The sequence below is a fragment of the Cydia amplana genome, chromosome 23, assembly GCF_948474715.1.
Source record: "Cydia amplana chromosome 23, ilCydAmpl1.1, whole genome shotgun sequence".
Taxonomy (NCBI): Eukaryota; Metazoa; Arthropoda; class Insecta; order Lepidoptera; family Tortricidae; genus Cydia; species Cydia amplana.
Genome location: NC_086091.1, coordinates 1,096,918 through 1,232,932, shown reverse-complemented (window position 1 = coordinate 1,232,932; position 136,015 = coordinate 1,096,918). Strand labels below are relative to the sequence as shown.

At 37.1% G+C, this 136,015-nt stretch overlaps 3 protein-coding genes across 5 annotated transcripts; 1 reads left to right on the top strand and 2 right to left on the bottom strand.

Annotated features, from left to right (window-relative positions):
* Positions 1 to 837: 837 nt before the first annotated feature.
* On the bottom strand, positions 838 to 16,141 carry LOC134658826 (pro-resilin-like). Its single transcript, XM_063514490.1, has 7 exons — positions 16,084 to 16,141; positions 13,957 to 14,018; positions 13,396 to 13,497; positions 4,191 to 4,765; positions 3,292 to 3,398; positions 1,508 to 1,642; positions 838 to 975 (listed from the first exon to the last, which is right to left on the bottom strand). The coding sequence occupies exons 1-7, from the start codon at positions 16,087 to 16,089 to the stop codon at positions 838 to 840; spliced, it is 1,125 nt and encodes a 374-aa protein (XP_063370560.1). The 5' UTR covers positions 16,090 to 16,141.
* Positions 16,142 to 36,294: 20,153 nt separating this feature from the next.
* Positions 36,295 to 134,949, top strand: LOC134658835 (neural/ectodermal development factor IMP-L2-like). 3 transcript variants are annotated; one of them, XM_063514506.1, is made up of 8 exons: positions 36,295 to 36,299; positions 123,299 to 123,363; positions 128,251 to 128,372; positions 129,446 to 129,606; positions 130,317 to 130,479; positions 132,433 to 132,629; positions 133,620 to 133,746; positions 134,822 to 134,949. In XM_063514506.1, exons 3-8 carry the CDS (start codon positions 128,267 to 128,269, stop codon positions 134,845 to 134,847), a joined length of 780 nt encoding a protein of 259 aa, XP_063370576.1. In that variant the 5' UTR covers positions 36,295 to 36,299; positions 123,299 to 123,363; positions 128,251 to 128,266; the 3' UTR covers positions 134,848 to 134,949. The 3 variants fall into 3 exon arrangements, with proteins under 3 accessions (XP_063370576.1, XP_063370574.1, XP_063370575.1); XM_063514504.1 differs by lacking the exons at positions 36,295 to 36,299; positions 123,299 to 123,363 and adding an exon at positions 72,716 to 72,981; XM_063514505.1 differs by lacking the exon at positions 36,295 to 36,299 and having other exon boundaries at positions 123,252 to 123,363.
* LOC134658837 (neural/ectodermal development factor IMP-L2-like) lies at positions 38,031 to 49,305 on the bottom strand. Its single transcript, XM_063514508.1, has 7 exons — positions 49,289 to 49,305; positions 42,528 to 42,684; positions 40,860 to 41,023; positions 40,166 to 40,331; positions 39,668 to 39,855; positions 38,495 to 38,626; positions 38,031 to 38,054 (listed from the first exon to the last, which is right to left on the bottom strand). Exons 2-7 carry the CDS (start codon positions 42,640 to 42,642, stop codon positions 38,052 to 38,054), a joined length of 768 nt encoding a protein of 255 aa, XP_063370578.1. The 5' UTR covers positions 42,643 to 42,684; positions 49,289 to 49,305; the 3' UTR covers positions 38,031 to 38,051.
* Positions 134,950 to 136,015: the final 1,066 nt, after the last annotated feature.

Below are 136,015 nucleotides of genomic sequence, written 5' to 3'. Positions count from 1 at the left end.
TCCTTTGACATAGCTTACGTCGTCGATATCCATTCAAATAAAAATATTAAATAATTACTTTTCTATTTTCGCACTAACCTGTTCCGGTAAAAAAGGGTAGTCACCTGCAACAATATGTTGCACGACGACAAAATATATCTGACACGATCTTTTATTTGTAGAGCCAAAAGAGCGGGTCATATATGTTTGCGGCCTTCAAAGAACATATTATTGCAGGTGAATGTACGGTACAACTGTCGAAAATATTTAATAAGTATAATAATGTTATTCTTGAACTATTTACCCATAGTTAACATCTCATGGTAGATAGGTATCTAACGCACAAACCTCCCAAACTGTCTGTAGGTATAACCGTTCCTAAAAAGTAAAAAAAAAAATTTGAAAAAATCTGCGAATCTAAACACCCACACATCTCCCTTGATCTTTCAAGGTTTAATTTATAGCCACAAAACAATCCCATTTTTTACTTGAACAGAAAGTGCTACTTTTAAAAACGCTGTTAGATTTATTATCGCATTTATTTTTGATCGAACTAAGAATTATTTTTGGAAACTGAGTCAAGCAAAGTTTGTGTCCCCAAGTCAGTCTTGTTACACTATATTTTTACATAAGGAAATAACAAAACTGACTGAAAATTATTATGTACAATTGAGGACACGTAACATGCCAATATTTTCTTCTCAGCTTCAAACATAAATGCTTAATAATAAAAACAGTGTTTTACTTTGGACTCCATAGCTAGATAAAATTTCTTTACAATGTCACCTATTCAACACATTATTTTACCCAAAATAAAACCGAGATTAATAGAAGAATCGCAGAAATATCTATCGCAACTTAGTATCCGCCATTTTGATTGTAGCCGCCATCTTGTCCGAAAGTCTGCGCGTTGGAGTCATAGCCAGCACCAGCGCCGGTGTCTTCATACGAGATTCTTGGCTTGTAACCATCCTGGTCTGCTTCGTATTCAACAGTCTGGAACAATAATGACAGGTAGGTAAGTTATCACATTCACAACACTAAGGTCCACCCCAAAAATAAAGTACATGGTTGTGCTCCTCGGCGCAGCGTTGGCGCAACTGCGTGTGCGTAGCGACGCTATTTTACATGCTGACGAGACGCTGATGCTCAAAAGACGCTAGTGTGCGGGTGTCCTAAGGTCCTAACTAGCACGGCGCCGTCCTAAGAAGTGTAATCCCATAGCCTTGCTTAATTTAAAACTATTAAGCGACCATAGGTTGGAGCGAGACACAGCGATCGGACCTTTCGTTTCCACTTATGGTTGTCGCTGCCGCCGTCGCAAGTCGCTCAATGTCGTGGCCGAGCCGTAAGGCGGTTGCAGACCCGCCGCTTCGGCGTGAGCCAGGAGTGAGCTAAACGTGTATAGGGCGTACCGCGAAAACCGAAATTCGCAAATTGCGGGGGATCTTTCTCTTTTACTCCAATGAAGGCGTAATTAGAGCGACAGAGAAAGATACCCGCATCTGCATGAGTATGAGAGTAATACCTGTTTCCTGCCATCAGGAAGTAACACGTAGTAGAGTCCCTCAGCACGGTCGCCCATCCTCGACTCGCGGTGCCCAAAATCGTTGCCAGACTCGTCATCTTTCACCATGTACTCGAAGCTGTAGTTTGCTGGCTCCTGAGGGTGGAAGGATCAGGTTTATTAAACGAAGAAAACAACGGGTTGCACTCCGGGAGTGCCGGCAGAAGTGAAAACTCAATGACTAGTGCAAAATGTCTGCAGCACTATGTATAATTGACCCATCCTCCTTTCTATTGAAAAACTTTAGTTCCGAAATTGCTGGTCAGTGAGCTTGTTTAAAATTCGAAATTCAAATTTGTAGCGTTAATTAATTGTTTAAAATTCGAATAGAATTTGTAAAGTTACCTTGCAGACCTCGCATCTGAATATATTTGGTCATGATATTTTGAGTTTCACCAGTACTTAGTTCACTTTTATTAGCGATTTCATCAAGTTGTAGCTTTATTGAATTATGTCATTGAGTTTGTCTTTAAGTAGGTATTGATTTAAAAAATGCCATCTAAATGAGTGGCCATCTTAACCTTACGGTCACGTGGTCGCCTTACGCTGTCTCGAGTTTATCATTTTTTCCCCACCTCAAAAAGTGCCCAGCGCCGCTAAAGAAGTTTTCACTTCAAAAAACGAAAAGAAGGCTTTAAAGACGACGATTTTTTTTTATTTTATTAACATTCAAGGAGATAAAAGAGAGGAGAGATTTGCTTTGTTTTCTGTTCATTATGCTATGTATTATGTACTTTTTGTATTGCTGTTGATTCCCCAAATAAATAAAATAAAATAGTAACAACAGAGAGTTCTATAAACTACAGTGTTGAGTGCTAGTGTAAAGTTTTTTAAAAGTATTTTAAAAAGCCAGCGATAAGTCTATTTTAAAGAAAAATGGATCTCATTTCGATATTGACAGTGCATCATGCTCGTACATAAGTCATAAATATAAGTGCGAGCAAGACACAGCGAGCGACTACGAAGTCAATTCGATCACGCCGTCCTTTCTTCAGACATGCGCAGATGAAGCGAACTAAGAATACCGTTTATTTGATTTTGTACCGTATTTTATGGGAACAAGATTCATAATTGAATGAGTTTTTAACTGTTCTTACTACATTTGGCAAGCGATGCGTATAGCTAGGATAACCACTTGTATATTACTGTGTTTCCCATAGCTTTAATCTAAACCCTCAGTCGGGCAACACAAGTGGCCCGGTCTGGAGGCCACTTGTTTGCATGACTCTAATAAGCTTTGGTTTTTGTTTAAGTGAATTAATTGGTCCCTGGGTTACCCTTTACAAATTATACACCTAAATTTTTTTCAAGAATCACTATTGATAGGTGAAAACCGCATGCAAATCTGTTGAGTTTATCGCGAACACAAACAGACAGACGCGGCGGGGGACTTTGATTTATAAGGTGTATAGATAACAGTCTTCGAACGTCTAGAACTTCCCCTTTACTTTACTTATGGACCATAAAGCCGCGACCACCAGCGGAACTCACCGACTGCCGAGCCGATTATATCCAGTAAAATCATAGTTAATCATTCAAGAATGTTTAAATAATGTATGGTCGCGGCTTAATAGCAAATCAAAAGTCTGATTGCAATCCGGTCCGCTTACACGAGTAGAGTCGACGTCAAATATATTTATGTTTACACTTTCACATCGTAGGTAGGTACTCCTAATAAGGCGAAAAAAAATGTAACCATATATTTGACGTCGACTGTACCTAAGTCCTAAACTAGTAACACTTACCCCATTACTGCCATCGTCATCACCACCATATCCTCCTCTAGCATCGGGAGGAAGGTACTGCCTGCTCTGGCCGTCTCCGAAGTTACCACCCTGACCAAACTGCTGACCTGAAAAGATAATTATTTACATTATACACCAGACATCTCTCTTGTATTGGACTTCTACCCGAAGAGCTGAAGAGATGAGCGGAAATGAGAGGAGGCGTGTGGGAATCAACCAATGGCATTCGTTTATTATCCAGCGAAGCGGAAAAGACATGTGGAATACTATTGGTTGATTCCAGTACTCCTCTCATCTTCGGTAATCCTGCTTCAGTGGAAAGGAATTAGTATTAGTATTACCAGTGGCAGAGTCAGAAATATGGTGATGGTAACTTTAGTTACCAGTCGTTTATTTAGCGGTTTTAAGAAAAATACCCTGAGGAAATCCAACTTATCACAACTAGGTATTCACCTAGCCTTAGCTTAGCCTTAGGTACAGTCAGCAGCAGAAGTTGCTAAGCGGGGGAGGTGCTCAAAATGATCTTGAGGCAACTTTATTATTAAGAGAATAAGAGCGTGTCAAGGTAATTTTGAACACCTCACCCGCTTAGCAACTTCTGCTGCTGACTGTACCTCTTCTTTTCTGTATTCATTGTATTGTTTTGTGTAATGAGGTGTGCAATAAAGAGTATTGTATTGTATTATTGTTTGTCCAATCTGTCTGAATGGTAACTTTATGAAAGCCAGTATCAATTTTATTCTTGGGTTTAGGTTGCCGAAGTACCTAAGTAAGTGAGCCATTCAACTGGTCCTCGACACGTACACTAAAGAACACGATGTTTGTCAAAAAGATCAATCCCTAAATATATTAGATAAATCCAGGGTTTTATTTATAACCCTAGTTAATATAATACGTACCACCATTAGGTGCTCCATACTCCTGAGAAGGTGTTGCAAATCCTGGTGCTCCATATTCAGTCGATGGTTGCCTGGCATTCTGGTTAGGAGGCAAATACTGGTTGGAAGGAGATCTGCCCTGACCAGAGTATTGGTTTGACTGTCTGGCTTGAGCAGGAGCACCGTACTGGCTTGACGGTTGAGAGCGGAATTGGTTGTCTTGGTTGGGAGCTCCGTATTGGCTAGAAGGTTGCTGAGATCGAGATTGCGGAGGGCCGTATTGATTGGAAAGTGCTTGGGTCCTGGATTGAGGAGGGCCGTATTGGCTAGATGGTTGTTGAGCTCTGGATTGCGCGTATTGGTTAGAGGGACCTCTAGTTTGTGGAGGGCCGTATTGGTTCGAAGGTTGCTGAGCCCTGCTTGATGGAGGACCATATTGATTTGACGGAGGCCCGTACTGGTTAGAGGGTTGCTGAGCTCTGCCCTGAGGAGGTAGGTATTGGCTGGAGGGCTGTCTGCCTTGTGGTGGTCCATATTGGTTGGAAGGTCGAGAGGAATGGGAGTTGGGAGCGCCGTACGTTGATGATGGGCGTTGTCTGAAAAAAAATGATAGTGTTAAAGTTAAAAGTATATTTTCTGGGTTTATTTAATATGATAGAGATCATTCTTTATTGAATTTCGAGATAAATACAAATTTAATGATTCCAAATTGAAGTAGGTAATAGGTAGGTGGGTATACCTAAGCCTAGCTAAATAATAAAGTGGGGAATAATTTCCCAGTTTAGGTAAGAATCAATAACAAAAATTGTGTTAAAATTAGTGCTAAAAAAATTGGTAAAATATATGAACTAGAGTCTGTGCGGAAAGAGAAGAGTCGTGAAATGTATGGGGCCCTGTACATTCCACGCCTTTTCTCTTTCCGAACAGACATAAACAATATATACTTAACAAAAGCACTGTAGAGTTCAACTCGCACTTGACCGAATTTCGAGCGCGTATTATACTTGATCAATAGTCATTATGCTAAGTGATAGATCGCGATGATCGTGATACAGTTACGAGCATCAGACACGGTACAGTCGAGGACGAAAGTCTTTACTTTACGAAAGCTTTTTTCCTACTCTGCATCTACCTATCTATAGGATTTAAGTATTAAATATGGCATCTCTCATTTATTTTACAACATCGATAATTTAGTTTATCGATATAAGAACTACCTCCTGAAATCTGAGGGCCTACCGCGAACACCGAAGTGCGCAAATTGCGGGCATCTCTAAAGGGGCCCACTTGATCAGTCCGCCGGCACAGGGCGGACACGCCATACATCAAAAATGATTTGCGTTTATATGTGTGCGCGGCACGTCTGTACACGCGTCATTGAGTTTCTGACGGAATCTCAGTAGAGCGACTTACGCACACATTCATGTCGCGGCCTGTCGCGGGCGAGGTAATCCGAGTCGGGGCGGGGCGGTGCGTGTCCGTTCTGTATGATAATACTATTACTTTATCTGTGCTGCCGGACGATTTATATCGGCCTATCAGTTGTTCGGAGCTGTCACCTTTCGAGTTTAACTGACAGGCCGATATCGTCCGGCCCCCGGTCCGGATCATCAGTGGGCCCCTTTAATGTGTGTCTATATGTCTGAGCCCCTACCATGAGTCACTGACAGTGTCAAAACTGACATATACGTTATCGAGAACGTAATTCACTTTCTATACATCTCGCTTGCACTAATATGCGAGTATGAGCGAGATGCATAGAAAGTAAATTACGTTCTCGATGGCGTTTATGTCAGTGCCACACTGGTCATGTTAGTTGCTTTTTTATAAGAAATATTTTTTACCACATAAGAAAAGCCAGTTGAGCACTTGTGGTTTTGACTATACCTACAATAGAACATCAAAGTCAAGGATCAAATTTGGTTGCATAATTATCGAATTGACCTCGAAACCATTTTAGTTCAAACGATCAAGACTTATCAAGAGTTCCCATTCAGAACCATTTCAGAACACGATTTCATTCATTTTTTTTTTATGTAACAGGCATTTTGATTTTAATATTAGTCCGGTTTAAGTACAGTGGGCAAAGAAAGTGGTCTACCAGTTTTGACAAAAGTTTCTGCGAGATCTAATGATCGCTAAGGTTGACTTTTCTAACGGAGTTTAAAGTAAATCGAACTTGTTGTCTCATGACGTTCAAATAAACCCCAACCGTAGGGTGGTAGACCACTTTCTTGGCCCACTTACCTATTAGATCTGGATTAAATATGGATCAGTGTAAAAAGTGACGTTTTGGTTGAAGAAATGTTAGATTTGTAGTCGATTAAGTCAAGATGCAGAAGGCCAGTGTTGGCCGAAAGTTAATGCGAATTGAAAATGTTGGCCATTAATCATTATAAATTGAACCTTAAACCGTATGGGACGATGGGTTAATGGCCAGCATTTTCAATTTGCATTAACTTTCGGCCAACACTGCAGAAGGCAGAGGTAGGGCCCGGCCACATGTCAGCGGTGCGGCGCCGCCGCCGCCGCGCGGCGCGGCACCGCAGAAATCTGCGGCGACGCCCGCCGCAACGCAAAATTTTGCGGTGCCGCGCTGCGGCGCCGCAAAGCGGTGCGCGGCGCCGCGCGCGGTGCCGCAAAGCGGTGCGTTTCGCCGCGCGCGGTGCCGCAAAGCGGTGAGTTTCGCCGCGCGCGGTGCCGCCAAGCGGCGTGCGGCGCCGCGTGCGATGCCACGCTGCATAGTAAAGAATAAAATTCGACTACCAGTTGTTTAATCAGACATGGATTCCTTCACACGTGTTCTGCTCTTGCTGTTGTTATAGCGATAGCGGTTCGCCAAAAAACGCTGCAAATGGTGTTAAAGGTATGAAAATCGGTACGATTGATCTTTAGGACATTTGAAACAATTTGACCCGAAGCACCAACAAATAAAATAAAGCGGCCAAGTGCGAGTCGGACTCGCCCATGAAGGGTTCCGTATTTAGGCGATTTATGACGTATAAAAAAAAAAACTACTTACTAGATCTCGTTCAAACCAATTTTCGGTGGAAGTTTACATGGTAATGTACATCATATATTTTTTTTAGTTTTATCATTCTCTTATTTTAGAAGTTACAGGGGGGGGGACACACATTTTACCACTTTGGAAGTGTCTCTCGCGCAAACTATTCAGTTTAGAAAAAAATGATATTAGAAACCTCAATATCATTTTTGAAGACCTATCCATAGATACCCCACACGTATGGGTTTGATGAAAAAAAAAATTTTGAGTTTCAGTTCGAAGTATGGGGAAACCCAAAAATTTATTGTTTTTTTTCTATTTTTGTGTGAAAATCTTAATGCGGTTCACAGAATACATCTACTTACCAAGTTTCAACAGTATAGTTCTTATAGTTTCGGAGAAAAGTGGCTGTGACATACGGACGGACAGACGGACAGACGGACAGACAGACAGACATGACGAATCTATAAGGGTTCCGTTTTTTGCCATTTGGCTACGGAACCCTAAAAACGAGAGGAGTTATGACGTCATCTTTTTTTTGTATGAAAGTTTTGAAAAATTTGTTTAGAAACCTATCGTGTGTAGTATTAAACGAAAGGGCTTTCTGAGCCGATTCTAAAAATATATGACATCATTACATTTGAGTCATTTTTTTTAAATTATAATAAAAATATTTTTCAAAACATACCAAGTTTGGGTTTCTCCAGATACAATACCGTTAAAAATTTTATCTACACACATGTCATTAGTGCTCTATAATGCGTTCAGAAACCGTAGGAAATGACCAGCTTTATTACAACCAATTTTACTATGAGAACTTTCTTATCTGTGGTAGTAGGAAAATTTGTACTGTAATGTTATAAGTAGTTATAACGTTACAAATTTTTAGTATCGTTATGAGTTTAAATTTGGAACAGCAGTCAAAACTCAAGTGGGTCTCTATTCTAGTATCCATAGATATTAAAACAGTTATCAGTATACTACGTCAGTTTAGTATGTTTTTTAATATTAACCGCACGATATTTGATCTCGAGTGACATGAGAATAGGAACTCTATTCTTTTGTCTAGGAATTTAAAAAAATTATGGATGCGTGACATGCGTGAAAAAAGTTTTTATTCACCGTCATTTGGCGTACAGTTTAATCTTTTAATTAGTTTTAAGTATGTGTTTAGATAAAGTAGTGTATGTAACTGTACATAATTAGGCATTAAAACTCGTGTGATCCTATTAAGAAACTCACTAACGTTCGTTTCTTATACCCACACTCGTATTTTGATGCCTCTCATTATGTAGCAGTCACATAAACTACTATTTTTGTTAAATATACCTCAAATTATACCTAATATCCTCATATCTAATTCTAATAAAGCAATTTTGAAAATATTTACATTTAGTATATTTGTTTTAATGTTTTCTACTCCCGTACTTTTATTTGTCATTTAAAAGGTCGTACACACACCTTTAAACTTTAAACCCCTATGTTATAGTTGTCAAGACAAGTCTTTAGTCTATTCCCCAAAAAAGTATTTGTGCATACACGCAGTATCTTTTTGGTACTTTTACGATACTTCGTGTAATCACCACTTAAAAAATATTGTATGAAATACATTGTTGCCAACCTAATTTTAATTGTCATCTCTGACAGATGAGTACTAAGTACATTGCTGCCAATTTACAAAATTGAAAATTAAAAAAAACATATTCATGTAATTATTTTCAAAATTGCTTTCTTAGGGTTAGATATGAGGATATTAGGTATAATTTGAGGTATATTTTACAAAAAAATATTGAACGGTATTGTATCTGGAGAAGCCCAAACTTGGTATGTTTTGAAAATTATTCTTATTATAATTAAAAAAATTAAAAGCGGCCAAGTGCGAGTCGGACTCGCCCATGAAGGGTTCCGTATTTAGGCGATTTATGACGTATAAAAAAAACTACTTACTAGATCTCGTTCAAACCAATTTTCGGTGGAAGTTTACATGGTAATGTACATCATATATTTTTTTTAGTTTTATCATTCTCTTATTTTAAAAGTTACAGGGGGGGGGGGGGACACATTTTACCACTTTGGAAGTGTCTCTCGCGCAAACTATTCAGTTTAGAAAAAAATGATATTAGAAACGTCTGTCTGTCTGTCTGCCTGTCTGTCTGTCTGTCTGTCCGTCCGTATGTCACAGCCACTTTTCTCCGAAACTATAAGGACTATACTGTTGAAACTTGGTAAGTAGATGTATTCTGTGAACCGCATTAAGATTTTCACACAAAAATAGAAAAAAAAACAATAAATTTTGGGGGTTCCCCATACTTAGATACAGTGTTGGCCGAAAGTTAATGCAAATTGAAAATGCTGGCCATTAACCATTATAAATTGAATCGTAAACTATAATCGTCCGATACGGTTTAAGGTTCAATTTATAATGGTTAATGGCCAACATTTTCAATTCGCATTAACTTTCGGCCAACACTGCGTTAGATAGAACTGAAACTCAAAATTTTTTTTTTCATCAAACCTATACGTGTGGGGTATCTATGGATAGGTCTTCAAAAATGATATTGAGGTTTCTAATATCATTTTTTTCTAAACTAAATAGTTTGCGCGAGAGACACTTCCAAAGTGGTAAAATGTGTCCCCCCCCCCTGTAACTTCTAAAATAAGAGAATGATAAAACTAAAAAAAATATTTGATGTACATTACCATGTAAACTTCCACCGAAAATTGGTTTGAACGAGATCTAGTAAGTAGTTTTTTTAATACGTAAAAAAAGCGGCCAAGTGCGAGTCGGACTCGCCCATGAAGGGTTCCGTATTTAGGTGATTTATGGCCTAAATACGGAACCCTTCATGGGCGAGTCCGACTCGCACTTGGCCGCTTTTTTTTATTTAATGGTGCTTCGGGTCAAATTGTTTCAAATGTCCTAAAGATCAATCGTACCGATTTTCATACCTTTAACATCATTTGCAGCATTTTACTGAATTTCTCGGTGTACTGCCAGCGCTATTAAGAAGGCGCAGAAATAAAAAAACAATTGAAAAGAAAATTTTGGGTGAACCCATATCTTCGTATAATGAATGAAGATGCAAATCATTTCAAAAGAAAATACCGGCGCGGCACCGCAGAAATCTGCGGCGCCGCACGCCGCTCGGCGGCACCGCGCGCGGCGAAACTCACCGCTTTGCGGCACCGCGCGCGGCGCCGCGCACCGCTTTGCGACGCCGCAGCGCGGCACCGCAAAATTTTGCGTTGCGGCGGGCGTCGCCGCAGAGCGGTTTGCGGCGCCGCAGATTTCTGCGGTGCCGCGCCGCGCGGCGGCGGCGGCGCCGCACCGCTGACATGTGGCCGGGCCCGTAGAGGTCCATATATTATAATATGATGAATTTAAGTACAAGTGCACAAAAAAAAATTGAGAACCAATTTGCAATTTATAAAGATTTCAACGAATCTTGAACTCACATTGTGGTATTTTAATTTAAAAATTTGGACATTTACTGTTACAAAAGGTGTGACCATAATGAAATACAATAAAGAACCATCTTTTTAGAATTTTGTAAAGATTTCATATTACCTTGGACTATTATTGCAATTGTAGAGTCGGGCAAATCTACTGTATGGCATTTGCAATGACAAAGTGAGGAAATGTCATTATTAACATAAAATTTATATGAAAATATGACGTTTTGAAATGAAACTCCGTCACTTTGTCCTTTTCTATTAGGTACAGTCAACTGTAAAAATATGGGTGTACTCGTTAATAGACAAACGACTGCGACTTGGGGTTTCGGTATGTACCTACGCCACACATATGCTCTTGTGGCACGGACGTGGACCGACTGGGACATCATGGATTATCTTGTCAAAAAAGTGCAGGACGCTTTTGGAGACATGCGTCGCTTAATGACATAATCCGTCGGTCTCTTGCCACCATCAATGTGCCTGCTCTTCTTGAGCCGACTGGCATTTTCAGAGACGATGGCAAGAGGCCCGATGGGGTGTCCTTGGTTACTTGGAGCTTGGGACGGATGTTAGTGTGGGATGCTACCTGCGTAGACACACTGGCACCGTCCCACCTCCAACGGACTAATGTAAAAGCGGGCGGGGCGGCGGAAAGCGCCGAAATTTTAAAACGTAACAAATATAAGAGCCTCGGTAGAGAGTACCATTTTGTACCATTTGGAGTTGAAACTCTAGGTCCATGGGGTCCCAGCGCGCATAAGTTGTTCGCAGAAATCGCGAAGCGTCTGGTTGACGTAACTGGTGACCGAAGAGCTGGCGGCTACCTCGCACAACGTATCAGCATTGCGATACAGCGAGGAAATGTCGCCAGCATCCTTGGTACAATGCCTCAAGGGCCTATTTTAGATTTTAAGCTAGTTTATAATTTCTTTTAGTAATACACTGTATATATCTTGTTTGTAAATAAATGATTATAATTGAATAAACAAATTACTCAAAAATATGTTCCATAATTCTTAATTCGCTGACATAAGAGTTATGAGACATATTTTTGAGTATATATGATTTGTGCACCCATATTATTACAATTGACTGTACAGTCGACATCAGATATATCGGAGCGGCCAAGGTGTTCACAATATCTGAACACGCACTCTAACGCCCTTACAATAGAGGCGTGTGTTCAGATATTTGTGAGCGCATTAGCCGCTCCGATATATCTGATGGCGACTGTACATACAAATGAATACTTTTGGGGTTTTGAAAAGGTAACTTTGGCCCCATAGCAAGTTTAAGTAACTGCTAGATTTCAAAATGGAGCTATTAGCCCAGTCGAAGTGGAGCACCCGAAGAATTAGCGGTTTGGTCCGCAATTATGTACGTCATACAGACGTGGGGGGTCACGACTTGTAGTCCAGTCAACGAAGACCACTACGCGCTATATTGTCATACGGGTATAGAGTACGTCTAAGCTAACACGCGTGTTACACCACTGGGTGCGTAGACAAGATGTCAATCGTTCATGCTCCGTAGCATATAGTTATCTCTCTCTCTCTAACTTTCTTCCATATTAGTGCGACTGAGACAGTTGCGTTTCGTTCGCTGTAGTCGCAATTAAAACGTTCACAGAATACAGGCAAATTTTATTCCTTTTTGATTACAGCTGGGCGTTAGTAAAATTAATATTTTAAATGTTTTCTGACAAAAAAATACTTAGGTACATTTTAATATATGTATAATTATGTGAGTAACAACTAACAACTGACTAACATCTGACTAACGTAGGAATTAAATTCTTCTTATATTTTATTACATAATAAATACCGCATTGATCGGTATATCAGCCTATGTTATAGGTTTGATGGTATAATTCACTAATCGTATACTGCTTTGTTATGCCTACATACTCAAGCGAAATAATGACTCATTTTAAGAAGAAAACTATTTCTTAGGAACCGGATCATGTCAGCAAATATTTAATAACAAAACTTCCGTGAGACAAAGACATAGTAAATATATTAAAAACGGGTCACCCGTTTTTAATATACTTACTCAGCAAATATTGCCAAATATTACTATGTTTTATATTAATAGAAAAGTTAGCTTTTTACATCAAGATTTTCCGTGGCTTGTTAAGTCTTGGGATTAGATTGCCGAGAGGAGCCCGGTTTCCAAAAGTGAGCCGTGGCAAAAATGCCAGGACAAATACGGCTAGAAAGTTGATCATTAAAATTTTTCCTAAAATATATTTTGGCAATATTTCCGCATGGGAAATTTGTTAGAAATTTAATACATATGACGTTTCCTGAAATATAGTAAGGCTATTCCAGGGAATTACCTAGTTAGAAAGTGATTGCAGAAGAAATATATTTTGGCAATATTTCCGCGTGGGAAATTAGTTTACATATGACGTTTCCCGGAATATAATAAGGCTATTCCAGGGAATTACCTAGTTAGAAAGTGATTGCAGAAGAAATATATTTTGGCAATATTTCCGCCTGGGGAATTAGTTAGAAATTTAATACATATGACGTTTCCCGGAATATGATAAGGCTATTCCAGGGAATTACCTAGTTAGAAAGTGATTGCAGAAGAAATATATTTTGGCAATATTTCCGCCTGGGGAATTAGTTAGAAATTGAATACATATGACGTTTCCCGGAATATAATAAGGCTATTCCAGGGTATTACCTAGTTAGAAAGTGATTGCAGAAGAAATATATTTTGGCAATATTACCGCGTGGGAAATTTTTACGTGGGACTTACCCAAATACGGCATCCGTTTGCCTGGGGGCGCCACTAGGGGCGCCATAGCTTTGCGACGGGGGTGAAAAGCCACCATTAAAGTCCTGCTGAGGTGGCAGGTATCTGGAAATGAGGATAACGATAATTACTCGAACCATTATCATCCAAACCATCGCGAGCGCTGATATTTGGCCGAAGGGTGTGGTATTTCGGCGGTTCCGTGGGAATTTTAACAGGTGATGCAACAGACAACTGCGTCTCGTCAAAAAGATTAGGTGTAGCTTTAAAAAAATGTATTTAATAGTTTTAATATGAAAATAAATAATATGCCTATGTTTTTTTTTCAGTCAGTCAGTCAAGTTAGCTTATGTATTGTCATTAAAAAACACCTATCAATGCTTCACTTTGGAGTGGTTTATTTTTAGCTACGAATATAATGGTTACAAAATAGGTATTTTTAGACTTCTCTAAATATTCTGTTAATATTTGTATGATGTGGTTTGTCATCTCATTATTAGCTTTTTTCCTGTGAGAATTAGAGTCAATATTAACAGATTAGTTAACTATGAGTACCTATCTTACCTGTTATCCACAGGAGGTTCGGCTAATATTGACACCGCTAACAACGTATACGCTAGGAATATCTGAAATAAAGAGGAATATCCGATGTAACAATACAAAATACAATGGTTTAAATTGGTGAAAGCTAACGTATAAGAACTGTAAAGTATGTAGCATGCACACAATTTTACACATATTAGCATTATAAGCACAAATGATTAAAAGAACAAATTAAAGGTGTGCATTCAATTTGATCCTAATTTTTATGGCTATTTTCTATGGATTTGTTCATTTTACTATCAATCAGTATAGTTACTGAATTTGCGTGAAATGTATTTTGTACTTCGATCAACACGGGCTTCCGACACGTCGGAAGGGATAGGCCCAAGGGATATCTTAACATACAAATCATTCTGCCATTTTTCGCGGGGGGAACGTGCACACAGTCGCACTTCTCACACACTTACGTACAAAATCCAATCTGTAATGACGACACAAATACATAGAAATTGACACCCTACACAGACAAATCTTGCACACCTCGACCTGTTTTTGTGTACGGACGAGTCACAAGTGTCACAACACGCACACTAACACATTTTCGTCAAAGAATTTTATTGTTTTCTGAGCTCCGAGTTTCTGAGAGATGAGAAATCGGATTTGTCGCTCGACCGATCCGCAATTTGTACTGGGCCAGCAAAATCGATAAATCCAGCAATTACATGAGACTAAAATATAATAATTGTGTTTAAATGTACGTTTAATTACATTTAAACACAATTATTATATTTTAGATATGAGATATATTATGATATGTAAAAAAATATTACATGTGAAATGTAACACCTTCTTTTTGTAAATTTGATGTCCCCGACCTCTTTGTACAACAAAAAACTGAGCAATTAGGCATTTTATCTGCTGCTGTGTTCACTCGCGCGTCTGGACTCGGTCTAGTTAAAAATCCGAGCGCAACTAGTTTTATTACCCGCGCTAGATCAGTTGATCTTGTACCTAGGCAGAGGGGAAATAGTGCCAATGCCGCATCCCTTCCGTGTTGATCGAAGATTTTGTACCTATACATATAAACTGAAATAGATACCATACACCAAAGAAAATGTAATTAAATCCACCGGGGCGGAGGCCGAAGTGGGAACACCCAGTAATAGTAGTGTGATGATTACTTAAAAAAAAAACAAATCAAAAATATTTTCATAAATAATTTGATTTGTTCCCTAGTTGTATTTGTGGCTGTTACATAAATCAATTCTTGAATCCAGGACCACCATCTTCGCTATCGTTATCCCGACTTTCAGGCCTTAGCCGTAGACACTTTACCTATGTAATAATCAGTACACTTTACCGAATTAGTAAGCCCTTTTTAAGGTTCCGTAGCCAAATGGCAAAAAACGGAACCCTTATAGATTCGTCATGTCTGTCTGTCTGTCCGTCTGTCTGTCCGTCCGTATGTCACAGCCACTTTTCTCCGAAACTATAAGAACTATACTGTTGAAACTTGGTAAGTAGATGTATTCTGTGAACCGCATTAAGATTTTTACACAAAAGTAGAAAAAAAACAATAAATTTTTGGGGTTCCCCATACTTCGAACTGAAACTCAAAATTTTTTTTTCATCAAACCCATACGTGTGGGGTATCTATGGATAGGTCTTCAAAAATGATATTGAGGTTTCTAATATAATTTTTTTCTAAACTGAATAGTTTGCGCGAGAGACACTTCCAAAGTGGTAAAATGTGTGTCCCCCCCCCTAACTTCTAAAATAAGAGAATGATAAAACTAAAAAAAATATATGATGTACATTACCATGTAAACTTCCACCGAAAATTGGTTTGAACGAGATCTAGCAAGTAGTTTTTTTTAATACGTCATAAATCGCCTAAATGAACCCTTCATGGGCGAGTCCGACTCGCACTTGGCCGGTTTTTTTAAAATAACTAGCGACCCGCCCCGGCTTTGCACGGGTTAACAAATTAGACATAAACCTTCCTCTTGAATCACTCTATCTATCAAAGAAAACCGCATCAAAATCTGTTGCGTAGTTTCAAAGATCTAAGAATACATACAGACAGACAGACGCGACTTTGTTTTAAACTAAATATGTAGTGATTAAATAAATATAACCATGACTCACCCTCATATTTGGTATTTTGCTGCACTTCCTTCAGTCTGCCAATGAAACACAATATATTTATTAACACGAATTAGTTTAAGCAGCTAAATCGAACAAATCTATAATAATTTATGTAGACTTTAACGTCGTTAAAATCTGAAATTAGTATACTAAAATAGCCTGGAAGTTATGTAAACTAGATGAAAATTGGGAAAATATAAAATTACGTTAATTATAGGCCCATATTTGGGACGAATGCTATAAAAAAAAATTGTTAACACTATGAAAATTATACATTATTTGACTTCTAAAATGACCGGTGTATACTATAACAGGCCCTAATTTACTATAATTTACACAAATTTAATAAAACTGACATGAAGGTAAATAAATCTTATTTGGATTTTATACTTAAAATAAATCAAAATATCTTCATAAAATAATTTTATTTATTTCTAGTAATACCGATATGGATATTAAGACTTGAAATTAAAATTATCCCTATCTAATTTACGATTTTAATTTATAATATCCAAATTATCTAAAATGTAGATTCTCCATTATATCAGGATAAATTTTTTGGCCCTAAAGTTTTTATTCATCAGTTAATTTAATTAACTGAATAATACATTTCTAATAAAAAAAGAATACTATGGAACTAATAATATAACAAGTTTATTTCCCTAAATTGTATTTCAACTTTAGTCCTAATTTAAATTGATCCAAACTAATCTAATTCTAATTTATTTATAATGTAAATAAGTAGACTAACCAAACTTAAGCGGATGAGCGAATGATGCCCATCATAGGGTCCTCAGCTTATATACGATTCTTGCACTATTACCACTCCGTATTCCAAAAAGTTGCGTACGCGCAAGTAGACTAAATTCCTGACAAACCAGTGTAACTTGAGCTCAAGGTCACGAACAAATGTAGGCGATTTGAGAGCGCTTTTAGGCTGGGTTATTGAGCTTCAGGGCGGGCTATAGTTGCTTGGTGAGCTCTGGAATACTGTAAGGAGATTGGCGCATCTGCTTCCAGCGGTTTGAATGGATGCGTACTCTACTTGGACGGTCGAGTTTACAAATATTATAAGCCAACGTTCGGGCTCGCTCTGGGTTCTTCCTGATGCAAAGGTTATCCATCGCGGTTCAACGTGGCAACGCAGCGAGCGTGATGGGCACTTTTGCATCGGGGGGGTCGCGGAGCGATTTTATCGGCTAGTTAAATTTAGTCTAAGTGTAATTTGTGTTTAATTTTTTAAGTTTTCTTGTATTTTTAGTTAGTTTAGATCGTATGTTTTTTTTAAGTTACTTTGATGTGTAAATCTGTAAATCTGACATTATATAGCCAACGTTCCAAAGATATATTTACATAACCTTATTGTCAGTGTCTGAGGCGTGTTAATGTATTTATGGAACGATGGCTTGTAAAGATGTTTGCGGACTCGACTGGACAATTATAAGCAAGAAGAATCTTCAGTCCTAGAAGTTTTTCAAAGATCAAAGCTCAACTTCTAATTTATGCCCAATATAAAAAAGAAAAAAAAAGATAAAAGATTTTTAATCGTGAAGATCACAAAACAACAACAACAACAGCATGAAAAGAAGAAATCAATGAGTGTGCATCACGAAATATCATGTTTCAGCATTTCAGTTGTCCTTGCTATTGCTCAGATGTTAATGTCGTATTATAATATCTTCTGATTCAACATATTAAAATATTTCCTTTACTTATCGAAATAGTTCTTTGGTGATAAGACTGCCTTTGCTATTGCTACCTAGTTGCTCTAACTTGGTTTTATCTGTACTAACATGTTTTTTGAAGGACAACTTTGCGTGTTTAGCTGGAAATATTTTCGATTATATTTGGCAATATTTCTTACGATGACAATATTGCTAAAATTATTTTCCGGAACGGCATCGTTCGTATAAATCAGAGAATATATTTTTAATTGAAATAAATAAATAAATGAAATAGGATTTTGTAACTATAGTTTAGTGGAGTATATGTATAGGTACTAGGGACACTAGGGTAGAGTCATAGAGAAATATAGTAAGACAAGAGTGCTCACTCCATACATCAGTTTTGGTATACATCAGTTTATGTTGTTGAATATACGACTTTCCGGTCGGTGCTACATCTATTGTCCAGTAGCAGTACTGATAGTTCCGCTACTCGATGCTAGATGTAGACTGTGAAAATAATAGTCTTTTTGGTACCAAAACTGATGTATGGATGGAGTGAGCAATCTATTTATTTTTTCTCTATGGTAGAGTGGAGCATACTATCGTGCGAGCGCACTCGCTCCAGTTCGTGACGTGTTACTCGTACAGGTGCAGCTAGTAGACAGTCCTTCAATCATTATTGATACAATTTTACGATTACAATTTACATTTTATGGCTTGTATCGGCTTATAGCCAAATATTTGACAGATACCGCCGACAAGCAACAAGACCGCAAATTGTTTTCATTGTAGATTTGTTTGGAGGAAACTGGAAGACCGCATCCATAGAAACGAAGTCCCTTTTTCCTCTCTCTATACTGTAGGGTGTAAAAATAATTTCCAAACCAGATCCTTAATGTCAAAAATAAATTAAGCTAAAAAAAATTCCTTACGGGACGAACTAGGTAAAAAATAGCGTAAATTTTATTTTATTTCATTTATTGTCACTTAGCTATCCTTACAGGTTAACTCTAATACAATAGTGCCCTATTAACTTAACTATGTAAATTAAGCCACTGGACAAAGGTATATGGGCGCAGGGGTATATTTTTTCACGAATTTCTTATCGCATGAGAAACCTTAATATTATGACCATTTTAATAATTTTTTGACATAGTTTTGTTATTTGATGAAAAAACATTTTTTTACGCCATGTCCATTCGACGTCAAGGATATGTTTACATTGTGCGCCTTATTACAAAGGAGTAAGGTGCAAAAGTGTAAACATTAATATATCTTTGACGTCGACTGCGTCTTACTTAATTCATGTCCCACGATTTAGGTAGGTAGTTACATGGTATTCAGTAAAAGCATTCTACACCAGTCCTAACAAACAAAAGACTATCAAGGATTCGAATAGATAATAATGTAAGTACACTAGTACTCACTTATGTTCAAGTCCAAGGCAATCGTGTAAACGAGGCTATACACTAAACATGACATTGGCCCCATATTGGCCCATATAGAATCCGTCTTAGGGCTACTTGCACCATTCCACTAACCCGGGGTTAAACGGTTAAGCCGATAACCCAATGTCAAATTGTACTGGTAGCCATAGTAACTCCAGGTTTAACCGGTTAACCCCGGGTTAGAATGGTGCAAGTGACGCTTAGTTAAATTTCCACCGACTTGAATTGTACAAAAGGATCTTCCTACATCTATCGACGCGGAATCGGCAAACGCCGATACTCATTACTCATACTCGTAGGTACTCATACTCATACTCGTAGATACTCATACTCATTTATTTATAATATTATTACATATTACACATAAGATAGATAGAAAAAAGCTTTATGTCTACGCACTAAGAGCTAAAAACGTGTCGTTCGGCTCGGATAGATCTTTTTCGCTTTTATTGCCTAGTTTATTTATTTAATTCAACTGTATTGTCAAATGATTCAACCAAAAAGTTTACCCATTCGTCTTAGCCAATTTCAATAAAAAATTAAAGGTAGGTACAGTCACCTGCAATAATAGGTTACACAACGAAGGCCGCAAAAATATCTGACACGATCTTATTTGTAGAGCCATAAGAGCGTGTCACATATATATTTTTGCGGCCTTCGAAGAGTTTATTATTATTGCAGGTGACTGTACCTAATTTAAGGTCAATGTGGCTAATTCCGTCATAGGGACTATCCCGTCTACAGCGTTTTTCTCGAACAACGAATACTAAAAACAGAATAAAATAAATATTTAATAGTAATTTTTTTGCCGTTTTTCGCGTAATGGTACGGAACCCTTCGTGCGCGAGTCCGTCTCGCACTTGGCCGGTTTAATAAATTTGAAAATCTATTTTCCAACAGCTGATACAATACGGCTTTTATGCGAGTTAAGGCCGAATTGCAACGTAAATTAAAGCAATGTGGTTGAATAATGTTGAATATGAAACAGGAAGTAACCGGGATTCGAACTGACGACAGGCTCTTGCGACTAAACCACAGGGCCACGATCTTGAGCGCAATTTCATGCTATATTTTGACAGCTCGTGACATAGCCGTGAAATCTTAATATACCGGAACATGCGACACAAAAGAAAACCACCGTGACGCCGAAATAATTTTTAGCTTGTAAGATTTTTATTATTGAATGTATGTTAGATTGTAAGGTATCTATGGGCCTTAGTTGTTTGATAATAAATGATATTTAATTTATAGCCAATCTCTTGATTTCAACTTTAAATAAAAGCCACAGAATTTAATAATTTAGAAAAATCATGTAAAAAATTGTACTCATACATACAAATAGGAATAAAAATACCCGATAATAATCCTTAAGGAAAGCGGACAAATAAATAAATTACAGTTTAATAGAGATAGTCACATTTCCATCTAAAATGACTATTTTTATTGTTCTTTACTGTAATTGGTACTTATACAATTTATTAGATATTACAAAAAAAAAGAAAAAAAAAGAAAAGAAAATAAAATGAAAAATAGGGAGTTTAATTAGGTACCTAAAATCATTCTAATCGTTTAATTTTTTTATACAATAAATTCCATATAATAATTAGGTACTTAAATTAATTATATTACATACCTACATTTTTTTCCCTACTGATATTATTTAATATATACATATTTATTTAAAATACCTATACTTATACATATTTATTATTTAAAAGCCTATTATCACCTTAATTACTAAATAACTAAACTACGAGTAAAACTATATCACAACTGTTACTCAAAGCTCCAATTCAATCCGCCCAAAAGCAAAATAGCATAGAAACAACACTTTATCGGCCATATAAGTCCTTTCGGTATGTGTCTAAATGTCTATCTTGCGTATACGCTTCGGGTTCATTTCGTGAGGTTCACGCGCTACTGAAGCTGTACGTCAAATGTTAAATAGAGATCCTTTTTAATTCATTTATAAACTAGGTCCGTCCATTAATTACATACTTAACACAAAATTTTGATTTTTTTTACTCCCCCCTCTCCCCTTGCCACTGTTTCATAGGAAGGTCTTAATACGTACTGTCACACTTGGCATGACCCGGACCCCCTGTTTCTGTGACGTAATATGTGGATGAACCCCTAGAATCCAGCCACAATTCCAAAAAAACCGGCCAAGTGCGAGTCAGACTCGCGCACGAAGGGTCCCGTACCGTTACGCAAAAAAATCACGTTTGTTGTATGAGAGCCCCACTTAAATATTTAGTTTAATTTGTTTTTAATCTTTGTTGTTATAGCGGCAACAGAAATACATCATCTGTGAAAATTTGAACTGTCTAGCTATCACGGTTTATGAATTACAGCCTGGTGACAGACTGACGGACAGTGGAGTCTTAGTAATAGGGTCCCGTGTTTACCCTTTGGGTACGGAACCCTAAAAAATAAGAGTTTGTCAGTATTCGCTATTAAACCTACACTGGCGCAATCTGTAAAATACTCGTACAGTCAGCAGCAAAAGTTGCTAAGCGGGCGAGGTGTTCAAAATGCTTTTGACGCGACTTTATTGTTAAGAGAATAAGAACGTGTCAAAGTAATTTTGAACACCCCGCCCGCTTAGCAACTTCTGCTGCTGACTGTACTTCGATCGGCCAACCCCATTGAATTATCAATATCATGTAGGTAGTTAAATCGATATGTTACCTATATCACAGAATAAATACTACTACTAGTACTAGGTACAGAAGACTCACTCTCTAACAAAACGCGTCTGTTACGATCAGCACAGATATGGCCGCTAGGAGGCGACAGCGCCACGCGCGGCTTATGGCTTTCCCCAAAATTGGTGTGGAACGGATGTACTTTTAGCTACCTGTAGCAAAGCGACGAAATCGCGGAGTGAGCCACGCCTGCCTATGTTTAAATTGCTTATATTTTCAATTTCACTACTTACTCAATAAATATGAGATTTGTTTACATTAAATTGATAGTTGAAATTTGTACGATGTACGTATCGCTTATGTATTTACATAATTCTGATAGGTATAGGATAAGTATGCAAATCGTAACTTATTTAGATCGATTTAAGTCAAAGCTAAATATAGGCACCTATGTCAGTGCAAAATACAGTAAAAATACATGCGAAATTCGCACGTGTATCGTACAACGTTTTACAGTTCATATGGCAATATTTTCGACGTAGTTATGTAATGTGCTTATTATAGCACATGGTGTCATAATGTAGCTACAGATGTAGGTACTGTAAAGGCATTTAATGTGTACATTTTTAATAAAGATTTTTTTGAAGTATTTCTGGCTTAATTAATTCGTTAAAAGCGATAGATAGTTGATAATAGGTATTATAGGTATGTAGTATGCCTAGCTGATAGTATGTGTTGCGCGCACGCACTTACACTTAGGTACAATAATTACATACGAGACGAGGTGTCAGCACGGTATAGAAAACGGCGGAGGTGATATGAAGCCATGGGATATTTATTTATTTCTTTACTAGCTTCTGCCCACGACTTTGGGTGCGTTTGATGATGATGATAAAAACTATCCTTCATCCTTCCTCGGGCCTGAAACTATATGTCCATACCAAATTTCATCTAAATCGGTTCAGCGGTTTCAGCGTGAAAATAACGCAACAAACATTTAAAATAATATATAGTAGAGACATGGAACGGATATGTCAGTGTCAAAAGTGACGTTTTTGTTTGAAGAAACGTAACACTGACATATTCGATCCATGTCGTAGTCGTATCTTTAGCAAATCTTTGACGTATCGTATAATTTGAATCAGGGCTATAACCGCGAAAATCGAACTTCGCAAATTGCGGGCATCTTTCTCTGTCACTCTAATTACGCCTTCATTGGAGTAGAAGAGAAAGATCCCCGCAATTTGCGAATTTCGGTTTTCGCGGTAGCGGTTAGCCCCTCAGGCCACCATTGATTCCTCAACGTGTCTTGGTACACATTGGCCACAAAGCCATTCCGTTGTCTTCATTACTGCGAGTACCTAGGGTACCTACGCGTAGGTATTATTCAGGCATTCAGCCTTGGCCCGGTGCCGAGATGGAACCATCACACTTGACAGCTTTGATGACACCGATCGTCGGCAATTTAGAATTCTAGACCAATCGGATGAGACCATTTTGCATAAAATTAGGTACATATAATAGCTTTGCTCGGAAAACATGCAAAAACTCAAAAATGCGCGTCTTCTCAGAGATAAGACCTAGCTAGATCGATTTTTCGCCCCCGAAAACCCCCGTATAGTAAATCGTTAGAGCCGTTTCCGAGATTCCCAAAATATAATTATATAAATAAATAAACAAACAAGAATTGCTCGTTTATTTAATGGTATTAGATTAGATACAGTGTTTTTTTCTTTCTGTGCAATGATCTCTAAAATCGCAATTTTATCGCAGACCGAACTTTTCTTCAGTCAACCCGACAATTCAAACAAGTCTAAACTGAATAAGACTGAGTTGTTTTATTTTAGGCATAGCTTTTCTTTTCCACATCATTTTTGTTACCAAAACTTAGAAGTACATTATTCTTTATTTATTTTCTAAACATAATAAAGTTAAAATAAAAACTTATAAAAAATTGGCTTAGGTCGTGGTTGCTCGGTAGGGTACCCAGAAGGCTGGAAGCGGATCAGCATGCTGGAAGCGGATCAGCATTGCCCCGCTGGATGGCAATGCTGATCCGCTGGGCAAAATATTCGCCAGCCCTCTGGTCAACAGAAGCCTCTATAAGGCGCTTTGATAGCTCCTCATAGAACTAGGTACATAAGCATTTTAAATTCCAACAATCGTACCTACAACGGGAAATGGTTAAAAAATCTTGCATGCAAACTTAGATAGGAGCAAATTTTTGAACATTGATAACATGCTTCTAAAAATTCCTTTGCTAAGGTTTTTTAGAATATTTTATAACAAAACTGTATTGTATTAATAATTTCGCAAAAACATTACCTGTTCAAACAACGCGTGTTCAAAAAACAAGTGCGTGACCATCTGATACGTATTAATAAATAATAATATCATACTAAATAATAGTCTAATTAGACTTATCAATCATAGTAGTAAATCTAATAAACATTTAGCTAGTTCATTCAAAAAATTTCGAAACCAAATCGTGATTTACTTGTGAAATGTGCGCGCATCCCATTCACCTGCGTGTGCGCCGAATTAGATTCATAATGGCGTAAGTCACATATTATGATTTGTACTGTGTATTTGTAGGTTTTAGGGGAAATGTGTAATAGTTATTTGTACAACAAGAGATCAAAGTTTGATATTTCTTCGAGTGCTTATTTTGAGTCCCGTGCAAGCGAAAGATTCTATACTAGATTCAAGAGCGTAGCGAGTGAATCTAATTTAGAATCTTGAGCGTAGTAAGGGACTCAAAAGCGCACGAGATGTAAATAACTTTGATCTCGTGTAGTTCACAAAACTTTTCATCTCAGCAGTGAGAACATATTAGAGAACCCGAAAAATGTATTCCTTCTTCATCACTTACCTCTATTCACTCATGTTTTCTTAAGATATACCAACAATTAAGTTTTCACCTCAGCAGCTCGAACAAGGGTACTTTGCTACTTAAAAACTGTGAGCAAAATCGCATTTTGCTCATTTTGTCTCACTCAGTGAGCAAAATGCGATTTTGCTCACTGTTTTTAAGTAGCAAAGTACCCTTGTTCCAGCTGCTGAGGTGAAAAAGTATTTTCACCTCAGCAGCTCGAACAGGGGTACTTTGATTCTTAAAAACAGTGAGCAAAATGCGATTTTGCTCACTGAGTGAGACAAAATGACATTCAAGTGACCTTTATAGTCAAATGTCATTTCAACATGCGGGGTCTAATAAAAGTTCGAAATACTTGGGTTCTATTATCTCTGTCCCTTTCACACTGTTAGCAAAAAGAAACAGACAAAAAAAGTTAAAACGACATTCAACAGTATATTCACGGTTTATAATAGACCCCCGAAAAACTTCAGACCGCATCGTTCCAAACCACGTACGAGTATGAAATAAAGTTTAAGATTTCATAAAAACTGATAAAATACTATATTTTAGGTATTTTATTGTACAATTAAAATAACGAACTCAAAAAATACACAGATCATCACGCAAAATTAATTATCTTACTTTTAAGAATTTCTACCATAGTTGACAAATAGTACGTATCCGCAATTCGGACCGTATCTTACAAAGATTTTTTTTGTTGTCAAAGTTGGCGATTGAAGTGTCAGTTAATGTTTGTTATTTCTATATTATTTTACTGGAATTTATTATTACGTTTTATTTTTGTGTTCCATTGCGGTAATTAAACTTAATTGTTTGTATATCTTAAGAAAACATGAGTGCAGGTATTAAGTGATGAAGAAGGATTACATTTTTCAAGTTGTCTAATAGGTATGTTCTCACTGCGCTGAGGTGAAAAATGTTGTGTACTACACGAGATCAAAGTTATTTACATCTCGTGCGCTTTTGAGTCCCTTACTACGCTCAAGATTCTAAATTAGATTCACTCGCTACGCTCGTGAATCTATTATAGAATCTTTCGCTTGCACGGGACTCAAAATAAGCACTCGAAGAAATATCAAACTTTGATCACTTGTTGTACAAATAACTATAGACATTCTAATATATCGTAATTAGTCATTTATTGCTTCCATAGGTACACAAGTTGGGACAGTTAGCATCAAATGGAAAGTACCAGCTAACGTGGCAAAAATATCATAACACGCCTTTGTTACCATAGAAATAAGGATCAGATCAATAAATTTGGCCCCTTTTGGCCGGCCACTATCTGCTTATGAAAATTATGAGACATAATATTTAATAATTTCTGTTCTCGCAATCAAGATTGAATGTGTAATACCTATTTCTATTATATCTATAAGCTTTTATAAAATTTATTTAAAACACCCAAAACTAAAAAAACAATATATAAAAACTTACTAAACCTACTGCACTACATTAACTTAGGTACTTATGCTACAGGTAAATTTTTTTACCTAAGTTATCATAATATAAAGTTTTATTATTTTCATTACGTAAATAAAGTACTTACGCGCTTAATTCACTTAGCTTTCATATGACCGTCGCATACGTCTTTTTGCAGCCACAGCATATACTAACCTTGCTCGGTATGAATCTGAATGCGATGATCCGATTCCACCGATTATGATATTCGATTGCTCGATTATCGCTGGATACGATTAGTGTAATTGTGTGCGCTAGTGTTGGGTAAGTATCGATGTTTTTAATGACTTTTTTCGATGCTAGGGGTGGTTTATCGATATCTCGTACAAAATGCTGCCCGTTTACTATAAGTAGTTTTTAATAAAGGTACGTTTAGTCATAGAGTAAAAATACATACTATATTTCTCTATGGTTTAGTATAAGTCTGCTACTATGTCACCTCCAAGTACTTTTTTTAGATTAGCATGGTAATACCCATTCTGATATGTAATTCCCGATCCTGTTATTTATTTTGTTATTTGACAGTAGTAACGTGTACCTACAGTTTCAGTTTCCGTTTCATTTATTTTGTTAAACACACTCAAGAAATGCATAAAATAAGTACATAATTATTTAGTTAAGTTTTGTAAAATACAATGTAGCATCGCTCGGAGACGTAAGTATTTGTTTGAAAAAAGTTAGGTCAACTCATCAACTAAAACATAATTTTTGGGCTTGGGATATAGATATCAGGAGACTGATATCGATAGTTTTCTCATCACTGGGCTATATTACAAATTGTTTAAAACGTGACCTTGTTTCTAATTTAAACCATATTGTTTAGTGCTGTGAAAGAATCGCGTGTGAATTTTCTAATGCGAATTTAATGGAAGATGTTTATCTAATAGTCGTAGGCTTTTGAAAGGTTTTATTTAACCTTAGATGGGCCTTTTTTTAAGTTGTAAGTGGGTCAAAAATAATACTGTGTTCACGTCTTTCCTGTAGACATACACAAGAGTTAAGGGCTATAAAGGTTAATTTTCTTATTTAATTCTTATCCACGTGAAAAGGTTCTCCTTTTATTTAGAGAACTATGATAAAATCATTACTTACATGCCCACAAGCTGTTAACTATTGCCCACAGGAGAGAAAACTAGTTTGTTCGCGTGAACTGTACATTTTTCTCTCCTGTGGGCAATAGTTAATAGCTTCTGGGCATGTAAGTAATGATTTTATCATAGTTCTCTAAATAAAAGGAGAACCTTTTCACGTGGATAAGGATTAAATAAGAAAATTAACCTTTATAGCCCTTAACTCTTGTGTATGTCTACAGGAAAGACGTGAACACAGTATTATTTTTGACCCAAGTATACCACACTTTATTTGGGAAGTTTTAATATGATATCTACTCGTAGTCACGAGCTTTTTCTATCCAAATAGTTGAAAAAAATGTTTCATACTTTCCATAAATTAGTCACTCCGTCCATCCCGTTACAGTTATACAAAATGTATGAAAAATAAACGTCTTAGGTCTTAGGACACTTTTTTTCTTCGCAGACGAATGCAGGTTTCTTCACGATGATTTTCTTCGCCGAAAAGCGTAAACTCAAGCCAGGATTTGAACCCTCGACCTCCGGATTGAAATTCGGACATTAATTTCACTCGGCTACACTACACACATGTAAAAAATGTAGTACACTGTAGCCGTTATCCTCGCGTTATCCCGGCATTTTGCCACGGCTCACGGGAACCTGGGGTCCGCTTGACAACTCATCCCAAGAATTGACGTAGGCGCTAGTTTTTACGACAGCGACGACGTCATCTGACCTTCAAACCCAGGGGGTAAACTATGCCTTATTAGGATTAGTCCGGTTTCCTCACGATGTTGTTCTTCACCGAAAAACGACTGGTAAATATATCATTAACTAGCGGCCCGCCCCGGCTTCGCACGGGTTAACAAATTATACATAAACCTTCCTCTTGAATCACTCTATTTATTTAAAAAAACCGCATCAAAATACGTTGCGTAGTTTTAAAGATCTAAGCATACAGACAGACAGAGAGACAGCGGGAAGCGACTTTGTTTTATACTATGTAGTGATAGTGATGATGTTTCGTACATATTAAGTTCCGAAAAACTCGTTGATAATTAACAATTTATTGGAAGCGGTCCTATAAATTGTTTATTATATTGTTTTTAAGTGTGTTTTACGCCAAATTTGTATATTCTATTCCCCAGTGCGTTATGTAGGCTTATTCCTAAGTATACAGGGTAGTTTAGCCAGTACAGCGCGAGTAAGAGATGCTCATTTCTCTAGCCGGTTGGGCAACGCATCGTGCGTCCGATGTATCGATTAGTTATCTTAGACTGAGTCGCAAGTAACAAGCTGAAGCGAAATGTAACTATGTACAGTAAGCTGCAGAGATAAGTGACCGGATGATGATGAATCAGATGAATGTCATTCGCTCATTCGACACCTTACCTTTAGGTGTGAGAGTATGCCGCATTCCTGCTTCGGAGACTGTCTTCATTCGCGCCCCATCCTTGTGGGGCGGTCTTCCATCGTCATCTTGTGGACGACTGGTGTGATCCGGTCTAGCGTGAGTCTTCCTTAACCTTTTGGACGCCAATGACCGATATATCCGCCACTAAAGATCAACTTCAGTTTTGACACTTCAATCACGTGGCGTCTGAGTGACAGTATGTTTAACACGGCGTTGAAAAGGTTAATGTCGGCTGTACACACTCGTCGAGAGCCTCTCGCCGAGAGTTTCGGCACCGCTTCGATCCAATCGGAGAACCGCGAGACGAGACAAGGAAGAGCGAGACGAGAAGGGAGCTGTATGTACGCACTCGTTCTCGGCCTATCTCGGGATCTCTCGACGAGTGTGTACTCTAGGGGAGTGTGTACTGAGGGACGATCTAACAGGGAGGATGTGGTAGAAGATTAAATACGTTTATGATCAACTTCTGTATATTTTTTAATAAGTTTTAGCTAAATTACAATATAAATTACAACATTAAAACAATAATTGGCTAGCCCTGCTGGCTGCCTCTTTAGGAATGCTCATCAGCACACCCGTTCCATCTGACACTGGGATCGATTCTAAATTTATGTGTAAGTTGCCAGCCACTGACCAAAAAACTGTAAAGGTTGCAAACCTTTACGGTACCTACAGCCCGCATAAGGGTTTGCCGACTGAGGTACGGGACCCTAAAGGGACACCGCATCTAAGAGGTCTTAAGCTTTACGCTTGGACCGCGTGTGCAGTCTCGCAGGCAATTTGACGTGCGCACGAGCGCCCCATCATCATGTCATACCGCAATGATCCGACGAATTAGCATTTTTGCAATTCGATCTGAGGGGCTACTGCGAAAACCGAATTTCGAAAATTGCGGAGATCTTTCTCTTTTACTCCAATGAAGGCGTAATTAGAGTGACAGAGAAAAATGCCCGCAATTTGCGAACTTCGATTTTCGCGGTTATAGCCCTGTTACGGATTGGCTACTTGATGTATGTCATTCCATGCGATTCATCCCCTCGGTTGGATTGCTCTACGGATGAATGTGGAGTGTATGTACAATGGACCTATAATTTCTATACAGTATTTTGCTGCCAAGTCCTTAAGAGCCCATCAACGTGCGTAGCGCCACTGCTAAATAATCGTGATTATTTCAATTTAACGGCTCGGCTCGGCTCGGCTAATCGGGGAGCTGGGGCGTCGCTTGCAGGAGAGAGGCCTCGACCCCCGCTCCGGGTCGTTCCTGGCGCAGAGGTTGTCCATCGCGGTTCAACGCGGTAACGCAGCAAGCGTGATGGGCACCTTTGCATCGGGGGCGATGCGGGGTGGGTTGTTTGATTAGTTTTTATGTGTAGGTTTAGTTGTATTTATAGTTAAGGTTATTTCTAGTATATTTCTTAGTTTTAAGTATTTTTGATGATTGTGTCTATTTATTGTGTGTACCTACTTTAATGATAAGTATTTCTAAATTTGTAATTTTAATAGCGACAAGTTAAAATTGTATTTAACGAAATATATTTAAATAAAAAAGGGGGCGGCTACGTACTGTATCTTATATTAAAGTACCCTTTGAATACATCAAACTAGTTTCTATGTTGCTGGATTCGTCAATCTATAAACTCAAAACAAAAACGGCCGTTTTAACTTTGGACGCATATATTGATGAACGATTATTTAGCAGTGGCGCTAGTGGGCACGTTGATGGGCTCTTAAATAAATCTCATTCAAACTGTTTCCCATTATCACAAACAACAGAGGCACATTGTTTACATAACTAGTGGTTCTGTGAGCTGTAGACCTCGCGAGCATAGCTTCAAACTAAATAAATGTATGGCTCCTCCATTTTGAAAAAAAAAACCGACAAAAACATTAGGTATATTTAATCATCGAACCTGCTCAGCAAATTTGAAGAGAATCGTTTGAGATTGCGACCTGTAGAGGAGAACATCCGGCCTGAGACAGGACCCACGAAGTCTAATAAACATTTTAGGTTACTATCACGAATCCACATTCTATCAATGTCGCAGATGCCCAATCTCTAAAGCCCCCTCCAGACTATGTGCGTGAATCGCGGGCGAAGCAGCGAACGCGAGTGTGGAGTCAATGTCGGTGTCTGCGAAAATCGACTCCACATTCGCGTTCGCGGCTTCGCGCCGCGATTCGCGCACGAGTGTGGAGGGGGCTTAATGTTGTAATCAAGCGCATGTTTCCACGTGCGCCCATTACGGATCAGCCGGAACGACACACTGCACGCTTGTTTAGGAGTTACGAGACGAATACGACACGACCAAGACATGGAGAAGGTATGCGTCAAAATAAGTCGAACCGTTTCATCGAGGGACTTTTAAAACGCACGGTTGACCCGGGTGGTCAAACGGTTCATATGCATCTGCCACTGGTTCGATTTCAGCCCTGAGGGCCTACCGCAAACCACGTTCGACGTGAATGCAGAGAATTTTAGCTAGTGCTAAGGCCAGTGAACTAAGGCGGACGGACGGACAAGCAGATAGACAGACAGACGGACATGGGGAAACTGTAAGAGTTAGGTATAGGTTGCGTCCCTGTCACACTTACGTACAAATTTACAAGTGCGACAGGGAGGCAGCACGTCGGAGTTCGCGGTAGGGCTCTGGGCACTGGAGGCCTTGGTCACTTTTTTAGGGTTCCGTACTCAAAGGGTAAAAACGGGACCCTATTACTAAGACTTCGCTGTCCGTCTGTCTCATGAACAGTGATAGCTAGGCAGTTGAAATTTTCACAGATGATGTATTTCTGATGCCGCCGCTCTAACAACAAATACTAATTAAACAGAATAAAATAAATATTTAAGTGGGGCATGCAATACAACAAACGTGATTTTTATGGCGTTTTTTGCGTAATGGTACGGAACCCTTCGTGCGCGAGTCCGTCTCGCACTTGGCCGTTTATTATTTGGAAAATCGCAGCAAATCTTATTTGCCTACTGCCCGACGTAAGTTAGTCATCATCTTCCTCGCGTTGTCCCGGCATTTTGCCACGGCTCATGGGAGCCTGGGGTCCGCTTGGCAACTAATCCCAGTAATTGGCGTGGGCACTAGTTTTTACGAAAGCGACTGCCATCTGACCTTCTAACCCGAGGTTAAACTAGGCCCGTATTGGGATTAGTCCGGTTTCCTCACGATGTTTTCCTTCACCGAAAAGCGACTGGTAAATATCAAATGATATTTCGTACATAAGTTCCGAAAAACTCTTGGTACGAGCCGGGGTTCGAACCCGCGACCTCCGGATTGCAAGTCGCACGCTCTTACCGCTAGGCCACCAGCGCTTTTTTGTAAGTTAGTAAAAGGTCTAAAATATCGTCGTGGCGTCGTCTCGTCTCCGTACACTTCGTGCCGAGCGTGCGTCACGAGAAAACGTTCTCGAGATTGCGAGAAATTTATCGCTCGGGATTTCGATGCTGGGTCGATACTGAACACATTATCAAATATTTGTAAATCTAATATGCTCTGAGCACGACAGTGGCGCCACAGCCGTCTGAGGGGTACCGCGAAAACCGAATTTCGCAAAGCGGGGATTTTTCTCTTTTACTCTAATGAAGGCGTAATTAGAGTGACAGAGAAAAATGCCCGCAATCTGCGAACTTCGATTTTCGCGGTCGGTCCTGGATTTGCCTTTCCTTAATACCAAAATCACATATTCTGACAGATGGATTTACCCGAGTTTGAAGTTAAGCGACTCAATTATAAAAATGATTTAAAAAATGAAATCTTATTATGAACAAATCGCTATAGGTACAGCGAGGAAACGCGGCCAGCCTTCTGGGAACCCTGCCCGTTGACGGCGATTTAGTATAGGGCAAATTTTTTACCTGTAGCATAAGTAAGTTAGTGTAGTGTAGTAGGTTTAGGTGGCGCTGGTAGCCTACCGGTAAGAGCGTGCGACTTGCAATCCGGAGGTCGCGGGTTCGAACCCCGGCTCGTACCAATGAGTTTTTCGGAACTTATGTAGGAAATATTATTTGATATTTACCAGTCGCTTTTCGGTGAAGGAAAACATCGTGAGGAAACCGGACTAATCCCAATACGGGCCTAGTTTACCCTCTGGGTTGGAAGGTCAGATGGCAGTCGCTTTCGTAAAAACTAGTGCCCACGCCAATTACTGGGATTAGTTGCCAAGCGGACCCCAGGCTCCCATGAGCCGTGGCAAAATGCTGGGACAACGCGAGGAAGAAGAAGTAGGTTTAGTAAGTTTATTAGGTATGTTGTTTTTTTAGTTTTGTGTGTTAATAAACGATTTGACTTTGAAAAAATCTAATAAACCAAAATTCGCACTCCACACCCCTGGGCACTACCAAATAAAGTAGGTAACTGCTTGGTCAAAGACTTTGGTGAAGTTGAGCTCAAAGGCTGACAATAAGGTCGTGTTTAAACATATTTTTGGCACGTTGGCTTGTACAGATGTTTGTGAACCCGACCGGTTAAATTGTACCGTGATCCTCACCTAAAAGTAATCACTCATACATTCGTGACGCTGCAGGCTAAACTCGGTAAGTAATCTTGTATCGATAATTACTTGTTTAAATCGATTTCTTATGTATGTCGTCATCAGATATATCGGAGCGGCCAAGGTGTTCACAATATCTGAACACGCACTCGAACGCCCTGATATCAGAGGCGTGTTCAGATATTTGTGAGCGCCTTAGCCGCTCGGATGTATCTGATGGCGACTGTACCATATGTTTGATTAGGCACAAGGTCTGATTTTATGAGCCAAGGGCTTTAGACGGTGCGAGAACTCGCATGCGAGTTTCATACATTGCGTCATTTGATCAGTCGGCTGAATTGATGTAACCTCAATGGTCCGCAATGTAACTAAAATCGTATACGAGTTCGCGCGCCGTCTAAATGAGCCCTTAGGCATTTTAGGCAGGTAAGGTTTTCCTTACCTGCCTAAAATGCCTAAGGAGCATCGCGAGGAGACCTGCATACATCTGCGATGAAATTCAAAGGTGTACCTTTGTGAAGTCCCCAACCTGTATTGGGCTAGTGCGGGGATTATATAATAATACAGGGTGATTCAGGAGACGTGAGCAGGATCAAGCCTACGCATTCAGTAAGTTATAAACAACTGTTTCGTACCAGTATTTGCGAGATTAACTTTAATTAATTCTATACTGTTTAAAAAAAAAGTTTTAATTTATTTACGACATTTATGGTCACCCTCTTTGTTTTATCCATAACAAATGCCATATTAAATGTCATCGGAGTCTGGTTACTTCTGAAAAATCGTATCTCACTCAAGTGTGACATTTTATTTTCTTCATACTCAAAGCTGTCAAAACGGTTAAAAAGGTTTTATCTTTGTTAATTAAATGTGGTATCCATGATTGTAGATAATTAAATTTGTCCTTATCAAAAAGTATAACAACAGAAAAAAAGCGTGATCGTTTTACGTAAATATTGTGGTGAACGATTCTTTTACATTTACTGATTGTGTAGGCTTAGTCCTGCTCACGTCTCATGAATCACCCTGTATAATATAATAATCATTTATTTCGAGTAACTTTTACAGACTCATAGATATTGTTAGTATGTACTTATAGCTATGTTAGTGTTTACACTTATCACTATATATACAGAATAATTGTTAAAAATATAATTAAAAATTTATTAAATAAAATAATGTTTCTAGAAGTACAACTATAGCCCAAGCCCTCTCACGCATGATGGCTCCTCTACACGATGGGCCAGCGCCGGCCACTCCAAGGGACGCAGCCATGCGGTAGAATGAGATAGCAATATCACTTGCTCCCTCTAACGCATAAATGCGTCCCTTGGAGTGGCCATCCGCAACGAATACTGGAATCGCCGCCACAGCCAAAAGTTTTGAAACTGGAACACGGAATTTATGGGCCATTTTATTTAAAGTTGTCCCCTACACTTTTTTTTTTTAAATTGGGATTTTTTATGTAATTAATTCATTAAAAAGTCATCTTATACATCAACTTACAAATATTAACATACATAATTACATACGTATCTACTAGTCAAACCCGTTCCTTATCGCTTCCGGTGCAAAAGTGCCCATAATGCTCACGGCATTACCCCGCTGGATGGCTATGGACAGCCTCTGCACCAGAAACGATCTATCGATATCATATCGGTTATCGATTTTATGTTATTTCTACTCAGAATAATGAGCTCTTTTGATCCTAATAGAATAAAAAAAAGTGTCCCAAAATTTCCATACATTTTTCGATCATTCCATTCCGTGGCCGCCATACAAAGTCTATGACAAATGGTAGCGGAATGGAAGTAAAAACCTTAGGACACTTTTTTTCTCCTATGAGCATAGAAAGAGCTCGTGATTCTGAGTAGAAATAACATAGAGATTCACAAATAAAAAAAAGTGTAGGGGACAACTTTAAATAAAATGGCCCTTATCCATTTTACGACAAGATTCTCGATATCGCGCTGCTATAGTTAATCAGGGAGAATGAAAAAAGGTCAATACGTAAGAGATTCAGAGAGGCCCAATTTTATTAGTCGTGCGAATAAAAATATAGGCGAATAAAACAATAATGGGTTTGGTAATAATAAAACATTTTTTTTTTTCCAATCACAGGACAGTATGTAACACACAAATATTATACTTAAGTATATTTCATAATAACTTATACCTTACTACAATTAAGTATCAAAAAAGTATAAATAAAAAACTTGTATAAGTAACTAAATTATTTTAAGTGATGGGTTATAAATAATTATGCTTATGTTTTTATATTTCGAGTATAATTGTTGTGTCCAACTGTAACCAATGATCGACTGTAACCAGTTACTTATAGACATTGTCAATGGGCGTTTTTTTTTTGTTGTCCCCTACACTTTTTTTTTCAAATTTGGGAATTTTTATGTTATTTCTACTCAGAATCACGAGCTCTTTCTATCCTAATAAAAGTGTCCCAAAATTTCCATACATTTTTCGATCTTTCCATTACGCGACCGCCATACAAAGTCTATGAAAAATGGTGACGGTATGGAAATAAAAACCTTAGGACACTTTTTCTCTCCTATTGGGATAGAAAGAGCTCGTGATTCTCAGTAGAAATAACATAAGAAATCCCAAATTTGAAAAAAAAGTGTAGGGGGCAACAAAAAAAACCGCCCCAATATTAGGTAACTTTACACTGTACTTATATTATAAGTTAGTTTTAAAGTTGAATTTGACCTTATTTTGGCACAATGTTTTTTATAACAATTTAGATCAATTTAAACATTTAAGTTTTAATGTTATGAGTTTACTTATTAAACCATTATAATTATTAATAAAATAATTATGTGTACAAGACGCGAGAGTTTAAAGTGTTGTACATATTTATTTAAACTTTATTACTTAACGACAAAAGGCCAACAAATTCTAGTCAACCATAGGTCCAAACGGAAACACTAATAAAAGTTGGTGCAATTGGTGGTTGGTGGTGTTGGTGATTGGTGTTGATTGGTGGTGGTGGTGATGGTGGATAGATAATATCATGCTTGAAAACTTAAATACGAAATTCAAGTTAATCTAGGACCATAGTTGAAAGATTTCGGACTAACGGCCTGATTATAATTTTAATAAACGTCAAACATTAGATCTCGATACGTTATGGATCGGATCTGTCAGTGTCAAAAGTGACGTTTTTGTTTGAAGAAACGTATACGTAACGTAACGTAAAGAAACACTGACATATCCGATCCATATCGTATTTATACCTAATATTTGACGTAGGTATATCAAAGTTCGAATCAGACTATAAGTAATAGTTGGTTTTCTAAACTTACTCGACATTACCTACCAATCCTACTATGCCCAATATTTCTATCCTAACTTGATAAAATAGTTATTCTCAAATAAACCGCTGTCTGTATTTAATTTCTCATAATGTGAGGAAGGCGATCATTATTGGAAATTTGATGTAGACAGTTATTTGGTAAGTAATCCGTTTTTTCACGCCAGCGGGCGCAGCATGGCTCCATTTTTATCGCCTGTCACTATGCCCGTCACTTTCTCACTTAAATACTTGTTAGAACGTGACAAGCCTGGTGACAAGCGATAAAAATGCGACCGTGCTACCGCCGCAGGTAATGTTTTTCATGGTAGGCAATTTTGGGCAAGTTTACGTAGGGTCAATACCTACTATATCATCCCTTTCTGACGGTCTAGCATGAGTTGCGTTCTCGCGCGACTCCATACTTGAAGTCGCGCAAGATGTATGGGGTCGATCAACTATTTCTTGTTGTTATTCTGTCCGGTCAGCCAAGAGACAATAGTAGCATAGTTTGTCAGAAGACGTTGTACACCACCTTCTTCTGACACGCTTGGTAGACGCCCCACAATGGAAAGGATTTAAAGTATCACAAAAAAGCGTGTTTGGTGAATTTAAATGCCTAAAAATCAGGTTTTAAAGAGTGACCCAGGAGAACGTAACCATGGCAACGAGTGACAAGAAAAAGTTGATTCACCCGTCGCGCGCGAGAACGCAACTCATGCTAGACCGCCTGGAATTACATAGTGCTATTCTTAGATGGTATCCAATCATATCTAATAGCAATAAAGTAAGACATTGCGTGATTCTATCTCTATCGCACGTGCGTAGTTATATTGCTGCCCCGGCCATGATGCCAGCGGGACAGCAATGTAATATTGCGCGTGCGAAAGAGATAGAAACAGATGGTTCAATGAACTAAATTCTTCGTGCTAAGCGTCCTAGCTTTAGTGATGATAAGTACCAAATAGGCAATTTTTTTAGTGGTGATTTAGGTACCCTAATTTACCCTGCCAATTATTAGGTGTTGCGTTTATAAATAGATAAGTCAGATCGCGGCAATTTAAAACTATACAATCTCTGGGAGGATTAACTTAATTATTATAAAATAAACAAGTAAATTCTTATAATTAAGGAATTACAGTACATATGCCGACAAAAATTTAGGTAATTTAGTGTAATCTAAAACCTCATTTTACAAAAGCTCCTCACGAGGTATTTAACATTAAATAAAATAAAACTTATTTACCGTAATCAATTATGCTTGGCTACTTACTTAGTCTAAAATCCAAGCTTAAAAATCATAATGCCAAAGACTGGTTCAGCGAATGCCCACTACTGGGACAACTCCAAAATAGTTTACTCAGGACCATTATTAGAGAAAAAGAGCTGTTTTCACAGCTGATAATAAATTAATAAAATTGCCATAATTTTACAAACTAGGCAAGTAATTGGGCTTATTTTTAAGCATAACTTAATCTAATAATAAATTAATTTACGTTAATACTTTAACTACGAATAGGAACATCATTAAAGTTTAGCATCGGCGGGAGCGAATGGTCGGCGGATTTTCATGGTTTACTGAAAAAATAAGAAATAAATTTACTAGGAGTATAAAAGTTACTATTTGGTACACTTTTTATTACAAAAAAACATCAACTTGATAAGATCCACGGTAAAAGAATGTTCCATTTAGTTAAAAGCATTATATTTCAACTAAAAGCTCTTTCCGATGATTCTATCAACGCCATCTAACAACAAACAGCGGAACTAATTCAGTTCCGCTACTCGCCGCTTTAGCGCTGGCGTCTTTGCCAGGGACGGCAAACCTCGGGTTCACTACGTATGAAACAAAGTCGCTTCCCGCTGTCTGTCCCTATATATGCTTAGATCTTTAAAACTACGCAACGAATTTTGATGCGGTTTTTTATAATAGATAGAGTGATTCAAGAGGAAGGTTTATGTATAATTTGTTAACCCGTGCGAAGCCGCCGGGCGCTAGTATTATAATAATTTCTTACATGTTTCGGCCTGGCGGGGTAGAGAAAGCTGGTGACGGTTGTTTTTCCGTAAAGGTTCTTGGCGGTGCACGTATACTCGCCCATATCGCTCCAGTGGATGTCCTTAATGTACAGATCTCCAGAGGGCAGCACCTGAGAAGAAAATCATATTTTAACCTTTTAACCGCCAGCAATTTTTGATCGAGCGTGCTCGTGTCGCCACCGACAGTAATTGTACCACGCAGAGTAAGGTTGGCATAGTTACGGGAATTATAAATGTGCTGTAAAAACCAAATCAGATCTTTGTCTTATTTATCAGACTGTGGCGAAATGAGCTGGATATGTAATGTCTTATATATCAGACTCTGGCGGTTAAAGGGTTAATAAATGCAATAAATTTTATAATGTTTGTATTTCTTTAATGTTATATGTTAGGTCTACCAGGATAAATGTAACTATGGGGTTATTGCGTCTATTTGAGTTCGTTTTTTAAACAACCTTAATTACAAGAGCTACCGAGAGCTACTTGGAGAATAATACGTAACATAGAGGCCGTTCTGACCTATCGTATTTCGCATATCCCAGTTGACCTTATGGCACTGAAATGACTTAAAAACAAGATATATACCGTGTATTACTAAAAGAAATTAAAAACTAGCTTAAATCTAAAATAGGCCCTTGAGGCATTGTACCAATGACTTAAATGATCCTGAATTACAAACTTGTCAAATGTTAATTCCTAGAGAAATGTGACTAGGCATCACTCACTAATCAATACCTATATAAAAATAATTCACTGATGAACTTTTTTTCTTTGTTCGCAATTCATAGATTTTCATTCAAACGTAAAAGGGAATATAGATAATTTCTTGTTTCGAAATCATTTCCCAATGCTCATAAATTGACTAAATCTTCTTACCCTCATCCTAGGGTTGTCATAGATGACGTTATGATGCTGGTCCTGCGAGTACACCTGGGGCTCGGTAGGGCTGTACACGCGGCAGCACCACGTCGCTGGAAGAGTTGCGAAGTACAAGGAACAGGGGCTCTCTTACTCTCATCCTAGGGTTGTCATAGATGACGTTATGATGCTGGTCCTGCCAGTACACCTGGGGCTGGGTGGGGCTGTACACGCGGCAGGGCCACGTCGCTCCTGGAAGAGTTGCATAGTACAAGGAACAGGGGGTCTCTTACCCTCATCCTAGGGTTGTCATAGATGACGTTATGATGCTGGTCCTGCCAGTACACCTGGGGCTCGGTGGGGCTGTACACGCGGCAGGGCAGCACCACGTCGCTGCCGATGTCCTGGAAGAGCTGAACGTAGTAGGAGGAGATGACTGGCGCCGCGGGGAACAGGGGGAGGAGGAGGTTTGCATCGTCACCTGGAAAATAAGGAAAGAGTTTCACTTTGATACCTAATAGGAACCCATAATTTGGCAAGCCAATTTTGTCAGTAGAAAAAACGCGGGAAATGTTGACTTCTTTAAAATATTTACCTACTTATTAACATCTTGTATAGGTACCTATATAGGTACACAATGATGATGAGACTCTTCTTTGTCATATCCTCATGGCTGAGGGACTCTTCACCAGTGCTCTTCAAGCCTCTCTATCTTGGGCCAGGTGTATGCTAGCCTGTGACGTGGCTTTTGACTCTGACGTTAATATAAAAAAAATCTTCTGATAACATACCTGGTTCAGCAAAAACAGTGGTAGAAGCAGTCTCAGTAGCAAGCCCGGTAGTGGCCACGCACGTGAATACATCCCCGCTGACTGCCTCTGAGACGACCAGTGTGGACATCAGCCAGGCCATGCTGGATGGGTAGACTGCTTGGATCTCATTGGTTTCATCCATGTACTGCAAATAAGTCGTCTTATTAATTAATATAGTAATATAATTTAATAATTTAAGCATACTAGCAAATGAATCACCTCTATGGTTAGCAATTAGTGTCGCTCATGGACGTGGTAAATTTCTAAAAAAGGCGTGTTTTTTTGGACGGCGACTGTATAAGAATTGTAAGAGAGAAATGTAAGGGGCTGGTGGAGGTAACAGCACCGCTTTTCAGCCTGGCAAAATCAGGTTTCTCGAAGCCCGGGATGCGATCCCTCCTACTACAAGGATCAGAAGTCAAACTGCGGTCTAATAATTATGTATAGAAGAGTGTTGTAGTTTGTAGTCTTCTAGAGATCCTGGGGGTCTACCGCAAAAACCGAAATTCGCAAATTGCGGGGATCTTTCTCTTTTACTCTCATTACGACATAATTAGAGTGACAGAAAAAAATGTCCGCAATTGACGAACTTCGATTTTCGTGGTTATAGCCCTGGTCTTATGGCTGAACACCGCAGTTCTAACTAAACGCTCCCAATTATAGTTCTACTCACATCAGCAATAGGCTCCCCATTTTTCAACCAATGTACAGTGGGTTTAGGCATACCCATGACCTCACATCGCAGTTCTATGGGGGCGCCGGCGAGGCGGGCGGTTTCGGGAGGCGCCTGTTGTATAGACACGAAGTTACGGGAGCGCCTTTTCGTAAGGGGAGCCACTGGAAGCATACAAGCAATTCAATGTTATTGTTTATGAAAAGTTTGGGTTTTAAGACTTAATTTTGCATACATTTTTAGCAGGACTCTCTATAAACTGAAAGAAATGTCATGTACTAAGAAAAATTTACCAAAGCCTCCAGTGATGGAATCGAACCAGCGTCCTCTGCTATCGCGGCAGGTGCCTGTGCCATTCGACCACCGGGCCACAGCGGCATTGGTCGATTTTTTCCAAGTATATGCACTTCTTACAGAAGGCTTTTATGGCGCCCTAGGACTCTCTATTACGTAGTTCTCTAAGGGCGTCCGCTAGGTGGCGCGGTTGCACGGAGCGGGTGAGCGGGTTAACGAAAAATTGTATTCACGAGCATTTCACATTAATTTTATTTAGACTTTGATGTCATCGGTCTGATAACCAAAATCTTTTTGCGAACACTTCAAAAGTCACAGTCTACTTCAATTTCCAATTAAATTTCAGGTCAAATTCGTCATTCTATTACTGAATCACTGAATTGAAATTCATTTCATCTGAATTTCAGAACCAAAGAATAAAGAAGGAATGGACTCGGCATGTCTTGTGTCTTTATTTGAATTTAAAAGTAGATTTCTCGTCTCGTGTTTTTGCAAGTCAAAATAACGTGGTCCGGAGCGTATATATTCAGAACGATATGTGCTCGATTTTTTCTATATTTAGTTTTTTTATATCCATGCAGTTTGATCAATGTGTGACCTGGTATTAAAGCGCATATACTTATTTATGTATTCGTGCTTAATTTTTGGTATGTATAGGTAATTCAAAAATTAGTAGATAACTAACATTTATTTGCAGTCAACTTTGGCACCATGCCAAAGAGGTTCGATTTTTTCTAATATGTATTTTAGTTTAAGTCAGTAATTGTTCTTTCTTTTATAATATAAAAGTCTAATTCTATTTTTTAATCCTATACTTCTATTTCATGTAGTTAGATTTCCTTCCAATAAATTAAATGTATACCAAATGTTGTCTTCGCCTTAACTTATAGTAAAATAACGTTATACATAAGTCTTTTTTTTAATGTCGTTTTGAATTCGATTTCTTTCGATAATGTACCTACTTTACATGAAACAGTGTTGTAAAAATCAGTATAGAGATTTTTAGTGCAATAAATTTGAATTAAGTTAACCTCTAATTTTAGTTAAATTTGAAATATTTTTATCTAAAGACAAGTTTCTTTATTCTACAATAATAACTAGACATATGAGACTATTTATTTAATTATATGGTTTTTAAAAAGCTTCAAGCTTTCTCCCTTACAATCCCTATTTTTACCCCAATAGAGGATGTTAGTTTTATGTCTTAAATATTAATTTAATTACTTATATTTCATTCTAGATTAGAAATTATGTAAGTATGTGCTAAGTTTCACTTTTTGTTTTGCAGTTGATGCGTGAAAAAAATTTAACAATTCAATCAAACATACAAACTTTCACGTTTATATTATAAGTTATTATATTTAATAAACTTACCGAAAGCGTTAATATTATTATCCATCTGTTTGTTGTCGAGTTGCGCGTTCGCTTCGAACCCACATTGCAGCGACACTAGCGCCGCGGTGACGAGTAGCGACACTAAGTTGAACATTCTATCCGACGCTAGGTGGCGTTGAGTATATGAATTGAGAATCTGGAAATAATAATGAGTCTTATGAACTATAAAATCGATAAACTTATTTTATAAGTACAACATCGTGTAATAAATGAATAAATAAAGGGTACCTATAGGCTTCCAATAATAATATTAGAAAACTTACATTAATAAAATAAAAAAATAATAATAATAATATTAGAGCCGCGAACCAAAACTTCGCGATTTTTTTAAATGTTGTGTTTTGTAGAAGAAAAGAAACAGAGTTGCCGCGTGTCTAGATTACGTAAGTAGGGACAAAGCTATTTGTTAGATGAAATAAGATATTCATTCGATTTCTGTGTCCCTACTTACGTAAGTAAACCTTGCAAGTGTATCTTGGGCCTAAGTATGGTATGGAGATATTTTGAGGCCTAAAGAAGGACAAAGGATAGTTTTTATCATTATCAAGAAAAAGTCGCGGGCAGAAAAGTTACCTATACGTAAATAATTTTGGTCCTAACTTGTCAAGTTGTAAGCGAAAAGTTGTGAAATGTCTACTATTTAATCGCACGGATATTCTGTCCACGTTTCATAAACATACGAATACCTACTATTTTAAAAGTAAATTGTGAAATCTGAAACTGTAGGTCACGATTCGGCTTTGTATCAGCTTTGTGCCATTTAGGTAGATTTTATTGAGAATTACTAATATAGCTTTATACTAGAGACGAGTTAATCGTATAAACTGGTAGGATAGAGTCTGTGCAGAAAGATAAAAGAGACGTAGAATGTATAGGATAGGATCCCATATTACATTTTACGACTCTTATCTTTCCGCACAGACTTTATCTGATATTAACGCTCGTAGCAGATGACGAGTTTTTTCCGCTTTATTGTGAAAATAACATTTATATTTATACGCGTTTAACTTGCGTTAAGTGCCGTTAAGTTGTATACGATTTCGAGTTTCCAAAACGTCCCGCTTGGCACGCTGTTCAAAATCCCATACAAAAATAGACATAACGATAACGCAAACATTCGTCACGCTATCGAATGAAATTCACACTAAATATAGGGATTCTGAAGTTTGTCGATCTTTATGTGTGTACTAGCGACCCGCCCCGGCTTCGCACGGGTTAACAAATTATACATAAACCTCTTGAATCACACTATCTATTAAAAAAAACCGCATCAAAATCCGTTGCGTAGTTTTAAAGATCTAAGCATAACATAGGGTCAGACAGACAGCGGAAAGCGACTTTGTTTTATACTGTGTAGTGATTGTGGCAAGCGAATAAATGGTTTATCTATCTTTATTAATTTTATTATTCACTAGTCTCTTTACTCGTATGTCGGTACCTTGATATACGATGCGCGCACGATAATATATTTTTACAGTACATATGGGGCTACTTTTCCGCACTAGTGCGTAAAATAGCACTTTTCGTGCGTATGTCGAAACTTTAAAGTGCCATATGTACTGTAAAACGTTGTTCGATACACGTGCGAATAGGTAATTCGCAACTCGTGTCGATTTAAAACACTCCCTTCGGTCGTGTTTTAATTTATCGCCACTCGTTTCGAATTTCCTCTTTTTCGCACTTGTATCGAAAATAACTATTTACTACGTTGTATGGCGTGAAGTGAAATATGCATGAATTCATTGATTGCGATTTGACATACATTTATCGATAGCATATAATTGTCTACTAGGAAATGCACTAGTATAGGGCATTAAACTTGGTTTTGTAGATTTTATTACCTGCCCATTTTCTCTCTGGGTCGAAAGAGATGTAAATAGTAAAAGCTAGTGCCTTATTACCCTGTTCCTAAAATTAGGTTGTTGAGTTGTACAGTCAACATTAAATAAAAAAGCGGCTAAAGTATCTGTCACCATCGAACATCTTTTCCAAATAGAGATATATCTGGACATACATATATACAGACATAGATAGGTATCTCTTATGTTAGGTTACCAGAGAATGGTAGATAGGTTGGTTTCGATGCATGGTCTGATACGCTACTTTTGATGTTAACTGTAGGTACACCAAAACCAAACCACGATATACGGTAGCCAGATATGTACATTTTTGTTGATTATGTTTTTGGACATTTTTGAAAAAGGCAGAGCCATAACATTTTTAGTTTTATGCTATGCACTCGATCAGAGCTCGGAACTGGTTTTTTTGTAAAACCCAAAATAGCCTAATATTTTCAATTATTTTATTCTCTTTACTTACAATTAGAACTGAATCATGTATTTAGGTAAGAACTTCTTATTATTTCTATTCTTTGTCCCATTAAATATGAAATAATTAACCAAAGAACGAAAAAGAACGTAATAATACCGGTATTTTCTGTATGAAGAAGAAACCGGTCCCGAGCCTTGCACTCGAGGTCATAGAGTTTTATTGGTCAAAAAATATTGTTTCACTATCGTCATGTGTTTCATAATGTACTAAGTATCCGACCTACATCCTACGGTAGGATGTAGGTCGGATACTTAGTAGGATTCCTACCCCAATTGATTTGGAACATGCATTGTATGACTCATATATTATAATTCCTTACCATATTTGATGCTACATCATCGATTCATTCATACTCAATGTAACCAGATTTTTCGAGTCCTAATCGATGGAATCGAGTCAGATTCAACCAATTGTCGTTTCATTATTAGGGCTCGGCTTCGGTTACTTCAGACTAGGGTTAGCAATCCGGATCCGAAATGCATGAAATTATCCGGATCTGGATCCGGATCCGCGGATATTCCTATACATTTCGGATCCGTCGTGCAAACCCTACTTCAGACAGTTGACGTTCGGATTCAAACTGCACCAAATGTCAAAAATCCAGGCTTCAACATTGGTTTTGACATTTGCAGCAGTGATGTCACGCTGCAATACTGTTGCAGTAATGCTGATGCATGAATACTTGCACGACGAAAGAAAAGCACAGTCAGCGATTAAAGCTTGTATCAAAAATGTTTTTTTTTTTGCCATAAAACGATCATAATATCGTTACAGTTAGCCCAAAAACGGCAAGACATGCCAGAATACATCGTTCCATTGCAGAGTTCCATGAGTTCCATGTTCTAGAGGCCAATTCGCGCGTGTACCCGACATCAAACTGACATTAAAATAATATTTGAATCATATTATGTCATTCGCGTGTTAATTTCGCTCAGAATCTACTCGTATTAAGGGGCCCACTGATTAACAGTCCGCCGGACGGTATCGGCCTGTCAGTTGTTCGGAACTGTCAACTTTTTGTTCTAACTGACAGGCCGGTACCGGCCGGCGGACTGTTAATCAGTGGGCCCCTTTAGTGTGAGCGAAACTATAAAATGTTATATGTTTCAGCTTTTACCTTCTACCTTAAAAGCTTTTAGCTGTGTGTTTCATGCCTATATTTTAAGTAAATTAACCGATTGGACCATTAAGTGAATGAATAAAAAGCTGCTTCACTTTTACAATAAAATTGAGTACTAGTACGCATGTACATTAAACGTTAGAAACTTTTTTGCGGCCACAATTTAGATTTACAAACACATCACGGATTGTGTTAAGCAATTAGAGTCTGTCCGAAAAGAGAAGAGTCGTATGACACCGGAAAGCGAAGCGGACATGCGGAAAGAGAAAAGTCGTGGAATGTATACATTCCACGACTTTTCTCTTTCCGCACAGACTCTAATAGGTACTTACGTCACCTGTTTAAGGTTTTCGAAATCACTTTTTAATGCTTGATAGGCCGATTTTAGGTGAAATTAGGTAAATCGATAGTGTTCATTATTTTTTACGATATCAGCGAAGTTTCATCGTTAGTATGTCCCTATGTCCTTTGTCCTAAATCTTCGGAAAACGGTTAATCACATAGATTTTTTAAATAAAAATCGGTCCTTACGGGTATCTAAGTGAAACTAAACAAATCAATATCTCCCAAGGTTGTCCTAATGCACTTGCCTACGTGATGTGCATCATGTGGTACAACTCGTTTTTGGTTAGATTATTGTAACCATTCTCTTTATCCCCAAAGCAAATTGGAGTTTATTACTTTCATGTAGGGTTGAGTTTCTATTGTTCTGTGATTGAATGAGTGGCAATTGAAGTGTAGTTACCTGACAGGGGTCAGGGCTATAAAGTTTAAATAGACCGAAAAAGGAATACAAGGTAGAGTTAGACCAAAAAAAAGTCTGCAAGGATTTTAATAGGACACGCAGTGCAAGTGTTATTTTAAACGTCAAACTACTATGAAATTATGACGTAAACTAACGAATGAACGAACGATGATGAATGAATGAATGAATGAAATTATGATGAATGATAAATGACATTTGCACTGCGTCTGCTATCAAAATCGTTGCAGACTTTTCTTGGTCCAACTCTATCTATGTAAATTAATTTAAATAATTTGAAGGAGCCTAAATGAAAAGTGGAAAGATAAAATGGAAAGTGAAAATAGTGATACAGCCTTGCCATATAAAACGTAGACCCCATTTTCCTCTCTAGATGTTAAGTTGTTAACATGATTGAAATAGTATTTTATGCAACCGTTGTTTAAGAGAGGTCAAAAAAGCCGAGTGGCGTGAGTAACAAGGCGTTAAAATTAGGTTGGCAACAATGTATTTCATACAATATTTTTTAAGTGGTGATTACACGAAGTATCGTAAAAGTGCCAAAAAGATACCTACAGACTTGTCTTGACAACTATAAGATAGGGGTTTTAAGGTGTGTGCACGACTCTTTAAATGACAAATAAAAGTACGGGAGTAGAAAAATATATTAACACAATTTGATGTTATTATAAGATTATTTTTTAAGTTTTATAACTAAACTACATTTAGTTTAGTTTTATTGTTGTTGTGTTGTTTTTGTTTGTTTTATTTATTCTGAGGTTGTGCAATAAAGAGGATTTGTATTGTATTGTATTGTATTGTTTAGTTTGTCTTTTTAAGTCCCAATAATAAAGAATAATAGTCATGCAAAAAAAATATTTATGATATATCAATCAACCACATCTATGCCCTAGAAGCTTTTAAAAATTTGTGAGTATGGAATTGGTTTTTTGCTACAAAATAGTATTATATAAGTATAAGAGATACTTAACTAAATAATCTAATAAATTCAAACGAGTTGCTAGGTGTTATTTTAAGATAATATTCATCTTAAATTGTCAAAACTGTACAGAATATCAAGAAAGATGAATTTAACCACTAAAATATTTTGTATCAAAATAGAAAATTATTGAAAGTTATAACGCCTGAATTCGTACTTACCTTTATAAGAATAAGAAATGTTAGAGCGCTATGTTGACAATTGAATTTCAATTTAATTCAATTTGTGAGTCCTAGAATTGAATTATCATAATGCAATGTACCTAATGTTTCAGACTATAGGTACAATGATAATAGATCGAATAAATCGATAGATTACATAATACTTACTACATTCTTAAGAAATCCTATTGATATGATGAAAAGTAGTTGCTAGGTTGAGCTTAAGATTAAAAAAAAACGGAAATTGAAGTAATAACTTTATCCCCCAAAATGATTTCTTGCATTGGATATTTATTGAGTTTTGGGTGTAATTTCATATTTATCTCAAGTATCTGTCAATAAATATATGAGAGCTCCTTAACTGTCAGTATTTAGTGATATCACAGGTGTTAATTATGTAGGTACGACTTTTTAAAATTAGTACTTACTAATTGAGGAATATTAAGATGTATAAGGAACTATAAGAATTGCATTAATTTGGTACTTTCAAAAAGATAACCTTTCTTTGATACATAAGATATTCAGGTATATTTGAGAGAGAGAGAGAGAGATATATATATAAATTTTATTTAACACCAAATAAATGACATTTTTGACATTTTCAATATTTCGACATAAAAAAGAAAATGATAATTTTACTAATCAGTTTTATCAAATTCTGCTACTCGAAGGTTAAGATATTATTTTTACAAATTAAGAAAAAGGAAATTAGTTTTAGGTATTTTATTTATGTAGGAATTTTACTTCGCTCTAAATTTACGTTTTTTTTGTGTATTTCTCACTGCACCATGGTTGACTGGTAGAGAATGCCTAGTGGCATTAAGTCCACCTGTTGTACTCTTTTTTATGTGCAATAAAGTTTAAAATAAATAAATAAAAGGACACTTTTGGTTTTATATTTTCGTATTATTTTTATTTTCGTATTGTTGTTTGTAAGAGATGTGTGAACACCATTATTTATATTGAATAAATAGTTTACACATTTATTTATATTTTTAAGTTGTTTTACTTAAATTTTTATTCTTATTTTTCATTTGACATGTATATTTTCTTTTTTGGATTTAACTTGACATTGTTTAAAATTTCAAATTATCTATTGATTGGTACTCTGTAGTACCATATTACAATTGTTTTTATTTTTCATTATATTATAAATTTTGACATTGTATGATTTGCTATTTGAATATTTTGTGATAGATTTATATCCCATTGTATATAACTACTCCTAGACTATAATATGATATAAATTATAATTTGTTTTAATAGAATTATCTGTTTTGTATCTAACGATCGCTATACGATAAGTAATTGCTTCTGTATTCTTTACATTAACTATAAACATTGTATTGAGAGATAAATAAACTAAACTAAACTATAAATACGTACCTCGTTCAGGTATTCCAGTAAAGCACGTGTCACACTAGATGTGGTTTGTCTCCTAGTTTGGTCGAGAATACACGGTTTTTGATACTTCCCACCCTTATATACCGGGCGGGCGCGAGTCACACGGGGTGGTTTTTCACGAGATATTATTACGAGCTTTGGATTGTACTCACTTAACGTAACGTTACTATTTTTTTTGTAAAAAATAGATTTTTTCTTTTTGAAAAATTGTAACCATAAAAGCTAAATATCTTACTAAAATTATTGAAATATATTGAAAATGTTGTATTTTTTTTAATAACACTTTCATTTGATATTTTAAAGTAAACTTAAAATTAAGGTGTAGTAAGTTGTTTTGCAATAAGTTGGTTGTTCGAAACTTAAAGAACACTTGTTTTTTTCACCAATAAGTAAAATATACCTTGATAAAAAAAATCTGGCAATAAAAAGAATACGTATGTAATCTTAATGATCTTGATACATTGTATTACGAAACGTATTGGGACTAGTGATGAATATTGTAATTTATTCATTTATTATGATAATTATCTAGTAGCTTTAGTATTTTGTAATAGATATTACAGAACCTTGAATGAGCCACCGTTATAGTTTATTGCGTCATTATTACGCAATATAGAAAAAAAAACTTAATAGAAAATAAACTCACCACAAAAACTATGCTTTTTTTCACTTTATAAATATATTTTTAAAATTTAAGTAAAATAATAAACTTTTGAACATTTGATTTTGAGAGACGTGCGAACTACAAGACGAACAGAGAGCAACTGTGATCAACTGTCACTTAAAATGAGCTATCCTCATTCATTTCTCAAGCTGTCAAAATGCTGACTAAAATTACTAAGAAACACTGTTGGCACTTAAGTATAAAAATGTAACAAAAATAACTTTCACTTCGAAAAAAAAGCGCTATACTTTAATGCCTAATAATAAAGCTTATTTTCGATCAGCAAATGGTTTCAAAAAGGGATTTGCCGAGTGGTGAATAGCCACGTGCGGCGAAAAAGTGGATTTTTTGGCCGGCATTCGGGCGCTGCGGGCGCAGCATGGTTCCATTTTTATCGCCTGTCACTATGCCCGTCCCTTTCCCACTAACAGACTTGTTAGAATGTGACAGGCATGGTGACACGCGATAAAAATGCGACCGTGCTACCGCCACTGGGCTGGAATGTGCGACACAATAGATTATGGGAATCGAATTAGATAAAGCGTTTGACAATATATGTACATTGACGCCGTTTTGACGGTTACTTATCAAAAGGCTGGGTACACTACTAATAGTGTTGGCAATTAAAACAAGTACATAATAGTATATATCAAAGAATAAAAAGACTTAAAATAAAAATTACAAACTAAAATTAAAAAGTAATATTAAAAACTAAGCATAGAAATAAACTATTGGCAATTTGTCTTTGAGTTTTGTCTATCTTTTTAACTATTATAGGAAGATGGATGCAATTTTCTTAGCGGCACTTGCACCATCCACTAACCCGGGGTTAACCGGAAATCTGGAGTTACCATGGTTACCAGTTCAAATTGATAATGGGTTAACACGTTAACAGGTTAACCGTTTTACCCCGGGTTAGTGAGATGGTGCCCTTAGAAGCAGGAAGCTAGAAATATTTGTCATACTTAAGTCCCTTGTCCTTCCTTAAGTCCTTATCTTATTTTTCTTTTATTATTTGCATTCTCTTTTTATTTTTTCTTCGATAATTATTTTTGACCTTGTAAGCGCAAGCGTGGCTGCAACTTCTTTTTTTAATTCTGCCATCAGCCAAAAATAGAGTTCTCGGGTGTGTGAAAATGTATTTGGTATTTGTTTTTGTATTTTATTTACTGAGAATGTATTGGTTTTATATTCAGACCAACGCATGGCAACGTTGTTTAACTGAGTCGAAATATACTCGTGGCGTCTTTATTAACAATATTCGGCTTCGCCTCAAATTGTTACTCACGCCACTCGCCTTTTTTGACCTCTCTCAATTTCAATTTCAATTTCAATTTCTTTATTGTGAGTTATATGTAGGTAATACAGATGTTCTAAAATACTTAATGTCCATTATAACCTGCCTTTAAGGCGTACAATATTCTTAAACTACATGCATTATTAAAAAATTAAACTAACATAACATAATCAAAACATAACAAAAACCGACAATAATTATTAATTTATATCAACAATTACAATAATTATTAATTTACTAATTACATATCACAACCGAGATCCCAATTTCTTATTATTAAATTTAAATGTCAAAATTATCATCAAAAAATTCTTTTATGTCATAATAACTTTTTCTTACAAGTAATTCCTTTAGGTGTCGTTTAAATGAAGGTGTTGGTAAGCCTTTTATTTCGTTCGATAAGTGATTGAACATTCTAGGTCCCATAACAAAAAAAGAATTGTCATAAAAACTAGTTTTCGGAATGTGATCGGGTAGAATATTAAATACGTTTTTGGCTTTCCTAGGAAATTGGCATGTGTGACTTTTAAATAGTTCCATATGTTCCTGAATAAATCTCAATCAACGGTTGCATAAAATACTACTATGTCACTAAACAATATTATAATTCTTATAGATGGGTACTTAAATGCTACTATGTATTCTACTTTGAAAAATAAATTACTGTACAAAAATATTAATTTGTAAAAGTAAGTATGTACAATAGAGTCCTGTACCTAATATATTGTAACTTGTAAGTAACAAGAAAAAACTCACAATAAAATGAATTGTGCAGTCTTCTCTGCCGGCCTAGCCAAGGTTACAATCGCTATCGCTTCGACAACGAAAAGCATTATGTCTCTCTATCACTCTTCCATATTAGTGCGACAGTGACAGTTGCGTTTCGATCGCTACGGAGCGTAAGCGATCGGCATCTTGGCTACGCGGCCAGTTCTCAGTAATTAATTTCGGATAGATTCATTATATTCGGAGAATAATAAGTCGCAGGATAAAAAGATAAGGCTTATGCTAAGCACTAAACTTACAGTAGCACCAATTGTGAGTTGAACTTGATACATGTAATCTTATCACCAACTTGAAATTTGGAAGTGTGGAAGTTCCGGGAAATATTTACGTCAATTCACCATCTACATAAAAAAATGTCACAACATAGTGGCCTGATTATTTTAATTATTTATATATGTCGCAGGGAAATGATCAAAACAGAGATTTGAACAAATCTCTAAGGGATATGATCAAATCACGCAGGATGTTAAAATGGCGAATCCATATCATCATTTCCCTAGAAAAATTCAGTCATTTGACCAAATCACTGACTCTGTTTAGTGAAAAGACAAAATCAGCCAATAAACGCGAAACGCTTTTTCATTTCACTAGATTTGTTTAGGAATTTGACAAAATCCCTAACCACGACAGTAAGTTGACGAAACGAACTTAAAAAGTCAACTAGTTTTATCATTTCGCTAAACAGATTTAGTGAAATGATAAAGTCTCAACTGGAAGATGGTATATGGTGATTTGATTAAATTTCTAAACGGTTTAGTGAAATGACGAAAGCTAGTACAGAATACAACAGTTTACAGTTAAGCGATTTGAATTTGATCAAATCGCTTAACTCTCTGACTAGATTAAGTGAAATGGTTAAAATCTATGTTTTAAGGGAGTTCCCTCTGCCAACAAACTGTCCTGCAGTTTGGCAGAAGAAAAAAATATGTATGTTAGGGTTTATTTCATCTGAATAAACGATTTTATTTTTATTTTTTATTTTTTTTAAATGTCAATCGTACTGTAGGTATCAAAGTTTACTACTAAAGTTTACTAAACCTGTTTAGCGAAATGATAAAACTAGTTGACTTTTTAAGTTCGTTTCGTCAACTTACTGTCGTGGTTAGGGATTTTGTCAAATTCCTAAACAAATCTAGTGAAATGAAAAAGCGTTTCGCGTTTATTGGCCGATTTTGTCTTTTCACTAAACAGAGTCAGTGATTTGGTCAAATGACTGAATTTTTCTAGGGAAATGATGATATGGATTCGCCATTTTAACATCCTGCGTGATTTGATCATATCCCTTAGAGATTTGTTCAAATCTCTGTTTTGATCATTTCCCTGCGACATATATATTTTCGTCTGATAAATATTTAATTATTTAGTTTATTAACTCATTGACTCCCAAAGACGTTATCTGACGCGCACGGCCACAGCCAAATATCAATCTTCGTGCATTCCAACAAGGTTTACAATGGCGTGGCGCTTCGCAAACGATAGGCGTCGCGTTCAAAGGGTTAACATTGCACTATACAGTATACTATATGTAACTGAACGAAAAGCAATTACTCAAACCCGTTAATGTTTAGGTCATACTGAGCAACTTTTAATATGGGACCAACCCCGAAAACGCGGAAAAAAAATTGGAAGTCTCATACATTTTGGAGAGTCAAATTTTTTTTCGCGATTTCGGGATTGGTCCCATAGTAAAAGTTGCTCAGTATGACCTAAACATTAACGGGTTTGAGTAATTGCTTTTCTTTCAGTTACATACTGTATAGCACCCAAAAGGGTCATTGCAAATTGGGTGGGTTTAATATCTAGGATCATGAGCCTGTAAGCGGTTCAATAAGTTTCACATTACGAGCAAGTGTGTTGAAAAGGCTGTTTGGATGTTAACGATGATCATGACGTCATCTACGCAATTTGATATCCGGTCAGGCATTAAATGTCTATTAAAGACCATTTCAATAAACACGTGTTTTTAATTAATTGAATCAATCGGTAGGACCGTTAGATACAACGGTTGTTTAATATTCTTACTGCCTTTTAGGATTCTCAACAAGTACTTATTAAATAAATTTTTAATAATGAATAATGAATAATGATTTATTGGTAAATAGTTATTTACACGTCATATCAGGTACATTATGATATTATACAAAGTTGCAAACACTTTAAACTTAATTTAACTTAACATAAATAACATCAGTTTTTATTTCCTAATTTATGATTGATTGATTTACAAGACGGTATATGAAAAATGTAATGACATCTGTCAAAAGGTCACAATTGAATGTCAGTACAGAACTTACCTCGTATCTAAGCACAAGTGATAGCGGTATATGATTGGCGGAATCATCGACAATACCGATGGAGCCATAATACCTAAAGATTGATTGATTGAACGGTATATGAACAAGAGACGTGTGACGTAATAGTTAGAAGAGTGGAAATATAGTTCTTTATTTTATATTTAAAATATGTTTAATTAGTGCCTAACATATTTTTGGTCCTTCGAACCGGATAGAAATACATAAATATCAAAATAAATACAAAAATATTATACAATTTTAATATTAAAATGTGTAGATATCGAAACACATGAGACGTTAAACAAAGGACGTCCGATAATTTTTTTTTTTTTTTTTTTTTATAAATTTTAATAAATAACGCCATAATAGCGCATAGCGAACAAACTGGCGAAACTTTAATTATAGGTACTTTGTGTTTTTTAAATAAAAAAAAACTAATAGGGCATACTGCAGTCCATCGAGAAAACGTCGGCAAGGAGTTCATTTCATAGCCGGGCCGGAACAGCATTTGAGGAAAGAATTTTCTCCAAAAACCGCATAGTAAGCAACCATTTATATAATTTAATACGATGATACTTTTTGTGCTTTATTGCATGACATATGTAAATATTATAAATCTTAGTTTAAGGAAATGTTTGTCATACCATTTTAGGGTCCATGAGGTACTTACTTGTATTAAATGTTGTAACATCTCTTGTTGTAACCATGGTGCAATAAATAAATGAATGAATGAACTATGTATGTTGTGTATTTTTTCAAAATTTTAGACCCAGTAGGTTCGGACTAGTTCGGAGATAAAGGGGGGCAATGGTCGGACAGTCAGACAGACAGACGCACGAGTGATCCTATAAGTGTTCCGTTTTTTCCTAAAATTCTCTCTTATTATAATCGTTTTGGATTCCTATAAAACCAAAAATAATAATCGCCTAGTGTGTATCAACTTTGTATCTAATGTTATCCAGATGATGTCATATATGGAAGCTAAATTTCTTTGAAACCAAGGCCACAAATACTAATGTTCAAATTCGAGGATATTCTAAAGATGTTATAAGAAAACAGTATATTTTCTGGTACAATACTTCGTGCATGGTATAATAGTTATTTGTTATACAAGGGGGCAAAGTTGTTGTTTAACCTCTGTTGCTAATATTGATACCCGAGCAAGCGAAAAATTCCAAAATTGAAAGTCCGAAAAGTGGAATCTTGAGCGTTGCGAGGGTTTCAAGGCACGAGGGTTAAACAAACTTTGCCCCGAGTGAAAAACAAATTTTTTCACCACCTTGGCGCAAGGAAAATACTAACTAACAAACAAAAACAAACCAAATCAATTCAAAATGGATGTTATTAAATATTTATCATTCACAATCATCATTCAAAAGTCAATTCTACCAGCAAACATAAGGCAACAACTCAAAATTTGCATTTGATTACAACACATGTGGATAAAATGCAAGTTTCTCATCAGTTTTGGAACAAACAAGAAGGTCTTTACCAGCTGGTGTGGTGAAAAAAGTATTTGTATTTGGATGATAGAAATGAGATTTAATGTATATCGACGTTATTATTCCGAAATATACTTGGTCAAGCAAATCTTGTCAGTTGAAAAAGGCGGCAAATTAGAAAAATCGCGGGTTAGCAACATTACGTTTGAATTGTTTGGAAATCGCGTGTCATTTATATATTATCTGTGGAACTGTTTTGTTTACATTTTATCGTTGTTCGATGTACTTTGCTGCTTTTGGTTCGTTTCCTAGGGATACCATACTTTAGTTTGCTTTACATTGCTACTGACATATCCTGCCTGACAGATTATAGAACGTACATTTTCACAGGTACGATTTTTAGGGTTCCGTAGCCAAATGGCAAAAAACGGAACCCTTATAGATTCGTCATGTCTGTCTGTCTGTCCGTCTGTCCGTCTGTCCGTCCGTATGTCACAGCCACTTTTCTCCGAAACTATAAGAACTATACTGTTGAAACTTGGTAAGTAGATGTATTCTGTGAACCGCATTAAGATTTTCACACAAAAATAGAAAAAAAACAATAAATTTTTGGGGTTCCCCATACTTCGAACTGAAACTCAAAAATTTTTTTTTCATCAAACCCATACGTGTGGGGTATCTATGGATAGGTCTTCAAAAATGATATTGAGGTTTCTAATATTATTTTTTTCTAAACTGAATAGTTTGCGCGAGAGACACTTCCAAAGTGGTAAAATGTGTGTCCCCCCCCCCCTGTAACTTCTAAAATAAGAGAATGATAAAACTAAAAAAAATATATGATGTACATTACCATGTAAACTTCCACCGAAAATTGGTTTGAACGAGATCTAGTAAGTAGTTTTTTTTTATACGTCATAAATCGCCTAAATACGGAACCCTTCATGGGCGAGTCCGACTCGCACTTGGCCGCTTTTTTTTGGTAGCATAAGAGTTTATCATCGTGCTGTCATCTTATTGACAGGTTTATGAACGCATACAGGGATATAAGTTATCTAATACCTTTAAACGAGCAATTCTTGTTATACCTATAAATGAGCAATTCTTGTATATTTATTTATTTATATATATATATATTTCGGGGATCTCGGAAACGATTCTAATTCTAACGATTCCGATGAAATTTGCTATATGGAAGTTTTCGGGGGCGTAAAATCAATCTAGCTACTTAGGTCTTATGTCTGGGAAACGCTCATTTCCGAGTTTTTATATGTTTTCCCAACAAAGCTCCGCCTCCCAGATATTAGTGTATTATATGTCGGCGGCCGATCGTAAGATCAGGCAGATCGTAATGTTCCTGTGTAATGTTTTGACGATAGTGACATTAAACCAATATATAGGTAGGATAGGTTCGTTAGGTTACTTTAGATGCCCGAAGGGCAAACTGCCCAGAAATAGGAGCCCCGCGTAGCGGGGCTCCGTCGACTCAGGGAACGGGTCAAAGATTTTCACGTTTCACGATATGCCTAGGAATTTCACGATATGTCTGATCTTACGATCGGCCGCCGACATATACATAAAATAAAAAATCACTTACGTCAAAAAACTGTAATTGCTCGTATAAAATTGTAGGCGTTTATTTGATTTAAAACTTATTCGGCAATGTCATGACCTATCTTAAAATAGCTCAAATACGTCCGAGGTTCCATAATAGCCTAATTCCATTTATTTTCAGGTGTACATGATTGCGGCATGCCAAAACAAAGGGAAATAATTGCGGTACCGAAATAAACGGCAGGTACCGAAATATACCACGGTACCGAAATAGACAAAACTACAATAGTATATTTACAAACCTAGGGCTATAAATAGGGTTTGCAATCCGGATCCGAAATGTATGAAATTATCTGGATCCGGATCCGCGGATCTTCCCATACATTTCGGATCCGTCGTGCAAACCTTAGCTATAAAGTAAGAAATTACTCAGGTCACATGTAATGTACATAAACATTTTGAGGCATTTTTATTTACTGGTGTGTGTGTATATTTATTATATCTATTATTTTTCTGTCCGACGGAGCTGGAAAGCGGCAGCCTCGTTTAGCGCAGCGGGCCGAAAGTTGACGCTTTCCGGTCGGAGAGCAGAAAAGATTCTTTGATTATATAAAATTCGTTAAGCCTTGGCGTACAGCGTACAAAGTTATGGCGAGGGGTATAGCTCTCAAATGCGAATTTTTCGGTTTTTCAATGGCTGCTAAGTATGGTAAGACTTACCCCGTCTTTTAATACTGGACTCTGAAAGTTCGTTTGAAAAGGCCAAAGGAATAAGAATATTGTATGTATACTGTATAGGTCATAATGAACTACTTTTACTATTTGACCAACCCCAAAATCGCGGAAAAACTTGGCTCTCCCATAGAAAACATTAATATCTAACCAGCCAACGCATGAATTTTTATATTTGTGATTTCGGGGTTGGTCCGATAGTAGAAATTGCTCAGTATGATCTATACAAGTACATTCAACTCGCAAAATAAATAATATAAATAAATATTAAAGGACATTCTTACACAAATTGACTAAGTCTCACAGTAAGCTCAAGAGGGCTTGTGTTGTGGGTACCCAGAATACGACATATATAATATACCTACAAATACATAAATACATAGAAAACACCGAAGAATCGGGAACAAATATCTGTGCTCATCACACAAATAAAGGCCTTACCGGGATTCGAACTCAGGCCCGCGGCTTCACAAGCAGGATCACAACCTACTAGCCCAGACCAGTCGTCAAACATTCATGTCGCAAAATCATCCCGGTAATTACAAAGTTACCTGTATGTGTCACTAACCCAATTATGGGGGTATTCAATTATTAAAGAATTAGATTAATCAATCATTATCTTAATTAACATCACACATATGTCAATTTATAGTCCGTAGAAACCCCGACGACCCACTTGACCCACTCCCGGTTTTCCTCCTAGTTTCCCGTGAGCAAAACATTTTGCACAATGGTCGGTTTTGCGAAGTCGAGCGGAAATATATGCGAACATCCTTGGCCTATCACGTGGAAGTTATGACGGTTTAAATTTACCGATGGGACGTTACAGGAAAAAGGTACCAATAAGGTTGTCAATAAGGGCGTTTTATGAAAATTATGGTTATCGCGGCGATGGAAATGAGGCAGCGTTTACTGGGAAACGGGAAATTATAATATATTTGTGTCCATATGGTTTTATTTACGCTCTCGCTGTCAATAAAAATATAAATAAAGATCTGTTTCAAACAGTCTTAGATAAGAATAATCGCGACCTTCCTTTTTGAAATCAGTCAAACACATTTTCCTATATTTTCCTCCCTAAAACAAACTCTACCTAATCTACCTATGTAACTTAGTATCAGGATTTTTTTTATTTTTTTATTATTTACAATCATACATATCACTTTCAGACGTGTGTCCAACGCGTAATATATATTACATAACAAAACTAAACATTATTAGCAGATCTGATAAAAACATAAAATTTTATACAATATCGCAATGAAACTTAGCTGTACATTAGATATTTGGCAAGTAACATACTTGCCGGCTTGAAGCTTTTGTGAACTCAGGGTACAGTTAAATAAGTCTATTTTAGTAGATACTTCATTTAATATCAGTATCTCTACCTATGTAACTTAGTAATATAAATATATACCTATGTTTAATTTAAGATCCTAAAGATAGTTTAATTAAATATAAGATCCTACTGATCCTAGAGATAGTTAGAAAATTGTATATATACCTACATGTTTATGATTAACACTATTAACAGTATAAGAGTCTTGGCATAGGTAGCTGTAAACCTATACTCGTGTTTGTTTAAACAAAGAATAACACCTAAATCTCAGATGTTATTTGTCTCTGCCATGAAATGTGATATTATATTAACACATTATATTTCACCTTTTATTAAGGGGTTGACGTCAACCCCTTTGTTATTTAGTCTTTTGTGTGTGATATTTGAAACTTTAGCTAATTAGTTATTGATCGGAATTGGAGTTAGGCTATTGGTGAATTTAGCCTAGCAACAATGCCATGTATGTTGTGGGTATGAATAAAGAAATTATCTATCTATCAACAATAGTTTACTGGACTGTACCCCTGAACTACCCAGTCACGTATGCGTTTGCGTTAATTCTAATTTTGTACCTACCTCATTCAAGATGAGACAACGCAAACGCGTACTTACCTCCGTCACGCTATCGAATGAAATTTAGACTAGGGACGGTTCTGTTTATCTTGTTTGAAGTGAGATTGCTGAAGGAAAATATTACAAAACTGCATAAGGACTAACAATTTCTGGGATTACAAGGGAGAAGGGAGGAAGGGCGAAAAATCGATCTACTAGCTATATCCTACGTCTTATCTCTGGGATAACACCAAGGTCTTCGTTCTAGACCTATACGGTTACCATCAGTTTAGCACTGACATAAACGCCGTAGAGAACGTAATTTACTTTCTATACATCTCGCTCGTACTCGCATATTAGTGCAAACGAGATGTATATAAAGTAAATTACGTTCTCGATAGCGTTTATGTCAGTGCCAAACTGATGGTAGCCGTACTAGGTCTTATCTCTGGGAAAACGCGCATTTTTGTGTTTTTATGTTTTCGGAGAAAGCTCGGTCTCGCATATATTTATATTAAAGAGACGCAGGCCGTAGCACGGTCGCATTTTTGTCACCTGTCACCATGCCTGTCACGTTCTAACAAGTGGGTAAGTGCGAAAGTGACGGACATAGTGACAGGTGATAAAAATGTAACCATGCTGCGCCCCTGGCCGAGTGGTATGAACCGGAGCAAGTGGTAGGCCTTGCATTAATTTGGATTTATCCAACTGTATTGTTACCATACCACTGCTATCTAGTTGCCGATGAGGTTGAAGTAGAAATATTTATAATAAACTTTCAATTAACAATTTAGGCAAAATTATCATTATTTATGGAACGGGGAGTTAAATATTGGAAAGGAAATTGTATAACAAATGCATTTAAACCCAAATTTCAATTGCGTATCGTAAAAAAATAAATGGAACTACTATGGAAATACTTGGAACGTACAATGCTCTAGTGCAGAAACGTATCATTTTCTGCACACCTTTTAGAACAACAATAACCCTCTTTCAGAGCATGAGAAATGAAAAGTAAATTGCTGTGTCATTTTGTAGAATTAAAATACATATCTGTAGGTACCTATGAGTCCTATGACCCGAATAAAAGTTACTCAGTAAACTGAAATATAATACTAACCTTACACGCTGCAACGTTTGCAATATTACATAATAAAGCGCCGTGTGATCGACCTAATTCCCGTAGTTTATGCTTATATACAATCATAACCACATAATATAGAACCTAATTGCTCAGTTATAAGGCTCAAATTGGCTTGTTTGTAAGCAGGCGGTAAATAATGGTATAATCTGGAAAAACCTGATGTACCCGGACGCATTTCTGGTTTCAGGGATTTGTGACATTAAAGTGTACCATCCTGTATAATTTACAAGGTATAGTGATAAGGAAAACAGGCAGAAATATTACGAAAAAATCCCTGTTTATAATATGTACAAGGGTAGCAGATATTAGGTCATAAATAGGAGATATACGATATACACCTGTACCTGTACCTGTCTACATATAAGATTTTTCACCACACCAACTTTTTATCATCCATAATACGATGATATACAGCAGGTCAAAACTTATATATCTAGTTTTACGCTGATCACGGTGTACCTAAAGGGTTCAAAACGTCGAGGTATATTAGGTTTACAATATTTAATTATATTGATATTAGAATGTTGGCTAGTCTTTCGTCGTGCTACAAATATCGGACGAACTCTTACGAATCAAAGATAGTCCTGAATTTACAAATTCAAATTTGAAAAGTGCTAACCCCTGGACTTGAACCTATGACAGTTAGTTGGCAGACGAAAGCTTTGCCTTATGCCAACTAGATATTGTTTTTGTTAAAGGGATGCAGATTTATGCCTTTAATCTTAGCAGGATTTGATTTACGACGAGTATAGCTGAAAGGGTTTTGAATATTTTGTGCATGTCTTATGAAAAACGTATAGTGGAGAACCGCTTTTCCATACAAACGTCCCCTTTCATGTTAAAATAGCAGTTTTCAAAATAGGGAATATTACGCGAAACTCTGCGTAGGGGGCGCCTCTCCCACAATAAGTCACAATCTAAGGGTCTAACACAAACGAGGGAGTCGAAATTTTGTTATCTAACCTCTCTATCACTCTTGCATATTCGAGCGATAAAGAGGCAGATAGCTGAGTTTCGATTTCGCGTTTCCCGGTAGGCCCTTTGCAAACAAACCGCCTTGATGAAACAATGTCATTGTCTGTGAAAACATGTCATAAAACAGTTTAAGGTACAGTGTGTATAAGTTACTCTATGGTTTACTAAAGGCGCTAGTGCTGCACTCTGGCGGCAAAACATTGCAGTAATACTCCCTATTAAAAAGCATTTACCGACAAGTATAGATTTCTCGGGTCCATTTACTGCCTACGCCTATCAATTAACTCATAACAACGTGTTGATCCCATTTACCCCATGTAGGGACAATTACCCGCCTGCAGGCTCAGCGGGGAGAAATTACCCCAATCGAGGAACGAAATGCGTCAGTTTTTAGATAATTAGCGATCTAACACAATTGTGTATCGGTAATTACCGAGAATATTGAGTCATAAAAAGACGATCAAATCATTAAATGATCTTTGTTCTAGGTACCTATACCTACGGCTACATCTTTTTAAAATTCGAAACCAAAATGTAGGATAGGCTGAATAATTATTTGACATGATGCCAACGGCCACTACCTATCGCCGCACCGCTCGCCGTCAGCAGGGTGTTGACTGTTTCAGATTCAGTGAAATGATGACGTTTGAAATATACACAGACTGCTATCAAAATCGCTGTCAAGTTAGCTTGGTCTAAAGTCTAAATCTAATTATTTTTCTGACTGAAACTGCTCATAACACTTCTGTTCTGTCTTTAAGAGCAGCCACTGTATAAATACATTAAAAAAAATATTGGTACTTATTTTGTATTTTACATTACGTAACTTGACGTCTCTACTAGACCGCGAGCCAGGAACAGATTTAAATGACCAATCGCCTGCCGGGCGATAACTCGTATAGTGGTATGTATGATGAACCTTCGTGGACGTCAGCTGCCGCTCCGTTGGTGGGTTGAGGAATGGCAGCCACCGAAACACGAAAAAAATTTTTAGTCATCGCCTCCCATTGCAAGTGTTCGATTTTTCTTAGTACTAAGTGTTGATTTACTTGTTTTGGTTTAGTTTTAAGTGTGTGTGTAAATTTTAGATTGATATTTGTTTGTCTAGTTGTATATTTGATAAATTCTTTGTTGTTTTTTTTTTATTCTTCTCTCCGTGTATTTTCAAACATAATCCTGTATTGTACATGAATAAATACTATCACTATAACTATGATACTTTGTTAAATGATAGATTAGATTAGATGCTATTGTGAATAAAAAAATCGTCAGCCAGTTGTATCGCGGTGGAAAGACCGTATAATTTTCTTTCACTAAGAATCTTGTCTTCCTATATGAAAAGTGATTTTCCCATAGTCATATTAGCCATTCGTCCTGTCTTCTTTTGACATATTACCCAAATTACTGTTGCGTCTACGCATATAAAATAAGGAAGATCGCAACATCTGTCCGTAACTTAGGTATTCAATGCGACATTTGAAATTATAATCTTACTAGCTTTTGCCCGCGACTTCGTCTGCATGGAATTAGTGACAGCAGCTAAATTAAGTATAGCGCCAGGATAATGCTAATAGCAATCATTCAATTTGCGCATTGCTTACTTCAATTATCAGGCAATTCATTAACTCTTTCAATTCCACCCCCCTTTGCACTCTCTTCAGGGATGATTTCCGGTATAAAAACTATCCTATGTCCTTCCTCGGGACTCAAAATATATATATGCCAAATTTCAACTAAATCGGTTCAGCGGTTTTAGCGTGAAGAGGTAACAGACAGACAGACAGACACACTTTCGCATTTATAATATTAGTATGGATTTGTCCAGCCGTCTAAGATATGTCAGACTACATTTGGGACCTAGAATTATAATTGTATAGTAGTATTTTTCCAGGTTTTGATACCAGAGGCTAGTAAATAAAGAAGACTTTAAAGCAAGTATAAAACAGAAAAAAAAACGTTTGTTGTACGTTTGCCCCATTTAAATATTACTGGTAAAGGCTCTCTTCATTGTTCAAAAACCTATAGCAAAGTTGCATTTTATTCACACGTGAGGCAAAGTAACCAAATGCAAATTTTGAGTTGCTTTCTTATGTTTGCTGTTTGAATTGACTTTTAAATGATGATTTTGAATGATACATATTTAATTATACATATTTCATTTGGATTTGATTTGGTTTGTTTTTGTTTGACATCTTACAGTTAATATTTTCTTCGGATTGGTGTGGTGAAAAATTTTGTGTTGCACTTGGGTGCCCCCAATTTTGTTTAACACTCGTGTTTTGAAACCCTCGCAACGCTCAAGATTTCATTTTTCGAACCCCTCGCAACGCTCGTGGTTCAATTTCGGAATCTTTCGTTTGCTCGGGTATCAATATTAGCACGAGCGATTAAACAACAACTTTGCCCGTTTATTTCATGGAGGTCTTGAATATAAATTACTAGCCTCTTATACTATTACGCGAGTGTTGAAAACGTTAAGTATGATAATATCTATTTATTTAAATATAAGTGCATGATGAATAAAATGCGAATCACTTATAAATCAAATTGATGAATTAGTTTGTCTGAAATGGATGTCTGCTTAAAAGTACATCTTTTGTAAATTGAGTCCACGTGTAGGCATGTTTTTCTTGTGTTTTTCATGTATTATTATGCTGCATAGTAGTAGTAGCTGATATTATTATTACCAGAGATGTAACGGATGTGGTTTTATCGGAACCGAAAGCGGAACCAGATGTTTTAAATTTAGTTTATCGGAACCAGAAACGGAACCGAAAACGGAATCGGAGCTCCGTAACATCCGTGATTATTACCTATTACCTTCTTGTCTTTTTGAAAACATGGTACTCTCGTATTTCCTTCGTTTGGTAGCATATTGTACTTTACTGCTTGGTAGCATACAGAGTGTCTAGCAATTTCGGGAAAAAGTTATTGCAAATGTTTGCTTTTTATTTATTTTTATTTATACATAATAATGATGCAAGAAGTAAGTGAATAAATAAACTAGGTAGTGTAAGAATTCGTATATGTGACTATAATATATAACCACTAAACAACAACAAAACTAATATTCTCTATAAATAGCACCAGTTTAACCAAGGGAAGGCTTTCATTAGTTCGTAATTAAAGCTAATGACGATCGGATTACGAGATCATGTGGATTATGCTATCTTTACTCACTGTCAGAGGCTAGAGAATAGAGAAGACTAATACGTATCTCCGAACGACGCCGAGAGAGTCGTCATTTATGTAGTGTTATAGTTTTTATTGTCAAAAAAATATTTTTCTGTACAAATTATTTTTTCGCAGACTGTACTTTTCTTTCCACATGCAACGAATACACATCGAGACAATTCTAATACGTGTAAAAAGGTGCAAGTCTCGCAACGCTTCTACTACATAAAAGTTTTGAGTTTGAGAATGTAATGTGAAACCAAGTCGGTTATTTTAATCAGTGCCAGGGGGTGTTAAAACCGTACCAATAAGATATCTTTAATTTGTAATACGTATAATGACTTGGCCTTTATTCATACTCACATCGTACATCGTAGTGTACCTTTACTTTACCTACTATTTGCAACAGTAACTTTGTAATAGCATATATTTATATGGGATTACAAACTTACTTATGCAGTTCTTAGATCTTTAAAACGTGACTGATATTGCAATATTTTTAGGTTTTCTATGGCTTGATAAGCTGAAAACTACTTATGTTTAAAATTTTAAGCTTGTGGGTATGCTAGAAGTGCCTTAGAATTCTGATGATCGTAGGTGAGTGAATGAGTGTGTCAGTGTCGAAAATAAGGAACTTTGACGTACAATAATTCTTAAACTACAAGTTCAAATATAATGTTTTTGAGAATATATCTTAAGCATGTTAAGCCCTATATATAACTGAAAATTTAGGGTTCTAGCTTCAGCCAGCACAAAATTACAGGACGTCGAAAATGGCCTGAATCGCTTCGAGAAAAGGATGGTACGGCCGTGCCTCTTTGTTTTGCTCGACTTGGCGGGGGCACTCCCATGCCCCCAGATATTGCATTGTCATCCGATTTACATATAAAAATAAAAAATAAAATAAAATAAAATAACTTTATTTAGCATAATATAGCTAATAACTGCTTACAAATAATAAGTGATACAAGATGATCTTATCATTGTACGTAAATAACTTGTACACATACGTTTTTAAGGTAATAATTATGTATGTAATATGTATAAATATGTATTGTACATTGCAAGTTTATAAAAAGCTTGTAACAAGATAAGTTCGCCTTGTACATTCTATTTATTTCGTTAAGATTGTAATTTTATTTTAATTTGTCCTGTAGGTAGGTATACAATAAAATGATGAATAGGTAGGTACATACTTTGAATTGGACTTACACGGATTTTGGAGGGTTGTTAGTCTTCTCTATTTACTAGCCTCTGTTGCTAACCAAACCAAATTTAACTCCTTTAATAATATTACGTAAATTCCAAGGCGATTAGAATCAGTTTGGGATTTGACGTTTCCTATAGGAGTATGAAAATGGCCACTGGCACAGACATAAACGCTATCGAGAACGTAATGTACCTAACTTACTTTCTATGCATGTCGCTTGTACTCGCATATTGCCAGGTATAGTTGGTCAAACCAATGTGTCAATACTTAAATAGGAACAAAAAAACTATACTCATCCTTTACTTTTGGGTGCTGATAGTATGATTATCTTTGTCTATGTTTTGTTTGCAATGAAATGAGACAGTCCTTTGACACACTATAAATCACATTTTAAGTTTTGTCTCTATTCACCCCAGCCATCCCTATTCGCCCCGGTTGACGGTACGTCTAATGTATGTATGTATCTTGATTTGATTTTTTCATTTTGTATCATTACGAAGCATATGTATTATATGTAGGTATGTATGAGTGCAACTCATCATTTTGTAGAATGCATTACATTGGTAAGGTCAGCGACTGCAAATGAGTTTCTTCATCTGTATCATTAGCCTCTAGCCGCCCATACGTCAAACCTTGCCAAGCAAAATGAAATTTTATTTTGTCAACACAAAGTTCAAATTAGAATGGAACAGGAGACCTTTTTATAGGTCTCTGGGCGGATAGAGGTTAGAGCTGCTTGATTGTTTACTTTAGCCATATAGTATGAAAAGTAAGTACAGTATAGCTAGTTAGTCGTTTTAAAATGAAAGCGTAACTACGTTTGTATGTTGTATGGCAAAACGAGCTTTCTGGGGAATCTGTGTAAGGCTTGAGTGGACGCTCGAGTTGGGCGTGCAGCGGGGCGGGGCGTGCGGCGTGCATGAAACAAATGCAAACGTATAGTAGCGGCCTTAGTGCACGCTGCTCAAATCACTTGGGAGCTCGACGTTACGCTGCACGCCCCGCCGAACGCTCCGCTTCGAGCGTCTACTCAGGCCTTACACTAAAGGTAAGAACTCGACTCTATCTATACATAGCCTATAAATAGAAACTTCGGGATAATATGTTAGCAATCGTGTCCCACTAACGTCTTGAGATGAGAGCAACTCAGAATGTGATCATTATAGCTTACCGTGGGAAACTGAACTCGCTACTCTATATTTTTATAAAATAGTCTTGCTTTTTATTATATTATCATATTCGAAGTTTAACTCTCGTGAGACATTATTTTAAACTGTTCAGATGATAACGGTTTCACTCACTTCGATTTTTAGTCGCTATTGGCACTTTGTGCACGAAGTGCAGCCGCCGCGAGGACTCGAGCCTGAGGAAGGATCCCCGAAGGGCCCGAAACATGTCGCGAATAGTGACTAAAAATCTAAGTGAGTGAAACCGCTGTCATCTAAACAGTTTATAATATCATACACTAAAGAAAACCGGCCAAGTGCGAGTCGGACTCGCGCACGAAGGGTTCCGCACCATCAACAAAAAATAGAGCAAAACAAGCAAAAAACACGGTCACCCATCCAAGTACTGACCCCGCCCGACGTTGCTTAACTTCAGTCATAAATCACGTTTGTTGTATGGGAGCCCCACTTAAATCTTTATTTTATTCTGTTTTTAGTACCTATTTGTTGTTATAGCGGCAACAGAAATACATCATCTGTAAAAATTTCAACTGTCTAGCTATCACGGTTCGTGAGATACAGCCTGGTGACAGACGGACGGACGGACGGACAGCGGAGTCTTAGTAATAGGGTCCCGTTTTTATCCTTTGGGTACGGAACCCTAAAAAAGTGACCAAGTCTACCGCACAATATACCTAACTATATACTTACACAATTATATGCACAATAAGTATGTTATGCCTATGCCTTTTAAATTCCATTTCACACCGTTTCAAGTACTCACTAGCTCGGTTAGTATTTAGAAGATATGTCTGGACAGCATTTTATTGAATTTTACACTATGTGAGCAATGTTAAAGAATTTTATTTCGTTACAGGCGTCTAGACCTTATTCAGGCATTAGAAATATAGCTTGTGTAATCGATCTGAATCCGAACTACCTATACTTTTGTTACTCACTGATATCAAGGCACTTAGGTATAAAAAAACAACGGGTTGCACTCCGGGAGTGCCGGAAGAAGTGACAACTGAATGACTAGTGCAAAATGTCTGTATAATTGAGGTTAACGCCATCTAGCGTTATTTCGTCGCATTACTTGAAACCCCCAAGCACATCACTGTTAGTACCTACTCGAGTTATATTAATACCAGTTAGAGGGAAACTCACTAGATAGCATTTAAATCAATAAAGAAAAACTCAATGACATTGTAACAGGTTTTCGATCAGGTCACGTGTCCGTCTTACGGTCACGTGATCTGTCGCGAGTTTAACATTTTTTCCTCAATTTTTTCCTCACCTCAAAAAGTGCACAGCGCCGCTAAAGAAGTTTTCACTTCAAAAATGATAAATAATTTTAAGTATGGCAAAAAATTTGGAAGTGCCTACCATACACGTTCAATTCCTACTATAAGATGTGACACCTTTAGAGCCACCCCGCACTAGCGTTGGACGCTAGTGTGGGGCGGCTATTATTAGAAAAGGTTGGCCGCAATCATAGAAGGTAGGATCCTATATAGAAGTGGTCTACGCGTGCCTCCGTGAGGGACAAAACATATGCAATGCGACGCTATGATTGGGCGAATTTATTTGTTGCCCACCAAAATCCATACTAATTTATGGCGGGGAATAAAAAAAAAAGTGAGACTGTGACAAGGACCAACAATAATAGCGCTTTCGCTGCTACTCCTACTGAAAGATACATAAGACTATCCCGTTCGGCCATTTCCCCCCACCCCTCATGCCTGGTCCAGTTAAAATACTAGGTTCATGGCCGCCATGTAGGTACAAACATTGTGTATTTTGTTATTATTGTAAGTTCAATCTATCTTATGTACCTGCCTACGATAAAGTGTTTACACTTTACATACATACGTACGTATACATACATACGATTGTTGTTGGCTAGGCCCCCTGAATGAATCCTAACCTAACCTAGAGCTATCAGCGAGAATGATTTGATAACGCTTCAAGTGCATTATTACGGGACACACCCACAGATAACAGGTTAGTAGGGATGTTACTGTCGACATTGTATCGATATCGATGCTTTTATTTATTCTAAATTCCACAAAACAACATCTAGGAATATTTTATGAGTACAAAAGGCTGATTTAATTCTGTGAGGCATTCTATAACCGATCATGTCACCCTGAGTAGGTAGTAACTTAACTTTTAACTGGAGGTATATTTGACGAAGTATAAGAGTCAAAAACTTTTTTTGTGAGTTAAAGTTAATGCGTTTTTCTATAAGGTATTTTTTTTTGCCGGATCTTAACGTTATAAGCATTTTCTTAAAAACTTTATGATCAAAACCTGAATACTTATAATGTACTCAAATGGATAACTTTCGTATTGTTCACAAGAAAGACGCCAGTTTTTCCGAATGTTTTTAACGGGAAAATACTAAGGGCCACTTGCACCATCTCACTAACCCGGGGTTAATCGGTTAAATCTGGAGTTACCATGGCTACCAGTAACGCAAGTAGCGCTAAGACGAAGTCGAATGTCGTAACTTTGGTGGCCGAACCGAATATGGCTAAGTATCCAGCTAAGTAGTTTCCGTCTTAAGTATACAGGCAAAATGACCGTAAATATGTGCCCATCAATAGGACGTTACTAGGATAACGTCACACTTTGCTGTATCAATACTATCAATCATTGTGAACAATACATTTACGCATTACAAATTAAACAAAATGATGAAATACGCAACTCAGTGTAGTAATGCTTACATTTCATTCATCAAAGCATCGTATGACGATCACCCCATTTTAATTCAATTCTATTGTGATGACGATAGGACACAGTTATTTTTACCGTTACATCGTCAATATTGCTTAACAATAACTGTGTTATGTTTAGTTTTTCAGCAGCAAAAAAAGTTTGTTTCTCTGCATTGACATTTCTTAGCTATTTAGGCCTTTTACGTTTCCGTGAATGTAAAATTAAGTAAAGTAAATTCATAGAATCAAATTAGGTTTAGTAACTATTAATAGTTCTTATGCCATTGATATAAGGTTTAAAGTCGGATGCGCAAGTATGTTATAGTTTTGTATCATTATGTGCTGACGTTTGTGTTTAATTGCGTATGTGATCTTCACCGATTATTATTTACATTTTAAGTTTATTGTCCCAGATCGAGTTTAGTTACGTTTAATATTTTATTGAGAACGCAAACGAGTAGGTACCTTACCTACCTATACATTATATGTAAATTGCAGTTACATGACTTTATCACGAGACAAAAACTATCTATATATTTCTTTCTATTAATAGCACACTCGACGCATACATATATTTTATACCTACAGTAACTTGCGGTAACTTTCTAGGTCACTTTAATCTATCTAAGAAAGTATTATAGCAGATTTTATAAGCTATAGTTGGTTTTTTTAGCATTAGAAATAAGGTAAACAATCTTGATGTGTCTTTTAATTGAAAAACACATTTTAAAAATAAGTTACGGCAAATATGTAACAATTATGAATCTAATACGATCATTTATATTCTTCTGCTTTCATAAGTAATAGTTACTGATTTTTAAAAATCGTTTTTCAATTAAAAGACATGTCAAGATCGCTTACCTTCTTTCAAGTTCTTTCTAATGCTATAGGTATACCGAACTATAGGTATTAACTAATAAACTCTTTAGTTTACATCCCTAATCTACGTTAGCAATATGCTCGGTGACTAAATTACAGCACTAGTTGTCACAGGACAGAATAGACTGTAAGTATAAGTAATATTTAAACTGGATCAGGCATGAGGAGTGGACGGAAATGACCGAACGGGATAGTCTTATGTATCGTTCAGTAGGAGTAGCAGCGAAAGGGCTATTATTGTTTGTCCTTGTCACAGTCTCACTTTTTTTTTTCCACCATAAATTAGTATGGATTATGGTGGGCAGCAAATAAATTCGACCAATCATAGTGTCGCATTGCGTATGTTTTGTCCCTCACGGTACGGCACGGCACGCGTATACCACATCAATTAGGATCCTACCATATATGATAGTAGACGTTACAGCGACGTCTAGGTTTGAAAATTGGATACGTAAAATACTTAAGATAATCATAATCAATACAATACAATACAAATCCTCTTTATTGCACAACCTCAGAATAAATGTACATGGAAACACAAATCATACATGAAGACAGAGGTAAACAACAGGCGGTCTTATCGCTAAAGAGCGATCTCTTCCAGACATCCTTTAGGATACCTGTGTAGGTCTGTGTTATCTAGGGCACTTTTTAAGTTAGAGAAGGAAAGTATTGACATAATGAAGTGATCTAGTAATGGTTTCTTTAACATAAACTCATTCATCGTAGTTAAAAAATTTATCCAAGAAAAATAAAACTATATTTTATACTGAAATGGAACTGGGCCGGCTGTGTTTGCCCCATGCACCCACAGAGGTGGGCCAAAATAGTGTGGGTACCGCAACATGAGCGAAAACGTAGGTATATCTCAATCCTTGCCTTTGCTCAGCAGTAGGACAACGTAATATAAGCTATTAATAATTAACATTTTATACCTTTAATAATACTCGCCAAACCTTTGATGGCGAGAATCAGATACGCTTCACTACATAGTATAAAACAAAGTTGCTTCCCGCTGTCTGTCCCTATGTATGCTTAGGTCTTTAAAACTTACGCAACGGATTTTGATGCGGTTTTTTTAATAGATAGAGTGATTCAAAAGGAAGGTTTATGTATAATTTGTTAACCCGTGCGAAGCCGGGGTGGGTCGCTAGTACTAATATAATATCTATCTAAAACTAGCGAACGGAAAGTCTCGAGTCATATTGGTCGGTATTCTCATGCGTTAACAACATAATTGCAACATCATTCTAGCAAGTTGAATGTCTAACCTTGGCAAATCTTTTTAACTAAGTATAAGTACATATCTTCATTACTATTTCTCGTTTAATAAAGTCTGCTAAACCGAATATGTTCTCGTAATATTAAAAAATGTGTTTTTTTTTCAAACTTAAGATTTTCGAAAAAAACTTCGATAATTCTCACAACAGCACTACCGGCAATAATGTTGACATAACTACCTCAACGTCACCTCACTGATATCGACTCATTGGCCACCGCGCACTCGCTACAAAACGACGTGTCGCGTTTAAACCGAAACCGTTAACGTTATCGATAACCGTTCGGCGCATCACTGTTTTTGGCGCGCGTTCCATTTTCGAAATTTGAACTTGACAGTTGCCGATGTGTGCGTGAGTTTATGAACAAAATGATAAATGTTTTTCAAAGGACAGAGTATTTTTTGTATTTCGCTATAAAGTAGTTTGTTTTGTAAACGAGTTTGTTGCGGTTTTTAGAAGTTATACATGTAAGTCTTTGCATATTTATCTGTTTACTTTTGAGGTTTTTTTATCCGACGGCCGAGGGAGGATTACGTTTTTCAAGTATATACAAGGTATACAAATACATACAGATATCTATATCTATAGGTACGGCTAATTCTTTAGCACGGCCTACTGCCGTAGCCATACCGTTTGACGGATTACATTGTATGAGTTGTCATTAAGGTCAATATGGATAAGACCGGATATAACTATTTTTATTTGGGGACACCATTATGGTAAGAACTTTCGTAAGTGTGTAAGGTATGTTCGACTAAGATCGGACACCGGGTAAGATCGTATGATTCAAATTTCTGCCTGTTGCGGGGCTTTTTTTTAATGCTGGCAAGGTGATGCAATGCCCGGGACAAAACAGCGCATTGCATCACCTTGCCAGCATTGAAAAAAAGCCCCGCAACAGGCAGAAATTTGAATCATACGATCTTACCCGGTGTCCGATCTTAGTCGAACATACCTTACGTTTTTGGCCCAAATATAGCCAGAAAGGAAGAGCTTCACTCCTTGTGCTCTACCGACCATCTGAGGTAAAAGCGACGAAAGAGGTTTTAGACGATCTTCCCTTATAGACGATCTCCGCCACATTGGCCGCATGTACCTACAGTCAAAACTTACTTGTTTATGCATGTACACATGCATATAGGTACAGGTAAGTTTTCAGCTTTTTGCAAATTGCATTTATCATTACTATTAGAGTGCTATATTAACATTGTTTCTTCACGAATTATTCTGTCGCATTTTCACATTTAGTGACCGATTTCGATGAATTTGCAATGAGTTTATTTTTAAAGACACGCCATACATATTTATATGTCGCCATTTATTTATGGGTAGAGTACAGACAGACTGCAACTTATATGGGAACTGCACGCCAACTGCAACGTCGGCGTGCAGTTGGCGTGCAGTTCCCATAGTAATTGCAGCCGGGTTACAGTGTAACAGACGGACAGGCGCACGAGTGATCCTATAAGGGTTTCGTTTTTTACTTTTGAGGCACGCAGCCCTAAAAACGAAAAAAAATAATTTGTCAGTAAGAACCAGGAAAACTACGAGTATACTCATCATTTTCTTTTGGGTGCTAGTGCTAGCACTAGTGTAAAACAATGATATGATTCTCTCTGTCTATGTTTGAAATGAGACAGTCCTTTGACAAACTATATACTTTGTATAAAAATATTCTCCATAATACTGATTTAAACTTTCACGATTTTTACACATTATTAAATTGTACAACGGGACTTAATCGCGTATTTAAGTTTTAAGTTTTACCTCCGACGACGTTTCGAGAACGGCGTTGTCCCCGTGGTCTCGGAGAAGACTGGCTTAAGTTGACATCAGCATCTTCTAACCGCGCGAGTTTTTCGAATTACCCGCACTTGGTCTTGTTTATCCGCTTGAACGTTTTGCGCACTAGAGATGTCACTCTGTCGACACACAACACTAACGATATTCGATTTATCGACTGTCGATATTCGTTTATGCTTACATTTACTAATGACTGGATTCCATGTGGTCATGAGATCTTGAAACCCTCGTCCCGATTGAAATTACTATTTTTTTTATATTATATATTTCGCGCGGTTAGAAGATGCTGATGTCAACTTAAGCCAGTCTTCTCCGAGACCACGGGGATAACGCCGTCCTCGAAACGTCGGAGCTAAATCTTAAAACTTATATAGATACGCGATTAAGTCCCGTTGTACAATTTAATAATTCTCCACAATGTCAATATCCAGGGACGAAAATGAGGAGTAAGTTTGTATGGATAGATCGTCGCCTTTCCTCTTATGTACAGTTCTCATCAGATATATCGGAGCTGCCAAGGCGCTCACAAATATCTGAGCACGCCTCTATTGTCAAGGCATTAGGGTGCGTGTTCAGATATTGTGAACACCTTGGCCGCTCCAATATATCTGATGGCCACTGTACCAAAACATACGAGTAGTGGACAGGAAAATACAAGAAGCTGAGGGGCTACCGCGAAAACCGAATTTCGCAAATTGCAGGCCTTTTTCTCTGTCACTCTAATTACGCCTTCATTGGAGTAAAAGAGAAATATCCCCGGTGTTTCGCGGTATATCTTAGAATAATAAAAAACTCCCATATTCCACTATCATTTATCATGTATAATCTATTAATCTACATAATTTATTTTAATTTACAACGGTTACACGTACCTACTATTATGTAAAGAAGTAATCTATAGGCCACGTGTAACTAATATTCTTTTAATATGTAGATATGTATGTATGTTCATTATAAACATCATATTTTCATAGAAACTTGGCATTACATAATGCCATTACATAAATTATTCAATCTAAGTTTTTGTTAAGTACTTACTGTTTATGATCTCAGTTCGTCTTAATCAGTCAGTTTTTTTTTAAATTAGGATATTACCTACCTGTACAGTCACCATCACTAATATCGGAGCAGCCAAAGTCTTCAAATATGTATATCTACACACCAGGGTTCGAAAGGATAATTATCAATGATATTTATCTTGATAATTATCGCGATAGTTATCGTGATTTTTATAACTGATAATTATCGATTTGATAATAACCTAAAATATAAAAAACCCCCAATCATTATTTTTTACTATAAAAGAATTCAAAGAAAATAAATATAGCACCATCCATACCTGGGATAATTATCCGATATGTATCGGATATTTATCAAACACTATAATTATCTCTATAAAATCGAACCCTGCTGCACACGCACTGCGCCTTGACAATATAGGGGCGTGTCCAGATATTTGTGAGCGCCTTGGCCGCTCCGATATATCTGGTGGCGACTGCACCTACAATTTATAGTTTGGTGTAAGGTTGCCACGGCGACTGCATTGCAAATAGCAACCGGAGTCAACGTACGAGCGGCCGAGATTCAGTTCAAGGTCACCACTAGTGATACGTGTTGTACCTGCACTTAGTGATTGTTACTTTAGTTTTCTTTTAAATTTTGCACCTAGCAGCCATATTTGAACTTTAAGATACGTCAAATAAAAGATATAGCAACGATATGGATCGGTTATGTCAATGTCAAAAGTGACGTTTTTAAAGAAACGTCACTTTTAACACTTGTTTGGTACTGACATATCCGATGCATATCGTTTCTATCCTCCTAAGACCCTGCGTACAAATAATTGTACATATTCCAAAAAATATTTTGAGCTTTAATTGAATAACTAAGGGTTCCAAATTCAAAAACATAATAAATTCTTCTGGGTCTCAGGAGGCTATATCTTTTATTTGACGTATCTTAAAGTTCAAATATGGCTGTATAGATGACGTGCTCTGTACCATCGCCTACACTGTTAACTCTACCTTTTTGGACCTTAATATGCCTTTTGTAATAAGGTCCACCGATGTACAGTTAAGAGTGTTGCTGTTTGTAGTTGTACCCCTAATTTCATTCGATAGCGTGACATGACGTACGCGTTTGCGTTAAGTCTCGTTTTGTATGGGATTTTGAGTTTCCAAAACGTCCCGCTTGGCGCGCTGTTCAAATCCCATACGAAAATAGGCCTAACGCAAACGCGAATGCTCGTCACACTGACGAGTGAATACACGGGTACAAATAAAAGGGGCTATTCTCTATCTATATATCTCTATATATAGATAGAGAATAGCCTATCGCTATATCTCTATTGTTTGCCCGCATTTTCGTTAGTCATATTGCCATAATACAAAGCTAACCTATCTATTGATTGGGTAACCTTACGAGAATCCTGAAAAGTTAACGGTTTCAGTTTTATGACTAACAATAATATGACAAACAATACATTATGACTTAAAACTTTATGGGAAACAAAGGGACCACCCCATAAAAGGATCAAAAAAAAATTCAAATTTTGCAAATTCTCTTTGGCATTGTATTATTATACATATGTCTTGCAAGATTGTGTAATTTAAGCTAATCTTACACGTGGACAGATTGACCGACTAATTTAATATGACCTTGCATTTACTCGGCCGTGACTCGGCAGAGTCGGTACCGACAAAAATCACGTCAACTAATCCTATCCTGTCCCTATCTAGTTATCGCCTGATCACGCTGTTCATGATGCGATGGCGCCGGCTCGGTGAGTCGAGATAGTGATTTAAAACAGACAAGATAAGACATGATAAGATTAATTTCCAATAAAAAATTAGATACCACTCGGAAAAAAAATCTTATTTTATTTTATTAGGAGAACAACAGAGTAAAATGTACTTAAGATTCTTTTAAAAATTAACTTATATACTAAAACATGCATTTTCCTACCCAGCAGTGCTCACCGAGATACAGGTAAATTCAGTTTACATGTCTGTAAAAACTGTATTTTATTTTATTTACTATTTCCTGGAACGGAAATGGCGAAACTAGGGTTTATACCTGACTACAGTGACTACAGAACCCTAAAATTGTAAATCGGTAGAAAAGGCAGAAAAGCTACTCAAAAATTTAGCAACTCTGCAACTATAGTTGGTCAAACCAAATTGTCAGTAAATAAGAACAAAAAACTATACTCATCCTTTTCTTTTGGGTGCTAGCACTAGTGTAAGACAAAAATAGTATGATTCTCTCTATGTTTGAAATGAGACAGTCCTTTGACAAACTATAGACTCTTTTACTGGTTGGACTATGTGAATGCGTGGGGAATGTCATTTAAGGCGGAAGACAGGCATTCTGTGACAATACCCGTTTCCCATTTAATGTGTGTCAAGCGGTGGTGTGACACTTGACACACTTGACAGTTAAATTAACTGCTTTGATTTATTGACGGGATTTTCCGGTCGAACTTCAATATGGCAACGGCGTCTCTAGTATATTTTCACTTGTTTTTAGGGTTCCGTACCCAAAGGGTATAAACGGGACTCCTCTGTCTATCACATCTACCCGACAATAGGCCAAAGCATACAGAAAAAAATACATAGATTCCTCACTCCATACATCAGTTTTAGTACCAAAAAGACTATTAGCATCTAGCATCGAGTAGCGGAACTGTCAGTACTGCTACTTGACAATAGATGTAGCACCGACCGGAAAGTCTTATGCTGTTGAGATAAGACTTTCCGGTCGGTGCTACATCTATTGTCAAGTAGCAGTACTGATAGTTCCGCTACTCGATGCTAGAAGTAGACACTGAAATTAACAGTCTAACTGATGTATGGAGTGAGCACTCTTGTCTTATTATATTTCTCTATGGCCAAAGGTTACGGCGCCATCTCTCGAAAATAATACACCATACCGTTGGCCTACTGTCGGGTAGATGGCATTAATTTCAATATTTAACAAATTAACACATATCAGTGAAAGAATAAGGGTCAAAGTCAAATGGCGTTCTAATAGTTTTAATCTGCTGTCGAAAGATGGCAGTAAAACTGTGGCTACATAATTTACTTTGACAATCCGCCTCTATTTCAAATTCTCTTTATTAATACGTATGAAGATATCAAGACTATAAGAATTCACTCAGAATATTTATAACGGAAATAGAGAATATGTCATAGACTTCTCGCTACTTATAAGACGGCAACAACGGAACGGAAGCAATTTGTACAACAGTACAAACATACCGACATACTTTCATAGTAGGTATGTTACGTTCTCAGGCAATCGCGTTGGCGTAAAGATAGGAAATGATACTTTATGGATTAAAATAAATATTACAATGTTTTTTTTACTTCAATCGGGACGAGGGTTTTAAGATCTCATCCACATGGAATCCAGTAATTAGTAAATGTAAGCGGAAACGAATATCGACAGTCGATAAATCGAATATCGTTAGTGTTGTGTGTCGACAGAGTGACATCCCTAGTGCGCAAAACGTTCAAGCTGATAAACAAGTGCGGGTAGTTCAAAAAACTCGCGCGGTTAGAAGATGTTGATGTCAACTTTAGCCAGTCTTCTCCGCGACCACGGGGACAACGCCGTCCTCGAAACGAAATCTTACAACTTAAATACGCGATTAAGTCCCGGTTTACAATTTAATAATGTGAAAAAATCGTGAAAATTTAAATCAGTGTAATGTTCTGCAACTTGCATATTGCTGACATTGCTACATTATAGACAACCAAAGGACGTAACATATACAACACAACGGGCATATTATATCTGAATGATATATAATTCCTTCCGCGTAGCTGCAAAACTCGGAAATGAGGCAGTTCTAGGTATTCTAACATACGGAAAAGTCTGGGATAGATTTGACCCTGTTAATGTTAAGATTGATATCATAATTGGCAATAAGAACATACCTGGGTCATGTGTTTATCTTAGTACTGGCACAGAATAAATAATAGTACTAAATACAGAAGACTCACTCTCTAACAAAACGCGTCTGTTACGATCAGTACAGATATGGCCGCTAGGTGGCGACAGCGCCACGCGCGGCTTATGGCTTTCCCCAAAATTGGGGCCGAACGGATGTACTTTTAGCTACCTGTAGCAAAGCGACGAAATCGCGGAGTGAGTCACGCCTGGTACTGGCTTCTGCCCGCAGCTTTGTCTGCATGGAATATTGGTTATCGGGTATCGTCTTGGGTCGTCCCATTCGTTTTTCGTCAAGTTCTTAATTTAGTCATATTCTGCTTTCGTCACCCATTCTACATTCGTCACAATCGTCAGTGGATTTCAATGTAGAATGGGTGACGAAAGCAGAATAGGACTAATTTAAGAACTTGATGAAAAACGAACGGGACGACCCAAGACGATACCGGTTATTGGTAAAACACAAACCGGCCAAGTGCGAGTCGGACTCGCGTACGGAGGGTTACGCACCATCCACAAAAAATAGAGCAAAACAAGCAAAAAAACGGTCACCCATCCAAGTACTGACCCCGCCCGACGTTGCTTAACTTCGGTCAAAAATCACGTTTGTTGTATGGGAGCCCCACTTAAATCTTTATTTTATTCTGTTTTTAGTATTTGTTGTTACAGCAGAAATACATCATCTGTGAAAATTTCAACTGTCTAGCTATCACGGTTCGTGAGATACAGCCTGGTGATAGACGGACGGACGGACGGACAGCGGAGTCTTAGTAATAGGGTCCCGTTTTTACCCTTTAGGTACGGAACCCTAAAAACTATCCTATGTCCTTCCCCAGGCCTCAAAATTTTCATGAAAAAATGCCAGATTCCACGGAGAAAGTTCCCGTTCAGATTAGGGATTATTAAGGATGACTCACGTTAGACCGAGCCGACCGGGCCGTGTCCGGGCCGAAGCTTCCGGCGCTTACTTTTCTATGACAGATGACAGGTGATCACGTGATGCTTTCCATAGAAAACGTAGCTCCGGAGTTCCGGCCCAGACACGGCCCGGTATAACCTTTATCATATCATATAATATCATTTATTCAAATTATTCAGTAATAGTCATACATTGTCATTTATATACAATTCACTGAATGAGCCAAGGATAATACAGAATTAAATAAAAATTGACATCTCAATTTGCATAGAGATGGAATGTTCATATTTAATTAACTGTTGACGACAGAACTGTTATAGAAATCGCAACTAAGAACTGTAAGTAGGTTTGGCAATAAACGTGCAGAAAAAATGACCAAAAACTTTTCAAGGCAAATTGGCATTTTTGTAAATTCTCTTTTGCAAAGTTCAAAGAAGGCAAGGTGGAAAGTCTTCAATGATGGTTCCTTGCCACCAGATCCTCGTTCCTTCCTGTTGAACGCTTTCCCACGTTTATATACAACGCAATACGCAACTGAACATGAATGGAAAGAATTGACCCATTTCCCTCTCACAATCGTCTTATAGGGCAAGCAGGACGGATGCGAAGTGCGTAGTTCTTTATAGTAAACAAATTTACAATCATTACATCCGACTGATCCGGCGTATACTACGCAATATCCTAATATAGTAATTGATTTATTTATGAGTGCCAATTTGTTGATTTAGAGCGTGGATCCCAAAGTTGATTGGGCTCTCCGACACACCCAACAAACTGCCATTTAGTGAATGGTACAAGTGGCCCTGGGCAGTGCGGCCTAAATAAGCACATGCAAACTATGGGGAAACGTGACATGGGGCGGTGCAGACTCTGTATGGAGGCAGAGGAGACGCCCTTGCACATCCTCGAGGAGTGCCCTTGCCTAATGCGCACTCGTGACTTAATAGCCCCCATGCAGGTACTATAGGGGGCAGCATAGGAGCTGTCAGATTTTTGGCGCGAGGCGTAAATGTGTCGTTTATGCATCCGATGTAGCCCACAAGATGGCAGAACCTACTATGCACAAGGAAACATGCCGCGAGAACGGTAAATGGTAGCACTTGCTTTGGCAATGTACATGTGCATATATGTTTCCGATTCAGGCAACCCCTCCAACGCGCACGGTCCCTATCCTGGGCACAGACACATATTGAGCCCGGAGGAGTTAAAGTCTCTCGAGATCAAAAAGATCCTGCAGCTGTTTGAAGTTGCAGGTTTGGATCGAGAGTTGTAGTAGGTGGCGATCACAATAGATCAGGAATGGTCGCAGGCTGTGGAGCCTTATATAGCCCCTAACAAGAAGAAGAAGTGGCCCTTAAGGGGCCCCACTGAGCCTGTCAGTTGTTCGGAACTGTCAACTTCTTGTTCTAACTGATAGGCTGATGTCGTCCGGCGGGCTGCCGGCCGAGTGATAGAGTTTAGATAACGAAATTTCGATTTTATTGTTTCGCGGTATACCCTCATATTGTGATAGATTGTGGTAGTGGCACCCCCTACGCAGAGTTTCGCGTAATACTCCTTATTGACCACGACGCTCTGCAAAGGATATAAGTAACGACAGAGAAGAAGAATCTTACATTACAAGTTAAACAGCTATTAGTCGCCGGAGATCACGCGATAAAATCAAAATGGTGCATCCCTCGCTCAATTGACTGCTTGTCACGATCAGTTTGAACTGACTCGAACTGACTGAAATTTCCTTAGGAACAAGCGAATACTTCCAGTAGACTCCGCATTAAACGTATTCATATCCTATACCGGGTGTGGCTTGTAATACGAGCCAAAAACTAAACTGTTGGCTATATATAGTCCTCAATCTGACCAACATTTGTTCAGCGACTTTTAAAAATAATGAAGACATAAGACTTCGTATTTTTCATACAAAATAAATATTATCTTCAATGTACGCCGTTATCATTGTGATTGCCGTTGCTTGTCACGCTTTAGACATAACAAAATTCGCAATACATTGCGTCTTAGAAAAAACTTTAAAGTGTATTAAAAATCGCTGAACAAATGTTGGTCAGTATGAGTACAGCCTATAGTTTAATTTTTTGCTGGTTTAACAGGCCACACTCGGTATACTTAGGGTCTCCCCCGATATATCGACACGGAATCGGCAAAAGCCGATAAGAAAAGGCTTTATGTCTGCCCATTAAGAGCGAAAATACGTCGACCCGTCGGCAGGCGCCGGCCGATGCGAGCCGAGCCGAACGACGTATTTTTCGCTCCTCCTCCTGTCGGCTTTGGCCGATTCCGATTTTTCTATACAAATAAACATCTTATCTTATCTAAATTAGTACCTATGAGAGTAAGTAGTAGCAGTAGTGAAACACTTTTTTGTACCAAAAAAACCAGTTGAGATTATATATGTCACCGTAAGATTGTGAACCCTGTGAATAATCTGACGTAGGTTAGGTTAGGTTAGTTTATAATCTCCCTACCGTCAGTTTATAATTTAACTAGCGAGATTATAATCTGACGAGTGTTTACAATTTTACGGTGACCTTTATATGCGCAAGAGAGCAAAGTCCAAGTTCTGATTGCAGTCTCCGTCTCCACGCAGTCTCAGCGGTTGATTGGTTGCAATTGCATCAATGCACATGATGTAATATCGAACGATCAGTGGCGGATTTGCAGTCTTTGCCGCCCTAGGCTCAGACCCTGTAGCCGACCCTTCAGCATCAGCACCCATTATATTGACTACATTTAGGTCAGGCAACGAAAAGGTATAGAGGGAAATGCTTTGGACACATTTTTAACTTAGTAACTTTGTTTGGACTCGTTAGGAGGTGAAAATATCAAAAGTCCCCGGCCGTAGCCCTTGAGCGGGGGTAGGGGGGTTTGATTTGAAGGTTAAATTTTTCGGTTTTTCGCTTATAATATCTTGGAAACTATGCGTCGTTGTGACATGATCATTATAAATACCTACAAAATGAAAGCTGATTAAATTTGCTACAAGTTTTATACAGTCGAGTTTTTCGATCTAGAGCAGCGGTTCTCAATCTTTTTTTTGACGGAACCCTTTTGGAAAGCGAAATACTTAATGGAACCCTACAATAAAACAATAGTTTTTAGAAGTGTATTTTTTTTTATTGAATAAGCATAATTCTAAATTCTTGCGGAACCTTGCAGGGGTGTCGCGGAACCCTAGGGTTCCGCGGAACACACTTTGAGAATGGCTGATCTAGAGTATCTTGTTTAGTTTTTGAGATAGCCGCTCTTGAATTTCCATCAATAATATTCACGGTGCTCACGAGGAAAGGAACCCGAAAGATTTTAACAGTGTAGCAGATCTGCGAAATCGACTCCACACTCACGTTCGCGGCTTCGCTCCGCGATTCGCGCACGAGTGTGGAGGGCCCTATACAAGCCCCCTCCAGACTATTGTGCGTGAATCGCGGCCCGACTTCGCCGAGCGAACATATCGCGACGTTGACGTTGACTCCACACTCGCAAACTTCTCAGTTCTCGGGTCACAGTTTAGTTCGAGCCAAGATGGCTGAAAAGCATCAGCTGATCGAGTTTAACTCTCATTTATCTAAGGCATCATACTTGCTGTAGCTATTTTTCCATTTTGTTTTGTTGTAAAACCGTAAAATATAGCCGATATATATAATAGAATTAATATTTATCTTGCAACTGATGAGCCAAAATAGTGTGTATCGTGAAGACTTGCAAGTTCGCGCTTCGCGCCTCCTTTAACGCTGGCCGAAAAACCGACAAAAAACGGGGAACAAGGCGCGAAGGCGTGAACAATCTGTGAAATCGACGCCACACTCGCGTTCGCGGCTTCGCGCCGCGATTCGCGCATAACTGTGGAGGGCCCTCAAGATATCGAAAAACTGTAGGTACTAAATAAAACATGTAGCAAATTTAATCAGCTTTCATTTTGTACAATGATCAGTCGTTAGAACGCATAGTTTCCGAGATATAAGCGAAAAACCGAAAAATAGGACCTTCAAACCTCCCTCTTCCCCCGGCTCAAGGGCTACGGCCGGGGACTTTTGATATGTTCACCTCCTAACAAAGTTACGAAGTCAAAAATTGTGTTCCAAGCATTTACCTCTATACATTTTTTTGAGAATTCGTTGCCTGGCCTAATTTTAAGTTATTTCTTGTTATCATCAGCGATTTTTTTGTCACAATTTGCCGCCCCTAATATCTCGCCGCCCTAGGCTCGAGCCTACTGTGCCTTATGGGAAATCCGCCACTGCGAACGATGTTGCATTGCCAATCGTTTTGTGGCGCAAAAAAAGCGCTTGACTACGAAGCATACATATAAACTTCTTTCCACCCCCTATAGAGATGACTATTTGTTAAAAATATATAAACATTATTTATTTCTAGCGAAAAATAAAAATATGATAAGTGTTTTAGTTTTTAGTGATATAGTCCTCTTTTAAGAAGCAATAAATTCCCAAATTCTTCCTTATAAACTTCCACACCCCTTTTTTACACCCTTAACGGATGATTTCGGGAATAAAAACTATTCTATGTCTTTGAATTCCTGGATTAGACTAGTGCTGCAGTGTATAAGTACTATGCATTTTTTGTCCTGTGTTCAAGTTTACGGGAATTGTTTTTCAAAAATTTTGAGGCGCGACTAAAAATTTTTTCCCAATTTTCACATTTAATTAGGTTAATGTATGTAAACGGATCTGCTTTAATGGGATAATTAGCGACACAACGCAATAACTATTAACGTAACAAGGGTGTCCTTTTTCACGCCCCGCTCCTAATTAATGTCAAAATGGGTCAATCAACTATTTCTTGTTGTTATTCTGTCCCATCAGCGAAAAGACAATAGTAGCATAGATTGTTAGAAGAACTGCTGTAGGTACCATGTTCTACTAACATGCTTAGTAGATGTCCCATTATGGAAAGGTCTTATAACTACCATAAAATGCAAGTTTGGTTTATTTAAATACGAAAAACCTAGAATTTTAAGAGTGACTCAGGAGACCGTAATCATAGCAACGTATGACAAGAAAAAGTTGATAATAATGTTTTCTGAGCGTCATAAACCTGCACTTTCGTTGGTGCAAAACAAGTGCGTATGTGTATACATACGCAGTGTAACTGTATAGTTATTATATTAATATCTGGGAGACCGAGATTTGCTTGGAAAATATTTAAAAACTCAAAAATGTTTTCTCAAAAAACTCGTTTTCCCAGAGATAAAGCTAGATCGATTTTTCGCCCCCGAAAACCCCTGGTACAGTTTCCTGGTACGCGGATCCGCGTTCCGGCTATTAACAGTTTTAATACGTATAATTAGCTTAATATAGGGTGAGGCCTGTAATAGGAGCAAAAAATTAAACTGTAGAGTGTAGGCTGTATTCCTCAACCTGACCAACATTTGTTCAGCACCTTTTACCTACCTATAAACAATTTGTAACGAATTTTTTTCGCTTCTTACTCTTTTTTCCTTAAAGCTCGATTTTATAGGATTGTCGTATGTCTGTCGGCTTGTCACAATTTCCTCACAATCTACTGAACCAATTGACTTTTATATTAGCATTCTAACTATTCTAAGTATGCGTATCTCCGCGACCACACCAAGCGGCGCACGTGTCAAATAAATTGCAATTGTCAATGACAAACGTCGGAGGCAATCACCTTCAATGGTTTTATTGAGAATGATTTACATACTGTTGCTAAGTGCGCTGTTCATTCATGTGCTTGTTGCTAGGATGAATTTACAGTGAAACAACTGGTAAAGGTACGGTTCGGATTCAGACTACATTACAGTTTTGCAGCGCGACATTATTAAAAGTGAAAATCTTTGACGACTGGTCTGGCCTAGTGAGTAGTGACCCTGCCTGTTAAGCCACAGAATAAATAATAGTACTAAGTACAGAAGACTCACTCTCTAACAAAACGCGTCTGTTACGAACAGCACAGATATGGCCGCTAGGTGGCGACAGCGCCACGCGCGGCTTATGGCTTTCCCCAAAATTGGGGCCGAACGGATGTACTTTTAGCTACCTGTAGCAAAGCGACGAAATCGCGGAGTGAGACACGCCTGGTTCTGGGTTCGAATCCTGGTAAGGGCATTTATTTTTGTGATTGACACAGATATTTGTTCCTGAGTCTTGGGTGTTTTCTATGTATTTATGTATTTGTATATTATATATATCGTTGTCTGAGTACCCACAACACAAGCCTTCTTGAGCTTACTGTGGGACTGAATCTGTGTAAGGATGTCCTATAATATTTATTTATTTATTTGTCAAATGCATTTTAATATGCCGAAATTGAAGAATAAAGACTAAAAAAGCGCCCAAGTGCGAGCCGGACTCGCCCATGAAGGGTTCCGTATTTAGGGGATTTATGACGTATTAAAAAAAAACTACATACTAGATCTCGTTCGAACCAACTTTTGGTGGAAGTTTGCATGGTAATGTACATCATATATTTTTTTAGTTTTATCATTCTCTTATTTTAGAAGTTACGGGGGGGGGGGGTGACACACACATTTTACCACTTTGGAAGTGTCTCTCGCGCAAAGTATTCAGTTTAGAAAAAAATGATATTAATAGAAACCTCAATATCATTTTTGAAGACCTATCCATAGATACCCCACACATACGTGTGGTAAATGGTTTTCAACCCATACGGGTTAGATGAAAAAAAGTGGCTGTGACATACGGACGGACAGACAGACAGACAGACAGACATGACGAATCCATAAGGGTTCCGTTTTTTGTCATTTGGCTACGGACCCCTAAAAATAGTCAAATACCCTATTAAGTTATCCGTTATCCAACATGCACCTGTCCAATGGTAATGTCTAAATCGGATGATAATACCGTAACGGGCCGTGTCATTGATATTCAAATACTACTTACTATTCGAAGTTGAGTACTTGAGTACTTCAGTACTTGCACTACCCGCTTTTTGCTGGCAAATATTTATCTGCAACTACTTAAAACTTCAATTAGCAATGTGCGAAGACCTATTAAAAAATTGCAGTTCCCATAAACTGTTCCCGGTATTTTTTTCTGCACGTTTATTATCAAACCTTCTTACAGTTAAGGGGCCCACTGATTACCAGTCCGCCGGACGGTATCGGCCTCTCAGTTGTTCGGAACTGAGAAATTTTTGTTCTAACTGACAGGCCGATACCATCCGGCGGACTGTTAATCAGTGGGCCCCTTGTTGATAGTTTCGAACAACTGACAGGCCGACATCGTCCGGCGGACTGTTAATCAGTGGGCCCCTTAAGTTTAGATTTCTATGACACTTGAAATATATGCTAATTCAATTCAATTCAAAAATATTTATTTCGCGTGGTTTACACACATAGATATACAGCACAAACATACAAGCAAGCATTACACATAAAACACAACATATATACATTATAAATTTACACATAAGTAGATATTACAGTGGTAGGCAAACTATAAGCAAACTAACAGCTACCATTGTATCACGCTTGTAGGGGAATGTAGTCCCTCACAGTGGAGCATTATAGGACAGTGTGGTTTTCCGCTATCATTCTCAACTCAAGATGGTGTTGGGACTGTCCCGCACCCGGCGCACCAGGGATGCGGCGCGCCTGCGCATGGTCGCCTGAAAACAATCGACGCGCGCCTCCGCAAACATCCCTGATGCGCTACAGAAGCGAGGCAGTCCCATCATCACCCGGAACGCGTTATTATATTATAAGTGACGTGTAAAATTAAATAGTCGTCAACTGTTTAGAAGATTGAGTAATAATCTCTTATCTGACTGGGAATAACTTTCTAAGTGAAAACTTGCATGAGAATTTTCTCATGAAAGGTAGAATCCTAGCTCCATACTTCAATAGTTTAAGCGCTACAATTATACGATGCACGTGTCAAATGACGTACATGCAAATGTACATGTATGTGCATGTAAATTTAGTCGCCAGGTGACCTACATATGCGTATTACTGTTAGGGATCAGTGTGTGCTTGTATAGTATGGTTCAGTGATCATCCTCTTCCTCGCGTTGTCCCGGCATTTTGCTACCGCTCATGGGAGACTTAGGGTCCGCTTGGCAACTAATCCCAAGAATTGGCGAAGGCAGTAGCTTTTACGAAAGCGACTGCCATCTGACCTTCCAACCCAGAGGGTAAAATAGGCCTTATTGGGATTAGTCCGGTTTCCTCGCGACGTTTTCCTTCACTGAAAAGCGACTGGTAACTATCAAATATGATATTTCGTACATAAGTTCCGAAAAACTCATTGGTACATTTGGTACGAGTCGGGGTTTTAACCAGCGGCCTCCGGATTGCAAGTCGCACGCTCTTACCGCTAGGCCACCAGCGCTTCTTCGTGTCGAATCTTTAATTCATAATAATTGCCGTTATTGGGGACATAGAAAGTTGATGATTCGTAGAAACATAGACTAGGAATCCTCTAGACGGAGTTTAGAGCAATTATTTCATGAAACCGATGCTGCCAAAAATACTGGGGTGCGGGGGACGAGGTGAGTGAGTCCTGTGCCGTGATTGGTCCGTTCAAAGATACGGACGTCACACAAAGACACTTTGACTCGAAAATGGAGTAAAACTACCGTATATTTGTGGCAGAGGGGGTAACGCTACTATGCTCAGTCTGGAGGATGTCTTGTCTGTGCGTATAGAAATAACTCGTAAAGTAATTAATGTAATTATGCAAGTAAAGGAGGTTTAAGATAATTTTGAGAGTAAAACCTTTCCAACATAGGAAAATAACAACAAGTCTTTTAACTTACTGGAGAACGGATACCTATTTGTTCCTGAGTCATAGGTTTAAGTATTTATAATTATATAATGATATCGTTGTCTACGTACGATGGAAGATTTTAATTTATGACCCATTTCGTAAGTACCTTGTCACAGTGACAATCAATATGAAAGTAGCAAGAGACCTCATACTATTGTCACTGTGACAAGGTATAAATTGGGTCCGAAATTAAAATCTTTGACTGCACCTACCTTCAACACAAGCCGTGGGGCTTAGTCAATTTGTGTAATGTTGTCATAATTACAGTTTTTACCTATTTTTTGTTGTGAGTTATTTATTCAGAGACCATACTTTTATATCCGCAACGCAGGCTTCGTCAGGTAAACACAAACTTACAATCAGCTACAGGCATCGTCACAAAATAATTACAGTATTTATTTATTTTGACTTGAGTTAATTAGTATTTTATACAATCGTGATATAATGGAGAGCTTTTCAGTCGACTACCGTGTTTAGGCAACGAAGCTTGCTGAGTTGCCTAAGTAAGGTACGAGATTGAAAAGCTTGATTATATCACTATTGTATACAATACTTTTTCTACGAGTCTACAAAAAAAATACTTAAAACTAGTAGAAGAATCATATATGTAGGTAAAAAAACCAAAAGTATACAGCTAAGATGCGCGAGCAGCCGCGATACCTTCATACTCGTACGCGACCCGGCCCCCGCGCCCCGCGCCCCCGGCCGGTTGGTCAACGACACCTTCTCGTAACTCTTGAGGCCCTGGTACTTGCTCCGCGCTTTCGATTGGTCAATTTCATTATAGTTGGCTAAACTGTATCGAAATGAATATTATAGTTGAGTTGGCGTCCCATAGTGGAAAAAGTATGCTATTTCACTTTTGTATACGAAGTCTTAATTCGAGCATTGCAGTCGACGAGTAGAAAAATAAACAAACAATTTGATTATTTACTATTTCGTACCTTGATTGTCACTTCAAGGTACAAAATGGTGTAGAAATTCGATAGGGTAGTTGACTAATTTTTGTTAATGGAATCAGACGATCAGGTTCGTTTTGAGGATCAAATGTCTATATGCATTAAAGCAATACAAAGGTCGGTAAAATAATGATAGTCAAAGTCGGCCCATCGTACTTTATACTGGCATCGGCAATGGCAATACATAGTGACGTCACTATTGCTTAGAAGCCGTTTTGATGTATGGAAAACAAGGAACTTGCGATTTTCTCGGTGAAATATTGCGCTTCTGTATTATACAGTTGCGATACAATATTTTTTTCCTTTTTGGACCTCAAAGGTCTTGTATTGATTATGTAATTATTTTCGCCTTTCCAGTGGGATAGGACATAGGACAGTGAAGACGAGAGGGTAATGCAGGTGCTGGGCATCCCTGCGTTTCCTTAATTCCGTCCCAGGCGGTGTAATGTCTTACACCATAAATCGTCTGCAATAGACGCTAAGGCATATATGTTATTGAAGTTTTCAATTTATTGTCATAAATTGCTCATTTTTGTCTATTTAACTAGATTTTGTTATATCAACATGTTTTAACATCCCTTTTCTTTGAATGTCTCCTCTTTCGTTTAAAAACACGCGTAAATTTAAGTTACAGGGCTATAGTTTTTTTAGGTCTTAATGCGTCTTTAGGACCTATATTTAGTCGAAGGCCAAGGTCACAGGTGCACTTAGTGCATACAAAAAGGCATAGGTAGTCTATCCACAAGGGCAGTAGTTACAAAGTCAAAAAACCGGACCTTACTTAAGGCTCAGTCGGAACTAAATTTTTATTGAACAAAAACATGACAAAAAAAAACAATAAATAAAAACAACTTAAAATTACAATTGAACTAATTGTAATAATAGTTATTCTAAAATAAAACTAAACTAAAACTAACCTAAATCTATAAAAGGCCCCTGCGGCAAGGTCCCCAAGATGCTCGGATGCAGCGGAACTTATGTACGTAATATCATTCAATCAATCAATCAATCAATCAATATCATTTATTTGCAAGAATACTTAATTATAGTTACAGGATATACATTTAATATTTTACCAGTCGCTTTTCGGTGAAGGAAAACAGCGTGAGGAAACTGGACTAATCCCAATAAGGTCTAGTTTTCTCTCTGGGAAGGTCAGATTGAAGTCGCGTCCGTAAAAACTAGTGCCTACGTCAATTCTTGGGATTAGTTGTCAAGTGGACACGAACGGAAACTGTCGAGATATGTCTCTATTTGGAAAAATACACTTAATGGCAGATATAGTTGGTCAAACCAAATTGTCAGTAAATAAAAACCAAAAACTATACTCATCCTTTTCTTTTGGGTGCTAGAACTAGTTTGACAAAGATAGTATGATTCTCTCTGTCTGTTTGAAATAAGACAGTCCTTTGACAAACTATACTTTTGGCGCGTTATTTCACACCTTAATAGTTTTCATTATGACTGTACTTATTATAATTAAGTCACAAATGTTGTCAAACATTGTATAATGATTTATGACATATCTCGTGTCAAATAGGACCCTTTATGACTTAACTAATTGCTGTTAATTATAACTTGGCTTATGATTAAAGCTCCAAGCTTCCCATTAAACCCCCAAAGTGTGGATCACCACAAATAGAGTCCGCATTATGAAGTTATTTTATTTTTTTATTTTAGTTATTTATTACACAAAAGATACAACTTTTTTGTTAAGGACTAAGTTCCACAAAACTACATGTGTTTGACTGTGGAGTCGTTACCGGCAACCTTCATCAAAGGTGAACCAAGGGTGAACAGGCACCTTCTGGGCGAGCTTGCTCCGTCGTAGGCCACGTCTTCGCCTCGGCTAGTCTGTGGTCATGAGTGGCTTACTCATGACCATGACCCATCATCACTACATAGTATAAAACAAAGTCGCTTCCCGCTGTCTATGTATGCTTAGATCTTTAAAACTACGCAACGGATTTTGATAGTTTTATTTAAATAGAGAGAGTGATTCAAGTGGAAGGTTTATGTATAATATGTTAACCCGTGCGAAGCCGGGGCGGGTCGCTAGTACGATATAAAGATGTTAATGCGGAGTCTGCTGGAAGTATTCGCTTGTTCCTAAGGAACTGTCAGTCAGTGCGAGTCAGTTCAAACTGATCGACTGATTTGATAACCCGTGCGAAGCCGGGGCGGGTCGCTAGTAAAGCATAAAGTGCGGTGTCACAGAATAAATAATAGTACTAGATACATAAGACTCACTCTCTAACAAAACGCGTCTGTTACGATCAGCACAGATATGGCCGCTAGTTGGCGATAGCGCCACGCGCGGCTTGTGGCTAGCCACCAAAATTGGTGTGGAATGGATGTACTTTTAGCTACCTGTAGCAAAGCGACGAAATCGCGGAGTGAGCCACGCCTGGTAAAGCATAAAGTGCGGTGTGTTGTGCTTACTCCGTCTAGGACGAAAGTAATCTGTCTCAAGGTCAGGGCCACTTGCAAGCTTACGTCATACCGCAGCTTTTTCTATGGTTTTTTGTTCGCCGTTCAGAAGAAATGCTTTTTTGTTCCATCTGCGGCTTCGATGTCAGTTCGCGGTTTAGTTTTGTGGTTCCGTGAATGATTGAAACAATTTTCTAACTAAGTACTTATTGCAATGTCAGTACTGAAGTATTTTAAGATGCACTGGCTATCCAGGAACTTCTAGAAGGGAGAGAAAGCACAAGACGCGTCCACTTGGTAACAACCATTTATTGAAAGAGAGCGATAATATGTAGGTATGCATTAACCTTTTGGACGCCAATGACGGAAATATCCGCACCGTAGGTCCAACGACAAAGACGGATTAATCAGTCACAGACCACAGAGCAACATCGACCTACGTGCATATACATAAAGTTGAACTTTAGTTCAACTTCAGTTTTGACACTTCAATGACGTGGCGTCTGAGTGACAGCTTTTGTGTTTGACACGGCATCTAAAAGGTTAAATCTGTCGCCGAGAATTGGTTCTACGCTCTTACATAATTATACCTACTCATATTTTACAAGTACGACTTAAAATGTGAGTGACCCGATTTTAATATATTTACTTACAACATATGTCAGAGCGACATGATACCGATCTATAAGTGTCAAAAGTGACATTTCTTCAACCAAAAATGTCACTTTTGATGAATGTATTTATGCAAATAAAGTGTGTGTAACTGCGTAAATAAACGAATGAGCCCGCGGAACCCTAAAGCTAATAAAGCATCTACTTTCATCGTCGGCCTTCGGCGCGAGCGCACCTGCCCGCTTTTAGGGTTCGTTGGCAAATGCGAAAACCCCTTACGTCATTATTATCCCATAAAGGTGAAATGTGTAAAAAAATTGATTTATCAAAATAAAATAATAATACAAATACAATTATTTTTTACTATTACCCTGATAGTTTTAACAAGGCCCAAAATAGTAGGTACTTTTAAAAAAACATGAATTTGTCAAGAGTAGGTACCGATATATTTTTTATAATTATTGTGATATACCTATATGTGAAGAAACTTAAATAGGTAAGTGAATGAGAAATTTATATTGAGTGAGTTATTCGTAATATCTTATGATTTACCGAAATGTTTCAGTTTGAATTTAGGGCCTCATACCTTAGAAAAAAAATTTTTTCGTTAAAATTTTCATTTTTAATCCAATCTTTTATCGCTGACTGTACTTTTCTTTCAACATGAAACTCATACTCATAGAGACAATTCTAACAAACTCAAACACAACTTGGTTGCGTTATTTAATCACAGATTTCCTATGGCTATGGCTCCCATGTCCATCTTTAGATCAACTCGATGGTACCATATATAAGTAGTACCTATACAGAAGTATACTTTCAGAGTTATTGAGGTAAAACCCGCGAGATCTCCGAATCATCCGTCGCAAGTTCCTTTCTAATTTAAGTAGTATTTTGGAATAGAATATTAATGATTTTCATCATCATCATCATAGAGTCAGACCAAGAAAAGTCTGCAGCAGATTTGATAGCCCACGTAGTGCAAGTGTTATTTAAAACGTCAAACTTCTATGAAATTATGACGTATAAATAACACTTGCACTGCGTGGGCTATCAAATCCGCTGCAGACTTTTATTGGTCCGACTCTATCAGCCTTTAATCACCCACTGCTGAGCATAGGCCTCTCTTCTAGTAGGTACGCCACTTGTCCCTGTTCTGAGCTAATCTCATCCAGAAGTGAGCCGTAATCTTCCGAATGTCGTCCACCCAATAATGTAATGATTGTATATAAAATTAACTACGTTATTTGCTGAATAAAGATTATTTTGAATTTAAGTGGCAATTTTTTATTTAATAAAGCTACGGGCTCCTCCCGTCAGGCTCGCCACAACACTTTTTTACTTATTTATCCGCCATTTTTTTGCGACTGACTCACGGCTTTCTTGAGCGTTGCGTAATCTTTATATTTTTTAATCGTTTTCGAGCTGTCACACGGAGCTTTTTGTAATTTCATCTTTATGATTACTTTGTTATTATTAATAAAGGGTTTCGGGTTTAAATACATTTCATCTCATCAAAGGTGTGCATAATTACGACGAACTGACAAACTGAATTGCTAAGGGACGGAGTTATGCGACTTAGGCCGTCCTTTAGCAATTCAGTTTAGGTCCTAAACAGAATCGCAATAAGGACGTCATGGTAAGGCCCAAGGGGCCAATTTTTGAATTTCGATCGCTCGATTTCGTGTATTTCTTTCAGTACTATATACCGCTCTCCGTCCTTTCCTGACACTTCAGTCTTCATGAATTCACTCGCTTCAGTAATCAAATCACATCCATCAAAACATCGCATTGTAAGATAGTAGCCGGGGACATAAATATCGATACTCTATCAGTAGACTCAAATCATCTCACTACTCGCGCAAATTATCTTTGCTCAATTGCGGAACTAAGTCTTATCCCGACTGTAAATGAACCTACTAGAGGTGCCGCTTGCTTGGACCACATCCACGTTTCATCTCGTTATCATGCTTCGTCAGTAGTGTGTAAGTCAAACGTCACTGATCACGATATGGTGATTGCAGGAATAAAAACTAAAATAGCGCATCCGGTCCAAAAACGGCGTCAGTCCAACAAAATAGATTTTACCTCCGTTGAGGACGAGCTAAAACAATTGGACTGGAGTCGGGTGACCAGTTCGATCTCTGTAAATGATTCGGTTCAAGCTTTTAACGAGTTGTTCTGCAGTGTCATTCACAAACACACTACTGAGGTTAAGGTTAGTCGTTCCAAATTCGCTATCAAGCCATGGATGACTCCGGGTCTAATTAGATGTTCCAAGCACCGAGATCGTCTGCATGCAAAATATCGTAACAACCCTAACGATGAAAGCCTAAAGCTAATATATACACGGTACAAAAACTTTTATAATAATTTACTAAAGAAGTTAAAATACAAATACGAATCGTTAGAGCTGGAAAAAAGTAAAAATGACCCAAAAAAGCTTTGGAATACTATTAAAACCATTACGTATACCAGGAAAACTGCTAAAATACCTTTGGAACTCACACACATTAAGAACTCAGTAACTGAATCTCTAGACCAATGCAATGAATACTTCTCAAGTGTGGGCCGTTGTCTTGCTGGTAATATATTAACGTCTCTCAATAGCACGCAGGAAAATTTAGCTAGTAAGACCTCAGTCCGGGTATCATCTGCTCAATCTATATTCCTGTATCCTACCGACGTAGCTGAAGTAGAATCCCTCATCAACGGTTTAAAACCAGACAGTGCACCAGGCATTGACGGGGTAACTAACCGCTTACTTAAGGTTCTTAAGAGTATAATAGCGGTACCTCTCACTCATATTTTTAATCTCAGCCTATCTGAAGGAGTTTTTCCTGAAGAATGGAAGGTTTCTGCTGTTGTTCCTATCCACAAATCCGGTCCTAAATCTAATCCTAGCAACTACAGACCGATCTCTGTGCTGGGAGCCTTTTCTAAACTCTTAGAGAAAGTGGTGAACAGGCGCTTAGTGAATTACTTAGAAAAAAATAATATCCTTTCTGAATGCCAATATGGATTCCGAGCAAAGAGGTCGACTGCTGATGCTGTGGAGCTCATGACCAAGCTCATCTCAAGATACTTAGATGACGGTAAGGCCTGCTTGGGAGTATTCTTGGACCTCGCGAAGGCGTTTGACACTGTTTCTGTCCCTATACTGTTAAAAAAGCTGGAGCTCTGTGGGGTTAGGGGTAACGCTCTAAGCTGGTTTCAGAGTTATTTGACCGGTCGTACCCAGAGAATAAAGATAGGCAAAGATGTGAGCGGCGCGGTAGAGCTAGATTTTGGTGTCCCGCAAGGCAGTATCTTGGGCCCCACACTCTTCATTTTATACGTGAATGACATAGCTAATGCAAACATTGATCGTGCAGACGTCATATGTTACGCGGATGACACTGCCATTCTATTTCATGAAGACACGTGGAGTAAAGTTGTCAATTCCGCCGAGAAGGGAATGGCAGTGGTGGCCAAAGGGCTTCAGCATAACCTACTTACATTAAATGTTGACAAGTCTAAGTTTGTATGCTTTCATAAATCTAAAGCTTCCGCGCCTACTAGCTTGCCAAATATCGTGATACATAGATGCAGCCCCTTCGGGTCGCAAATTCCAAACTGCACTTGTGAACATATCAGTCGGACTAAAACGGTAAAATATCTTGGCGTTACATTTGACGAAAAGCTTGACTTTCAGCAACACATACAACTCACTGCCAATCGTATACGTAAATTAATATATATATTTAAGAACCTGCGCAATTCCGCTGATAAAAAGCTTCTTAGCACTGTTTATGTTAGTATCTGCCAACCGATTTTGTCTTATTGCATAACTGCTTGGGGTGGGGCGGCTAAAACAGCTATGATTATGTTAGAAAGAGCTCAACGTGCTGTACTAAAAGTTATTCTTAAGAAGCCAGTCTTGTACCCAACGAAGCGATTGTATGGGGATTTGGAGGTACTGAACGTTCGTAGTTTGTTTATTATGCGGGTAGTGATGAACGAACACGCTAGAGTTCTTGAATCGCCAGATCTCTCGGCTATGATGCAAAAACGAAAGTATAAAATTCCCATTCCAACAGTTAAAACAGCATTCGCTAAAAGATTTATAGTATATCTCCAACCGTACATCTACAACAAAGTTAGTGCAACCGTTAGTTTTAAAGATTGTTCAATCGCAGAACTGAAACGCAAACTCAAAACATGGCTAAATACGCTATCTTACGAGGAGATAGAAGAAATACCTAGCATAAACACATGGACTAGTTTATTCACCTATACACAAACATAACATACATACAAACAAACTCGCCCCCTTCACTTGCACACACACGCACTTACACACCTGCATTTCGCTACACCTTAGTAAGCTCAAAATGTAAATAAATATTTAACTTCATAGATTATATTAATATTATTTGTAATTTTTTAAATAAGTTTCGTTTTAATAAGTATGACCTGCAATAATCTAAGCCTGATTGTGTTAACTACGCGCTACATGTCGTTTGAATACTCGTAACTGTGTCGGCTACCTACGGGACAGGCACTGCCTAGTGTAGGAACCATGTATAATTTGTTCTTGGTTTATGTTATTCGAGTACTTGCTTAACCTCTTTGTTTAATACTTATGCACAATATCAAATATGTACTGAAATAAAGATTTACTTTACTTTACTTTACTTTACTTTAGTAATATCTCCACTACTAGGCACGTAAATTTTACTAATAGAATGGAAAACGAGTGGTCAATACCAATAGAATCCCAATTTCTATCGCTCGTATTTCAAAAATCAGCATTTCGCCGTTTTCCACCGATTTTCGAGTGCCGAAATCGAGCGATCGAAATTCAAAAATCGGCCCCCAAGCCGCAATTCTCAACCGATTCTCGTGAAATTGTTTGAGCAGGTTCTATGATTAAATAGGAAATTTTATACGATACCATACATTTATTCAGTTTCAAGTTATGCTTGCGAGGTCTGCAGCTCACCGGCTAGTAATTATTATACCTAGTTGAAACTAATTTAAAGAAGATACCGCTATTTCTTGAAAACAAAATAAAAACCGTAAACACGTAATTCTAATAAAAACTAAACTTTAACCGAAGCGTAATTTATCCTTCAAGTTAGCAATTTAGTAATTGCCTAGCAACAGAACTAGCGTAGGGATTGACGAAACGTGTCGATAGTTTATCGATATCGATAAATGAAATATGTTAAAGTCGGTCCAAGGCAACTTTGCATTGTATTTGCAATATCAGAGAGTGGCCGTATATTATCATTAAGTAAAGTAAAAAGTCTATGAAATTATGACGTTTATATGACAGTCGCTCACGTTGATCATATAAAACATAATAAAACAAAAATAAGTGCTTATCTAGGCCTTTCATACATTGCACTCAATCAAATGTAAGTAAGTAAGTAAAAGTAAGTAAATACACTTTATTGCACCACAAAGAAAAATACAATAACAGATTTACAGTGTAAATAAAGGTAGCAACAGGCGGTCTTATCGCTGTAAGCGATCTCTTCCAGACAACCTTGGGGTAGCAGGATATAAAGAACAGAAAACTTTTAAAAACAGGTAGAGCACGAAATAAATTACAGGAATAAGAAGATTACACATTCGATCATATACTATTATATAAATATGTACCAATAGGTACAACCAAATAGGTTAATAAATATCACATACATATATAAATACATACAAAAATACAAACACAATATATATATAAGTATATATATATATATATATATATATATATATATAAATATATACACAGCGGCACATTAAAGAAGAGATAAGTAATGATTCTTTAGAAGGTTTTTAAAGCTTTGGAGAGTTTTAGCACACCTAATGTCTAACGGCAGACTGTTCCACAGACGAACAGCTCGAAACGTAAAGGAGTCATTATAAAATTTCGTAGAAGAAGGAGGGGGAACAAGTTGATATTTCCGTGAAGGCCTGACGGAGGAGAGATAACTAAAACGTTCTTTAAGGTATGAAGGAGTAGCGGGGTTGAAAAGAATGCTATAGAGAAGAGCTAATATATGAGAATTACGTCGAAGACGTATAGGGAGCCACTTGAGCTGGGCACGAAAGTTGGAAACATGGTCAAATTTACGCAGGCCAAATATAAATCTGATACAAAGATTTTGAAGGCGTTCAAGTTTACTAAGCTGGTCTTCATTAAGATCCAGATAACAGGTGTCGGCATAATCTAATATAGGCATAAGAAGCGATTGTGATAGCGCAATTTTGGTGGCGAAAGGCAAGAAGTTACGTAGTCGGCGAAGTGCACCCATTGATGCAAACATCCTCCTGCTTACCTCGCTAATCTGAGGGATCCAAGATAAATAAATAAATAAATAAATGTACTGAAATGTACGAAAAATAAACAAGGAGTCCGATTCAGATTTAGGAACTTGTAACATCTTTGAATTGGTTTTTATACAACCTTTACTTAGGTAATAAATAGGAAGAGTATTATAACGTAGTAATTTTTTCGTAGTTACGTTATTTTAATTATTTTCATTGATTTTAAATAATTCGGTCAATTAAACTAAATGCTCTATTAAACTCGGAGAAAATAAATGAATAAACAATTCTGACTCATAATTACTTTGCGAATTCCAAAATAGTAATTATTATTACAATTTCTGTCTTCTGACCAACGGTGTAAACATTTTAAATGCAGTATTAATTTAAGCAATTGTTTTATAAATATGCGTGATTCATAATTGCCGCCATATTGAGTTAAATTTATAAAACGTAGTAACTGAGTACCTAATTAATATTCTTGTAGACTTTACTTACCTATGGGAATTGTTTTATTTTAATGTTTAGGTACTCTATAAATATGAAGTAAAGCGCTTACTATAAAACATAGATGATAATTTTAGTACAAAATTGGTAATTTGGTACTAAGCAATTTATTTTTACTCGTCCATTGATCATCCGAAGTTTTGGTAATCTGAAATGTAGGTAAGTAAGTACATCAATTCGAATGCACCTGACAATAAACTATCGTTCACGCGTACATTTCGCTGCGACTTGTTCGTACATGTATTAGTGCGAGCGAGACGCCCGCGCGAATGACAGGTAACTGATATGATTCAAGTATCGATTTGATGTCAGGTGAACGTTCTAATTGGCCCAATCAGTTCGAATAATCGAGGTTCTACTGTAAGGGTGTCCCATCACTACCACAGAATTTAAATTGAAAATTTGATCACAATTACTCATCAAATTATATTGAAGTTTCGTACCTAATTCTAGTTGCGATTACTCGAATTAAGCTATAAATTATTATCAAATAATCCTCTTACAACCCAAAATCAACCTTACACTGACTAAAATAAGGCTTTAATTCCTTTAAACGCAGTGAGATCATAAATTACATCATTTATGCGTGGATAGCGATATTACAAAATTATATTTGCGGCCAAAAAAACTTTACTCGTTGCAAATTTGAACCATATCCCGTAAAACAATGGTCCGTTCTTGTTTTGTTCACGAGCATCTGTAAGTTTGTGAATCTTTATTATTTAATGACAGCTCGTCATGTCTGTGATTTAAGAGCGGGTCCGTTTTTTTTTTTTAATTTTGACCGAGTGAAGTAAGGGCAAAGTCAAGACCGGACACCTGTGTTTAATTTTGATGTTTTTTGGCAGCGCTTGTCAAAGTTTGCGGTTATTCATGAAATAAAACTATTAAAACCATTGAGGTACCTATATACAAGAGACGACATCTCGAACAAAATGTTTCCGCACCTCAGAGAAGTGCATGCACTTCTTTGCTTTTAGTACGTCACCGACCACTGACGAGATGCCACACGTGTACAGAAAATTAAAAAAAAAATGCCTTCGTGCGTGTTAAAAAGTTGCAACAATAGCACAAGAGAATATAATAAAAGGGATGGAATAACATTTCACCGGTAAGCAATGGAATAACTGTTGATTTACTATTATTTAGTTTTCAAAGTAAATGTTTGGTCGTAGAAAAAGTATTGTATGCAACGTTGTTTAACTGAGTCAAAAAATACTCGTGGCGTCTTTATTAACAATTTTCGGCTTCGCATGCATGCATGCACTTCTCTGAGGTGCGGAAACATTTTGTTCGAGATGTCGTCTCTTGTATATTATATGGGCCTATGTTTATTTGGTGTTCGAATTTTTTTCATTAGATTTCGAAAAAAATTGTCTGGTTTGAAGAGATCCTTTTCTGAGCGGAATATATATTATATGAAATCAAAACTTGCAGTTTGCAGAAAACGCTATGTATTACCATATATTATTTACGTTTACCTTAGCGTTTCGATTTCTGCGAACGATTGTCATCTTGACTAGTCTCCCAGGGGGCTACCGCGAAAGCCGAAATTCACAAATTTTTCTCTTTTACTCCAATGAAGGCGTAATTAGAGTGACAGAGAAAAATGCCCGCAAATTGCGAACTTCTATTTTCACGGCTATAACCCAGATTAACATGTCCGTCCCGAACCAATCACTCATCACATCCTTTGCACCGTCTACCGTCCTCACTACAATGTATTTAGAACCATATCCACGTGTTCGCTAAAATAACTCCCTACACGTGTATTTCCCTCCAAAAATATCTACACACACCTAAACCTTACTCCTTCGCAATAAGACGTATGCTGTATAGATATTATTGCCGTACAGTAATTACCGGATGATTTAGTTAGTGGTGACCCTGAACTTGGACGAGTAATGGGTCGGTTCCTTAGGACCATAGGATAACGTCATAGTCATCAGTCACACGTTGATAACCGACAGATTTTAAACCTTATTGTTAAGGATACAAGGTTCATGTATGGTCAATTGTGCTGCTGTTGGTACTAGGTGACTTTAGTCTGTCGTTGGGAAAGGAAACGGGTGACTTGCTGGTGGGTACACATGTCGAGAAATTAGGGTTGCTAAACGGGATGTTTTCATTTGTTGTCGATTTTTTATCAGATTTTGAAAATAATATTGGAAGTTTCAAAAGCTTCTCTATCTGGACGGGAATAAATAAATAAATAAATACTATAGGACATTCTTACACAGATTGACAGTAAGCTCAAGAACACAAACACGTAAATACACACACACCAAACACGTAATCCGAATTTAAGACAAAAAGTGTAGTATTTCATTTTCCGCTGAGTTGCAAAAATCTCATATGTTTTCAAAAAGGCACATGAGTACATACAGCCTTTGTCCCTTTTCTTTGGGATGATGTAATAACATTCAGTTAATGTTACAGTTTGTACCAAGATATTTCTACGTTCAATGTTTTATCTAAATTCTCAATTTGATTTGGGTAAAATTAAATTCACGCTCTCTAATGGAGGAAGAAATGTCTGTGACTAATCGGCAAAAATAAAAAACACTGTGAAATAAAATTTTATATAAATATATATACATGTATATATATTACACACACTACACTACACTTACACACAACACTTACGCGTTTTGAACACATAAACACATACATATTAACTCATATTTATAGACGGGTCTATCGCGAAATTTATTTTATTACCTTTTTTTACCGACGTTTCGACACAGGTTTCACTAGTCGTGGTCGCGGCTAACTGATGTCCCAGCAAAAATGTCAAAACAGAGATTTGTGCAACTACCCGAGATAATAAAATATTATTATCCAATGTCATTTTTTTCGCCTACCTATTTTAGTGTCCCACTGCTGAGCGAAGGCCTCCCCTCGTTTCCCCTACTCGACCCTGTTCTAATCTGGAGACAAACCGAGAAGAAGATGGCGGAACGCATTCTACCCTGTTATTCTCTCACCAATTCGGGTAGAATGCGTCTAAGTTGTCCTGCCATCTCCTTCTCGGACTGCCTGCACCATCTATGGTGTTCCGTGGGTCCCACTCAGTGGCTATTTTGGCCCACCATGCCATCGCGTCTTATCTTATCTTCCTAAATCTTCCATCAGCTTAGAGCTAATCCGCTTCCGAAACCGCAAAACCGGTTACAGTTTGAGAACCGTATGACTCACGGCAGTGGGAATGTAAGTATAAAAACCATTTCTTTGCCCTAATCACGCCAGTGTGTGCTCCGTACATATGCCGCGGTGTGTGACGACCTTTACCGCGATTGCAATTATGTGGTGTGTGAGTAGCTGATAAATAAATAAGGTAAAATAATTTAAGATCTTCTGGTGTTGCGGGTGTCCATGGGCGGCGGTAATCGCTTACCATCAGGTGATCCGTCAGCTCGCTTGCCTCCTATATCATTTAAAAATAAGATAATTATTTGACGACTGGTCTGGCCTACTGACTCTCATGACCCTGCCTGTGAAGCCGCGGTCCTGGGTTCGAATCCCGGTAAGGGCATTTATTTGTGTGATGAGCACAAATATTTGTTCCTGAGTCTTGGGTATTTTCTATGTATTTATGTATTTGTATATTATATATATCGTTGTCTGAGTACCCACAACACAAGCCGTCTTGACCTTACTGTGACTTAGTCAATCTGTGTAATAATGTCCTATAATATTTATTTATTTATTTTAGGTACAAATATCTGTGGTCATCACACAAATAAATGCCCTTACCGGGATTCGAACCCAGGACCGCAGCTTCACAGGCAGGGCTATCCCACTAGGCCAAAATATAGGCATATTATTATATTGAATATGGTTTTCGTGATATAGTAGGAAGTTCCTTCTTATAAAATGTGCCATGTCACCAGCTTTGTAAAACAATGTGGAACTGCATCACCAGAAAAAGTCTAAGCCCTTATTTTATCACATGACGCAATGCAGACAACCTAAGTCATAATCGCTGTGACCTAGACTCGCTAGATTCCTGAGGAGAAATTACGTCTAGCAATCACCTAGGCATTTGTTCTCGCGATTTAAGTAATTATATATTGCACTAGCGACCCGCCCCGGCTTCGCACGGGTTAACAAATTATACATACACTTTCCTCTTGAAACATTTTATCTATTAAAAAACCGCAACAAAATCCGTTGCACAGTTTTAGATCTAAGCATACATAATTACATAGGGACAGACAGACAGCGGGAAGCGACTTTGTTTTATACTATGTATATTATCTTTCTTGGCATTAATTTTTTTTTTAATTCCATTCAAAGATCTAACGATAGTAAATGTTACCATACTGAATTGGCCTATCTATCAGCGTAGCACACAAAAAAAATCAACCATCTACCGCAATAATTCACGTCACCATAAATAAAAATCTCATCGTACTCGGCGATAGGTTAAAAATTAAAAAAAATCATAACTCCGAAAATACGAAAAATCGCGGAACATACATGGGGGTGATTCAGATAGCCCTCTAGGTCCTCTACCTCCCAGCTTCAGTATATCACTACTTCTTGGGACACCTGTATGTATTTAGGTGTTGGATTTCTAAAAATCTGTGTTTCATAATAATTATGTGCATCACTACATAGTATAAAACATAGTCGCCCCCCTGTCTGTCTGTTCCTATGTATGCTTAGATCTTTAAAATTACGCAACGGAATTAGGTGCGGTTTTTTTAAATAGATAGTGTGATTCAAGAGGAAGGAATTTATGTATAATTTGTTAACCCGTACGAAGCCGGGGCGGGTCGCTAGTCGATTTATAATTACCTACCTAAGTATAAATAAAGCTACGCCAGCTCTAACCGTACCTCTTACCCGAGAAGATTTAAATCCCTCCTAGATAGGGTATTTGACTTCTAGTAAATCAGTTTCTTTTTTCGAACTGTCAAAACGATTTTCCGACTATGGAATTTATATGAAACACTAGCATGTGACGTCACAATCAAATTATCTACTCTTTATAGTTTTATACGGGTTTTAAAAAAGAAATTGTGTCTAAAAATGCCTGTTGTCTACGTTTCTCTATTAATCTTATGGTAAATACCCATATATGGGTCTTCAGGTAAATACCCTATTATAAAAGGGTATCCCAATACGTAAAAACGGGAATAATCTTAAAGAGGCGGTGCCTGTTCAAGTAACGTATGATTCCGTATAAATAATATATGTAAGATAAATATATTGACGTCATCAATTACTGGAGTACTCATTATAAGTACAGTCAAAGAATTTAATATCCGTGTCATTTCGTACCTTGTCACAGTGACAATCAATATGAAAGTCGCTAATAGGGACCTCATACTATTGTCACTGTGACAAGGTACGAAAAGGTACTGAAATTAAATGTCATATTGACGTCATCAATTATTGGATTAAGGTTACTTAACTAGTTAAATTTTGTGATGTTGACTATGAAAAATAAGTTATTTTAAAAATAACAAAATCACCTCCGCCGTACCTATACGAATAGCAAATAGATAAATGGATAATAGTTGGCGAATAGGAATAAGCAAAACTGACATGTATTATGTATTTTTTTTATCAATAAATGAGCTATCTGTCTACGTATTCTAATTGTTGACTATGCCTATGTCAATCTACCTACATAAATCATGTCACGATTTTCAAAATTTTCACTCGTTTTTCACATGTTTGCCTTTTACTTTTAAAAATGAAATCATTTCTTTCTAAATTTGGGGCCTAGCCAATACAATCATGCATCGACAAACGTCAAACAAAAAGAAAATATGTACATTTGTACCTACTTCCAAATATTATTATAGTTTCGATTCACTTTATCTGTCAACGAATGTCTAGTTGGCTAGTCCTGTTGATAAAGTGACATACAAACATACTACGCACTACGATTAAACTACATGTCAGGTCATCAAACCTTCAAGGCCCCGACTTGACGTCGGAGGTCGCGGGTTCAAGTCCGGACAGGGACTTATGCAACGTAGGACGGCTTATTACGTTAAACGTATCCGTAGGATGCTGTGGGATTGGCTGATTAGTACGGCCCTATTTAACTCAGACGGTTGATGAGGTACTTACCTAGGTAGTTTACCTTAGAGATGCCCCAAATAGTGGTTTTGGCCGAATACCTAATATTCGGCGACCGAATATTCGGCATGACATGCGAACATTTTGAGTCACAATTATTATGAAAACTGATCGCTAACAAAGCTCAACGTTAGATGACGTTAGATATATTTTTGTTGAACAGCATTCATGAATAGAGTCAAAAACAGACTCATGATAAAAATAAAATGTTTATTAATCAACAAATGCTCAAAAAAGGGTCTTCGCATTTAACAACTTTCCAAGAACACATTCTAAATATACCTACCTAGATAGTTTATGGTTATTTTTATTGATTGATTATTTTTCTATTTAAGTAGGTGCAACAGATATTCGGTATTCGGCCGAATAGTAGGCAACATTCGGCCGAATACCGAATATTCGGCAAAGTGGCCGAATAGGCCGAATACCGAATAGTTGCCGAATATTCGTGGCATCTCTAGTTTACCTATAGGTTTTGCCCGCGATTTTGCCTTCGTAGAACTCGATTCAGACGTTTTGATAACCATTTTTGTCGAAGCTGAAACGGAGACCTTCGCTAACACTCGGTCAATCACCTCGCGTTTTCTCTAAGATTCCATTTTATTCCAATGAAAATCGCCGCTGCAATCAGGAAATGAAATAGAAAATCTTTCATATACTTTAGTAAATAGGTACTAATAAACTATCGTGCCTTATCTTATTATACGCGATTAGCAGTTAATTACTAGTTTATTTGATTGTGATATTGCGTCGTTGTCTAATAATATTGTAGTGCAATTTGTCACATAATTAGTTCTTATCTATTTAGGCTTATTGAAGATTTGTAGCACGCTTACAATTATGTTGATAAATTAATAATTATAAACTATTAATTAGTTATAATTAATAGTTTATAATTAGTTCACGTGCTCTTGTTTACTTTTATACATGCGTATAACGAAATTTTAAAGGCCATATGTACTCCCTTCGGTTGTGTTTTAATTCATCACCACTCGTTGCGAATTTCCTACTTTTGGCACTTGTATCGTAATGTACTATTCCGCCCATTTCGTACCTTTTGTCACAGTGACAATCAATATGAAAGTCGCTAGAGACCTCATACTATTGTCACTGTGACAAAGTGCGAAATGGGTCAGGAATTTACATTCTTTGACAGTTGTTTGAATCAAAATGCGATTAGATTTATATAATAATCAACTTTTATTGAAAGCTAATTTTTAAAAGCTACGACATCAGTTATGGCACAATGAAGAGAGCGCTGGCAGGGCGCCATCGCCATAGACCAACTTATCCTAAAATGTTGCAAGCAACAAATATTAACACTAAAGTTAAACATACAATATTTTATAAGCTATGTTCAGACTTGTCCTGAACAACAGTACTTAGCTTACTAAATTTTAAGACTATAAAAATCTGCTTAAAATATTTGTTTCCACAGTTACAAAAGTAAAACTGATCAAAATAGGTCAATACACTTTGCACTGCCCTAACAGTTTTAAGATTATTAACATATCAAAGTCATAAAAATGTCGGTCAATAACTTTTCAACACGAAGATAAGAGTCCCATAGTAAAGTCCAAAGTCCTATGGTTTCCTGGTATCACAAAAAAAAAACCTAAAAAAAACTGTCTCGCCGCGGCAAGAATGTGTGGTTACTATCTTATCTGGTGGCGTGATGTCCACGATTCTTGGTAGTCGCGCTACATTCTAGCTAGTCTTATGAATGGGCTGGGGTGACTACGCGACGAGAGAGGTAGGGACTTTTTTTACGGATAGTATTTCTTGGGGATTTTATTTTTAGTTTGCTTTAACGTAGAATCAGACGTATATAGAAACAAACACTATTGTTTAGGTTTTTAAGTATATACACTTAAATCTTACGTATAACGTACCATAATATTCACTATATTCAGCTAAATAAAACGAAAATACCAGCATTAATTTAAGGGCATTTATTTGTGTTGCAAATATTAGTACCAAACGTAAGAATATTTTATGAGTATAAGGGTTTATACCTATCTACGAGATTATCGCCGTCCTATACCTATAAAAAACTTTTTCAAAACATATAATTATACATGAATAATTAATGTGATTTGATTGATTGATTGATCATTTATTTGTCAATAGTGGGTCCACAAAGAGGGTGGGTTGAGGGTGGGAGGGGGGTGGGTTGAAGAAATCAAACAAGAGTTGTAGAAAACGTGTTTTATAAAATATTAATTAGAATAAGTAATAAGTAGGTATTTTTCAATGTTATTTTTTTAAACTAAAGGTGACGTTTGCATGCCTACCGCAACTACATATGTACGGCGACGTAGTTGTTGCCGCCGCTATATCTGTCAATTTCCTTGATTAAATGAGTGACGGAATGAATGTCATAATCGCGGCAGCAATGCTGTGGCGAAAGTCACTCATTTTATCAAGGAAATTGACAGAGCGGCGGAAACAACGACAACAACGACAATTGACATCCAAAAGACACTTTAATTCTAATTTCATTTACACTCTCACCTAAAGTTCTATCTGATTATAAAATAAGTACAACAATCGTAAGTATTAGTCTAATCAGGCGCGGCCTTGATCAAATAAATCCTAATATAAACCAATTGTATCACATACCACTGCAAATATTGAAATAAATGTATTCCTTCGCAAATGATTATTATCTATATTGTAGTAGTTGATGATAAAAGCAAAATTTATACCTACACATTTGATTATCACACATAGCATTTTATCTGATAAAGATACATTTTTAGTCTGCTCAATGCTTCAGTAAAGTGACTTTTACTATGTTGGCGCTTGAGCCCTTATAAATCCGTTGCGTAGTTTTAAAGATCTAAGCATACATAGGGACAGACAGCGGGAAGCGACTTTGTTTTATACTATGTAGTGATTGATAATCGTTTAAAAGGCTGTAACTACAATGATTGCTAAGAATGTGTCAGTATTATTATTATCAGATAATAATCATAGTAGCGTGAAAGGGTGTGGTAGTATCACGAAGATACATACATGATTATCATTTTGTCAGTGAGTGTCATGTATGTACCTATGCTGTATTATACGCAGTATTTACTGTTGGTCTACCACTTATCTCAGGCGGTTGATAAAAAGAAGTTGGGCAGTGATTTTCTAGTAGAAAGTAGCTGAGTTTTGATCAAAATACCCAGTTTGAGTAAGGGTTAGAATCAGAATCAGAATTGTTTATTGCACTCATATTAGTATACAGATCTTAAAAACTACTTAGTACAGTAAAGTTCCACATGAACCCTGTAAGGGTTACAGTCGACAGTCATCCAAAGTCTCTGTAAAATGGTGACGAATTGCAATAAAAATCTCAATACACTTTTTTTTCTCTTATTAGGATCAAAAGAGCTCGTGATACTGAGTAGAAACAGCCTTAAGCCAGAAGTAGCCTTAATTCTATCATTTGGGGTCGGCTCTGCTAGTAATTCTTCGCCAGGACTGTCTGTCCCGTCCCAGTTCCGGGGTCCAGTCGGGGTCTTCCTCGCTTCGTCGACAGCGGTGGATATAGTTAGTCAAAGGACTGTCTCATTTCAAACATAGAGAGAATCTATATATATAAATGCAAGTGTCCTGACTGACTGACTGACTGACTGACTGACTGACTGATTCATCAACGCAGAGCCGAAACTACAAAAGCTAGAAAGTTGAAATTTGCACACTAGGTTGAATTTATAAAGTGTACAAGAGATAAGAAGCGATTTTGAAAAATTCAACCCCTAAGGGGGTTAAAAAGGGGATGAAAGGTTGTATGGGGTGCAAGTTTTATTTTAAGCTAGGAATTTAAAACTTTGTAAAAATGTACTATATTAAAAAACAAGAAAACTAATTTCTACGTTTTCGAAAATTCATCCCCCAAGGTGGTGAAAAAGGGGTTGAAAGTTTGTATGGATATCAAATATTTTTGGGAGTGTTGGACTTGAAACTTTGTATATGGAGATATTATTATAAGACGGGAAAAGTAATTTCAGCGTTTTTGAAAATTCATCCCCTAACAGGGTTAAAAAGGGGTTGAAAGTTTGAACCCATTACAAATGCTTTGAAACTTCTTAGAAAGACATAATAGCCGATGACAAAAAAAAGGAATTGCGACGTTTTAGGTAATTCAACCCCTAAGGGGGTAAAAAAGGGGATGAAACTTTGTCCTGGGGTGCAAATTTTATTTTAAGCTAGGACCTTGAAACTTCGTAAAAAGGTACTAAATTAAAAAACAAGAAAACTAATTTCTGCGTTTTCGAAAATTCATCCCCCAAGGTGGTGAAAAAGGGGTTGAAAGTTTGTATGGAGATCAAATATTTTTGAGAGTGTTGGACTTGAAACTTTGTATATGGGGATATTATTATAAGACGGGAAAAGTAATTTCAGCGTTTTTGAAAATTCATCCCCCAAGGTGGTGAAAAAGGGGTTGAAAGTTTGTATGGAGATCAAATATTTTTGTGAGTGTTGGACTTGAAACTTTGTATATGGGGATATTATTATAAGATGGGAAAAGTAATTTCAGCGTTTTTGAAAATTCATCCCCTAACAGGGTTAAAAAGGGGTTGAAAGTTTGAATCCATTAAAAATGCTTTGAAACTTCTTAGAAAGACATAATAGCCGATGACAAAAAACAGGAATTGCGACGTTTTAGGTAATTCAACCCCTAAGGGGGTAAAAAAGGAGATGAAACTTTGTCCTGGGGTGCAAATTTTATTTTAAGCTAGGACCTTAAAACTTCGTATAAAGGTAATTAATTAAAAAAACAAGAAAACTAATTTCAGCGTTTTTAAAACTTCTTCCCCCGAGGTGGTAAAAACGGGGTTGAAAGTTTGTACGGAGATCAAATATTTTTGAGAGTGCGGGACTTGAATCTTTGTATTTGGGGATATTATTAGAAGACAGGAAAAGTTATTTCAGGGTTTTGTAAAATTCATCCCCTAAAAGGGTTAAAAGGGGGATGAAAGTTTGTATGGAGTTCAAATTTTATTTTAAGTTAGGAACTTGAAACTTCGTAAAAATATATGTTATTAAAATACAAGAAAACTCATTTCAGCGTTTTTGAATTATCATCCCCTAAGGTGGTAAAAAGGGGGTTGAAAGTTTGTATGGATATCAAACATTTTTTCGAACGCGGGACTTGAATCTTTGTATTTCGGGATATTATTAAAATACAGGAAAAATAATTTCAGCGTTTTGTAAAATTCATCCCCCAACAGGATTAAAAAGGGGTTGAAAGTTTTAATCCATTACAAATGCTTTGAAACTTCTTAGAAAGCCATAATAGCCGATTACAAGAAAGTAATTGCTATTTTTTGGAAATTCAACCCCTAAGGGGGATAAAAAGAGGATGAAAGTTCGTCTTAGGGTGCAAATTTTATTTTAAGCTAGGAACTTGAAACTTTGCAAAAAGGTATTAAATTAAGATACAAGAAAACTAATTTCAGCGTTTTTGAAAATTCATCCCCTAAGGTGGTGAAAAAGGGGTTGGAAGTTTGTATGAATATCAAACATTTTTTCGAACGCGTGACTTGAATCTTTCTATTTGAGGATATTATTAGAAGACAGGAAAAGTTATTTTAGCGTTTTGTAAAATTCATCCTCTAACAGGGTTAAAACAGGGGGTTGAAAGTTTGTATAGGGTTTAAATTTTATTTAAAGCTACAAACTTGAAACTTCGTAAAAATGTATTTTATCAAAAGAGAAGAAAACTAATTTCAGAGATTTTGATAATTCATCCCCCGAGGTGGTGAAAAAGGGGTTGAAAATTTGTTTGGAGGCCAAACATTTTTTTGAGTGCGGGACTTGAATCGTTGTATAAAGGAATATTATTAGAATACAAGAAAAATAATTTCAGCTTTTAAAAAATCATCCCCTAAAATGATTAAAAAGGGGTTGAAAGTTTGTATAGGGTTCAAATTTTATTTAAAGCTAGGAACTTCAAACTTCGTAAATAGGTAGTTAGGTAGTAGGTTTTATTAAATAGAGGACATGAAAATCTTCTAAGGGGGTTTAGAGGGATTATATCGAGGACAATTTTATTCAGTTAGGGGCTTGAAACTTCGTAGGTTGTGAAAGACAAAGTCTCATGCGTTGTATAATATTAATAATTAACAAATGATTAACCGTCCTACCGCAATCACTTGCTGCACAATGTTCTAAGCTAATGTAGAATATATAACCACCAATATACAAATCCACGCGTACGAAGTCGCGGGCAACAGCTAGTCATACTATATTTGTCTTACACTAGTACTAGCATCCAAAAGAAAAGGATTAGTATACTTTACCTGGTTCTTACTGACTGACAAATTGGTTTGACCAACTATATATATGCAGCACTTTCTGTGTCATGTGGTCAGGTGGTACACGTAAAAAAACATAAAAATGTCCGAATAAAAAATTGTGTACTACATTAAATAAAATGGTTCATTAGCATTTATGAATTACTCAAACCAGCTCGTTAATGGTATAAATATCCTTATCTTTTCTTTAATCTATTATTAAAATCGAAATAAACCAGATACAGATAATGTAGAACATTATAATGTAATTAATGTGTCAATATAATTGATACCCAAGTAATTATGAACTGCGTAGTGTTTCGTGATACTTTTTGTGAACTTGACTCTCAAACAAGATGGACCGGTTTTGCTTCTATTTTCATTCATAAATTGCGCACTTGTCAATACGACAGTTGATGTATCATTTTAAGTACTATTTATTTATTTAATCTTTATTGCACGTAAGAAAACACACTGTACAAAAGGCGAACTTAATGCCATAAGGCATTCTCTACCAGTCAACGTTTAGGCATAGCAGATAATTTGTATTTATGTACTTGGTTTGAGTGCAGATTATCGCATAACCCATACATGTGCTCTTGCCACATTCGAGCTTTGACTAGAAAGTAAATTCAATTCAGATTTCACAATTTATTTTGATACGACCTTGAAGATCGAACGTGCCACATGGTGACGCCTGTCAAAATAGTGCCATAGGCATAAGCCTATGACATTAAATTAAGCATATTTTATCTAAATTATTAATTATCTCCTCTGACTATTAGTTTAATTTAATTTCGATTAAACATTACCTATACAAACTTTTCTCCACACCGAGACGAGAATATTTCGTGGCATCTATTTTACAAGTATCTATGTTTAGTATATATCTATGTGTATTTATGGAGTTTAGAATTTTTATTGATTTAATATACATCCCGATGTTTTGTACCCTATATGCAGCGTTCGTGGTCAACGTTCGTGGTGACTCTACGCTGTAAAGGGTTCGAAACCTTGGGATGCGTTTAAATTCAATATACTTACGTGATATAATCCGTCTACTCTAAATAGTTTTATTTCTTGAGTAACCAAAGACAATAGCAAAACTAGAAAATAAAAATATTTCAGGATAGTCCCGCAGACTCATTAAGGTCACCCTGGCTGCAGGAAACACGTGTCCGTAATCGACGATATGACGCAACCGGCAAAAAACATTACCCTCCCTTCTGAGGCGGTCAGGTAAAAAACGGTTTCGGTGAAGACAAGTTTTTGTTCTAATTACCTATGATTATTGAATTGCTCCTTACTATGCGGAAGTCTATACTGATTATATACTGATTAGTATAATATTCGGCCCGATTCGAACTTTTTTCGGATTAGATATGTCGGTGTCAAAAGCGACGTTTCTTCAAACAAAAACGTTACTTTTGACACTGACGTATCTAATCCATATCGTAGCTAGACGTAATATTAAGACGTATCTTATTCGAATCGGGCCCATTGCTGCTGTAGTATTTAGTTAAATATTTTTTTGCTATTTAATAATATTAGTATAGTCTGTCAAGCTGGATATGTCAGTAGCAATGTAAAGCAAACTAAAGTATGGTATTCCTATCCCTAGGAAACGAACAAAAAGCAGCAATGTACATCGAATAACGATGAAAAGTAAACAAAACAGTTCCACAGATAAAACATAAATAACACGAGTTTTTCGAATAATTCAAACGTAAATTAAAAAGTGGAAAAATTACTGTCTTGGGTGAGACTTGAACTCACGGCCTCTGGATCGATAATAACATCGCATCGCATTAATAGCATCATTCGCAGACGTTTCTGCTTGTTAAAAATTAAAATTCAAACGTAGTTTTGCTAACACGCGATTTTTTAAATTTGCCGCCCTTTTAGCCGCCGCAAGATTTGCTTGACCAAGTATAATAATAAATTATGAAAATGAACCGTAATCGCGACTAAAGTTGCAGCACTTGCAACTGCGGTCATTTCTTACGTCATCCCAGGGCCAGGGTAGAAATGGGGTGCATATAGCAAAGGATCTACGAGCATGACGCAATAGCTAGTAAAATAACGGTCAGCCGTAAGGGCGGACTCTAAGGACCGGTTTTATCCATCAATTTTAGCCACATAGGGGAAAAAATTAATGAATTCTGTTTTAATTTATTATTGCCCAAATGATTTACATATTACTGTACAAAATGCAGGGGGCCGATTTTTGAATTTCGACCGCTCGATTTCATGTATTTCGTTCAGTAATATCTCCACTACTACCATCAACAGCAAAAAACGACAAATTTATAAAATGTAGGCGCGAAGCGAAGGGTACTCAATCGTCCCATAGAAAATTTGAATTTCGCGCCTTTTGCTATGACAGATAAACTTGTTTGACCGGCTATATGTACCTACTTATTGCCCAAGCATATAAAGGGTCCAAAAAGGAACAATGGCAAAATGGCTATGCTTTTTTTCTAACATTTTTGAAAAAAAAAACGCTTCTAACTAATTCCAAAAGCTCCAACAGGAAACTCCCACGTCTATGACTAAGCCCTTAATTCCACGTAAAAGATAATTATCTTAAAAACTAGCCTATTACTAGTCCCAATAGGGAAAAATCCCGCTTCTACCATCTCCAAGGAAAACACAACCTTATAGCTCTGTAAATACGATTCAAAATCTAAAAAAACTGTAAAGGCAACTAGTTCCTTCGAAGTTCATATCTTGTTACATTCAAAAATAAACTTTATATTACCTTATTAAAGCCCATTTTCAACTGCGCGATAAATTGATCAATGATAGTTTTGAGTTCGATTAATTTTGAGTTTTAAAACTTAAACATAAGGTTGTTTTCAGCTTGTAGCATTACTATGTATGTTAATTGGTATGTCGTCGGGCTGTCTATCCGTGTACAAAGTCACGTAGTTGCGATATTACATCACTTTTTCAAAATGGCGTAACCGCCATTTAATTGGAACAAGTGAACCCATTGTAATTTTTTCATTTTACCGATTTTTTATTATATTTTTTTCGATAATAACTTGCTCTTTCGACTAAAAATATAGAACCTGAATTATAATATTTATATATCGGCAATATAAATACATCATCTGTGAAAATTTAAACTGTCTAGCTATCACGGACATGAGATACAGCCTGGTGACAGACAGACAGACGGAGGAACAGACAGACGGACAGAGAAGTCTTAGTCATAGGGTCCCGTTTTAACCCTTTGGGTACGGAACTCTACAAACAATTAGGTACAGTCAAAGAATTTAATTTCCGTACCATTTCGTAACTTGTCAAAGTGACAATTAATTATGAAAGTCGCTAGTCGCTAGGGACGTCATATGGTACTATTGTCACTGTGATTAATTTCCGTACCATTTCGTACCTATGTTAAAGTGAAAATCAATATGAAAGTCGCTAGGGACGTCATATGGTACTATTGTCACTGTGACAAAATGGTACTGAAATTAAATTCCTTACATTGAGTTATCATTCATCAGCAAACTAAGTTTGTCTTTTTAACGTAACAGTGAAACATAATTATGCATTATATTTTATATAATGTTAATGATAAATCTAATCATGTATAAGTAGGTAATTAATTACTGACAAACTATATAGGCCTATAGGTCTGATACAAATTAATTTACTGATTGATCGATTATGTTGCCATATCGTTGTTGCCGCCGCTATATCTGTCAATTTCCTTGATCAATCAGTGACAATAGTAAGGCTGGAGTTGAAGCGCTAGTAAGTGGCCTAGCGGTAAGAGCGTCGAGCGTGCGACTTGCAATCCGGAGGTCGCGGGTTCAAACCCCGGCTCGTACCAATGAGTTTTTCGGAACTTATGTACGAAATATCATTTGATATTTACCAGTCGCTTTTCGGTGAAGGACATATCGTGAGGAAACCGGACTAATCCCAATAAGGCCTAGTTAACCCTCTGGGTTGGAAGGTCAGATGGCAGTCGCTTTCGTAAAAACTAGTGTCTACGCCAATTTCTGGGATTAGTTGCCAAGCGGACCCCAGGCTCCCATGAGCCGTGGCAAAAATCGGGACAACACAAGGATGATGATGATGATGAGTAAAGCTGCAGTTGACATCCGAACGTCATCTTCAAGGATGGCTCACGTTAGACCGGGCCGTGTCTGGGCCGGAGCTTCCGGAGCTTCGTTTTCTATGGAAAGTATCACGTGATCGCCTATCATCTGACCTGTCATAGAACAGTAAGCACCGGAAGCTCCAGCCCGGACACGGCCCGGTCTAACGTGAATCATCCTTTACTCTGCATTATACCATAGTTACCAGTTGATACAATTGACACAAAAGCCATTTTCAAACTACGCTAACTATGTTCCCAAGTCGTTCGATTGGTGCAAATTTATATGTCATTTGACTCGGGTGCAAGTTGCATGTTGCACATGCAATTGCCCTAAGGTTAATTGGGAGATGCTGGATTAAGTTCGACTTTGCACCCAGATACATTACAGTTTTTCACAAGACTTCAATATTTTTTTTACAAGGAGGCAAAGTACATAGTTGATTTGATACCCGAGCAAACAAGATATACCAAAATTAAATTCGTTTTTCGAACCACTCGCTTGCCCGGGTATCAATTAAGCACGAACAATTTAAACAACAACTTTGCCCCATCCCCCGTTGTAAAACAAATATGATAAGCTCAAGAAGGCTTCTGTAAAATAAATATATAGAAAACACCCAAGACTCTGGAACAAATATACGTGCTCATCACACAAATAAATGCCCTTTCCGGGATTGGCCCAGGCAGAGTTAAAAGCCACAGTACTTATTAAAATATTCATACAAAGCTGCCACATTTCATTACTCTTGAGTATTATCGTAGCGATTACTACGAAATTAATTTAGAAACAGGATATTACGATACTCTCACTATTACCGCGCAAAATTAACTAATTATTAATAGGCTGTTTGTCCGTGTACTCGCATAGTTTCTAGAAATCTAAGGTATGTTGTTTGAAAACATCTCGCTTAATGGGAATTCTGATCGGATATAACTCTGAATCGACGCGTCGGTATTTTGATGGCAATCAGCACCCCTAGCACATGATTGGCGCGACAGTACCTATCTCGCGGCGAGATAGACTACCCGTGTTTTTCTATGTTAATAAAAGAGGGATACTGTCGCGCCAATCATGTGCTAGCCCGGCAGGGAGACATGGCAATTAGGGAGACATGGCAATCAGGGAAACATGACAATCAGGGAGACATGGCAATCAGGAAGACATGGTTCGCTGTATGCTGAATCTACTGAGCTTTTGCGTTAGTAAAATCCCAAACACGTGACGTTATCTATGAAAAGGGACCTTATTGTCGATGGTGGTTACGCCATTATTAACCATGCTACGATATAAATACAATGACGTGCGACGCTGTGCGGCGTAAGCGCCATCGACAATGGTCCCTTTTCATAGATAATGCACCATATACAAACCTCAATGCATATGCACATTTCTTTCTTCACCTTCAGTTTTAAATCATAATGTGTTTGTCACATATCATTAGTCATAAAACTGAAACCGTTATCTTTTCAGGATTTTCGTAAGGTTATCCTATAGATAGATTAGGTCAGGTTTGGGATCCATAAGGGATTCCCCCTGGGTCATCAAAAAAAAGGTTTGTTTTATGACAATCCTGAAAGTGACGCGTTTCTGAACCAAATGAATTATGACTAATGAAAATGCGGGAAAACAACACATTATGACTTAAAACTTTTTGGGAAACAATAGAGACCCGACGGGAAGTTTCTGGAGAAACGGCGTTGATGACTGTCAACCATCTAATAATTCGAACGATGGCGGAAAGAAGGCATTTATCTGTGGCTGCTAATGTAATTGAAGCATCTTCAAATTATTTACTAGAATGATACGATAAACTGAACATTCGGTCGAATATTCTTATTCGGCAAACTCTATATCTCAGCGGGGGTAATGAACCCGGTGAACCCCCACTACATCCCCCCACACAAATTCAACAAGTCTTAAACAAACTCACGATTTATAAACCGTCTGTTTATTTTTCCGATAGAGAAAATAGTTTAGGTCCGCCGAAAGATTTCTGCGATCCATCGAAGATGTTTAATGTTTAGATTTCAGTCTAATTGATGAATATATAATGGGTTTGGGAATATTTTTAACTCAAATAATTATGGGTGTGGGAAGACTAGAAATAACACAAAGTCTTGCAAGTTAAATACCCACTTCCCGGTTTCCGATGAAGCTGAAAATTTGCATACGTATGTAAGTCGGGTGACAATGCATTATTATGGTACCATCGAGCTGACCTGATGATGGAGACAGGAGGTGGCCATAGGAACTCTGTGATGAAACAACGCAACCTAATTGTGTTAGAAGGGTTTTTAGAATTGTCTCGATGAGTAGGATTAGTTGTCTGTCGTAAGAAAAGTACAGTCAGCGATAAAAGCTTGTACCAAAAATGAAATTTTTGCCAAAAACTTATTTAATGCCCTGGATGACAGCCCTTTAAGACAAAGCTCATAGAAAAAGGAGCAAGCTATGATGGCGCCATCTATGCAAATTGCAAACCTTTAACAGTTGCCCACCCCATTGTGCGTAAAGTATTGTCTCTCTCTGTATTTGGCTGCGGTAAAAAAGTACGGTCAGCTATAAAATCTTGTACCAAAACTGATATTTTTGGCAAAATCTTGTAGTTTGATATGCTCATAAATTTAGGAATAAAATAACATACTTTATTTAAATGGTACTGTATCAAATTAACCTCCTTTTTTATTTCAAAGGAGTTATGATGTCATTCTGAATTGGCAATTTATGTAATTTTGGTGGCAAATACTATAAACAATATTATAATGGGTACACGTGGATTTATAAGTACCTAAAAAACACGCGGATTGGGATAAAAAGATTTATAGTTCAATACTAATATTTAAAAAACCAGCCAAGTGCGAGTCGGACTCGCGCACGGAGGGTTCCGAACCATCAACAAAAAATAGAGCAAAACAAGCAAATAAACGGTCACCCATCCATGTACTGACCCCGCCCGACGTTGCTTAACTTCGGTCAAAAATCACGTTTGTTGTATGGGAGCCCCACTTAAATCTTTATTTTATTCTGTTTTTAGTATTTGTTGTTATAGCGGCAACAGAAATACATCATCTGTGAAAATTTCAACTGTCTACGGTTCGTACGATTCAGCCTGGTGACAGACGGACGGACGGACGGACGGACAGCGGAGTCTTAGTAATAGGGTCCCTAAAAACCAAAGGCAACTCTTTCTGTCTGTCTGTATGTTACCTCTTCACGCCTTAAACGCTGAAACTATTTAGATGATTTAGTGCGGAGATTGTTCAAGGCTAACCGATTTATTATAAAAAAATACTTTTCTTCTAAAGTTTATTTGTTATTTTGATACCATAGTATTATTTGATGGGAAATGGTGGGACCAATAACACCAACTAGGGTCGATTGGAGAACACGAGGGGAGGTCTTTGCCCAACAGTGGGACACCAAAGTATAATAAAAACCGGCCAAGTGCTAGTCGGACTCGCGTTCCAAGGGTTCCGTACATTAAGTCCGACTCACGCTTGACTGCACATTTCTAATAGGTTTTCCTGTCATCTATAGGTAAAGAACTATTTTGTGTTATATTTTTTCAAAATTTTAGACCCAGTAGTGTCGGAGGTCATTTTTTGCCTATTTTCTTGAATAAGTGCTAAACTATTTATCCTAAAATTATAAAAAAAAATATATTTGAGATTCTTACAATGAGCTCTTTCATTTGATACACGATATAGTTTGAAAACCTTATATTTTCTCATTTTCTCATTTACCCCCCAAAAATGGCCTCCATATTTAAAATTCATTTATTTACGTTATATGTCCATCTTTGCGTCACAAACTTACATGTGTGCCAATGCCAAATTTCAACTTAATTGGTCCAGTAGTTTCGGAGAAAATAGGCTGTGACAGACGGACGGACAGACAGACACGCGAGTGATCCTATTAGGGTTCCGTTTTTTCCTTTTGAGGTACGGAACCCTAAAAAAGATACAAAGACACCGATCTATCACATAAAAAGTATACAGTATGTATCAGAACGAAAGGCAAAGAAAGAGACCCATTAATGTTTAGGTCATACTGAGCAACTTTTACTACTTATGGGACCAGCCCCGAAATCGCGGAAAAAAAATTGACTCTCCCATAGGAAATTTCAACATCAAACCAGCAAAATGTATGAAATATCCAATTTTTTTTCCGCGTTTTCGGGGTTGGTCCCATAGTAAAAGTTGCTCAGTATGACCTAAACATTAACGGGTCTCTTTCTTAGCCTTTCGTTTTGATACATACTGTATAATATTATAAGACCCTATGACGGAATTAGCCACATAACACACCTTAATAATACACAGATTATATAATATTACATATTAATGTAAACAAATGATTGTAACCTGTTTTGTGAGCTTAAATAAATATAAAAAAAAAGTTTCTAAAAAAACAAGCCTTAGCCAGTAAACAAATACCTTGTGTACTTACTTGTATCTTAGGCACCTGCATATTTATGGTACCGTACCCAAAGGGTAAAAACGGGACCCTATTATTATATATCCAGTATTTATTACCTACCTATGGAAAAATATTAACATCAATAAATTGCTCGGATAATATACATGATTAATTTTCATTTATGGTAAATATCAATCGATCGGGTTTGTTTTTAGGATCAAATGTCTATATGGGACCCATTGCATTAAAGTAACACAAAAGTCAGAAATTGTAGTCAAAGGCCGAGAGTTGCACTTCACTCGCGAAACGCCCTAAACTAAACGATAAGGGAACGTGACGTCAAGGTCTCTGGGAGCCCATCTTGTAGTATGGACAAAACAAGAAAATTTCGTTTTTGTCGGTGAAATATTGCGTTTATGTATATAGTTGCTGTACAATATTTTTTTGGATGAAATGTAAGGAATCGAATGGTACCCTTACTTTTATCGTTTTTGGAAGTTAAAAAAAACTTAAATTTTGAAACTTTAAGGTCCTGTATTTTTGTAATTTTTCAATATTTTATTTTAATATCCACATTATTGTGATAAATTGCTCGTTTACTATTTATTTTACTAGATTTTGTTATAAAATTCAACATGTGTCATCATCCCTATTACCTTAAGATAAGTAATAAAGGTATATGTAACACCTAATTACTATTCATAAGTGCTTGTTGCTAGGCCTACATGAATAAAGTATATTTTGATTTGACTTGACTAAGACTCCACTGTCCGTCTGTCTGTCACCAGGCTGTAACTCATGAACCGTGATAGCTAAACAGTTGAAATTTTCACAGTTGATGTTTTCACTATTGCCGCTATAACAAAAAATACAAAAAACAAAATACAATAAATATATTAGTGGGGCTCCCGTACAACAAACGTGATTTTTTCCATTTTTTGCGTAATGGTACGGAGCCCTTCGTGCGCGAGTCCGACCCGCACTTGGCCGGTTTTTTAACAATGATATTTCTAGAACGTTTCTTTTTTAAAAAAATACAAGGATAAAGTGTCGATTTATTATGGAATCGATTAGCCAACGATTTACGATTCTGAATGTAGAAACACGGGCCTCGGGGTTGTATGGATATGTTCCAGAACATGACGATCTTAACGAGAGGTCGTATCTCATTATGGAAATCGTATAGAGATAAGACATATTGAAAATTACTAGGCAAATGCAATACTTCATAATCAGATGTCGTATCTTATTAGGGAAATCGTGTAAAGATAAGACGTTTTCAAAATTACTTACATAACATTGTGATCTTCGTAACTTTAGTAATGTAAAGACGCAAGTGTGAAATATTTGCGTTTCAAATTTAACCATAAGGAAGGAGATATAGCGTTGAAATGAGGAATTGAGTTATTTTGGGTTACACGGTTGCTTTATTTCAAGTTTTTTATGCGTTTCAAAGTGGGAAGTGATTTAAAAGGGAATTGTCTTTGTAACATACAAAGAAAATTTTCGCACTTTTAGAGGGACAAGCTTAAATATATTATTGTACATATATATAATTTTACATAATGGGTTTTAGACCCTTTAGCGCCACTTGCACCATCCCACTAACCCGGAGTTAACCGATTAAACCGTTGACCCCGTGTCAATTTTTACTGGTAACCATGGTAACTCCAGGTTTAACCGGTTAACCCCGGGTTAGTGGATGGTGCAATTGGCTCAGAGTAATAACCGAGGTCTAAAAGTTAATGAATTCGTGATCATTTGTAAGTAGGTATATAAATTATTAATATAAATTAATTAAGGATGAAATACCGCCTGAGTCGAACTATAGGTAACTCTATAAGACACATTATTTATTTTTTTGCTAAAGATACGATATTGGTCGGATGTGTCAGTGTCAAAAGTGACGTTTTTGTTTTAAAACGCTATAAACTATAATTTGGCATGGCATGCCCTTTCCGTCAGTAGAAAAAGCGGCAAATTTAAAATAGCGTAAGGGGTTGTACTCCAATAGAAAATTTAAATTTTGCGCCTTTTACTACTGACGAAGTGGGTTTGCCAGAGTATATATACCTATATTAATTATATCAATAATCCTTTATTTTTAATCTTTAATATCCATACTTAACTTTCAAAGTTCCCACTTATTGCGTTAAAAAATAAACAATTAGGTACCTAAATATTTTTTTTATAAAAAAAAACAATATCAATTTATTTAGCTGGTCAAGCAAATCTTGTCAGTAGAAAAAGGCTGCAAATTTGAAAAATGTAGGCGTGAAGGGATATCGTCCGATAGAAAATTTGAATTTCGCGCCTTTTTTTACTGACAAGATTTGGTTGACCAGCTATATTACATGGTACTAATTGTAAAAACTATAGGTACCTAATTAAGATTAATTTTTCTGACGCAACATTTTAAGGGTTGAACGCAAACCGTTGAAAAATGCAGTTGAAATGCAATTGGAACGTGTGCGTTATGAGATTCAAATTTCGAACCACGCACGAAAGCATATAAATAGAGATCGGATATGGACCGGCCCATTTCGTGCCTACCACCCGAGTGCTCAAGTCTGAACATTTAAAAAGTTAACGTTCCATTTTCGAAATTGTGCAGTGTCCGTTGTGTTTCGCGCGCTTTTTACAAGGTACGAGAGCTTTTGTCTTTGATTTTTAAGTTAATTTTTAATATTTTTTTTACTTTTATTGAGTTTTAGTGAAATGATCTCTTTTTTTGTTTTAAATGATTTTATTTGATTAAATTATATTAAATACTTTACAAAAATTGCGTGCGTTTATGTGCAAATCTCAATCGAATTTACTGATTATTGTCAATTTATATATTAATGAAATACTAAGTACATACATTCTTACACGTTTAATGGAAAAAATAATTAAATGAATCATAGAATCGTGATTGATAAGAGTTACATAATAAATATATAGGTATCATAATTAAATAGGTCTGATATGTGTCATTAAAATACGTGAGAATTTCTTACACTGATAACATGAATAAGTATTTAAAATTAATATGTAATTACAAAATAATTACCTATCTAAAAATTAAAATATTAGACCTTTTTTGCAATCAGGTACTAAAATTAATAATTTTACGAATATATTAGAATATTTACAATAAACCAAAATTATTGAGCTTTACAATCAAAAGGTTTAAATCATTTAGGCCCACTTGCACCATCCCACTAACCCGGGGTTAAACGGTTAACCTAGTGTCAATTTGTACTGGTAACCATGGTAACTCCAGGTTCTACCGGTTAACCCCGCGTTGTGGAATGGTGCAAGTGTGCCTTATACAACATAGGTACAGAACAAATCAAATTATTTTATTATAGTATTTTATGCAACCGTTGTTTAAGAGAGGTCAAAAAAGGCGAGTGGCGTGAGTAACAATTTGAAGCGAAGCCGAAAATTGTTAATAAAGACGCCACGAGTATTTTTTGACTCAGTTAAACAACGTTGCATACAATACTTTTTCTACGACCAAGCACTTACTTTGAAATAAATTTGTAAATTTAACAAATATTTTTAATTTAAGAAGTAGCAAAAATGGAGGGTACGGGCGGGAAAAGAATGAATGAATGAATGAAATTAAAAAAAAAACATGTCTATAGTTCACATATTTGTCAGAGATGCCATTTAAAATAAGGTTGGCAACACTGTATTTCATTCAATATTTTTAAGTGGTCATTACACGAAGTATCGTAAAATCGCCAAAAAGATACTGCGTGTATGCACAAATTATTTTTTGGGGAATAGACTAAAGACTTGTCTTGACAACTATAAAGGTAGGGTGTTAAAGGTGTGTGCACGACCTTTTAAATGACAAATAAAAGTACAGGAGTAGAAAAAATATTTTTCATTTGTGCTTTATAATTACCTAGTCACATTACTGTATAGAAAATATGAAACTGAAATAGATGTCATATCACACACTACAGAAAAAAACCCGGGTAGCGTAGAGGTCTGACCGCGAAAACCGAAATACGCAAATTGCGGGGATCTTTCTCTTTTACTCCGATGAAGGCGTAATTAGAGTGACAGAGAAAAATTTCCGCGATTTTCGAACTTCGATTTTCGTGGTTATAGCCTGGTTCGAATCCGGCCTCCGCATGCCCCCGCTACCCACAACTTGGTCACATTTTTTTAGGGGTTCCTTGCTCAAAGGGTAAAAACGGGACCCTATTACTAAGACAGACAGACAGTGCAGTCTTAGTAATAGGGTCCCGTTTTTACCCTTTGAGTACGGAACCCTGAAAATACATGAATGAAATTTCGCTGCTAAAAATGACTTGTTTACCTATATTTTTTGTGCCACAAATATTGTACAAGTAAGATTAAAAATATCTTTGATGGAATAATCAATCTTCTAAGAAAAATATTAGCTATTTTAGACTCATTAGAGTCTGCAAACTTAAAATTTCAAATATAGATCGTTTTTCGGAACATTTCACGCACACAGAAGAAGGCAATAGCTATTTTCATTCTATTATATCAAGGGCTATTTAACAGGAATTCATATATTTTTGTACAGTCTAATATTTACGATAAAAATAAGCGAATAAAGCTTTGAGATAAAAAACCTGTAAATTTACAATGAAACTTGAAATACATTTTTTATCAAAGAATGTCAGGATAAATAACCTTTTCTGGGTAAATATTTCTGAGGGACGCTTTTCAAAGATGTTATTAAAAATAGCAGAGATAAATTGTGCTTGGTAAATGGCCCATTTAAATAATGTGTATTTAGTATACTGCATTAATGAAGGGAGATTTTACCTTCAATATTTAGTATATTTAATGATAGGTATATTAGTATAGTCTGTTCGGAAAGAGAAGAGTCGTGGAACACTCTCTACAAGGAATTCGAAAAACACAGCATTTGGCACGACCTATCAATAAAACCTAAAGATGACACCTAATGACAATCGGCGCCATTCGGGAAATGAATTAATGATTCACTAGATATGAAATAGTAAAGATATGTGACGTTCCACGGCTAAAGGTACCTTTATGTCGGCTGGGGCTTACGCTATTATTAACGCCGCTCCAATATTCAGCCGGAGCAATGGTACCTTTTGTCGTGGAACGTCATATCTTTACTATTTCATATCTAGTGAATCTCTTATTCATTTTCCGAATCGCGCCGAATATCCTTTTTGTGTCAATTTTGAATTAGAATAACTAATAAGAAGAATAAGAGTCCAAAGAGTCTGGAACATTCTGGTAAAGCCGAATATTTTCTAATGTTGGCTAATTAAAAATAACCCTCATTTTCATCATATTAGAGTCTATTTTCGGAATTATCCGATATCTCAAGTAAGTTATTGGATATCTATCTAATAACTTTAAACGAGCAATTCTTGTTTAATATATATTTATTTATTTATTTATTTATATATATATTTCGGGGATCTCGGAAACAGCTCTAACAATTTCGATGAAATTTCCTATATGGGGGTTTTCGGGGGCGAAAAATCGTTCTAGCTAGGTCTTATCTCTAGGAAAACGCGCATTTCCGAGTTATTATATGTTTTCCGAGCGAAGCTCGGTCACCCAGATATTAATAAATTTATGAACGACAACGACATATTATAATTCAATTTATAGATACCTATATTTCATAAATATATGCATACCTATCGAATTTTTAAAATGTGATTTTAATATGATACTGACTCGCAGTCATCCTCATGCAGACACATAATTGTTTTCCATCGTATTTTCTCAGAAATGTTCGTATTTCTCATGGTAGGTACTTCAGTCAATGTCATCTTCAGTACTTTTTGTACCTAGTCTGACTGAAATAGCAAGACACGTTCGTACGTTTCCGTGAAAACACGATGGAAAAAGGGTATTTGACTATACCTATTTAAAATAATTTATTTTACACGATGCATTAAATAAAGCACCAGAAGATTAATAGAAACACGTAGACAGCAGTTATTTTTAAACACAATTTCTATTTTAAAACGCGTATAAAACTATAAAGAGTAGGTAATTTGATTGTGACGTCACATGCTAGTGTTTCGTATAAATTTCATAGTAGCAAAATCGTTTTGACAGTTCGAAAAAAGTATAACTGATTTGATTAGTAGTCAAATACCCTATACTCGTATCTATATCATATGTGAAGTGAGCTGCGTTGTGGCTGTTTTGAGCATATTAAATCAAGATAAAAAAAAATATGTTTAATTTCGAATACTACTCAAGCAATCAATAGATTTCTAAGAATGTTTACTAAGAACTCATTCTACACACTTAAGATATAATGATAATCTCTCTGCACTAAACGAACGTTGCGTTTTCTAAAATTACACCCATTACATGAGTGAAGAAAGCTGACTTAGGTACAATGTAATAATGTACGAGACGAGTACCTTATACCTTACTAGCGACCCGCCCCGGCTTTGCACGGGTTAACAAATTATACATACACCTTCCTCTTGCGATTTTTTTAAAATAGTAATTACTATTAAAAAAAAAATCACATCCGTTGCGTAGTTTTAAAGATCTAAGGATACATAGGGACAGACAGACAGCGGGAAGCGACTTTGTTTTATACGATGTAGTGATACGAGCAATTCTTTTATATGTAATATATTTCGGGGATCTCGGTAACGGCTCTAACGATTTCGATGAAATTTGCTATAAGGGAGTTTTTGGGGGCGAAAAATCGATCTAGCTAGGTCTTATTTCTGGGAAAACGAGCATTTTTGAGTTTTCGTATGTTTTCCGAGCGAAGCTCGGTCTCCCAAATATTATTACTTATGCATAAAGAAGGCATGCATAGACACGCAACAAAGTCATATGGTGATCGAGATTTATTTTATGAATTAGGACTTAGGAGGCAAACGAGTAGACAAATCGCCTGATAGTCAGCAATAACCTTCGCACCTGCAACACCAGAAGGATTGCAGTGCGTTGCCGGCCTTTAAGATGGGAGTGCGCCCTTTTCTTGAGGTGGTATCGGTCCTGGATATACCACGGGCGACAGTTCGTTCCACAGTGCAAGGCATGAAAATTCTGGATAAATGCTCTGGCAACAGCAATTTAAGTGTGTTGATAATAACTGAGCCAATTTTAATTTTCCGTTGAATTACGAAAATTCCATACGTTTTCGTAACTCGGTGGAATATTTTGTAGGATATAAAGTGGAAATACGCTTAAGGCTTCGTTACACAGGCGCGTTTTCCGGGTGGCGCGCGAGCGTTTTATATGTAAAAGCAGCGCGCCCCGCTCACGCGCCGCCCGGAAAACGCGCCTGTGTGACGAAGCCTGTATGTTGTACATCATAGGAAACTATCCACCAAATTTTATCAAAATTGACAAAAGTGTAAAAAAAAACAAGTAACTAGAATATTTTTTTTTTTTTTTTTAGTTTAGTATATATTTAGTTATTAGTTTATTTTATTTTTGTTAGTTGTAATTAATTACTTTTATTTGTAGCATAATTATTTGATAAATAAAGTTTTCACCAGTAAAAAAAAAAAAAAAATTTTTTTTTTCTCCAGGTCTCGAATCTCCAAGATGTACGCTCTCCTAATATTCGCTCTCGTAGCTGGCTGCCGGGCCGCAAATGTCAACAAACACATGAGGTTGCTCACAGAACTGGACAACAAAATTGATCCTAATTGTAAGTGTTGTAAGGTTCACTATTGCACGATGTACGCTCTAATGTTTGCTCTGGTGGTGGGAATGTCAACGGACACATGAGGGTCACAGAGCTGAACAATATTGATCCTAATTGTAAGTGGTTTAAGGTTCACTATTGGCCCACAATGTTCAAACATTGACTTGAGCAAGCATGAATCTATTGTATTTTTTCAGTAGGTACTACCCTTCCATGCTTCTCGAAGATTCCTGGCCATCACCTCCTTAAACTTACTCATAAAATATACTCATTGACGTATATCTCAGGACGGGCCTTACGGGCACTAAAAATGGTACTAACCTAACCTAACGCAACTAGTTGCGACCAATCGCGCGCGTGATGTGAACTCATCAACCAATCGCGTTGTAGCGGTGTCACACCGCTGTACTGGCCCCATTCATGCCCCATTCTTATTGCCCGTAAGGCCAGTCCTGAGAAATCTACTTCTTCTTGTTAGGGGCTATATAAGGCTCCACAGCCTATGTATCATTGCGACCATCCCTGATCTATTGTGATCGCCACCTACTATAACTCTCGATTCAAACCTGTAACTTCAAACAGCTGCAGGATCTTTTTGATCTCGAGAGACTTTAACTCCTCCGGGCTCAGTATGTGTCTACCCAGGATGAAGTTACGAGTACGCATTAGGCAAGGGCACTCTGCGAGGATGTGCAAGGGCGTCTCCTCTGCCTCCATACAAAGTCTGCACCGCCCCGTCTTGAAATATACGTCAATGTATATACTATTTTTTTATATCAAATAATTGATGATTTATCTACAAACAAGATATGTATATACCGTGGTCTTACAAAAAGAGACTAAAAACTAGCTTAAATCTAAAATAGGCCCTTGAGGCATTGTACCAAGGATGCTGGCGACATTTCCTCGCTGTATTGCAATGCTGATACGTTGTGCGAGGTAGCCGCTAGCTCTTCGGTCACCAGTTACGTCAACCAGACGCTTCGCGATTTCGGCGAACAACTTATGCGCGCTGGGACCCCATGGACCTAGAGTTTCAGTTCCAAATGGTACAAAATGGTACTATATTGTTTCAGTATTACCTCTCCGCGCGCCTCGAAGGTTCCTCGCCATCACCAAGGCACCAGAAGCAGCGACGGGGCACCAAGCTGGCACCACCGTGTCTTTGCTATGTGAAGCGTTCGGGGCACCCGCACCCACGATACGCTGGTTCAAAAACAACCAGCCGATTTATGAGGTAGCTATCATTTATTATGAGGTAATATGTCTATGTCTATATCTATTCTGTTGAGCCAGGGATCGCAACCGGTTTTTTGCAAAAACTTAGAAGTAACCATATTTTTCGAATTATTTTAGGCTTATTATTAACCGGGCAACTAAAATATTAAACAGGAACTTTCATGGGGGGCATATAATAATATAATTTGGCTGTGCATTAATATTTTAGTGCCAAAAAAATATTTGAGCCTCAAAGTGATAGGTTGGCGTCTAAAATAATAAATTGGCAACTAATAATTATTGTAAAGCGATCATAAAATTTAGTTGTCATCTAGTTGTTCACACCTATTTAATCAACTAATCATAACTGAGCATATCGTTTCGCACAACGTTTTAGGTTACGACTTCGTATTATTAGATTGCCCAATTAGAAATGAAGTAATTAGCAAAGAACGAAAAAATACCGTTTCCGTTCCCATACAAAAAATACCGGTATCCGATCCCTGTGTTGAGCTAGCTAGGTATTATTAGCCAGAAAAATACTGTAGTTGGTCAAGCAAATCTTGTCAGTAGTAAAAAGCGGCAAATTTGAAAAATCACACTTACGTACGAATTTACAAGTGCGAGAGAGGCAAGGCAACACGTCGAAAGTCGTTCGCAGTAGTCCCTCTGGACATCTCTTACTTTCTCCTCTAAATATCTGTTAAAACAAACGTTCCTCCTTTCCAGTACGACCAGGAATCCAACGAGATCTTCGACACGAACCCCACCTCGCTGGCTCGGGTTTCATCTACACTGCTCGTGTCCCGGACCGCGGGCCGCGATGAGTACACCTGCGTGGCTGTGGCTGGTGCTAAGACGGAGAGGGTCCACAGCGTCGTTTACAGCACAGGTAAAGTTACCCTACTCAGTGTGAGGGCGCTGAAGGCTCCATACAATCGTAGTCCCCATTTTCCTCTCTGAATAGATTATGAAAAAACCGGCCAAGTGCGAGTCGGACTCGCGCACTGAGGGTTCCGCACCATCAACAAAAAATAGAGCAAAACAAGCAAAAAAAAACCCGGTCACCCATCCAAGTACTGACCCCGCCCGACGTTGCTTAACTTCGGTCAAAAATCACGTTTGTTGTATGGGAGCCCCACTTAAATCTTTACTTTAGTCTGTTTTTAGTATTTGTTGTTATAGCGGCAACAGAAATACATCATCTGTGAAAATTTCAACTGTCTAGCTATCACGGTTCGTGAGATACAGCCTGGTGACAGACGGACGGACGGACGGACGGACGGACGGACAGCGGAGTCTTAGTAATAGGGTCCCGTTTTTATTACCCTTTGGGTACGGAACCCTAAAAACCGGTCAAGTGCGATTCGGACTCGCGTTCCAAGGGTTCCGTACATTACCCAATTTTTTTTATTTTTTTTTGTGGAACGTGAATTGTCTTTAAATAATCTTTAATAGAAAAAAACCGACTTCTCTAACTACTAGCCTGGACCCACTTAACGGCGCTTATACTTTATTTGGTAATATGTATACATTTTATGGTAATCATAGTGGTTTGTTTAGTTTAGGTATCATAGTGGTTTTCCGGATCAAGGTCCGGGTCCGTGTCCGGACCCGGGTCCGAGTCCGAGTACGGGTCCGAGTCCGAGTACAGGTCCGAGTCCGGCCGAGGCGGGCCCAGTCCAAGTCAAAATCGAAATTCAGAATCACAAAACGTGTACTATGCGTCGTTGAAGAGTTCTGTTCTGATCATCATCAGCAGTTCCGCTTCATCAAATGCCACAGTTTGTAATGTAAATGCTTGATTTTCTGATGAAAATATATAAAATTATATACGTATGCCTTTAAGATTTGAGGAGTTCCCACAATTCCTCATGGATCCCATGTTCAGGACTTGAGATTGACATAAATGTGCCTAAAAACCTAACTTGCTTAACAAACATAACGAAAAGGACAAATCGCCAAATGCGAGCTATGCGTCGTTGAAGAGTTCCGTTATGATCATCATCAACAGTTCCACTTCATCAAATGCGACAGTTTTTAATGAAAATGCTTAATTTTTTGATGAAAATACAAAAATCTCTATATGCATGCCTTTAAGATTTGAGGAGTTCCCTCGATTCCTCATGGATCCCATCATCAGAACTGGGTTTTGACAAAAACGGGACCAATCTGTATGCATATACATACAATCAAAAAAAAATTTTCAAAATCGGTCCAGTAATGACGGAGATATGGAGTAACAAACATAAAAAAAATAAATAAAAAAAATAAAAAAAAACATACAACCGAATTGATAACCTCCTCCTTTTAGATTTGGAAGTCGGTTAAAAACCCGTATGGGTCGGATCAAAAACTACGTAATTAAGTTCGACTCACGCTTGACTGCGCATTTCTAATAGGTTTTGCGTCATCTATAGGTAAAGAACTATTTTGTGTATTTTTTTCAAAATTTTAGTCCCAGTAGTTTCGGAGATAAAGAGGAGGAGGGGAATGGTCGGACAGACAAACAGACAGACGCACAAGTGATGAAGTATTTTTCACAGTATATTAGCGATAGCCTATGCTCCTTCGTTGACTTATTTAGATTTTTTGATTATTATTATACTTACTTGTAAAAGTACCTACTACGTTTGTATGGAAAAGCGGTTATCTCTTATTATTTATTTTCTTATATTTTATATTTTGATCTTCACTATTTTCAATAAACTAATAGGTATTTTTAAATATGTATACTATAACCACCGCTTAATGTCAACTTCAACCTAAAAATCGATATCGAATTTGAATGTTTACAATGTGTAAAAATTCATTTAGTAACAAAACTTTTTCTACTCACCGACAGATGGCAGCACCGACTTAATACCAGACCGGGCGCGACTCATACCACTCGCGCCACAAATCCTCGTCTCGTACAAAGTGTTCATGGACCTCATCGGCAACAACGTGGTCCTTCCTTGCCACGCCAAGGGGCACCCGCGGCCGCAGGTGACGTGGGTGAATAATCGGGGCGCCACCGTCAAGTCGGATCCGAGGATGAAGGTTAGTTCCGCTACTTGGTGGTAGATGGCGTGAAAATTAATTTTGTGAAAACATGCAAAATAGTATGTAGGTAGTATCCTCTACTCGGTGGTAGATGGCGTGAAAATTAAAAGTGAAAACAAGCCGAATAGTATCAGTAATAAATTGACAGTCAGTTATTTTGGTAAAAAATTAGCTGAGAACGGGCATAGAGAAAAAAATACATAGATTGCTCACTCCATACATCAGTTTTAGTACCAAAAAGACTATTAGCATCTAGCATCGAGTAGCGGAACTATCAGTACTGCTACTTGACAATAGATGTAGCACCGACCGGAAAGTCTTATGCTGTTGAGATAAGACTTTCCGGTCGGTCCTACATCTATTGTCAAGTAGCAGTACTGATAGTTCCGCTACTCGATGCTAGATGTAGACACTGAGATTAATAGTCTAACTGATGTACGGAGTGAGCACTCTTGTCTTATTATATTTCTCTATGGAACGGGTTAAAGACTAATATAATGTTTAAGCGAAGTACGAATAGAGGTTTTTCAGTTAAAATACATTCAATTCTGTATTCTTTGAGGCTTGTTCTACGAAATAAAAATTTATATTATAAATCGACCTTTATAACGCTATGTGTCAACAGTGTGAAGTTACCCTAATTTAATACCTGTTTTGTACCACATGATTAATATGCATAAATGAATTAGAAATTATGCTCAATTGCTGAGTTTTAGAAACAATTTTATGATTTTTAGTTTTTGGGCATACACATTTTAAAGATACATTTTAGACCCATGTTCGCCAATTATTTTTCTATCGATCGAAAGTCAAAAACTCAGGATTCGAATCGATGAAGTTGCTAAAGAAAGGTATCAAGTTTGCTAATTTAATTTTTGGCAATCGTATATTGTGATGTATCAATCAATCAATCAATCAAATAATTTATTAATCAAATAATATATTGTAAAAAACCTACTTCACCCTAAATCGTTGTTTTACTTCTAGGTGCTTCGTTCAGGCGAGCTAGTGATCTCGCCACTGCTGTGGAGCGACATGGGCGAGTTCACTTGCCACGTATCCAACGCCTTCGGGAGCCAGCTCGCTACTACTTTCGTTTACCCTGCGAGTGTCAGTAAGTTTAAAACAGAATTTTTTTTAAGAAATTGTCATCTAATTTAGGTAAATAAATATTTCGGAGATGAAAATTTTACTCTGCAAATGCAAGACTGCACTGATTGGCAAGAATGGCAAGCAACTGAATATAGGAGCATATTTCTATAAAAATATGACGTTTTTCGTTTGCAGACCATAGTTTGTTGTTGTTAAGAGTCTCACGAGGCCTCCACCAAAAAGCCGCTTCCATAAAATCGTATTATTGCCTGTAAAACGTATACTCGCTCTATTTTCTATGCATTACCTACAATTCCTATAATTCGTTTTTTTTAGCATTAGAAAGAACTTGAAAGAAGGTAAGCGATCTTGACATGTCTTTTAATTGAAAAACGCTTTTTAAAAATCAGTAACTATTACTTATGAAAGCAGAAGAATATAAATGATCGTACCTATTAGATTCATAATTGTTACATATTTGCCGTAACTTATTTTTAAAATGAGTTTTTCAATTAAAAGATACATCAAGATTGTTTACCCTATTTTTAATGCTAAAAAAACGAACTATAGCAACGAACACCAGTGCCAGATAGATATAATAATATGTAAGGTATGGTATGTTATTTGATTCGGCGCGATTCGGGAAATGATTTAGAGGTTCACTAGATATGAAATAGTAAAGATATGTGACGTTCCACTGCAAAAGGTACCATTGCCCCGGCTGAATATTGGAGCGACGTTAATAATAGCGTAAGCGCCAGCCGCCATAAGGTACCTTTTGCCGTCGAACGTCACATATCTTTACTATTTCATATCTAGTGAATTTCTAATTCATTTCCCGAATCGCGCCGTATGTCTATGCCAAGTTTCATTTTGTTCAGCAAGTCGTTATAAAATGAGAGCGTAACTTTGATTACCTATATGATGGCGGCGGCTAGGTTCATTTAACTGACGTGCAGAGTTGGTAAACTTTAATTATTCGTTCTATTGTTTTACTTTCTAATGTACACTTTTGGCTGCTTTCCTATGCAATAATGAATTATGACCAGTTTTGTGAATTATATGGTAAAATTAAATATAATGTTTATTTGTTTCAGGTAGGGTGAATAAAGTAAAGCAGTAGACAACCGAGCAAACGAAGCCTCGTATACTTAACATGAATGTTCCTGTAGTTAAGTACTTGTTTACTAGTACGCGAGCGAACTAAACGGACCATAATTTTGATGGGTCATTGTCAATCTTATTGGAATGCGCGAAATCAGTTTTAAACTCAAATGGTCAAAGGGTTAAAATTTTAAAATATATAAATTGTCTAAGATTTAAATTATTTATATTCCTGCTGAAATTATTTATAAACTAGTGGTGTTTTCCAATCTTATAAAAATAAGTAGGTAGTTGTGTGGGGTTTTCCTAACAACTGCTATTTGAAAAAACCTACAGATTTTAATATTAATTTCATATTTTAAGCGTAATTTTATATTTAAGAAGAAATTGCGGCGGCTATGTTCAAACAAACTATGTATAGAAAAACATGAGGTATATAAACCATAGAGAAATATAGTGAGATTTTTTTCTCTATGACATAAACGTATTTGTCACGGCTGGACCGTATTTATTTTTTCTTAGGTCGCTCGCGTATTTTTGAAATCGAGTCTAATGCCTATTTTTTATTTGTTGTATTTAAAGATGCCTTTTGTTTACTACGTGGTTTAAGAGTTAAAAAAAAACATGAATATCTTATGACAACTTTATCTTCATTCACAAAATTATAATAGCAACAAAGAAAGTACATTTAATTATATATTGTGTAAAAAACAAGAAAGTGCTTCTATCTTTTAAAGATAGATTTGCACAATTCTTTGATTTTATTTATTTGAATGTATCTACTAGCGCCATCTGTCGGTGAGTAGCAGAAATCTGAGAAGTTTGTTTTCTTCTACTTGATGATAGATGGCAGGAATTAGCAAAACTTTTTTGAACCTAAATAACGTCGTTGACAAAAGGTGATAAAGAAATAATTCTTATTAAATAAAGCATTATTGTATAATAATGATTTACTGTATTATTTAATTATTGTGATTATAAACTATTATAATAAAACTGTGATGAAAATAGATGGATATAAATAAAATAACGATCAACTTATAGAATGTTTTTATTTATTGGTTAATATCCTAAAATAGAGTTTGTTATTATTAACCTGTCGAATCCCACGATATGACGTCACCCATAAGCGTTCTGGCTCAAATATGAGCCGCTGGGAGAATCTTTCATTTTGCAGTAATTTCTTT

What these genes read in the sequence shown, in the direction of transcription:
- LOC134658826 (XM_063514490.1), bottom strand. An exon ending in GTATGGAGCACCTAATGGTG is followed by an intron (nt 3,399 to 4,190) that starts GTACGTATTATA and finishes TTATCTTTTCAG; the next exon opens with GTCAGCAGTTTGGTCAGGGT. An exon ending in TTCCTGATGGCAGGAAACAG is followed by an intron (nt 976 to 1,507) that starts GTATTACTCTCA and finishes TTATTGTTCCAG; the next exon opens with ACTGTTGAATACGAAGCAGA.
- LOC134658837 (XM_063514508.1), bottom strand. Translation starts at nt 42,642, where the DNA reads ATGTTCAACTTAGTGTCGCTACTCGTCACCGCGGCGCTAGTGTCGCTG. An exon ending in CACTGTTTTTGCTGAACCAG is followed by an intron (nt 39,856 to 40,165) that starts GTATGTTATCAG and finishes CTTATTTTCCAG; the next exon opens with GTGACGATGCAAACCTCCTC. An exon ending in ATGACAACCCTAGGATGAGG is followed by an intron (nt 38,627 to 39,667) that starts GTAAGAGACCCC and finishes TTTTCTTCTCAG; the next exon opens with GTGCTGCCCTCTGGAGATCT.
- LOC134658835 (XM_063514504.1), top strand. An exon ending in CAGCGTCGTTTACAGCACAG is followed by an intron (nt 130,480 to 132,432) that starts GTAAAGTTACCC and finishes ACTCACCGACAG; the next exon opens with ATGGCAGCACCGACTTAATA. An exon ending in AGTCGGATCCGAGGATGAAG is followed by an intron (nt 132,630 to 133,619) that starts GTTAGTTCCGCT and finishes TTTTACTTCTAG; the next exon opens with GTGCTTCGTTCAGGCGAGCT.